Below are 144,179 nucleotides of genomic sequence, written 5' to 3' on the forward strand. Positions count from 1 at the left end.
ACTTTTGTTGGGTATTTGCAGTTAAATTGAAAAAACCTGCCTAAAGGACAAGCTTTCTTCACTACAGCTGGATGCTGCTGGGATCCTTAGCTGTTGCAATATTCTATGAGCTTCATCCATTTCTTTCTTTTTTTAATAATGTTTTTATTCTCCATTTTCACATTTTCCTTCAAATTTACACCCCACACCACAGACAGTAAACGGTAACAAATACAAAATCTAACAATAACAACGATCCCATCTTCCCACCACTCCAAACAACGGGCCTCCAAACTGAACCCAGTTTCTGGAACTGTGAGCTCAATTAATAATAATCTTTATTGTCACAAGTAGGCTTACATTAATACCGCAATGAAGTTATTGTGATAAGCTCCTAGTCGCCACATTCGGCTCCTGTTCGGGTACACAGAGGGAGAATTCAGAATATCCAAATTACCTAACAGCACGTCTATCAGGACTTGTGGGAGGAAACCAGAGTACCTGGAGGAAACCCACACAGACATAGGGAGAACGTGTAGACTCCACACAGACAGTAACCCAAGCCAGGAATTGAACCAGGGACCTCGGCGCTGTGAAGCAATAGTGTTAACCACTGTGCTACCGTGTTGCCCATGTTAGTTTCATCAGGCAATACCTACCCTTTACAATTCCATATTGTTGACTGATTGATAAATATTGGCCAGGACATTTGATAAGATCTCCGCTACATGGCTTTCAAACAGCAATCAGGGGATCTTTGACATATTCCCAATCCCCCCCTCCCCCATAGAAATTTAAACGGGATGGGTGGACAATCTTGTTTTCACACCTCAGTACAGCACTGGCAGTGTCAGCCTGGATTAATGAGGCAAGAAAGAGTCTGGAGTAAAAACAGTTCTGGACATGAACTCAAACGTTTTCCTCTCTCTATAGATGCTGTGAGACCCGCTGAGTCTATCCAGCATCTTCTGTTCTTATATCAGATTGCCAGCAACCGTAGTGTTGCTTGCAGAAGGGCAGGACTCTGGAGTGGGAATCGAACCTACAACCTTCCCCACCTTCAAGTTGCCCAAGAGTCGAAAACCCTCAGAGCACGTGACGCACCATCGCCTCACCCAGGAACGGGGTGGTGACGCCAGCTCCGTCAACAAACGTGCGGCGTCCTCACGTCACGGCCTCGACGTCGCTGTCAGCGTGATGGGATCACGCCACTGACGTCGGCTTCACGCAGGCGCCTTCGGGGCGGGGGGGGGGCGTGTGTGTGGGAAGAGGGGGAAAAAAGTTAATGAGACGCAGGAGGGTTTTAAAGTGAAAGTGTCGCGGCGGCTTTTTTTTAAACCTGATTTATTTTGTTGTTCACTTTCAAGCGATGGCTCCGAACTTGGATTTTGGCGGGCTGGTGCGTTATTTTATCGGCCGGTTTTAATTTCATCGACACTCTCCCCTTTTAAAGTCCGGGCTCTTTTATTTTTTTCCTTCCTCGGTTGTTGTTGTTTTCGAGCCGTCGCGGAAATCGAGAGGAACTGCAGCTCCAACAGGTAGGCGGTGTCCGCGAGCGCTTTGCTCGGTCCACCTAACTTTCATTGAAGTGAGTGGGAGGAGGAGGAGGAGCCTCGGTTCAGCCGGCCAATCAGCGGCCTCGCTCTGCGGCGGCAGCCAATTGGCGGCACTGAGGGGCGGGTCATTGTGTCCTGCCAGCAGATGTGGTTACGGCAGTGGGTCATGTTGGGACTGGAGGTGGGGGAGGAGGGAAGAGCAGCTCTCGGACCTGCTGTTGGTTGCACGCAGTCTGTCTCTCCTGAGCGCTGGAAACGGCGAAATCTCGGCCAGTCGTCAGTTTGCGATGGAGGAATTGCAAACTTTGTTCCTGGCGCTGATTGTTTTTTTTTTGGGGGGGATGTTTTTCTATTAAAGCACTTGTGGTCGAAACAGAAGTTGTACAATGCACCCCCACATAGGAGGAGTAGGCCCTATTTCTAGAATCTGAAAAGGGGCGACAAAAAAAAAGAAACAAACTTTATATAACCCCAATGTGGTTGCTTTCTTTTTCCATTTCATTGCAACGCAAATCCAAATTGGGGCAAGACCAATTCTGATGGTATTAGACAGGAACCTTCAAAAATTGATTGAGGATGTCTGTTGGCAGGCAAAGGGGCGGCTGGTAAGTGGGAGGCTTTCAAAAGTGTGTTAACCAGGGTTCAGGGTAAGCACATTCCTTTTAAAGTGAAGGGCAAGGGTGGTAGAAGTAGGGAACCCTGGACTCGGGATATTGAGGCCCTGGCCGAAAAAAAGAAGGAAGCATATGACGTGCATAGGCAACTGGGATCAAGTGTTGTTGGAGTAGAGTTGAGAGAAGTCAGGAGGGCAAAAAAGGGACATGAGATTGCTTTGGTAGACAAGGCAAAGGAGAATCCAAAGAGCTACAAATATATAAAGGGCAAAAGAGTAACTAGGGAGAGTAGGGCCTCTTAAGGACCTACAAGGTCATCCATGTGCGGATTCACAAGTGATAGGTGTGATTCTAAATTAATATTTCTCATTGGTATTTATTACTCAGAATGGCATGGATGTTAGGGAACTTGGGGAAATAAATAATAATGTCTTAAGGAGTGTACATATCACAGAGAAGGAGGTGTAGAAGCCTGAAAGCAGGACCAGATTAAATGTAACCTAGGAGATTGTGGGAGGCTAGGGAGGAAATTGCAGGTCCCCTCGCAGAGATATTTGAATTGTTGACAGCCACAAGTGAAGTGTCTGAAGGTTGGAGGGTAGCAAATGTTGTGCCTTTGTTTAAGAAGGGCTGCAGGGAAAAGCCTGGGAACTACAGACCAGAGAGCCTAATATCTGTGGTGGGTAAGTTGTTAGAAGGTATTCTGAGAGACAAGATCTACAGGCAAGACTGACTGGGGACAGTCAGCATAGCTTTGACAGTAGAAAATCATGTCTCATGAATTTGGGTAACCAAGAAGGTAAATGAGGGCAGTGCAGTCGACATTGTCTACATAGACTTTAGCAAGGCCTTTGACAAGGTACCGCATGGTGGATTGTTGCATAATGTTAAATCTCATGGGATCCAGGGTCAGGTAGCCAATTGAATACAAAATTGGCTTGACGACAGAAGACAAAGGGTGGTTGTCGAGGGTTATTTTTTAAACTGGAGGCCTGTGACCAGCGGTATCCCTCAGGGAATCAGTGCTGTTTCCACTGTTATTTGTTATTTATATTAATGATTTGGATGAGAATTTAGGAGGCATGGTTAGTAAGTTTGCAGGTGACACCAATATTGGTGGCATAGTGGACAGTGAAGAAGGTTATCTAGGATTGCAACGATCATGAAGCGCATCACCTCCATACTCCCGGAACGCCTTGACCCACTTCAATTCGCATACCGTCGCAACCAGTCCACATCAGACGCCATTTCCCTGGCCATACACTCATCCCTAGAGCATCTCGAAAACAAGGACTCCTACATCAGACTCTTATTTATTGACTACAGCTCCGCCTTCAACACCATAATCCCAGCCAAGCTCATATCAAAGCTCCAAAACCTAGGACTTGGCTCTCCACTCTGCAACTGGAGCCTTGACTTTCTGACCAACAGACCACAATCAGTAAGAATGAACACCAACGCCTCCTCCACAGTAGTCCTCAATACCGGTGCCCCGCAAGGCTGCGTACTTAGCCCCCTACTCTACTCCCAAAGGAAGAGGAGTCTTAAAACGAGAGGGCACAGGTTTGAGGGGAGAGATACAAAAGGGTCCAGCCCCCCCCAGACTGAGGCCTTCCTCCCCCCCCCCCCCCCCCCCCCGCCCCTGGCCAGACTGTGGGGAGAAGGACTTTCAGCAAGAGGCCAAATTTGGCCGGTGTGTTCATGAACGATAATAAGACACCACTTCAATGAGAATGACCTTAACTGAAATCTACCGTGAGTTGCAGCATCAAAGCAGGGCAAGAAGCTTTAGTGGATGTGAAGATGGCCATGAGGATGTGTTTTTATGTTCTGGATCCTTCAGAAAGCAAAATGTTAGTCAACTGAGTTTTGCTTTACAGTAGATTGTGGCATATAAATCAACCTGTCATATAAAACTGGCATGTAATACAATGCTTTTTCTAGCCCTAAAAATCATGTTTTTTTGCATATACCCAGTTTATAAGGTATGCAAAGCAAGCATTGGTGCAGTGAAAAGTTTAAGCTGACGACTAATGCAATTATAGCATGTCGTGGCTGAACAAGATGGTCAATTTATATAATTTATATAATCTGCTTAAAATAAGTTGACCACCTTGTTCAGCCACGACATGCTATACTTGCATTAGTCATCATCTTAAACTTAAAGGGAGTGGGTCTAACCGGACAGCTCTTTCAAAGAGCTGACGGACACAATAGTAGCTATATCATTTAGTGTTGTATCATTCAGTGAAGTTCCTTGGAAAATATTGCTGGTTCATTAATGGTCTGTTTGCAGTTTATGGACTTGCAGGCCAAATCTCCGCAGCATATCTTGGGTAAGACTGGAGTTTGGCAAACCTCATTTAAGTGTTCCAGTTTTATGGTTCAGTTGCCCTTTAATGTCTCTGTCTCCTGTCTCCGGTGAAGGACTAGGGGACAAACATGGTACATTTGCACTACTGTGGAAGCAACAGCTATTCTGTAAAATAGTATAATAATCTTTATTATTGTCGTAAGTAGGCTTACATTAACACTGCAAAGAAGTTACTGTGAAAACCACTAGTCATTCAAGGCAAATGGATTCTGGTGTTTGAAATGGCTTCGAAACTGTACTTTGACCTCCAGGACAGCAACTTAAATCCAGCAGAGATTGATTGGATTAATGTCAGTTCACTTGCTGTGATGATCCTCTGTGAACTGAACTGAGGCAGTTTCAGCCTAGTCGTGAGTAAGGTTGGGCTTACTTTCAGGCAAATTGTCAGTTGTGTCGAGGAACCACAGGGTAGTTGGTTTGGTAAGTGGAAATTGTCTTTCTGGCAGAATAGAGAGCACCCTGATGGGATAGGATCAGAATAAACTGAGTTTCTGCAGTTTATGTGCAGCTGACTTGGGAGTGCTTTGGTTTGGAATTGTCCGTCCAATGTAACTTAATTCCCCAGCACTAACATCCCTTATCTTACTGAGCATAAAAACTTACCTCCTGCTTAAAGATAAATGTTTTCTTAACTTGTAAAGGTTTCTCACTTATTGATTATTTTTAAGTCCTTGGTACGGTACTTTGGTATTTTGGAAACTGGCAGTTCAAAAAGGTAAAACCAACAATTTTTGCAGACAAATGTACCTGAAGACAAAATGAGCCATGGGAGATTAGTAGGTTGGATAAGCAGAGCTAACGGATTGGATAAAAAGCTGTAAATTGCAGTTTTGACACTAAATTCAGAAGGTACAGAACAGATGGAGAGGATTACAAAGCATTAATCTGATTTGAGGTGTTCAAATAACACATGACACATTCTTTGCGATGTGAATGCTGATATTGAATTTTTCTCTCTTATCCTCCGCCTATTTCATATTTTAGAATTTGTGATTCTTTTCAAAATTACTAGTGAAAACTAGAATTTATTTCGCACCATTAACAAAGTAAAACATCCCCAACTGCTTCATAGGAGACAAGTGACTGATTAGTTCAGATGGTTAAAGCATGGTGCTTCCAGGGGCTGGTTTAGCACAGAGGGCTAAATAGCTGGCTTGTAATGCAGAACAATGCCAACAGCGCGAGTTCAATTCCCGTACTAGCCTCCCCGAACAGGCGCCGGAATGTGGTGACTAGAGGCTTTTCACAGTAACTTCATTGAAGCCTACTTGTGACAATAAGGGATTATTAATAATAACACCAAGTTTGCAGGTTCGATTCCTATAAGAGCCATCCCCATCTTAAAGCAAGCACATTGCATGCTCTGTTTAGTTGCAATCCCTAAATCGATGCTATCACAATAAATGATTATTTAAAATAGGGTTGCTCACTCCTCCCTGTAGCATTGTAGGATTTTTAGCCTTCCAATATGCCTGTTGGCAAACAGTAAGAGCGGGAGAATTTCCTGGCCAGATGTACTGTAGAAACCAACATACGTGCTGGTGTAGCTCTTCACCATCTGCTTCACCATTCAATAAGATCACATTCCCACCTATCCCCATACCCTTTCCCCTCAACTACTTATCAAGAATCTATCTACCTCTGGGGCAGCACGGTGGTGCAGTGGTTAGCATTGCTGCCTCACGGCGCCGAGGTCCCAGGTTCGATCCCGGCTCTGGGTCACTATCCATGTGGAGTTTGCATATTCTCACTATGTTTGCATGGGTTTCACTCTCTTCCCCCCCCCCCCCCCCCCCCCCCCCCCCAACCCAAAGATGTGCAGGATAGGTGGATTGGCCACGCTAAATTGCCCCTTAATTGGAAAAAATGAATTGGGTACTCTAAATTTATATATAAAAATAATCTATCTACTTCTTTTCAATATTCAAGGGAGAAAAAAATTAAAAGCCACTTGAGGAAATATTACAGCAGGTGACCTACGGTTTGGTCAAAGAGGTAAGTTTTAAGGAATGTCTTTAAAAGGGGAGAAAGAGTTAGCGAGCCATGACATTTTCAGAAGGAACTCCAGAGCTTACAATACAGACTTCTGAAGGAACGATCTCCAAATGTGGAGCGTGTAAAATTGGGAACGTGTAAGAGGTCAGAATTGGACAAGCAATAAGATCTCAAAGTTGTGGGCTGGAGGAGCTTTCAGAGATGGGGATGGGTGAGGGCACGGAAGGATTTGAAAAGAAGAATGGGAATGTCTAATGGGAGTGAATGTAGGTCAGCAATTTCAGATGAATGGGAAAGTGTGCAAGTTAGGAAAAGGGCAACAGTTTTGGATTAACTCGCATTTACAGAGGGGCAAGCTGGAGGTTGGTTAGGACTGCATTGAAATGGGTGAGTCTAGAGGCAATAAAGGTACGGATGACAGCCTTGATAGGATAGAAAATATTTTTATCCTATTTATAATGTTATCTCAAGTGATCAGTGTATATATCATATTGCATCATGTGGACACACAGATTCATTTGAAAATATTAGAATATTTCAATGCTACTTAGACTGTGACTGTCAAATAAGATCTTGTTTTTCTCATTACTTCAGGCTTGATATTTTTATCAAGGTAAACAATGCACAGGAAAATCCAGATGTTTAATTGTGCCACCAGAGGATTTGTTTAATGAAGTAACTGGGATTGATGCATGTGATTCACGCAAATAACAGAATAAACTGACTAAGGTACTATCTCATCGTAAAATTGTAGAATATTACCTATTAAATTTATGTTAATTATGTCACAATTTTTGTTACTTGAGTAAACATATCCTTCAAATATAGTGGTCACTGATAGTTTGTTTGAGCTGCAACTCAATGTTTGAATCTTGCCAATCAAGTTTTCACTCCTGCTATATCACTGAAATGGCCTGATTCAAAGTCCCACATGACGGTGTGACTTTTACTATGGTGTGCTCCCCATCTTTATCCTTCTCCACTGCTGTGCCGTTTCTGAAATGTTTGACAACACCACTCCCTTCCACTGCCCAGCTGAGTGAGTTGGCCACTACCTGGCACCATTCCAGCCAAGCCAGTTGGAGCCAGAAAATCATCTTCTTCAATGGTTTCTCATCCTGCCCCTGTTATGTTCCCTCAAGAAACCCCCAAGGATCTATCCTTGACCTTTTCCTTTTTTTTCTTATTTACATGCTTCCTCTTCATTATCCAGAAAAATTAGGCCCCCCCCCCCCCCCTTTAATTTTGGATTTCACAGAAGTGGGACAAGGGGCGAGCAACTAGCCTGCTCCCAGGAGGCAGTTGGGTCAATTAAACATTTTAATGAGGCTAGTAGCTTCTGATTTAACCATGGCTGGCCTGGTTTCCCTGGCCCCGGAAAAGTAGCAGTTGAAGGGAGGTGAGAGGCAGCTTCTGTGGAGAGGCGAAGACAGCTTATTTTGGGAGGGGGAGGTGGTGGTGGTGTCCTCCTGCTCTTCCCCTCCTCCATTCAACTCCTTCAAACCCCACACACGTCCACATCCCTACCCTGTTCCACCTTTCCCTCTGCACCCCACCACCCCCTTGCTGCTCCGCCTCAGGGATCAGATAGACCCATGTTGCTCTCTCCCAAGCAGCAATCGGCAACTTTGCTGTACAGCATGAGGGGAAGTCTAAACTTCTGGGTTTCTGGATAGAACCTCTGCACCCGTCACCTCGCCTACATAGTCTGGGCGTCAGAAATCTGCTGGTGTAATTGGGTTCCATATGTATGCTGCTGACTCCCAGCTCTGCCTCACAACTGCCTCCCTCAACTGCCAACCTATTCTGTGTTTTGTAGTTGTTAATATGGGCAATCTTTAAAGAAATGGTCTAACATGCATGCCACTCAGCTGCAATCAGGGACGGCCAAAATGCTGGTTTTGCCAGTGACGTCCATGCCCCAGGAGTGAATGAAAAAAGCTGCTTTTCTTGTATTGGGTCCTGGAGTACCGAGGTCACTGACTTTGAATCCTGCTACAAACTCCATTCCTTTGCCACCAATATTGTCCCTCGCCTGGCCAATGTCTCAGACTGTCGGACTGAGAACAATATGTTCGATGCCCATTTGTCTGTGACCCCCCATATCCTGTCCATCATGAAGATTGCCTAATTCCACCTCTAAAATATCACCTGCCTCTGCCTCTTGATTACACTGCTGAAACTCTCATGCTTTTGGGCCTTTCCAGGCTTGTGTATTCCAACACTCTCCTGTTGGCCTCCTGCCTTCCACCGTACAGAAACTTGGGCTCATTTCAGACTCAGTTGCCCATAAAAACCCCACCCAATCCACACTAATATCGACAAATCCGAATGTTGCTCGTTGACCAACATTGGCTCCCTGTACATAAACACCTTGATTTTCAAAATACTTGTCCTCATTCAGCTTTCTCCACAACCTCGTTCCTCCTTAACTCTGTAACCTCCCCCATGCAGTGTGACCTCAACAATAACAACTCGTGGATGCCTTTAACACCATGAAACGTGTCAAAGCATTTCACAGGAACATTATGTGACACCAAGCCACATAAGGAGATTTTGGATCAAATGTTCAAAAGCTTAGTCAAAGAGACAGGTTTTAAGAAATGACTAAAAGGAGGAAAGTGAGGCAGTGAGGTGTAAGGACGGAGAGGGGGGTGCTGAGGTCACCTGAAATAGGTCAGCAATGAGGTGATGCTAGCCACTCCTGTCCAGGCCTCCTTGTTGAGTTTTATTCTTGTACAGATAATGTGTGTTTACACCTCATGCATTCTGCAGCCTTTCTTCAGGTACATCTATCATTCATTGTCAATACATGACCATAGAATTAATATTGCACAATTTTATTTTCTGTATGTCCACATTTGGCCCTTCAGAGCACAATTTCTTGCCAAGTTTTCTGGAGATGTCCAAGGTTAACCGGCCTCGCTGCACATGTTTCCACTTGAAGGAAGTATTGATAAGCTAAGGATCTTCAGCATCAAACAGACTTCTTGGGAAGGTACTTAGATAGAGATTTTAAATATTGAATGAGGCAGCAAAAATAAATTTCAGATTGCTCAGAAGAAGGGCAGGATTGTGGAGGGTAATAGTGTGAAATGACATATTTGCTCACAGGGACAATTAAGAATGCTGGTCGCGGTATCGACATTCACAGAATCACAAGAGGCCCTTCAGCCCATTGAGTCTGCACCAATGCATGAAAAACACCTGTCCTGCCTACCTAATCCCATTTGCCAGCACTTGGCCCATTGCCTTGAATGTTATGACGTGCTAAGTGCTATCCAGGTATGTTTTAAAGGATCTGAGGCAACCCACTTCTACTTCCCAGGCAGTGCATTCTACACCGTCACCACTGTCTGGGTAGAAAAGGTTTTCCTCAAATCCAAAAATCCAACCCCCCCCCCCCTCGTAACTGAAGGGGATCCACCCTGCCCATGCCCCTCATAATCTTGTACACCTCGACCAGGTCGCCCCCTCAGTCTTCTCTGCTCCAGAGAAAACAACCAAGCCTATCCAACCTCTCCCCATGTCTGCGTGGGTTTTCTCCGGGTGCTTCAGTTTCCTCCCACAAGACCCGAAATACGTGTTTATTAGGTGAATTGGACATTTTGAATTCTCCCTCTGTTTACCTGAACAGGTGCCGGATTGTGGCGACGAGGGGCTTTTCACACTAACTTCATTTGAGTGTTAATGTAAGCCTACTTTTAGCTACTGTGACAAATTTCAAGTAGATAATGCAATGGAGAATCAGACTGAATGCAGAAGGTTCAGAGGAGAAGTGGAAAATTAAATAAGTGAAGCAAAGTGGGAGTATGAAAAGAGGCTGGCAGCTAACATAAAAGGGAATCCCAAAGTCTTCTATTGGCATATAAATAGTAGAAGGGCGGTAAGAGGAGCAGGACCGATTTGGGGCTGAAATGGAAATTTTGGCATGGAGGCAGGGATAATGGCTAAAATATTAAATAAATACTTTGCATTTGTCTTTACCAAGGAAGGAGATGCTACATAGGCCACAGATGAAGAGGAGATAATTAAATAAAAGAATTTAGAATTGTTGGCAAAGAGATATTAGATAGACTAGCCATACTTAAAAGTTAATAAAAGAATTAGATGCATCTAAGGATACTGAAGAAAGTGAGAATGGAAATTGCAGAAGCACTGGCCATGATTTTCCAGTCTTCCTTAGACTTGGAGATTGTGCCAGAAGACTGGAAAATTGCACATGTACACCCTTAGGGTGTAGAGATATGTAAGTCAGTTTAACCTCTGGGATGGGGAAACTTCTAGTCACAATAGTTTGGGACAAAATTAATAGCCACATAGACAAATGCTGGTTAATTAAGGAGAGACAGCACAGACTTATTTTAACTTAAGAGGGTTGATGAAGACAATGCTGTTGATGTGGTGTACATGGACTTTCAAAAGGCATCTGATGCAATACCACACAACACACTTGTGAAGAATGTTCTGGCGGCACGGTGACGCAGTGGTTAGTACTGCTGCCTCATGCGGCGAGGACCCGGGTTCGATCCTGGCCCCAGGTCACTGTTCGTGTGGAATTTGCACCTTCTCCCTGTGTCTGCGTAGGTGTCACCTCCACAACCCAAAGATGTGCAGAGCAGGTGGGTTGGCCACGCTAAATAAATCTAAATTTATTTTTTAAAAAGGAGGGAATGTTCTAATTCATGGAATAAAAGGGAAAACATCAACATGGATACAAAATTGGCTGAGTGACAGGAAACAGAGTAGTGGTTGTGGATGTCTTTTGGGTTGGTAGGATGTTTTGTAGGAGAGTTCCCCAGGGCTCAGTGGGACCCTTGCTTGCTCGTCCTGATGTATATTTTAATGATCTAAACTTTGGTGTGCACATTTGTGGATGCTTTAAAACTTGGGAAGTGTAGTGAACTGTAAGGAGGACTGCGGAACTTCAAAAGGACATAGAAAAGTTGGTGAAATCGGCAGACAAGTGGCAGATGAAATTCAATGTGGGTGGACAAGTGTGAAGTGAATCAATTTGGTAGAAAGAATATGGAGAGAAAATATAAAAGATTACAAGGATCTGAAGGGGATATAGGAGCAGAGGGACCTGAGTTTTCATATGTACAAGTTGTTGAAGATGGCAGGCAATTTGAGAGTGCCGTTAAAGCACACAGCATCCTATGCTTTATTAATAGGTTCTTGGACTTTATAAGAGCAAGGAGATTATGTTGAATTTGTATAAGACACTGGTTCGGCCTTAGCTGACATATTGTATCCACTCTGGACACTGCACGCTAGGAAAATGTGATAGCATTGGAGAGAGCATATAGCATAGATTCACAAGAGTAGCTCCAGGGATGAGGGATTACAGTTCTGAAGATAGATTGGAGAAGTGGGGACTGTTTCCATTGGTGAAGAGAAGACAGAGAAAAGATTTGATACAGGTATCCAAAATTATGAGAGGTCAGGTCGGAGTAAAGAGGGACAAACTGTTCACACTTGTGAAATGATCAAGAATGATAGGGCACAGATTTAAGGATCAAGAATGAGAGGGCACAGATTAAATGTAATTAGCAAAAGTGACATGAAGAAAACCTTTTTATGCAGAGAGTGGTTGGGATCTGGAATACACTGCCTGAAATATGGTGGTGGTTTGCTCAATCCAGATTTTCAAAAAGGAATTAGATTTATCTGAAAAGTAAGAGGGTGCATTGAGTTACAGTCAGAAGACAGGGGAATGGCACAAGATGAATTGCTCATTCAGGTGGCCTAGCATAGATAGGATGGGCTGAATGGTCTGTGCTGTGTAACATTTCTGTGATTCTGTAAATGCAAATTCTGATTCCGCTTTTCTTTACCACTATAAACATAAGGAAGTAGAAATGAATGGAGATCATCTTTTTTATGGCTTCTGGTTGTCTTCGTTGCTCGACTATAGGTGAGCTCCACAATAGAATCTTTCCATCTCCACAACGACTCTTTGTGGAGTGGAGCTATGTGAGGCACAGCCAGAGCATGGCTTCCCTCACTTGGTGCACTCTTCAAAAGAAGGAATTTTAATTTTTTTTAAGAAAAATAACTTGGTACCAACATACTGACGAGCTAAATCTAAAAGAGATAGTTAAAAGGATAGCTGGGAAAACAGAGGCTGATAATGGCCATGGTTTTTTTTTCTTCTGCACTCCTGTTTCCTTCCTATAACCCTGTGAAATGCTATCCCAAAATACAAACCAGGCAGACTGACTAGTGTTGGTTCTTTATCACAAGCTACTTCCCAGTGTGGTTGTATAGCATAAACTCAGAACTACTGGGGTCCTGGATAATGCCATCTGCATTGTATTAACACCAGATTCTTGCTTTTTAAGCACAATAAATCAGAGCGAGGCTCAGAAAACAAACGCACAGTAGAATCAAATCAAGTTTGATCTCCCAAAGCTCCAGACTTCCATATCGTACATTCAAGTATATTTTCTGCGCCCTCACCCCTGTGAGAAGCATTTTGTTGTGAAACGTAGTGTTGCAGTCCTGCGTGCATTAGTCACATCTGTCAAATTGAAAGTTATTTGACTATTATAAACACACATTTTCCCATGCCTGTTAGGTGCAAAGTACTTGTTTCAACAGTAATTAAGAACAGCAAAAGGGAATGTAGTCTTTGTGTTGCTAATATGGAAAATGTTGTAAAATGCGAGTTGGAGTGTTAAATGCCACTAAACATGAAATCACTTTATGATATTATGGACTTCTGCATTAGTTTCTTGGGTCTCTACTTTCCAATGAAAGTCCATTAAAGTAATAAGTCTACATAATTAAGTGACAAATACTTCTATTCTTTTATTACTGAATTCCATTCTAATAATTGTTATAAGAAATCAATTGTTTCGGCTTTGACGATTATTGGCGCTCTTGCATTAGCACTGAACAATTTAGTGCGTAGCTGTGCAGTAAAGCAGCATAATTTGGGAATCTAGTTAATTAGCTTGACTCTAAAATTCAATAAAGCAATAGATGTGAGACCAGCTGGTGGGCAGTTTGGCACTACTTGAGGTTTGCACTTGGTATAGTGTAACTTCAGCCCTGGAGCAAAGCCAGATTGTAAAAAATGCTAGGCGGTTCGGGGAACATATACTTATTTTTCAGTTGTTTTAATGTTGGGGCCGATGGAACAGTGCCACCCACGCTGTCCTAACATTAGATCTGGCTGCCCTGGGAGTTGAACTCCACACGTGTGCACGTGTAGGGCACCGGTATTGACTAGTTTAATGCGTAATTGGAAAATAACATAGGCTGCAGACTGTCTATCACACTGCACAGACGACTAACTGCTGCCTACCTTGATATTACAGGCGTATTAACACATGCATGTTCCGAGTAATCGTCAGATTTCTTTATTCATTTTGGTCTTTTATTTTGGTTCACTGTTTCAAAAAAATTACAAGATTGGAATGACTCCTTTTGGCCTACCCACCTTAGTTATCCAGAAAAAGCCTCCCGTTTCCCCCACTCCATTACGTAATTCAGTGTTTTTAATGATTCCTGTAGTTTTGCCTCCGTTGTTATATCCAGTGTTTGTTCCAATTGTGAGTCATTCTTCGTTAAAGACGAGTTTCCTGGCATTAGTACTAAATTTAGATTACATCTTTATACTTATGACATGGGGTAGGGAGGAGGCTCGTCCAGAGTGTAATTTACTAGCCTGGACTTGTTATGCCAAATGGCCTTGTTTTGTCCTGTAAATTCTATTTAATTCTACAATCCATATCTGCTGAAGTGTTGATTTGTTCCATCAGTAACCAAACCTGTGTATGCTTTCCTGTTCACGCAGAATTATTTTAATCTGGTGCAGTATTGAAAGGTAAATCTGCTTTTTGATTCTAGGGACCTTCCTGTAGTTGCACTGCATTTGCATTAGTATTTGAACTGAAGTACATTCATGTTTGCCATGATTCTTCTTTAGTGCTTTTGAGTGCCTTGTTATTCTTATTTTGTGTTCTGTTCCTCGCGCTTTGGTCAACTGTATGTTTCATGTGCAGGTCAGGGATGTACAGTTTAATTTTAGTCGGGATCTTTAGAATTAAAAGAATACCTTTGTTTGTTTGAGGGAGCGTAGTAGTATATACTAAAGCAGTATTAGTAATGTGCATGTTAATAAGTTTGAGGAGCTGCAATAAAGTCCAGGCAGAGTGTTGGGTTTACCTTGGGACATCTGAGGGCAGAAATTAGTCTGGGTCCATCTTTGGATCTAAACTGTGAAGCCCAGGGATTGATCAGAATTTCTTGCTATGCTGCATCTGCATGCTGAAGCTAAGTTGCCACCCCTCTCTCAACCCTCTATTTCATTAAAACCCTTCTTGCAGGTGGTGATTACTCTTTTGGTAGCCCATTCTTGTTTGCTTGGCGTCCTTTTCGTTTGATTCGGTCTACCACGGGAATTTCCCTACATTAACGGTGTTGAATGAATGCAAAATTGTTTTTGAGATTTCGGGTGGGAGATGAAATAAAGAACTGAAATTACTTGTTGCAAAGATTGATAAAAACAAATGTAACAACAGCCTGTTGGACATACTTCATGTGAACTATTACAAATTGCTGATCTTTCTTGGCCAGTAGCCTCTGTATAGGTGGTCTTTCGCATTGACTGAAACAGAAACATGGGGAGTACCATTTTTTCACTGTTATCCTTATATCCTTCTATCTTTTGTTATGAGGAATTGAATTACAGGAGGCACCTCTGCTGCTGATGATGAAATCCTACCTGCATGCTACAAAATCCTTCCTGCTACAGTCCTTGCCTTAAGTAATGACTCCCTTTCTGGACTTTTGAAGCCAACATTTCAGCTTTAGTTTCAATGAAGCCTTGAGGCTCTCAGACTATTGCAGCCCTATTAGTACTGTTTGTACTTTGAACTTGGTATTCAGTAAAGCCTGACATTCTCTAATTGGCTTCCCAGGCAGAAGTTCACGATGGTGATGAAGTGCTAGGTGGAAATTCTTAGCAGATGGGGAGAGGGATACAAATTTGCGAATCAAGCTAGCAAACACGCTGCTGAGTTTAAATGTGACTTCCTATCGATAATATCACAATTTCATGTCTAGGTTTTTGTTGTCATGGGTAAGCTGTTGAAATTCTAAATGTTCCAACAATTTCCAATCAATACAGCCAATCAATCCTTTAGCCTGTTTCCTTGCATTGTCAGCTATTAAACAATCCTGTGTGCAGGAAAAATAAGCTTCCAAATGGACATTTCACAGTCTGAGTGAGTTCATCATGTTTACCATAGAGAGAACATTAGCGGCCCTTATCCCCAGATCATTATGTCATGCTAATTGTTGTTGGTTGAAATTCCAGATAAATATCTCCATTCTGTAGTCTTTTAAGTAACTTACCTGCCCCACCAACAACCCCGACATCAAAGTGCAAGATACTAGCACATAACCCTTCTGTTAAGTCACTTGTAAAAAGCTGTTATAAAAAAAAATCTCCTAATTATACAAGTTTCCCTGAGGATAGTGTGGCACTGCAGCACTGTGGTATAAAATGCTTGTGATTTGAGATATGTCAAGTTTCTAATTTCAGTGTTAGTTCAGGAAAAGATCCTGGTGGAAGATTAGCAAATTCCTCATTGTGTTTTAAATCAGAACTCGGCACCTGATTTTGTGGATTGGGAAAATCAAATTGGCAGGGGTAGTCATGAGGAAGAATTCATAGAGTATATTCGGGATAGTTTCCTAGGACAATATGTGTGGATCCAACAGGGATCAGGCTATTCTGGATCTGGTAATGTGTAATGAGGCTTTTTTAATAAATAATCTCAGAGAAAAAGATCCCCGAGTAAACGGTGACCATAACATTGTAGAATTTAGAATTCTGTATGAGAGTGAGAACTGTTCTGAACTGAATTTAAATAAGGGCAATTACATATGAATGAGGGCAGAGTTGGTTGGTGTGGACTGGTAAAGGAGTTTAGCTGAAAATAAGTGCAGTGGTTAGCACTGTTGCTTCATAGCGCCAGGGTCCCAGGTTCGATTCCGGCTTGGGTCACTGTCTGTGTGGAGTCTGCGCGTTCTCCCCGTGTCTGTGTGGAGTCTGCATGTTCTCCCCGTGTCTGTCTGTGTGGAGTCTGCATGTTCTCCCTGTGTCTGCGTGTGGTTCTCAGGGTGCTCCGGTTTCCTCTCACAAGCCCCGGAAAGAGGTGCTGTTAGGTCATTTGGACATTGTGAATTCTCCTTCTGTGTACCTGAACAGGCGCCGGAATGTGGCGACTTGGGGCGTTTCACAGTAACTTCATTGCAGTGTTAATGTAAACCTACTTGTAACAATAAAGATTATTATTATATATCTCTTTATGTCCCTCTGTCTTCTCCCTCATACAGCCTGTTTTTTTTAAATCCAAAGGAGAATTTTATTTTCTCTTGAGGGTAGTGAGCCTTTGGAACTTTCTTCCTCAAAAAGCGGTGGAAGCAAAGTCTTTGAATATTTTTATGGCAGAGCTAGATAGTTTGGTGATGAGCAAGGACTATTGGGTGTAGGTGGGAATATGGAGTTGAGGTGAGAGTCAAATCAGCCATGATCCTGTTGAATGGTGGAATGTCCAACCCCTGTTCCTAAATCTCTAGACTCTGTGCCATTTGCTTACCAACAGGATGCGCCGGTGTCCTGTCCACCAGTCAATGCTATTCTTCAGCTCAAGGTTCTTCAATAAAAGATTTGAATGTTTGTATGTTCGTATGTAAAATCAACCATCAATAAATTCCGAGACAAAGGTTCCCTGTATAATTAGTATTAATACACTATGTAAAATGGCAACGGGGGTGAAGATCTCTGAAGCACCAAGTTACCTTTTTCAAGTTTGAGATCTCATTGTATCAGCAACAATGAATTAAAGCTAAATATTAGATTTTGCAGATATAATTATCATTAAATCAAGCTAGAGTTTAAACTAAACTAAGGCTAATAGAAGAAATTGATCTGGAAAGTATTATGCAATGTTACTTCTGAGGTATTCCTGACCTGCTGGAAGTATCGCCATATAAACCAGAAATTGTGACATTCTGCTCATTTATAATTCCACAGAATCCCTACAGTGCAGAGCGAGGCCAGCAGTGTGGCTTCAATTCCCGTACTGGCTGAAGTTATTCATGAAGGCCCACCTTCTCAACCTTGCCCCTCGCCTGAGGTGTGGTGATCCTTGGGTTAAATCTCCCTCAAGGGGGAAAGCAACCATTGGTCATCTGGGACTATGGCGACTTTACTTACTTGACAGTGCAGAAGGACGCCTTTCAGCCCATCGGGTCTGCACTGACCTAGGCCCAGTCCCATGCCCTATCCCCATAATCCCACCTACCCTGCACATCTTTAAACTATGGGAGGAAACCCTCTCAGACACTGGGACAACGTGCAAACTCCACACGGTTACCCAAGGCTGAATTGAACCTGCATCAATGGCTGAGGAAGCAGTACTAACCACTGTGCCAACTTGCCGCCCATCTATTCCATTATAGAATCATAGAATCTACAGCACGGACAGGCCCTTTGGCCCAAACTGGTCCATGCCAATCAAAAAGCCCCTCTAAGCTAACCCCATTTGCTTGCATTTGGCCCATATTCCTCTAAACCTTTTCTGTCCTTATAATTGTCCAAAAGCCTTTTAAATGTTGCCAATGTCCCTGCCTCAACCTCTCCCTCCGGCAGCTCATTCCAAATATGTACCACCCTCTGTGTTTAAAAAGAAAAGCTGCTCCTGAGGTTCCCATTGATTCTTTCCCATCTTAACTTAAACCGATGCCCTCTAGTTCTCGATTCCCCAACCCTGGAAAAAGATTGAGTGCATTCACCCTATCTATGCCTCTCATGGTCTTATACACCTCTATAAAATCATCCCTCCGTCTCCTATGTTCCAAATAAAAAGGTCTTAGCCATCCCAATCTCGCCCGATAACTCAGTCCCCTGAGTCCTGGCAACATCCTTGTAAATCTCTTCTGCACTCTCTCCAGTTTAATAACATCTTTCCTATAGTAAGGCAACCAAAACTGAACACGATATTCCAGGTGTGGCCTCACCAACCTCCTGTACAACTGCAACATAAGTTCCCTACTTCTATATTCAATGCCCTGACTGATGAAGGCCAGCATGCCAAAAGCCTTCTTCACTGTTCTATCTACCTGTGACTCCAACTTGGAGAACTGTGCACCTGAACTTCAAGGTCCCTCTGTTCCAAGATACTCCCTAAGATCCTACCATTCATCGTGAAAGTCATACCTTGATTTGATTTTCCAAAATGCAACACCTCACACTTATCTGTATTGAACTCCATTCGCTATTTTCTGGCCTACTTCCCCAGCTGATCAAGATCCTGCTGCAATTTTCGATAACCTTCTTCACTGTCTACAATACCACCTATTTTAGTGTCATCTGCAAATTTACTGATCACGCCTTTTACATCCTCATCCAAATCATTGATATAGATAACAAATGGCACATCACGAGTCACAGGTCTCCAGTCCGCCAATCAGCCTTCCACCATTACCCTCTGCTTCCTACCATTAAACCAATTGTATATCCACTTTGCTAGCTTTCCCTGGATTCCGTGTGATCTAATCTTCCAGAGAAGCCTACCATGTGGAACTTTAGGAAAGGCTTTACTGAAGTCCATATAAACTATGTCTACTGCCCGGCCCACATCAACCTTCCTGGTCACTTCATCAAAGAACTCTAACAAATGTGTAAAGCATGATCTCCGATGCATGAAGCCGTGCTGACAATCAAACCCTGTCTTTCCAAATGCCTGTATATCTTATCCTTCCGAATCCTCTCTCGTAACTTACCCACCACAGATGTTAGGCTTACTGGTCTACAATTCCCAGGTTTTTCTTTGCAGCCCTTCTTAAATAAGGGCACAACATTTGCTACCCTCCAGTCTTCTGGTAGTAGTTTGAAGCAAGTATCTCCAGTGTTGTACAGAAACACATTAATGAGCTCTTTAAACACAGTGCAATGTGAAGTTTAATCTGTGAGTCCGAACACTTTATGCCATCACTGCATTGTTCAGGCTACATGATTTACTTCCATGTATGGGTATAACGCAGTATACTCCAAATGGAATCAACTGAACCAGCACAAGAGTCCACAGAGGAACAACAAAACAATCAGCAACTTTAATTAATCTTAAAGGTTTAAAACCAACATAAGGTCATAACATTTCAAAGAAATAAGGCACAGGAGCTTTTAATGTTGAGAAACTTGTGCCCTTTCCAGATGTGCTGTACAATATAAATTTTTTGTCTCATGGGGAAAAGTTGCCTATTAAATAGCTGGAATTGGTCATATTTTTGATTCATGAAGAGGCAATAATGAAATGGCAACTTGCATTGTTCTTACTTCTTTGTATGCAGGCCAATTTTCCTGATACCTCTGAGGCATTGTTATAGCAGCACAGAAAAAGAATTGGGTGAAGAGATGGTCGGTTTTTAACTGGGGGTACTTCAAAGCGGGTGAGTTTTGATGTCTATTGAAAGCTCACCCGCTGCAGCAGAACTGGGGTCTAGGTATTTTATTTCCCAAGCTTTATTTAACTGCCATCATCCAGCTTCCTACCGGTTGGGGCAAGTGGGCGGGATATGACCCAGATTTCCTTATGTTTTGTCACGGTTCGTCCTTTGCAGGCGAAGATGACCATGTCATTAAATAGAATTCATTGAGTTAAGTTTCAGGTGTGATATGCTCTAAGATAGCCAATCATCCAATTCGAGTAGAATAAGATTCATATCGCGTTCGACAGACTTGCACGTATTGTTAGTGCAGCAGACGTACTTGTGGCTCTGGAAGTTTGAAGCTCATATTTCCTGTTGGCCCTAGCAACTCTGTTCTGTTCCTGTTGGCCCGAGCAATTCTGTACTGTCCATAGGAAATGGTGCCTTTGTTAATGAAACTTCACCACACATAGAACGATGCTACAGAAGAAACATCAAAATGACTGATGATGGTCTTGTATACCTTAAAATGGAATTCCAGTTCGAATCAACATCAATCATTTCTAAGTTTTACTATTTTTCCCTTTTGGAATTTCTCTGGAGTGATGTTCAGGGAGCCCCGAAGGTTTTGTGGCACCTTGGGCGGCACGGTGGTGCAATGGTTAGCACTGCTGCCTCACGTCGCTGAGGACTCTGGTTCGATCCCGGCTCACTGTCCGTGTGGAGTTTGCACATTCTCCCCGTGTCTGCGCGGGTCTCGTCCCCACAACCCAAAGATGTGCAGGGTAGGTGGATTGGCCATGCTAAATTGCCCCTTAATTGGGGAAAAAATTATTAGTTACTCAAAATTTAAAAAGTTTTTGTGGCATCTATGTGAACGTTTTCCTTCAATGAACTTGCTGTAGATAAGCTTTCTTGGCAAGCACTTAATCAGGAACCCTGCTAGCATGTTCTGCCCATCTCATTAGAGCTCCATTCAGCTGTGTTTGGGTGGTAAGCATTTCTTTATTCCTTCACAGGGTGTGGGCTTGCTGAATGGTCAGCCTTTTTGTAGTCCAGCCCTGATTGTCATCTTGAATTGCCATAGTCCATGTACACCCACAGTGCTGTTTGGAAGCAGTTCCAGGATTTAAACCCAAAGACGGTGGAGGAACGACGATACGTCCACGTTGGGATACACAATGCTGCCACCCTATGTGTCAGTGATGGAAGAAGTGGATGTTCAATGTGGTGGTTGTGCGCCAATCAAATCTGCTGCTTTGTCCTTGATGATGTTGAACTTCTTGAGTGCACTCATCCAGGCAAGTGGAGAATATTCCACCGCACACCTTTATATACATGGTGTACAGGCTCTGAGAAGTCAGGAGCTGAGTTACCTCCTGCAAAATTCCCAGCTTCTGACCTGCTTTTGTGGAGACACAGTATTTTTATAGCTCTTCCAGTTCAGTTTGTAGTCAGTGGTAACTCCCAAGGATGTTTATAGTGGGGGATTCGGCACTGTCAAGGGGAGACAGTTAGATTCTCTCTTAGAAACAGAGAAAATAGAAGCAGTTGTAGGCCATTTGGCACTTCATACGATCAAGGCTGATCATCCCACTCAGTAACCTATTCCCAATTCCCCCCCCCCCCCCCCCCCCCCCCCCCCCCCCCCCTATATACTTTGATCCCTTTAGCCCCAAGAACTATATCTAACTCCTTGAAAACAAACAATGTTTTGGCCTCAACTGCTTTTTGTGGCAGCACATCCTACAGGCCCACCGAGAAATTTCTCCTTATTTCAGTTTACAGTTTACCCTGTATCCTGAGACTGTGACCCATAGTTCTTGACTGCCCCGCCATCTGGAATATCCTTCCTATCTACCCTGTCTAGTCCTGGTAGACTTTTTTTTCAATGTTTTTTTTTCTTTTTATAAATTTAAAGTACCCAATTCATTTTTTCCAATTAAGGGGCAATTTAGCGTGGCCAATCCACCTAGCCTGCACATCTTTGGGTTGTGGGGGCGAAATCCACGCAAACACGGGGAGAATGGGCAAACTCCACACGGACAGTGGCCCAGAGCCTGGATTGAACCTGGGACCTCGGCACTAGGATGAATTGAAGGAAAATGTTCACATAGATGCCACAAAAACTTTTAAAATTTTGAGTAACTAATAACCCACTGCGCCACCGTGCTGCCCTCTGTTAAACTTTTATAGGTTCATATGAGATTTCCCCCCCCCCCATTCTAAACCCAGTGAATATAATCGTACCAACGCAATTTCTCATCTTGCATCAATCCCACCATCCCAGCAATACTTTCACTGTACTCTATAGCAAGAACATTTTCAGATGAGGAGACTAAAACTGCACACACTATTCCAGATGTGGTCTCGCCAAGACCCTGTACAATTGCAGCAAGACACCCTGCTCTTGTACTCTAATCCTCTCACTATGAAGGCCAGCATACCATTTACCTTATTTACCACCTGCTACACCTGCATGCTTACTTTCAGTGACTGGTGCACAAGGACACCAGGTCTCGTTGTGCATTCCGTTCGCTCAATTTATAGCCATTCAGATCATCTGTCTTCCTGTTTTTGCTACCTAAGTGAATAACTTTATATTTATCCACATTATACTGCAATTTCCATGCATTTTCCCACTCACTCAACTTGTCCAAATCACGCTGAAGCATCTCTGCATCCTCCTCACAGCTCACCCTCCCATCTGCAAATTTGTAGATATTACATTTAGTTCCTTCATTTAAATCATTAAAAAAAATATGTTTTATTGGTTTTCACACTTTACATACTTTTAGTTTGAACGTTGAGTTACAGGTGTTGTACACGCGAGTAGTATTTTACAAAGGCAATTGGGGTGTGGCTCTGGTTTACACAAGAGAGAAAATTAAACAGTCAACCAAAGTACGAACAGATGAGGTTTGCCATACAGATTTACAACTGCCTGCTTCATCTCCCTTCGGTGACTGTGGGCCTTATTTGACCGGACTTCCTCTGCTGCCCTGCCTGTTGTTGGCCCTGGCTGGTGCTTCCCCACTTGTTGCTACTCACTCTGGTTCTCCTTTTGCCCTTGGGCCCATCCCTCTGTAGCTATGCCTCTTGTGCTTTGCGGTTGTCTTGTGTGTTTTTACCCCCTCTGGCTCACTCCCTTCCCCTTCCTTTGCTATCTGTGGCTAGTCAGTGTCTTCCCCCCGCCCCCCCACCCTGTTGGCTGTTGGCTACAAACGGGTCCTGGAACAAGAACAAGTTGGTGAATGGCCTCCACGTCTTGTAGAATCCTTCTTCCGACCCCCCGGATGGCATATTTGATTTTGTCCAGTTGGAGAAATTCTGACAGATTGGACAGCCAGTCTGCAACTTTGGGTGGTGCTTCTGATCGCCAGCCGAGCAGGATTCTTCAGGCAATTAGGGAAGCAAAGACAAGGGCGTCGGCCCACTTCCCCACACCGCCACAAGCTTCAAGGTGAAGGTCAAAGCAATAAAACCGTACACCAATTAGTAAATCCAAACAACTAGAGTTTATTATAATACAATTATAATAACTACCCATGCACACGCTAAAAGGATTAAACTTACTCCTACCGCTAAACAACTAATACTTATCTCGAAGGAACTGCGAGGTCAGGGAACAAGGCCTCTTGCTCTGCTCTGGTCTGCAGACTTCAGGTTGGTATCAATTAAAAAGGGAGTCAGGAGTGCCTATCTCTGGTAGCGGTCGTTGGGAGGCACTTACTTGTTGATGGCTGCTGTCCGAAGGCTGGATCAGGAGACAGGAGACTGAACCATGTGTGGGACCTTTCTTTTATAGGTCCCAGGGGGTCCGCGCCCCTTTGGGCGGACTCCCTTACCTGCTTGGAATCGATTGGGTCTCTTCCCAATCGATTATGTTTGAATCCCCCAATCATGGGGCAGTTCCTCGGTCGCTGGGGCGGTTCTTGGGACTTATTGTTTTGGGCTTCTCTGGCTCCAAAGGGTCTGGCCTTCCATAGAATGTATCGATCTGTGTTTAACTTGTTTCCATTGTATCTGGGGATCGCCCGGTATTGCCTCATTAGTATGTTAACTGGTTTCTTTTCACAATGCTGTCTGGTTTCTGCAACAGTCGAAACTGGTTTCTGCAGTCGTCCCAATATACAATCGTTTTGCAAGCTGTTTGCTTTACAACATGTCCATTTTCCCTGCATTCCTTGCAATCTTCCATTTTGTGTTGGGCAGTGGCCACCCCAGGTGGCTACACCAACTTCCTCTATCATTGAGTGTCCAATTGACCTTACAGCACCTCTTTCGGGACTTGTGGGAGTAAACCGGAGCACTGGGAGGAAACCCACACAGACACATAGAGAACATCCAGACTTTGCATGGACAGTGACCCAAGCTGGGAATCGAACCTGAAACCCTGGTGCAGTGAAGCAACAGTGCTAACCACTGTGCTACCATGCCACCATGGCTTTGAGCTCTCATGCCATGGCTTATCCCTTTAATTTAAACCTTTTGAAAGACACTTAAAAACATATAATATCAATTACTTTAGGGCCCTTCTTCTCTGACCCTCGCTACTACATAATATAGCCCTTATAAACTGCAGACCACAAAACATCGACTTTACAAATGCTAAAACTAGTAAATACTCGCGCTGCTTCCACTTGCCCCATGTCACTTTTGAATCTTGATGTCCCCTCAGGAGCCCCTAACTCCAAGCTAGCACTCTGCTCTCACTCTTGCTATTTCTCACTCTTATTTATCTCCCAAGCTCCATCTCTCGAGCTCCTTTATCGGCTTGGCTCCGCTCTCGGTCTAGCTGCTATTTTATCTCCCCGACTCTGCTCAGACTCTTTTTCTTGTGCTATTTTATCTCCCCAGCTCCTGTCTGCCAATCATCTATCCATCTGAATACACTACCCCTAATCCCATGCGCTTTAATTTTACAAGCTAATCTCTTCTGTGGGACTTTGTCAGAAGCCTTCTGAAAGTCCAAATGTACTACATCCACTGATACCCCCTCGCCAACTCTACTAATTACATTCTCGAAGAATTCCAGTAGATTTGTGAAGTATGATTTCCCCTTTAGAAATCCATACTGACTCTGTCCAATCATGCCACTGTTTTCGAAGTGCTCTGCTATAAAATCTTTGACAATGATTCTAGTATTTTCCCCACTACCAATGTTAAGCTTACTGCTCTATAATTCCCTGTTATCACCCTACCTCTCTTTTTAAAAAGTGGAGTTACATTAGCCACCCTCCAGGTCATTGTTGAAAGTGGTTGGACTCAGGTCTGAGCATCTCCTGCAGTGGTATCCTGGACCTGAAATGAATGACCTCCAATGACAACAAGCATATTTCTTTGTGACAGGTATGACTCCAAACAGTGGAGAGTTTTCCCCCCGATTCCCATCGACTCCAGTTTTGCCAGGATCCCTTGATGTCACATTTGGTCAAATTCTGCCTTGATATGAAGAGCACTCACTCTCACCTCACGTCTGGAGTTCAGCTTTTTTGTTCACGTTTGACCCAGCACTGTAATTAGATCAGGAGCTGAGTGGCCTGGCGGAACTCCAAGCTCAGCATCAACAAGCAGGTTATTCCTGAGTAAGTGCTGTTTGATAGCACTGTCAACGACCCCTTCCATTACTTTGCTCATCATCAAGAGTAGACTGGGGTACTAATTGGCTTGATTCGATTTGTAGATGCCCGTTTTGTCGCTTTACTGGAACAACGTATCTATGGGTACAGCTAGTTCTGGAACACAAGCAAGACAGTAGTGACTGTTGCTGGAATTTTGTCAAAATTCATGGCCTTTGCTGCATTCCGTGCACTTCAGATCTTTTTTGATATGCTGTGGAGTGAATCGATTTGGCTAAAGATTGACATTTGTGATGCTGGGAACAACCAGAGGAAGCCAAGAGGGATCATCCACTTGGCAATTCTGGCTGAAGATTGTTGCGCTGATGCACTGGACCCTCCACCATTGACAATGGGGATGTTTGTGAAACCTCCTCCGGTGAGTTGTTCAGCTGTCCGCCACTATTCACGACTGGATGTGACAGGACAAGGGAGAGGGCAGCAGATGCATGGGAACACTACCACCTGGATGTTCCCCTGTAAGTCACTCAATCCTGACTTGGAAATATGTCGCTGTCCCTTCAGTGTTGCTTGGTTAAAACCCTGAAACATCCTCTCTATCAGCACTGTGGATGTACCGACATCACATGGACTGCAGCGGTTCAAGAAGGTAGCTCGCCACCACCTTCTCGAGTGCAAATGGGGATGGGCAATAAATGTTGGCCTAGCCAGCGAAGCCCGCAACCCTTGAATTATTTATTTTTTTAAATTAATGCCCAGTTTTTATTAACTGAATTTCGATGGTGGGATTCAAACCCATATCCACAGAGCATTAATTTAGGCCTCTGGGTTACAAGCCCGGTGAGGGAGAGATGTCAGTCAGGGAGATGAGGATCATTGTCTTGCCATCAGATCTTGAGTAGCCTCCACAAGCAGGTTGTTTGAAAGTGATGTAATTTGTTTGTGTGCAGCAAACTATCTATTTCTCAGGAGTATGCAAAAGGTGGGAAGGCCAACTGCCCTGCGTGCCTTTTGTTTTGTCCAGAGACTAATCTCTCTTGGCTCCCAGATAGATTTTCGTACCTTGCCAAAGGCAACACTGGCCTTTCACACTTAGAGAAGCCTCATTAAGAAACCGGCTGATGCAGGGAAACATAACTGCTTTAAATACTCAACAGGCTAGTCAGCACCTGCATGGAGAAATGATGAGTTAAGGTTTATGTCTTTTGAACAAGAGTCCGATCCAGACCATGAACCCATCAGGTTCTTCAAAGACGGTGCTTAATGTTTTCAGCATTTCCTGATTTTGTCTGATACTTCCACCATTTAGCGGGTGCTTTTTATTCACGGTGCAGTGTTTCTCTAAATAGCTAGCATTAAAGAAGACTAGCGATGCCTTGCCCTCATTTGGCTTGTTCATTGGATTATCTATCCTGTTCTTTTGTCACCTGCTGAGGTGAAATGGTTTTGTGTTTGCTGGAAAACATTCTTCAAGCTCAAAAAATGATATCTTGTTCACCAGTGCAGTCAATATTTTATTGAGGAATCTTTTTTTGGAAAGCAGGGCAGTACCGTCTCAAAATGTGCACGGACCCTTTAGCCTTTTCTTTATCCCTAGTTCCTCCACTGACACCACTTCAAACACATTAACCTTAAATTCCGCAGGGCCCCTCCTAAGGTTCTGATTGTTCTACCAGTCTCCTGTTTTGTTCCACTGGGAGCCCTCGAAGACCGTGCTGAAATATCACAGCAACTTTCCCAAACCACCACCTTTGTTGACCACGGCAGTATTTTCTTGCTGAGCCTGGGTTACGTTAACTATATTTCAGTCACATTTTAAATCTTTCTGTGCTGCAGTGCCTGGTGGAGTTGCAGCAGGATTTCCCTTGTGCTATCTTACTCTCTTTCCAACTTTCCTCAATCTGCTTTCTAGCTGCTTTTGCATGCCTTTTTAACTAGCTTTGCAAATCAATACTATAATATTCTCAATATTGGAGTAAGTTCATTAATGGCACCGTATACTGGTTGCTGGAGAATATACATCTGGTTGTTATATCAGAACAAAAAAAATTTCAGTTTTTTTATGCAATAAGTCTACAAGTCTTACAGAATATGTATGACATCTGCTGACGGATAAGGATGAACAGAGGGAGGGTGAAACAAATTGATATGTCTGAACTGTTTCATTCGAATTAGTTTTTGCCCTTCTCAGTCTCCAGTTGTTTCCATTGTTTTTCTATGACAATCATACAATCCCTGACCTTAGTAAACTAGTCTTGAGGTCCAATCCTGTGCCCTCGCCTGATCTTCACAAGGTTTTTAACCATCAACTAGGGCCAATGACAGTGATTGGGATAGGACCCCAGTCTGCTTCATTTGCCCAGCTCGATATGATACGAGGTCATCTGTAGCTCCCCCCCACCCCCCCCCCCCTCAACAGAATAGCCTGTGTTTAAACTTTCAATCTTCCTGACCTACTACTCATACCTTTTTCTCTGCTGCATCACAACTGTTGACACATTCAAAATTAGTTCAGAAACCACTCCCTTCCCCGCCAAGTGAGCATGAAAAATATATGTCTCCATTTTTACCCTATTAATCAGTAATGTCTGCATATTAATTGAAATAAGTTAAAGGCGCGATTCTCCGCCCCCCACGCCAGTTGGGAGAATAGTGGGAGGGCCTCCCGACATTTTTCACGCCCTCCCGCTATTCTCTTCCCCCCTCGCCCGACCCACGTCACGAATCGCCGCTCGCTGGTTTTTACACACCTGCTCGCTGCCGTTGTAAAAACGGGTTCTGGATGCCCGTTTGGGGCATCCAGAGGCCCGTTTGGGGCTGGAGCACCACCGTTGTGCTCGGGAGGGGACAGGCCCGCGATCAGTGCCCACCGATCGTCGGGCCTGCGTCCAAAAGGGACGCACTATTTCCCCTCCGCCGCCCGACAGGATCAAGCCGCCACATCTTGTCGGGCGGCGGTGGAGAAATGCGGAACCGCGCATGCTCGGGTTCCGTCAATGGTGTGATGATGTCACCCGCGCATGCGCGGTTTGGAGCCGGCTTGGCGCGCGGCCTTAACGGCGGTCGTTAAGGCCGCGACGCCGTGATTCCCGGGGTCCCGCTCCTAGCCCCGATGGGAGGGGGGGAGAATCGGGTCCCGGGAACGGGCGTGAAGGCTGCCGTGAAACACGGCCGGTTTCACGGCAGCCTTTACGACTCTCCGCATTTGCGGAGAATCTCGCCCTAAGTGCTTTGCCCTGAGGAAGTTTAACTAAAACCAGAAATATTTAGTTGCCATCACTTTACATGGCCACTGTTTTCTTGTAGTAATCACAAGAGCCAAAAGGGAGAAATGATAGAAGTGTTGAAGGTTCCCCACCCCCTTTAACAGGGGAGCTCAGATTCAGCAAGATTCACGGAGTTTAATCGTAGCCACTTCATAAGTCCCTTGCGGGTTATGACCGGAAGAAAGGGGTAAAAGCCATAAGTAAAAGGGAAAAAAAGAGTCTGTTTCAGATGGTAGTTTCCATCACCTTACTCCTCTTAAAACTTTGCTTTCAGTTTGAGGCTCTACTGTGGATCCCTTCAGGTCTCTGTAGTTTCACAAATACAGCACTCAAAGCCTTTCCAGAGAGAGCAGGTTTTTGTCTTTGTTACCCTGCAGATATATTCAGGTTCAAACATGGGGAGAGAGAGAATCCTTGTCCATGTGCTTCCAGGAGTCAAACTTGGGACTCTGAAAATCATTCCACTCGGACAGGATCCAATCATCACCTGCTACCGGGCACAGAGTACAACCTCTTAAGCCAAATCATCCCCCTGCCAATCAATCACTCCCAGGTCCCACCCTATCGCTCTCTCTCTCTCTCTCTGGTGCCAAAAGTCTGAAGCTCCTGTTTAGACTAGCAGTGTTATCGCCTAACTTCTTAATTCCTCATTCTCTCTGCTGCTTGATTTATAGAAACATAGAAAATAGGAGCAGGAGGAGGTCATTTGACATTTCGAGCCAGCTCTGCCATTCATTATGCTTATGGCTGATCATCCAACTCAATAGCCTAATGCCACTTTCCCCCGTATCCTTTGATCCCCTTTGCCACAAGTGATGCACCTAACTGCTTCTTGAAAACATACAATGTTTTTGCCTCAACTACATCCTGTGATAACGAATTCCACAGGCTCACCACTCTCTGGGTGAAGAAATATTTCCTCATCTCTGTCCTAAGTGGTCTACCCCATATCCTCAAACTGTGACTCCTGGTTCTGGGCAGCATCATCCACACCATCGGGAACATCCTTCTTGCATCTATACTGTCTAGTCCTGTTAGGATTTTATAGGTTTCTGTGAGATTCTCCTCTCTCTCTTTCCACCCCCCCTCATTCTTTGAACGCCAGCGAATACAATCCTAACCAACTCATTCTCCCTTCATATGTAAGTTCCGTAACCCCAGGAATCAGTCAGGTAAACCTCGGGTAAGGAGACCAAAATTGCAAACACTATTCCAGGTGTGGCCTCACCAATGCCCTGTATAACTGCAGCAAGACATCCCTGCCCCTGTACTCTAATCCTCTCACAAAATAGGCAAGCATATAATTTGCCTTTACCACCTGCTGTACCTGCATGCTTACCTTCAGTGACTGAGGACACCCAGATCTCGTTGTACATTCCCCTTTCCTGATTTATGGCCATCAGTTGTTCAGCGGTAGTAGCGAGAGCAGGGGCTGTCGGGAAGGTAAGTTTCCCGCTTTAAAAACTTACATGAGAAGCGGCCTTTGTTTTTTTTTAACAAACAATTTTATTGAGGTATTTTTCGGCATTGTAAACAGTTACAGACATCAACAAAAAGAAAGCAAAAAAGGCAAAAATGTGCAAACATCAACGTAGAATCAATACTTCAGTCGTACCATACTGCACAAGCCCACTCTTCTCCCGTCTACACTACCCGCCAATTTATCCCTCCTACTCTACTCTACTCTAACCTCTCCCCCCACCCCCCACCCTGCTGACGCTCACTCTCCCGCAAAGAAGTCAATGAATGGTTGCCACGTTCGGGCGAACCCCTGTACAGATCCCCTCAAGGCGAACTTAATTTTTTCCATACCCAGAAAACTCGACATGTCCGAAAGCCACAACTCAGTCTTCGGGGGCTTTGAGTCCCTCCCTGCCAATAGTATTCGTCGCCGGGCTATCAGGGAAGCAAAGGCCAAAACATCGGCCTCTTTCTCCCCCTGGACTCCAGGGTCCTCCGAAACCCCAAAAATTGCCACCCCTTGACCCATCACCACCCTTGTCTTTAGCACCCGGGACATGATCCCCGCAAATCCCTCCCAGTAGCCCCTAAGCATCGGACATGTCCAAAACATGTGTACGTGGTTCGCTGGTCCTCATGCGCACCTAGCGCACTTGTCCTCTACCCCAAAGAATTTGCTCAGCCGAGCCACCGTCATGTGGGCCCGGTGAACGACCTTAAATTGAATCAGGCTGAGCCTGGCACACGTTGCGGTCGAGTTTACGCCTACTCAGGGCTTCTGCCCACAGCCCATCCTCCATTTCCCCGACTAGCTCCTCCTCCCATTTGAGTTTCAGTTCCTCCGTCTGGGACCCTTCCTCCTTCATGAGCACCTTATAAATATCAGAGACTCTACCCTCTCCTCCTTCCCCTCTAGAGACTATTCTGTTTTGGATCCCCATTGGCGGGAGGCGCGGGAAGGATGGGACCTGTCTACGGACAAAGTCCCGCTACGGTAGGTACCTGAAATTGTTTCCCCTTACCAGCCCAAATTTCTCCTCCAAGCCCCTCAGACTCGCAAAGCTCCCCTCCAGGAACGTGTCGCCCCACCCTCCCCAACCCCGCCCGCCGCCATGCGCGAAACCCCCCCATCCATGCTCCCGGGGGCAAACCGATGGTTGTCGCAGATTGGCGCCCAGACAGATGCCCCCACCTCCCCTAGATGCCTCCTCCACTGGTCGCCCCCACTACCGGGCTGGTGGAGTACCTGGCCGGCGGCAGCGGTAGGGGAGCCGTGACCAGGGCTGCCAAGCTGGTGCCCCTGCACGAAGCCGCCTCCACCCGCTCCCAGATAGACCCCGTACCCACCATCCACTTCCTTATCATGGCGATGTTAGCCGCCCAGTAATAGTTAATCAGACTCGGCAATGCCAGCCCTCCCTCGCTGCGGCTCCTCTCAAGCATCGCCTTCTTCACCCGCGGGGATTTTCCCGCCCAGACAAAGCTCATGATCATCTTGCTAACCCTTTTGAAGAAGGACTGTGGGATAAAGATCGGGAGACACTGAAAAATGAACAGGAATCTAGGGAGGATTGTCATCTTTACAGTCTGCACCCTCCCTGCCAACGACAGTGGGAGTGCATCCCATCTCCGAAACTTTCTCTTCATTTGTTCCACCACCCTGGCCAAATATAACTTGTGCAGCCTGCCCCAGTCTCGCGCCACCTGAATCCCCAAGTACCGGAAACTTTCCTCAACCAGCTTAAATGGTAGCCCTCTCAGTCTGTTCTCCTGGCCCCTTGCCTGCACCACAAACATCTCACTCGTGGCCATATTTAACTTGTACCCTGAGAACTGGCCGAACTTCCTCAGTGTTTCCAGTATACTTTACATCCCGGCCAATAGGTCCGACACGTACAAGAGCAGGTCGGCCACGTAGAGAGAGACCCGCCCCTAATCATTCCCTTCCATCCCTTTGCGGCTCTCAGCGCAATTGCCAGCAGCTCTATGGCCAGCGCAAACAGCAGCAGGGAGAGTGGGCATCCCTGTCTGGTCCCGCGATGTAGTCTAAAATACTCTGACACTACTCTGTTCGTCCTGACACTGGCCTTTGGGGCCTGATACAAGTCTGATCCAATTCACCAGTCCTTCCCCGAACCCAAACCGTCCGAGCACCTCCCATAGATAGTCCCACTCCACCCGATCGAAGGCCTTCTCTGCATCCATCGCCACCACTACCTCCACCTCCTTACCCGTCGGGGGCATCATGATCACATTGAGTAATCTTCTCAAGTTGGCCGACAGCTGCCTGCCTTTCACGAACCCAGTTTGGTCGTCACCTCCGGTACGCAGTCCTCAATTCTATTCGCCAGGACCTTTGCCAGGAGCTTGGCATCTACATTGATCAGGGAGATTGGCCTGTATGACCCGCACGCTTCCGGGTCCTTTACCCGCTTCAATATCAGCGAGCTGGTGGCTTCCTACATCGGCGGCGGCAGGGTCCCTCTGTCACTTGCCTCATTAAAAACCCTTGCCAAGACCGGTCCCACTAACTCAGAGAACTTCTTGTAAAACTCTACTTGGTATCCATCCGGCCCCGGGGCTTTCCCCGACTGCATAGCCTTCAGGCCTCCCGAAATGAAAAATGAAAATCGCTTATTGTCACAAGTAGACTTCAACGAAGTTACTGTGAAAAGCCCCTAGTCGCCACATTCCAGCGCCTATCCGGCGCCTCCCAATAACTCTAATCGGGGCCCCCAGCCCATCCACTCGCCCCCCACCTACTGTTGGGAATGTTAACCCGTCCAGAAACCTTTTCATCTCCTCCGGCTCTTCCGGGGGCTCCGAAGTGTACGGCTATAGAAGTCCCGGAATACCTTATTCAATCCTGCCAGGTTCTCCACTCTGCACCCCTCCCCATCCATCACTACTTATTTCCCTGGCCGCCTCCCTCTTCCTGAGTTGCTGCGCTAGCAATCTGCTGGCCTTTTGCCCATGTTCGTACACCACATCCCTCGCCTTCCTAAGCTGTTCCACGTCCCTACTCGTGGATAGCGCCCCCAGTTCCGCCTGTAGTCTCTGCCTTTCCCTGAGTAGATCCTCCCCCGGGGACTCCGTGTGTTCCTCGTCTATCTGACACATTTCCCTAACCAATCTGTCCATCGCTGCCCTGTCCGCCTTGGCCCTGTAGGCCCCAATTGAGATCAGCTCTCCCCGCACTACTGCCTTCAGCGCCTCCCACAGGATTGCCGTTGAGACCTCCCCCATATCGTTCACCTGCAAGTAGTTTTGCATACATTTCCGAAGCCTCTCACAAATCCCCTCCTCCGACAACAGTCCCACGTCTCCCCTCCATTGTGGGCGTTGGTGATTCACCCCTCCGACCTGCAGGTCTACCCAGTGCGGGGCATGGTCTGAGATAGTGATTGCCGAATATTCCGTGTTAGAACATAGAACAGTACAGCACAGAACAGGCCCTTCGGCCCTCAATGTTGTGCCGAGCCATGATCACCCTACTCAAACCCACGTATCCACCCTATACCCGTAACCCAACAACCCCCCCCTTAACCTTACTTTTATTAGCACACTACGGGCAATTTAGCATGGCCAATCCACCTAACCCGCACATCTTTGGACTGTGGGAGGAAACCGGAGCACCCGGAGGAAACCCACGCACACAGGGGGAGGACGTGCAGACTCCACACAGACAGTGACCCAGCCGGGAATCGAACCTGGGACCCTGGAGCTGTGAAGCATTTATGCTAACCACCATGCTACCCTGCTGCCCCTTTACGTCCTCTATACAGTCTCTGCTTAGGATAAAGAAGTCTATCCTAGAATATACTTTATGAACGGCGAGTAAAATGAGTAGCCCCTTCCCGTCGGCTGTCTGGCTCTCCAGGGGTCCACTGCCCCCATTTGCTCCATAAACCCTTTCAGCTCCCTTGCCATTGCTGGGATTCTATCCGTTCTGGGACACGACCGATCCAGCCCCGGGTCAAGGACCATGTTAAAGTTCCCCCCCCCTATTATTAGCCTACGAGAGTCCAGGTCCGGGATCTTCCCCAGCACTCTTTTAATAAAGTCCACGTCGTCCCAGTTCGGGGCATATATATTCACCAGCACCACTCTTCTCCCCTCCAGTCTGCCCCTAACCATCAAGTATCTGCCCCCTGTCTCCGGCTATGCCCTCCACCTCAAATTGCACCCGCTTGTTGGCTGCCTCCACCCTCGACCTCCTTTCCACTGCCTACTTCAGATCCCTCCCACGTCAGCAGAATAACTCCCCCCACCCCCCAGCAACATCCCCGGGTAACCCCACCCCTACCATCCATTGGCTGTATTCTCTCTCTCTCTCTCTCTCCTATCTCTCTCTCTCTCCCCCCCCCCCCCCCCCCCCCACCTGACTCCCTTGGCTAGCCAATCTGCTAGACTCATCACTCCGGCCCTCCCCTGTCTCATTCCCATTGTTTCCCGTCCTCATCCCCACTCCCCGGCGCCCCATCCCCCTCTCCAACCCGCTGGAGCAAACTCACTGGCCCAGGAAGGCATGAACACCAATAAAACAAAAACCCCCAACCCACGTCATTAACCCCCCCCCTCGCTGACCGGCCACCCCTTAGTCACAATACCTGCTCCAGTGCACTCAGCGAGCCCCACAAAAAAGTACCCAACACAACAAAAAGACCCAGAAACAAAAAAAAAACGCGAAAGCGACAAAAAAACTGAGAGAGAAAAAGACAACCCCCCCCCCCCCCCCCCCCCCCCCCAGGCAACAACGGTCCACACGCCACACGGAAAGAAGAAAAAAAAAACAGCAACCCAAAACACAGGGAAGAGTCCCAAATGTCCCGCATGGCACCTTTAACACAGTAAACAGTTGAACAGCAGTCTAGGCACATTCGACATCCCTTCAAACGATAGTTCTCGGGCCCTAATTCGCACCCGTGGGACCTCTTTTCGGGACCAGCCCCTGATCCCTGGCAAAGTCCATCGCTTGGAGAAGTAGTGGTGTTGACCCTGATGCGTGACCCAAAGACGGGCCGGGAACAGCAGACCAAACTTCTCATGCTTCTTGAACAGTACCTCCTTGACTTGTTTAAAGGCTGCTCGCTGCTGAGCCACCTACTGGCTTAGGTCCAGGTATGCGAAGAAAACTGTTGTTCCACGTGTTGCTCCTGGCGCTCTTCGCCCACCACAGCACCCGCTCCTTGTCCACAAACCTGTGGAACCTGATCACCATCGGACGGGGGGGTCCCCCCGGCCGCCCCTGCCTCGCCTGCACTCTGTATGCCCGCACCAGCTCCGGCGGTCGCAGGAAGGCTTCAGCTGCATCAACAGGTCTGCCACAAACGCTGTGGCATCACTCCCTCAGCCCCCTCCGGGAGGCCGATGATCCTCAGATTATTCCTGCGGCTCTATTTTCCAACTCCTCCACTCTGTCCAGCAGTCTTCTTTGCCTCTCCTTCAGCCCGTCGACTTCTAACGCCGCAATCGTCTGCGCATCCGCCTGTTCCTCCACCGCCTTTCCCAGCTCCTTAACTTTTACATCCTGAGCATCCAGCCTCTGTTTCAGCTGATCCATTGCCTTCTGAAGTGGGTCCAAGTTGTCCCGCTCAGCGACTCACAAACTGCTGTCATGTTTTCCAGCCTCCTGCTGGATGCTGAGTCGGGGTCCGCGTGTCCGCCATCTTGGGTTTCAGGTCAGCTTCCCCTGCTCCTTGCCTCTGTCCCTTTCTCTCCCTCTTCCTTTGTTTCCTGGTCTCCCACGGTTCCATAGACTACTGCCCGCTCCTCCGCACTTCCGCGGTCGCCGTTTTGCCGCTCCACAGCCCCGCTGTCGCGGGGAATCAGTTCCTAAAGCCCCACCGGAGTGAGAACCCGCCGAATGTGCGGCTCACTCAATCATTGCCGCCACCGGAAGTCCGCGGCCTTTGTTTTTAACTAACTTTTTTTTCAGAGTTATTTTTTGTTTGTTTGAGAGCAGCAGGAAACCTGAAGTCGGCCGTGGGGATTTCTGGGAAGGTGTGTAGTATCTGTATCTAAATTGGGCGGTTGCTAAACCCGAGACACTACACTTGTAGTGTCCCCCGCCCTGCCATCTCCTCTAACCTAAGGGGTTGAGTGAATATCAGGTAAGCTCTTCCTTTCTTTTTCTTGTTTTATCTAGAGGGGATAACAGGGAAGGCAGTGCAATGTTCCTCCTGCATTTGTTTGAGGTGAGGGACGCCGTCAGTGTCTCTGCTGATTTCACCTGTAGGAAGTGCACCCATCTCCAGTTCCTCAGAAACCGTGTTAGGGAACTGGAGCTGGAGCTGGATGAACTTTGGATCATTCGGGAGGCAGAAATGGTCATAGATAGAAGCTTCAGGGATGTAGTTACTCCGAAGAATGAAGATAGATGGGTGATGGTGAGGGGGGGCTGGGAGGAAGCTGTCAGTACAGGGATCCCCTGTGGTCATTCCCCTTAGTAACAAGTATACCACTTTGGATACTGGTGGCCGGCGGGACTTACTAGGGATAAGCCATGGGGTACAGGTCTCTGGCACAGAGTCTGTCCTTGTTGCTCAGAAGGGAAGGGGGCAGAGGAGTAGAGCATTAGTCATTGGAGACTCCATAGTTAGGGGGATAGATAGGAGATTCTGTGGGAACGAGAGAGACGCGCGGTTTTTGTGTTGCCTCCTAGGTGTCAGGGACGGTAATGTCTCGGATCGTGTTTTCAGGATTCTTAAGGGGGAGTGGGAGCAGCCCCAGGTCGTGGTCCACATAGGCACCAACGACATAGGTAGGAAAAGGGATAGGTATGTAAGGCAGGAATTCAGGGAGCTCGGGTGGAAACATAGAGCTAGAACAAACAGAGTTATTATCTCTGGGTTGTTACCCGTGCCACGTGCTAGTGAGACGAGGAATAGGGAGAGAGAGCAGTTGAACACGTGGCTACAGGGATGGTGCAGGAGTGAGGGTTTCAGATACCTGGATAATTGGGGCTCATTCTGGGGTAGATGGGACCTCTACAAATGGGATGGTCTACACCTGGACCAGAAGCGTACCAATATCCTGGGGGGGATACTTGCTAATGCTCTTCGGGAGGGTTTAAACTATTCAGCAGGGGGTTGGGAACCTGAATTGTAGCTCCAGTGTACAGGGGGTTGAGAGTAGTGAGGTCATGAGTAAGGTTTCAAGGTTGCAGGAGTGTACCGGCAGACAGGAAGGTAGTTTAAAGTGTGTCTACTTCAACGCCAGGAGCATCCGGAATAAGGTGGGTGAACTTGCAGCATGGGTTGGTACTTGGGACTTCGATGTGTGGCCATTTCGGAGACATGGCTAGAGCAGGAACAGGAATGGTTGTTGCAGGTTCCGGGGTTTAGATATTTCAGTAAGCTCAGGGAAGGTGGTAAAAGAGGGGGAGGGGTGGCATTGTTAGTCAAGGACAGTATTACGGTGGCAGAAAGGACGTTTGATGAGGACTCGTCTACTGAGATAGTATGGGCTGAGGTTAAAAACGGGAAAGGTGAGGTCACCCTGTTGGGAGCTTTCTATAGGCCTCTGAAAAGTTCCAGAGATGTAGAGAAAAGGATTGCAAAGATGATTCTGGATAGGAGTGAAAGTAACAGGGTAGTTGTTATGGGGGACTTTACCTTTCCAAATATTGACTGGAAACGCTATAGATCGAGTACTTTAGATGGGTCAGTTTTTTGTCCAATGTGTGCAGGAGGGTTTCCTGACACAGTATGTAGATAGGTCAACAAGATGCGAGGCCACATTGGATTTGGTACGGGTAATGAACCAGGACAGGTGCTGGATTTGGAGGTAGGTGAGCACTTTGGTGATAGTGACCACAATTCAGTTACGTTTACTTTAGCGATGGAAAGGATAGGTATATACCGCAGGGCAAGAGTTATAGCTGGGGGAAAGGCAATTATGATGCGATGAGGCAAGACTTAGGATGCATAGGATGGGGAAGGAAACTTCAGGCGATGGGCACAATTGAAATGTGGAGCTCTTTCAAGGAACAGCTACTGCGTGTCCTTGATAAGTATGTACCTGTCAGGCAGGGAGGAAGTGGTCGAGCGAGGGAACCATGGTTTACTAAAGTAGTTGAATCACTTGTCAAGAGGAAGAAGGAGGCTTATGTAAAGATGAGACGTGAAGGTTCAGTTCGGGCGCTTGAGAGTTACAAGTTAGCTAGGAAGGACCTAAAGAGAGAGCTAAGAAGAGCCAGGAGGGGACATGAGAAGTCTTTGGCAGGTAGGATCAAGGATAACCCTAGGATAGCTTTCTATAGGTATGTCAGGAATAAAAGAATGACGAGGGTAAGAGTAGGACAGTCAAGGATAGTAGTGGGAAGTTGTACGTGGAGTCTGAGGATATAGGAGAGGTGCTAAATGAATATTTTTCATCAGTAGTCACACAGTAAAAAGACAATGTTGTCGAGGAAAATACTGAGATACAGGCTACTAGACTAGAACGGTTTGAGGTTCATAAGTATGAGGTGTTAGCAATTCTGGAAAGTGTGAAAATGGATATGTCCCCTGGGCCGGATGGGATTTATCCGAGGATGCTCTGGGAAGCTGGGAGAAGATTGCTGAGCCTTTGGCTTTAATCTTTATGTCGTCATTGTCTACAGGAATAGTGCCAGAAGACTGGAGGATAGCAAATGCTGTCCCCTTGTTCAAGAAGGGGAGTAGAGACAACCCCGGTAACTATAGACCAGTGAGCCTTACTTCTGTTGTGGGCAAAGTCTTGGAAAGGTTTATAAGAGATAGGATTTATAATCATCTAGAAAGGAATAATTTGATTAGGGATAGTCAACACTGTTTTGTGAAGGGTAGGTCGTGCCTCACAAACCTTATTGAGTTCTTTGAGAAGGTGACCAAACAGGTGGACGAGAGTAAAGCAGTCGATGTGGTGTATATGGATTTCAGTAAAGCATTTGATAAGGTTCCCCATGGTAGACTACTGCAGAAAATACGGAGGCATGGGATTCAGGGTGATTTAGCAGTTTGGATCAGAAATTGGCTCGCTGTAAGAAGACAGAGGGTGGTGGTTGATGGGAAATGTTCAGCCTGGAGTTCAGTTACTAGTGGTGTACCACAAGGATCTGGTTTGGGGCCACTGCTGTTTGTCATGTTTATAAACGACCTGGAGGAGAGCGTAGAAGGATGGATGAGTAAATTTGCAGGTGACACTAAAGTTGGTGGAGTTGTGGTCAGTGCAGAAGGATGTTGCAGGTTACAGAGGGACATAGATAAGCTGCAGAGGTGAGCTGAGAGGTGGCAAATGGAGTTTAATGCATAAAAGTGTGAGGTGATTCATTTTGGAAGGAGTAAAAGGAATACAGAGTACTGGGCTAATGGTAAGATTCTTGGTAAAGTGGATGAGCAGAGAGATCTCGTGTCCATGTACATAGATCCCTGAAAGCTGCCACCAAGGTTGATAGGGTTGTTGAGAAGGCGTACGGTGTGTTAGCTTTTATTGGTAGAGGAATTGAGTTTCGGAGCCATGAGGTCATGTTGCACCTGTACAAAACTCTGGTGCGGCCGCATTTGGAGTATTGCGTGCAGTTCTGGTCGCTGCATTGTAGGAAGGATGTGGAAGCATTGGAAAGGGTGCAGAGGAGATTTACCAGGATGTTGCCTGGTATTGAGGGAAGATCTTATGAGGAAAGGCTGAGGGACTTGAGGCTGTTTTCGTTAGAGAGAAGGTTGAGGTGACTTAATTGAGGCATACAGAATGATCAGAGGATTAGATAGGGTGGACAGTGAGAGCCTTTTTCCTCAGATGGTGGTGGCTAGCACGAGGGGACATAGCTTTAAATTGAGGGGGGATAGATAAAGGACAGATGTCAGAGGTAGGTTCTTTACTCAGAGAGTAGTAAGGGCGTGGAATGCCCTGCCTGCAACCATAGTGGACTCACCAACATTAAGGGTATTTAAATGGTCATTAGATAAACATATGGATGATAAGGGAATGGTGTAGATGGGCTTTAGAGTGGTTTCAGAGGTTGGCGCAACATCGAGGGCCAGAGGGTCTCGCTGCGCTGTTATGTTCTATGTTCATTCAGCTGATAGTCTGCCTTCTCGTTTTTGCTACCAAAGTGGATAACCTCACATTTATCCAAATTATACTGCATCTACCATTCATTTGCCCACTCACTCAACTGGTCCAAATCACACTGAAGGATCTCTGCATCCTCCTCACAGTTCACCCGCTCCCAACTTGGTGTTACCTGCAAATTTGAAGATATTGTATTTTATTCCCACATCTAAATCACTGATATATATTGCAATTAGCTGAGGTCCTAGCACCGATCCCTGCGGTATCCCACTTGTCACTGCCTGCCAATTGAAAAAGACCTGTTAATCCCCACTCTTTGTTTCCTATCTGCCAAGCAAATTTTCTATGTCCATTAATCATCCAAAATAAAAGAAAGGGAAATAAGGGAATAAACAGGAAGGAGGACCCTTAAAGCAGAGAAGAGACTTGATAGACATATTCAAGATCCTGAAGGGTATGAACAGTGAGAAACTGTTCCCATCGACAGGGCACAGATCCAAAATAATTGGCGTCTGCACAAGCTTCTGGAGAAGGTGGTAGTGGTGGAAGCAGGTTTGATCAAGGTATTTGAAAGGGATTGCTATCTCGAAAGAGAGATTGTACAAGGTTATGGGGATAAGATAGGGGAGTGGCAGTAGGTAGAATGCTTTCAGAGATCCAATGTAGCCTTGATAGGCCAAATGGCCTCCTTTTGCACTGTAAAGATATTTGATAGTGGCTGCTTAAGGTCACCTGCAGAAAACTCACATTTTTCAGACATCTATTTGAAGCCCAAGTGTAACAAATTACCAACTTTTCTAAAAAAGAATACAAATTTTAGTTTTATTCAATGACTGGGCTGTGACTTCCAAACACAGTCTTACAAATTAGAAAACCCATCATCTCTTCCCCCCCCCCCCAACCCGGGTAGTATGGGCTCATAATCTCCTACTTCAGACTCCTATTCATTGACTACAGCTCTGCTTTCAATCCCCATCAAACTCCTGTATGGACCAGCTGGCGGATGTGTTTTTGGACATCTTCAAACTCTCCCTACGCCATTCTGAGGTCCCCATCTGCTTAAAGAAGACCACTATCATACCGATGCCAAACAAGATCCAGGCAACATGCCACAACGACTATCGACCAGTGACTTTGACATTAATCATTATAAAGTGCTTCGAGAGGTTTGCCATGAGGCACACCAACTCCATACTCCCAGAATGCCTAGATCCACTGCAATTTGCACACCACCACAACCGATCCACAGCAGCCACCATCTCCCTGACCTTACACTCATCCCTGGAGCATCTCGACAACAAGGACTCAAACGTCAGACACCTATTCATTGACTACAACTCTGTCTTCAACACCATAATCCCAGCCAAGCTCATATCCAAGCTCCAAAATCTAGGACTTGGCTCCGCCCTCTGAAACTGGATCCTTGACTTTCTGACCCATAGATCACAATCAGTAAGGTTAAACAACAACGCCTCCTCCCAGATAGTCCTCAATACCGGTGCCCCGCAAGTCTACGTACTTAGCCCCCTACTATACTCCCTATACACACACGACTGTGGGGCAACATTTGGTTCCAACTCCATCTACAAGTTTGCTGATGACACGACCGTAGTAGACGGTTCTCGAACAACGATGAGTCAGAGTACAGGTGGGAGATAGATAACCTAGTGCAATGGTATAATGACAATAATCTCTCCCTCAATGTCAACAAAATTAAAAAGCTGGCCATTGACTTCAGGAAGCAAAGTACTGTACACACCCCTGTCTGCATAAATGGTGCAGAGTTACAGATGGTTGACAGCTTCAAATTCCTAGGAGGGCACATCACCAACGATCTGTCCTGATCCATCCACGTCGATGCTACAACCAAGAAAGCACAAAAGCACCTATACTTCCTCAGGAAACAAAAGGAATTTGGCATGTCCACATTGACTCTTATCAATTTTTATAGATGCACCATAGAAAGCATCCTATCTGGCTTCATCACAGCCTAGTATGGCAACTGCTCGGTCCAAGACCGTAAGAAACTAGAGTCGTGAACGCAGCCCAGTACATCACGTGAAACCACCTCCCATCCATTGACTGTCTACACCTCCTGCTGTTTTGGGAAAGCGGGCAGCGTAATCAAATGCTCCTCCCAACCGGGTCATTCACTCTTCCAACTTCTTCCCCACTGTTACCAGACTCCTGAATGATTGTGGACTGAACTGATCTCTCACACATCTTCTCTACTGAATACTACACTCCGTATGCTCACCCGCTGCCTGTGCCAATGTATTTACATTGTGTATTTATGTATGTCCTCTGTTTTTTTTCAGGTATGGAATGATCTGTCTGGACTGTACGCAGAACAATACTGTAACTCTGTACAGGTGACAATAAAACAAATCCAATCCAATCTATGGCTCAGTGGTAACAATCTCACTTTTTGCGTCAGAAGATTATACGACTAGACCCCACTCCAAAGACTGGAGTACCAAGTCCAGTGCAGTACCAATAGAGTGCTGCACTGTCAGAGGTGCAGTCTTTGGGGTGATGTGACCTGCTCTCCTCCTCAGGTCAGCATAAAAGATTCCATGCTGCTATTTTCATGGAAGAGCAGTGCAGCTCTCCCTGGTGGCGTGGTCAATATTTATCCCTCAACACACATCACTAAAATTGGATGCTCTAATCATTATCACGTGCCTGTTTGTGTGAGCTTGCTGTGGGTAAATTGGCTGCTGCAGTTCCAGCATAACAACAATTATACTTCAAAAGTATCTGATTTGCTCAAATGTGCTTTGGGAAATCCTGATAGTGTGACTGGTGCTATATAAATTCAAGTCCCCCTTTATTCTTCCTGTCTTGTGACCACAGTGCTGGAAAGGGGCTATATTTGCTGGGATTTTTAAACTTCTGATTTATGTGACCATTGAGAACATCAGGTGAGGGTAGGATTATATTAAGCGGTGATAAATCCTATAATCAAACAACTTTCCAAGTCTTTCATTTTGGGCGCAGTTAGGTATTTGTTGTGGTACTGAACGTGGATATAAATCTCAGCATGATAATTTGTGTAAATCCTGTATTCCCGTACCAGCCTCCCCGAACAGGCGCCGGAATGTGGCGACTAGGGGCTTTTCACAGTAACTTCATTGAAGCCTACTTGTGACAATAAGCGATTTTCATTTTCATTTCATTTCAAATCGAGTTAGTCAATCTGGTAACACCAGGAAAATAATCTTGGGAAGCTTCCTGGGTTGTGAGAAAAACGCAGCTTCCTTCCGGCAAAGGAACCTGTCATCCCTAAGTGGTCTCGCCTACATGTGACTTCAAACCCACCTTAGGTGGTTTACTTGCATAAAGCTGTGTGAAATGATCTAAACAAACCATTATGTTGTAGCAGAAACAAAATTCCTTCAAGTAGAACCATCTCACAACTAGGGATCAATAAGAAGTGAAATCTTTCCTAAATTGCTGACATACTGAAGGGCAAATTAAAAAGTACAAGGGCAAGATATCAGATGCTGCCCCCCCCCCCCCCCCCCCCCCCCCCCCCAGTTCTAAGTCTACCCAAAGAGAGAAGGGAATCAATGGAGAGAATCGAAAAAAACGGTGGCAAAGCAAGATGCAAAACTAATTTGTGTTTCTCGAACGAGGTTACGGACACTTCAGCGTGCAGTATGTTAGCGTACGGTTTACAGTAATGACCATAGTTGTTACAGCTTCAAGTAAGTGTGATTTTCAGCACCTTTTCCTTCTTCAATGGTGCCACCTTCATACAAAGTAGATTCTTTCCCTTTTCATTTTTTCTATTAAGTGGCAATTGCCAATTCACCTACCCTGCACATCTTTGGGTTGTGGGGATGAGACCCATGCAGACACGGGAGAATGTACAAACTTTCCACGGACAGTGACCCGGGGCCGGGATCGAACCCGGGTCCTCAGTGCAATGAGGCAGCAATGCTAACCACTGCGCCGCTGTGCTGCCCTTTTTCCCTTGACATTAAAAGGATACTAATCTTATCATCCTGAGGCTCCTGTCCAGGTTCTGTGTGCAACAAAATGATAAACCAATTACTTGTACAGTGTAGCCTTATACACCTCCCCACCATGTGCATGCTCTGCAGTTGGTTGCAAACACATTCTGTACCTAAACTTTTCTTTTTCCTGTCCATCATGCATATATTATTCCACATATGTCTACTGGTTAAAGATGGCAATGTATATAACCTGACCTTGGTTATTGTACTTCATCAGCATTATAATATAATCTGCCTTGATTATTGTACTTCATCAGCATTTATAATGATGTCAGTTTAAATTTTCCTTGTAATCTTTTAGATACTCTGCAGTTGCCCCAAAACTGCATATATTGACTGTTCTTGCTGGATAGCTACTCATCTGTCTCCCAGTTTAAAATGTATATAGTCCTGTACCTTTTTATGGCTTCTAGCCCACCATTATCATGAACCTGTATAGCTTCTTTTGTAAACATTGCTGAATGCTCTCACTTTCAGGAGTCTAGGCCTCTGGAATGATGCATTGGATGAGTGCAGAGGGCCTTTCCAATGTTTGACATGTAGTGCACCCCTTTGTGTTTATGAAAATGTTCGTGTTTGGTAACACAGTGTGTTTTGTTTGGGAAGAGTGCTAATTTATAGAGTGCAGAAATGATTTGTTAAGCTATTCTCTGTGATATATTGTATGTTACTAAGCTACAAGCAGTCAGCAATGGTTCAGTAGCTGAGAGCTGCTGGTTAATAAACTTTGGCATTTCACATAGAGCTAAAAGAAATATCTCATGGTGACTGCCACACGTTGTTATTTGTTGTTAATCCCCAAGCTGCTAATGTACTAGCAGAGTGCTCGGTGAAACTCCATTAACTGATTCCTAATTTAATATTTTTGGCTCAACCAGGCAAGTGTAAATGCTTAATCCTGCACTTGCCTTTGCCTGGAAAGAAATGGACATTGAACCTTATAGCACTGGGAATGCATGCCGAATTGTCATTACTAACATAAATACTCATATAACTAAGATCATTGCCTTTTTATTAACACGTGCAGAAAGGAGGGAATCTTCATTATGACACTGATTCTGTATTGCTGCTGCCATTACAGAATTCAAAATTTTTAATGAAGTAATTCCAGTTTAATCCTTTCGGAACCATAATTAAACCCACACAAATCTTAATTAGACGATACTTGGGCTACTGTGCTTCGTTCCAGTCTCCATATCATAAAGGAGATGCTTGTACTTTCACTCCTGGGCCGGGAGTGCAGAGTCGGAACTTTTCCTAGCTCCACAAACCTGACACAGGAGTGGCCCTGAAGATCAGACTTTCGTTCCAGGGTGGCAGGGTTTTCTGGGAGTCAGGCCGGGCGACTGTGGAACAAGTGCAGAGGATGCTGTGTGTGGAGATGGGCTGGGTGGATTGCCCGCCTCACTGCACCAACACTGTGTATCAAAGTTTAAAAAAAAACATTAATGGCTTTACCCCTCAAATGCTCCCTTTGCCTCCTCATGCCCTCAGCCCATTCCTATGCTCCCTCTGCAAATCTATGCCCCTGTGCATCTCCAAGGTTCTTTTTAAACCTTGTGCCAACCCTAAACAATTATCTACTCCTAATCTTAAGTTTACTCCTAAGAACACAGGTTAAGGGGATTTTCACAGTAACTTCATTGCAGTGTTAATGTAAGCCTACTTGTGACACGAATAACAATTATTATTATAAGTTAGAATATCTGAATGATGGAATTTCTTTGCCATCTTTTGGATGTGATATTAAACTTCTTGGCGCTTTTGCCAAGGATTGCCAGTAGCACAGTGGTTAGCACTGTTGCTTCATGGTTAGCACTGTTGCTTCACCGCACCCGTGTCCCGGGTTCAATTCCTGGCTTGGCTGACTGTCTGTGCAGAATCTGCACGTTCTCCCCGTGTGTGCATGGACTTCCTCTGGGTGCTCTGGTTTCCTCCCACAGTCCAAAGATGTTCGGGTTAGGTGGATTGGTCACGTTAAATTGCCCCGTAGTGTCCAAAAGTTAGATGGGGTTGCTGGTTTACGGGGATAGAATGCAAGTGTGGGCCTAGGTAGGATGCTCTTTCAGGGGCCAGTGTAGACTCGATGGGCCGAATGGCCTCTATCTGCACTGTAAATTCTATGATTTTGGATGGACATGAAAGATGCCATGACACCATTCCAAAGAACATCCAATATCACAAAAACACTACTTGATCGATATGATAACAGTTTCTTGGAGATGGTTGTACACAATTAGTTGTGACACTGACTACAAACTTCAAAAGTACTTAATTGGCCGTAAAGTGACTTTGAACGTCCTGAAGCCATTGAACACAGTACGTGAATATCAGTCTGTGTTTGTTTAGACACTGATTGTTGGCAGCTGACCATGTCCCCACCAAACATCGAACATTGTCCGGCAGACATGACTTGATAACTAAAGGGCAGTACATCTTGCTGACGTTCAGACAACTCAACACCGATTTGGAGTCAAACCAACAATTTTCTAGTCTTTGAGGTAGTAGTTAGTATTGCATTACAAGGTGTATTTCACCAAGCTGTTGGGAAGAGCTCTCATTTCAGTTTATTCACTTCAATTACGCCTGCTGAGGAGTTACGTTTTGTAACTGAAGTCCCAAATAGGTCAGGCATTGTCAATCTCCGGGGTGGGTCGCGGGCGAGTGTCGGGAGGTTCGCGAAGCCGTTCGTCGCAGCACTCCTGATCGTGCAAATCCGCGCGCAACAGCCGCAGAAGCCGGCTTTTAACAATGCCGGCTGCGTGCAGCCTTCAAAATGGCCAGGAACAGATTTTTAAAACTTGGGCCGCACTGCGCATGCGTGCCCGATCATCGGTGCGCATGCGCACCGATGATCGGGCAAGCATGCGCAGTGAGGCCGCATGTTTTTTTAATATGGTCGCAGCCATTTTTTTTCAAGTTTGTATGGACAATTGGGGCCAAAGGAACCCAAAACCATTTCATCCATTTTTGTCAGCAACAAACAAAGTAAGAGAAAATGGTGGGCCACGAAGGTCTGCTGGCATGGGCCGCGAAGGTCGGCCGGCGTGGGTCGCGAAGGTCGGCCGGGTTGGGTCCCGAAGGATGGCCCCGGGAAAAAAGTTTGAAAAACACTGAAATATGGAATGCAACACCTGATCACAACATGCATATCTTTAATCAGTATGTGTGATAACTTTTTAAAGTGCAGACATCTCTAATAAACAGCTGACAGCCAGCATCCCGTTCTAACTGATCCTGAGTCTGTAGATTTGATGTTACACCAGGTGTTTAACAAGCATATGCTGTGCTCTCGAAGGAACAGTATATAATAAATATGCCTCGATTCAATCACTTAACTGAGTACTGCTCACCTCCCCGCAACCTATAATACAGCTGAGACAGCATCTTGTTGGTTGACTAATTGTTTTCATCAATGCCCTATTTGCGTTTAGCTCTGTTGATTGGACAGTTGGTTTGTCAACCCATGCCAACAGCGCAGGTTCAATTCCTACACTAGTTGAGGTTATTAATGAAGGCCCGCCTTCTGAACCTTCCCCCTTGCCAAAGGTGTGGTGATCTTCAGGTTAAATTATCACCAGTCAGTTCTCCCCCTCAAAGGAGGGAAAGCTAATGGTCATCTGGGACTGTGGTGACTTTACTTTTTACTATTTGTGTTTCACATTTGCAGATGGGTCAGGGGCTGTGGCGAGTTGTAAGGAATCAGCAGTTGCAACACCGAAGATACAGTGAGGAAGGCTATTACCTTGGAGAACATGACAGGAGACTCGCTGCTGCAAGTCGCAGGCATGCCCAGGTTGGGATTGACATCTATCACGTTCTCAGAGTCGGAAGGTCGAAGGAAGAGCACGGATTTCCAGACTTGGAACTATTGCCCCCAGAGCTTAGCTTAACCATTCTCTCGTACCTGAATGCGACTGACCTTTGTTTGGCCTCGTGTGTCTGGCAGGACTTGGCTAACGATGATGTCCTCTGGCAAGGGTAAGTGCCATTCTATGCTGTCACTCACAGCTCTGCCCATGTGCAAACTTGAAGCTTTGTTGCTAGAAATTGAAGAATAGTTTTGTAAAGTGCAGTACAGCAGATTGAAGTCAGTTTAATGTTTGCAGTCAAAGTTCTGGAAAAATTCTTCTGTAAAACAAGAACAAGTTCTCTGATTTTTCTGAAGTGTGTTTAAAAGTGAGCAATATTAATAATCTTAGATGTAATCAGTGTGTCCTAACTACCAACAGTATATACGTGACAACAAAAATTTTACAACTGGTAAAAAAAAATTAGACCAGCCCAATCATTTCAGAGAAATTGCTTTCACATGAGAATTATAACCTTTTATAACTTGCCAGAATAATCTTTGTTGTATCTGCCACTCAACTGTTCCCTCATGCTATATCAGGTTAACCTTTTGCATGCATTTCAATGAAATTATCTCTTCTGCCTAAACAATTAGCAATATAAACAACCACATATTCAGTTACCATACAGTAGAATTCTACTTTCCCAAACTGTTCCTACTAATGTTGCTATAGAGATTATGAAGAGGGTTATTCCTCAGTCTAAAGATTCATTGATTGCAAACACAAGTACAGCAGATGGTCTGTGTCTAATCAGATTTGGCTCCACTGTGCCAGTACATTGGCGGTCATCCCCCTGACGAGCTCAATTAGTATTTGTGTCACATATGTGGCCACAAAGTCGACAAAGCGTCCAGGTTTCCATTCCTGGCCTATATATCAAAATAGGTCTGGCAGTCCCTGGAGCAAACTCCAGTTTCTACCCTGAATCACTACACTTGATTCCTTGGTGGAATGTGTCTATTTGAATGTTGAGTATTTAATTCCCTTAAAGCCTCCATGAAGTGAAAGGATTCAGCCTGAACATGAAAAGTAACCACTACAGCAAGGTACCAGAGGAAATCATCCTATTTTTGAAGTAACATTTAAGAACTTTTTAGGAATGCAGTATTCTGCAGTATTGCAATTCGGTATGTGTCTTGTAAACCCTATGGGTTACAGTGGGGACAAAATGAGAAGTAACGGCTGGAATAAAGCTACTCTAAAGAAACATGTCTCTGTTAGGCTAGTTTATTGTTAATGTCAAAGCAAACTTTTTTAAAAAATCAAAGGCAATTGCAATAGAATAACAGAAGCTGACAGCACGAAAGAAGGCAAATTCAACTGATGGGCATTGATATTTAAAGACAGGATGCAGATGAAGGCAAACCCTAATGGCTGAAGAACCTGACAAGGTCCAGGACTCTGAAGCCCAGCCAAACTTAACAGCAGAGCCTGAGGAATATTTTGTAGATTCTTGCCCTCAGCAAGTACACAGAAGGAAAACCCAGTGGCAGGAGAGTGTTCCCGACTCCAGGGAAGCAAAAGAGAGTATGATTTGGCATGGAAGGAGGAAGTTACTGAGGATGAGAGGGAGGCTTTTGATCGAGCATGGGGATTATGGTGAGGACACTCACATTTGGAGCTGGAACAAGACAGAGGTGTTCTTGCTAGGTCTTTGTGAAAGATTACTCCTGGCCCACAAGGAGTGATGAAGGAGGCACTTACCCTGGCAATCTGGAAGCTCTCGCCTCGTGTCACTGCCACTGACGCCCTGGGAAACACGTGCAACTGTAGCAGCAAATTTCAAATTGGTGCTGCTGGAGTGCCATGATAGCACAGTGGTTAGCACTGTTTGTCACAACGGCAGAGACCCGGGTTTGATTCCCGGCTTGTCTGTGCGGAGTCTGAACGTTCTCCCCGTGTCTGTGTGGTTTTCCTCCAGGTGCTCCAGTTTCCTCCCACAAGTCCCGAAATACGTGCTTGTTCAGTGAATTAGACATTCTGAATTCTCCTCAGTGTACCCGAACAGGTGACTAGGGGATTGTCACAGTAATTCCATTGCAGTGTCAATGTAAACCTACTTGTGACACTAATAAAGATTATTATAATTAATCATTATGGTTGGTGGAACATTTAAATGCTCTGGTATCTGCAAACCTGAAAAAACAGATGGCAGAAGGCATGTGTGGCAGTTAGAACAAAGAACACAAACAAAGAACAAAGAAAATTACAGTACAGGAACAGGCCCTTCGGCCCTCCCAGTCAGCGCCGATTCAGATCCTTTATCTAAACCTGTCCCCTATTTTCCAAGGATCTATTTCCCTCTATTCCCCGCCCTTTCATATATCTGTCTAGATGCATCTGAAATGATGCTATCGTGCCCGCCTCTACCACCTCCGCTGGCAAAGCGTTCCAGGCACCCACCACCCTCTGCGTAAAAAACTTTCCACGCACATCTCCCTTAAACTTTCCCCCTCTCACCTTGAAATCGTGACCCCTTGTAATTGACACCCCCACTCTTGGAAAAAGCTTGTTGCTATCCACCCTGTCCATACCTCTCATAATTTTGTAGACCTCAATCAGGTCCCCCCTCAACCTCCGTCTTTCCAACAAAAACAATCCTAATCTACTCAACCTTTCTTCATAGCTAGCACCCTCCATACCAGGCAACATCCTGGTGAACCTCCTCTGCATCCTCTCTAAAGCATCCACATCCTTCTGGTAATGTGGCGACGAGAACTGCACACAGTATTCCAAATGTGGCCTAACTAAAGTCCTATACAACTGTAACATGACCTGCCGACTCTTGTACTCAATACCCCGTCCAATGAAGGCAAGCATGCTGTATGGCTTCTTGACCATCTATCGACCTGCGTTGCCACCTTCAGGGTACAATGGACCTGAACTCTCAGATCTCTCTGTACATCAATTTTCCCCAGGACTCTTCCATTTACTGTATAGTCCGCTCTTGAATTAGATCTTCCGAAATGCATCACCTTGCATTTGCCTGGATTGAACTCCATCTGCCATTTCTCTGCCCAACTCTCCAATCTATCTATAGTTTGCTGTATTCTCTGACAGTCCTCCTCGCTATCTGCAACTCCACCAATCTTAGTATCATCTGCAAACTTGCTAATCAGACCACCTATACCTTCGTCCAGATCATTTATGTATATCACAAAAAACAGTGGTCCGAGCACGGATCCCTGTGGAACACCACTAGTCACCTTTCTCCATTTTGAGACACTCCCTTCCACCACTACTTTCTGTCTCCTGTTGCCCAGCCAGTTCTTTATCCATCTAGCTAGTACACCCTGAACCCCATACAACTTCACTTTTTCCATCAACCTGCCATGGGAAACTTTATCAAATGCCTTACTGAAGTCCATGTATATGGCATCTACAGCCCTTCCCTCATCAATTAACTTTGTCACTTCCTCAAAGACTTCTATTAGGTTTGTAAGGCATGACCTGCCCTCCACAAAACCATGCTGCTTATCACTGATAAGTCTATTTTCTTCCAAATGTGAATAGATCCTATCCCTCAGTATCTTCTCCAACAGTTTTCCTACCACTGACGTCAAGCTCACAGGCCTATAATTCCCTGGATTATCCCTGCTACCCTTCTTAAACAAAGGGACAACATTAGCAATTCTACAGTCCTCCGGGACCTCACCCGTGCTCAAGGATGCTGCAAAGATATCTGTTAAGGCCCCAGCTATTTCGTCCCTCGCTTCCCTCAGTAACCTGGGATAGAGCCCATCCGGACCTGGGGACTTGTCCACCTTAATGTCTTTTAGAATGTCCAGAACTTCCCCCTTCCTTATGCCGACTTGACCTAGAGCATTGAAACATCCATCCCGAGCCTCAACATCCGTCCTGTCCATCTCCTTGGTGAATAGCGATGCAAAGTACTCATTAAGAATCTCACCCATTTCATCTGACTCCACGCATACATTCCCTCTTTTTTCTATGAGTGGGCCAATCCTTTCTCTAGTTACTCTCTTGCTCCTTATATACGAATAAAAGGCTTTGGGATTTCCTTAACCCTGTTAGCCAAAGATATTTCATGACCTCTTTTAGCCCTATTTATTGCGCGTTTGAGATTTGTCCTACTTTCCCGATATTCCTCCAAAGCTTCATCCGTTTTAAGTCACCTCGATCTTATGTATGCTTCCTTTTTCATCTTAGCTAGTCTCACAATTCCACCCATCATCCATGGTTCCCTAATCTTGCCATTTCTATCCCTCATTTTCACAGGGAAATGTCTGTCCTGCACTCTAATCAACCTTTCCTTTAAAGACTCCCACATTTGAAATGTGGATTTACCCTTAAACAGCTGCTCCCAATCCACATTCCCTAGCTCCTGCCAAATTTTGTTGTACTTGGCCTTTCCCCCAATTTAGCACTCTTCCTTTCGGACCACTCTCGTCTTTGTCCATGAGTATTCTAAAACTTACTGAATTGTGATCACTATTCCCAAATGAACCACCGACTGAAACTTCAACCACCTGGCCGGGATCATTCCCCAATACCAGGTCCAGTATGGCCCCTTCCCGAGTGGACTATTTACATACTGCTCTAAAAAACTCTCCTGGATGCTCCTTACAAATTCTGCTCCATCTACGTCTCCAACACTACATGAGTCCCAGTCAATGTTGGGGAAGTTAAAATCTCCTATCACGACCACCCTATTGCTCGTACATCTTTCTATAATCTGTCTACATATTTGTACCTCTACTTCACGCTCGCTTTTGGGAGGCCTGTAGTAAAGTCCCAACAATGTTACTGCACCTTCCTATTTCTTAGCTCTACCCATGTTGCCTCAGTGCTCGAATCCTCCATCGTGCCCTCCTTTTTTAAAAAATAATTTTTATTGAAAAATTTTGAATTTATACAACAACATCAAACCATACTAAAATACCAACAATAACAATAATGACAACAGTCATGAACCTTCGCCCCTCCTCAATGAACAACCCAACATATTAACAACAACTTAAATTAACACAATGTTAGGTTACATAACCGTAGCGAAAAAAAAAATAGAAACTATAGTAAGGAGCCCCCCCCCCCCCGGGGTTGCTGCTGCTATTGACCAAGATACCTATCTTTGAGTCAGGAAGTCCAGAAAAGGCTCCCACCGTTTATAGAACCCTTGTACTAATCCACTCAGGGCAAATTTGACCCTTTCCAACTTTATAAATCCCGCCATGTCATTGACCCAGGTCTCCACACTTGAGGGCCTCGCATCCTTCCACTGCAGCAAGATCCTCCGCCGGGCTACTATGGACGCAAAGGCCAGGACACCGGCCTCTTTCACCTCTTGCACTCCCGGCTCCACCGCAACTCCGAAACTCGTGAGTCCCCACCCTGGTTTGACCCTGGATCCAACCGCCCTCGACACCGTCCCCGCCACCCCCTTCCAGAATTGTTCCAGTGCTGGGCATGCCCAGAACATATGGGCATGATTCGCTGGACTATCCTGTCCTCACCCCCAAAGAACCTACTCATCCTAGTCCCGGACATGTGGGCCCGGTGCAGCACCTTAAATTGGATGAGACGAAGCCTCACACATGAAGAGGAAGAGTTGACTCTCTCCAAGCCATCCGCCCAAGTCCCGTCCTCTATCTACTCCCCAAGTTCCCCCTCCCATTTAGCCTTCAGCTCCTCCACTGACGACTCCTCCACCTCCTCCATTACCTTATAGATGTCAGACACCTTCCCCTCTCTGACCCACACCCCCGAAAGCACTCTGTCCATCGTCCCCCGCGAGGGCAGCAAAGGGAATCCCTCTACCTGTCGCCTAGCAAACGCCTTTACCTGCAAGTATCTGAACATGTTCCCTTGGGAAGCCCAAATTTATCTTCCAGTTCCCCCAGGCCCACAAACCTCCCGCCAATAAACAGGTCCCTCAATTTACTGATGCCCACCCTTTGCCACCCCCTAAATCCCCCATCCTTGTTCCCCGGGATGAACCGATGATTGCCACCCAATGGAGCCTCCATCGAGCCCCCTGTTTCCCCCCTGTGCCGTCTCCACTGTCCCCAGATTCTTAGGGTCGCCGCCACCACCGGGCTCGTGGTATACCTCTTAGGGGAGAGCGGCAACGGCGCCGTTACCATGGCACCCAGGCTCGTACCTCTACATGATGCCATCTCCATTCTTTTCCACGCCGCCCCTCCCCCCTCCATCACCCATTTACGCACCATTGACACATTGGCCGCCCAATAGTACCCCAAAAGGTTGGGCAGCGCCAGCCCGCCTCTATCCCTCCCTCGTTCCAGGAAAACCCTCTTCACTCTCGGAGTCCCATGTGCCCACACAAAGCTCAAGATACTGCTAGTCACTCTCCTAAAGAAGGCCCTGGGGATGAAGATGGGCAGGCACTGAAAGAGGAACAAGAACCTCGGAAGCACCGTCATTTTTACGGACTGCACCCTCCCCGCCAACGACAATGGCAGCATGTCCCACCTCTTGAACGCCTCCTCCATCTGATCTACAAGCCTGGTGAAATTATGTTTGTGAAGAGTCCCCCAGTCCCTGGCCACCTGCACCCCCAGGTACCTAAAACTCTCCCCTGCCCGCCTAAGCGGGAGCCTACCAATTCCTTCCTTCCTGGTCTACAGGGTGCACCACAAACACCTCACTCTTGCCTAAATTTAGTTTATAACCTGAAAAGGTCCCAAACTCAGCTAGCAGCTCCATCACCCCCGGCATCCCTCCCACCGGGTCCGCCACATACAGTAACAGGTCATCGGCATACAACGACACCCAATGTTCCTCCCCACCTCGCACCAAACCTCTCCACCTCTCTGAATCCCTCAACGCCATCGCCAGCGGCTCGATAGCCAATGCAAACAACAAGGGGGACAGGGGGCAACCCTGCCTGGTCCCTCGGTAAAGCCGGAAGTACTCCGACCTCCTCCCATTCGTGGCCACGCACGCCATCGGGGCCTCATATAGCAGCCTCACCCATCTAATAAACCCTTCACCAAATCCAAACTCCCCAACACCTCCCATAAGTACCCCCACTCCACTCTATCGAAGGCCTTCCCGCATCCAGCGCCACCACTATCTCAGCCTCCCCCTCAATCGCCGACATCATGATGACATTCAACAATCTCCGCACATTCGTGTTCAGCTGCCTTCCCTTCACAAAACCTGTCTGGTCCTCGTGTACAACCCCTGGCACACTGTCCTCTATCCTGGTGGCCAGGATTTTTGCCAGCACCTTGGCATCTACGTTGAGGAGAGATATGGGCCTGTATGAACCACACTGCTGGGGGTCCTTGTCCCTCTTTAAGATTAACGAGATCAGCGCCCGCGACATCGTCGGGGGCAAAGTCCCCCCTTCCCACGCCTCATTTAAGTGTCCGCACCAGCAAGGGGCCCACTAGGTCCACAAACTTTTTATAAAATTCCACCGGGAACCCATCCGGCCCCGGTGCCTTCCCTGACTGCATCTGCCCGATCCCTTAACCAGCTCCTCCAGCTCAATCGGCGCCCCCAACCCCTCCACCTGCACCTTCGGGAAAGATAGCCCGTCGAGGAACCTCTCCATTCCCCTCCTCTCCACCGTTGGCTCCGACCGGTACAGTTCCCCGTAAAAGTCCTTGAAGACCTCATTCACCTCTACCCCCTTCCGCACCACATTCCCACTCTTGTCTCTCACTCCAGCAATTTCCTTAGCCGCATCCCGCTTGCGGAGCTGATGAGCCAGCATCCTACTCGCCTTTTCACCATGTTCGTACACTGCCCCTTGTGCCTTCCTCCACTGTGCCTCTGCCTTTCTAGTGGTCAGCAAATCAAATTTAGCCTGCAGGCTGCGCCTCTCCCCCAACAGTCCCTCCTCTGGTGCCTCTGCGTACCTCCTGTCTACCTCCAGCATCTTTCCCACCAGTCTCTCCCTCTCGCTCCTCTCCCTGTGTGCCCAGATGGATATCAGCTCCCCACGAATCACCTCGAGGTACCCCTCAATACTTGCCCGGACCCTCCTACACACCTCCTCCTCCGCCAACAACCCCACATCCAACCGCCACAACGGGCGCTGGTCCCGCACCTCCCCCATCTCCAACTCTATCCAATGCGGAGCGTGATCGGAGATTGCAATGGCCGAATACTCGGCCTCCTCCACTCTCGGAATCAGTCCCCTACTCACCACGAAGAAGTCTATCCGAGAGTAGACCCTATGTACGTGGGAGAAGAAAGAGTATTCCCGTGCCCTCGGCCTCACAAACCTGCATGGATCCACCCCACCCATCTGGTCCATAAACCCTCTCAGTACCTTGGCCGCCGCCGGCCTCCTACCCGTCCTAGAGCTGGACCGATCCAGTGAAGGATCCAACACCGTATTGAAGTCCCCGCTTCCCCCCCCCCCCATGATCAGACCTCCTGCCTCTAGATCCGGGATCCGTCCCAACATATGCCTCATAAAGCCTGCATCGTCCCAATTTGGGGCATACACACTAGCAAGTACCACCTTCTCTCCTTGTAGCCTGCCCCTAACCATAACATACCTACCCCCCCTTATCCGCCACCACCTCCGATGCCTCAAACGACACATGTTTCCCCACCAAAATCGCCACTCCCCGGTTCTTCACATCCAACCCAGAGTGGAAAACCTGCCCCACCCACCCCTTCCTCAGACGGACCTGGTCCGCCACCTTCAGGTGGGTCTCCTGAAGCATTGCCACATCTGCCTTTAGCCCCCTCAGATGAGCAAGTACCCTCGACCGCTTCAGCGGCCCATTCAATCCTCTCGCATTCCAGGTGACCAACCGGATCAGAGGGCGTCCCGCCCCCCTCCCCCGTCGACTAGCCATAGCCCGTCGACTGCCCGCCCCAGGCCAGCACCCCCCGCCCGACCCAGTCCCCATAGCGACAACACCTCACCCCTGTCCCCCCAATCCCCATCAGCTCCTTCCTGACCCTGCCAGCAGCAACCCGGTATTCCCCTTTCCCCCCCCCCCCCCCCCCCCCCCCCCCCCAGGCTAGGAACCGTCCTAGCCGTGAACCGTCCTCCATTGTACTTCCGTGGGTCAGCTAACTTCTGCTGACCCCGGAAACTCCCGCCAATAACCCGACCCCTCGCAAAGTGGGATCATCCCCCATCCTATCCCTCCTCCAGGCACCGCTCCAGCACGGGGAAGAACTAGTTAAGGCCCCACCTCCCCCCGTCATCGTCTCCACCCGCCAGCCCCGCAGCGTGGGAAACCAGAGGAAAGCCCGCGCTTTCGCACTGCCCCACCACACCCTTCTGACACAGCTCCCAAATACCAGCCCCACTCCATACCCCCAACCCGACATAGAATACAGCAACCCCCCCCAACCCTCCCCGCAAGATACAAAACTCAAACAATGCCCCACAGCAAAAAAACAGAACAACACCCCCATAAATAACCATATCAAAATTGCAAAAGTACAGGAAAAAAAAGGACACAGCAACAGCAGAAACCAGCAATAAAGTATTACAACCGACCCCGCAACCCCCAACCCCTAGTTCAAGTCCAGTTTCTCCGTCCGCACAAAGGCCCACGCCTCCTCCTGGGAATCAAAATAATAATGCCGGTCCGAATAAGTTACCCACAGGCGCGCAGGCTGCAACATTCCGAACTTTATCTTCTTCTTGTAAAGCACCTCTTTTGTCCGATTAAACCCGGACCGCCGCTTAGCCACCTCCACACTCCAATCCTGGTAGATCCATACTACCCCATTCTCCCAGTTGCTGCTCTTCGCCTTCTTGGCCCAGCGCAGCACACACTCCCGATCACTGAACCGGTGGAACCTCACCAGCACCGCACGCGGGGGTTCATTCTCCTTAGGCCTCCTGGCGAGTACCCTGTGGGCTCCCTCCAGCTCCAGGGGCAGATGGAAAGACCCGGCCCCCACTAGCGAGTTCAGCATCGTAGCCACGTAGGTTTTCAGGTCCGACCCCTCCAGCCCCTCCGCAAGGCCCAAGATCCGCAGACTTTTCCGCCTCATGCGGTGATCAAGCTCCTCGAAGCGGTCCTGCCACTTCTTGTGGAGTGCCTCGTGCCCCTCCACCTTACTCACGAGGACCACGGTCTCCTCCTCTCGTTCAGTGGCCTGCGTCTGCAACGCCTTGATGGCAGCACCCTGGGTCGTCTGAATCTCCGAGAGCCTTTTGTTCGTTTCCTGCAGAGAGCTCAGTACCTCAGCCTTGAAATCTGCAAAGCAGCGCAGGAGAGCAGCTTGTTGCTCCTGGGCCCATTGCTTCCACACCTCTGGAACTCCGCCGGCCGCCATTTTGGATTCCTTCCCCCGTTTTTTCTGGGGAGCTGCTGCCGTTTTTTCCCCCTTTCCACTCCGAGTTCGAGTCATGAACTGCGGAGAAAGTCGATCAGCACACCTTCTCCCACCGGGAGACGTCGAAAACTTTTCCGTTTTGGGCTCTAAAAAGAGCCGAAAAGTCCGTTTGAAACGGGAGCTCCCAAATGTGCGGCTTCCTACGTCATCGCCGCCACCGGAAGTCCCATCGTGCCCTCCTTAATCAAAGCTGTGATATCATCTCTGATCAGTAATGCAACTCCTCCACCCCTTTTACCCCCCTCTCTATCCCTCCTGAAGTATCTATGCCCTGGGATATTTAGTTGCCAGTCATGGTAGCATGGTGGTTAGCATCAATGCTTCACAGCTCCAGGGTCCTAGGTTCGATTCACGGCTGGGTCACTGTCTGTGTGGAGTCTGCACGTTCTCCCCGTGTGTGCGTGGGTTTCCTCCGGGTGCTCCGGTTTCCTCCCACAGTCCAAAGATGTGCGGGTTAGGTGGATTGGCCATGCTAAATTGCCCGTAGTGTAAGGTTAATGGGGGGATTGTTGGGTTACGGGTATATGGGTTACGTGGGTTTAAGTAGGGTGATCATTGCTCGGCACAACATCGAGGGCCGAAGGGCCTGTTCTGTGCTGTACTGTTCTATGTTCTATGTCTTGCCCTTCCTTCAACCAAGTCTCAGTAATACCAATACCATATTCCCAGGTACTAATCCAAGCCCTAAGTTCATCTGCCTTCCCAACCAATTTGTAATTGTCCCACCACCTCCAGAACCGGATCGAATGTCCCAAAAATCTGAACCCCTCCCTCCTGCACCATCTCTCAAGCCACGTATTCATTCTGACTATTCTTGAATTTCTACTCTGACTGTCTCGTGACACTGGTAGCAATCCTGAGATTACTACCTTTTTGAGGTCCTACTTTTTAACTTATCTCCTAACTCCCAAAATTCTGATTGTAGGACCTCATCCTGTTTTTTACCTATATCGTTGGTGCCTATATGCACCACGACAACTGGTTGTTCACCCTCCCCCTTCAGTATGTCTTGCAGCCGATCTGAGACATCCCTGACCCGTGCACCCGGGAGGCAATATACCATTCGGGTGTCTCGTTTTCGACCACAGAAACGCCTGTCTACTCCCCTTACGATTGAATCCCCTTTGACTATAGCCCTGCCAGTCTTTTTCCCGCCCTTCTGTGCAGCAGAGCCAGCCACGGTGCCATGAGCCTGGCTACTACTGCCTTCCCCTGGTGAGTCATCTCCCCCAACAATATCCAAAACGGTATACCTGTTTTGGAGGGAGACGACCGCACGGGACACCTGCATTGCCGTCCTGCTCTTTCTCTACCTTTTGGTCACCCATTCCCTGTCTCCCTCACCAATCCTAATCTGCGGTGTGACCAACTCATTAAACGTGCTATCCACGACCTCCTCAGCATCGCGGATGCTCCAAAGTGAGTCCATCCGCAGCTCCAGAGCCGTCATGCGGTCTAACAAGAGCATGCAGCTGGACACACTTCCCGCACATGAAGGAGTCAGAGGCATCGGCTGCGTCCCTGAACTCCCACATTGAGCACGAGGAGCATAACACGGGTCTGGGATCTCCTGCCATTTTTACACTTTACCTTAACTGATTACAAATATAATATCAACTAATGAATAAGTGAAAGGAATAAAGATTTTACTTACCAATCACAATACTTACCAACACACGAAGCGTTGAATTTCTCCCAGCTACTGCTATTTGGAGCACTTTCCTTGCCAGCTAATCATGTCACTGTTTTGCTGTGATGTCAGTCTTCAAGGTAAGTTTTTAAAGATGTAAACGTTCCTTCCCGACAGACCCCTGGCCACTACTCCCGCCGAAAATCTGAAGGCTGCTTCTCCGGCAGCTGTGTCACCGCCACTCTCATCGTGCTCTTTCACTGTGTCCCTGCCGCTCTCCTCGCTCTCACTGTGTCCTCGCTGCTCTCCTCGCTCTCACTGTGTCCCTGTCGCTCTCCTTGCTCTCACTGTGACCCCACCGCTCTCCTCGCTCTCACTGTGTCCCCGCCGCTCTCCTCGGGCTCTTTCACTGTGTCCCCGCCGCTCTCCTCGGGCTCTTTCACTGTGTCCCCGCCGCTCTCCTCGGGCTCTTTCACTGTGTCCCCGCCGCTCTCCTCGCGCTCTTTCACTGTGTCCCCGCCGCTCTCCTCGCGCTCTTTCACTGTGTCCCCACCGCTCTTCTCGCTCTCTTTCACTGTGTCCCTACCGCTCTCCTCGCTCTCACTGTTACTGTTCCGTTCCAGCTATTTTTTAAATGTGCCTGACTCCTTACACCTGCCATGGCGGCAATAATATCTAACCCATTCAAACCCACCCACCTACTTCCAATAGGGTTAAAATCAGGCCCATGTGTCTGTTGTGACTTTGTGTAATGAGATTAGCTTTAGATTGCTGTTATTAAATGTTTTATGTCCACATAAAGTTTTGATTTGTAACTTTAAATGCACAAATGAAAATGCATCAGTTGAAAGTTGAGTATTTTAAAGGATCATGTAATTGGTTCATGCAATACTTGTGAAATTATTTGCCTAGCTATGAAAATCAAAATTACAGAACCACATAATTGAAAGTTAAGCTTTATAGAAAATTTGAAGAGTTTCAGTTTTTTTATTTTGGTACAATATTTTATTGTACAATATTGGTCATCAAAGTATCAGTCCAGGGTGGGTTTTTCCATCTATAATCCAAGATAGCATTCAGAGGAATACCTTAGTGAATGAGTCAACTATAATGCATCTAAGTCTTGAATGTTACTAAAGATATGAGTAAAAATGAAGGCAAACCAGCCTTATTGCAATGAAACCTGTTAACATTACATGGATTTCCATTCATTCTAATGAAGATTTATGAAATATTTGCATCTCTATATTAGCATATAGAACCTGTGCAAATTCAGACCGGGAACTCTACTTAATAAGACTATATAAAGGTGATGAGTAAAAGGCAAGTGTTGATAAAATACCAACAGGCAGCATGGATTTTGTTTCAGGTTGTGCAAATCCACGTGGGGTCACTGTTCCATATACTATAGAGACCATCCTTCAAATTTTAACTACAGGAAACTCTACATGCAACTAGATGAAGGCAGCCTTACTTTCAATGCTAATCCTCATGAGGTAATTAAACATTGTATGTCTATGTTGCGAGACAGTGTAAAACTTTATGGTGGCATTTGTTAATATTGCTATTTATAATCAATAGCATCCCTTGCACTTGAATGGTGATAAACTGCCAGAACATTGTTGGTTTGTATGTATTCTGTTATTTAATTGAGGCTCATATAATGGCCTAGACACTCGGTGGCCTAATTTTGAGGTGCAAAATGTTCTACGCTAGAAATGTTACACAACAGACTGGTAAAGGCAGAAAAATCCAGGGCTCCAGCCTGAAACAAACCTTTTCCATCTACCAATAAAGGACATACCATTTCTTTAAGGTCCCCTTGGCAAAATTCAGCTGTCCTGAAGAAGCCAGCTTTAGTCAGGTAAGCAGGGGGCACAAATTTACAATCCCCTGCCATCAGCTTGTCAGACAGGGTAAGGGGAATTTGGGGGCTATAAAATTCCCCAGGTAACCTTACCATGTACCTTTTAGTCTGTCTGCAATTTTAAGTGGAGCGAGCAATGCGTCTCCCTGCCATGAGTACATCTGCACTTACCTGGTCCTGGGCTTGAGTCTTTGAACTTGGAGACTGCTTGTAGTCCCTGTCCTGGCCGCTAGTGCTGAAAGGACTACACTCCTCATCTGTATGGGACTGCACCCCGGCTGACTCTTTGGTTGAGGAGGTGGGAACCTCCGCCATTTGAAAATCTTGCCCATGCTCTGCAGGTGGTCTGTCTTGTGTCACTTGAGGGCCAGGTGATGGTTCCTGTCATAAAAATAAGTGGTGACTTGTGGAGCCAGGAGATGCAGGAGTGCTCCTTTGGAGTTCACTGCAGTGCCAAACACTGTTCTACTCCCATTCAGCCCCTTATGGATCAAGTATTTTAATTGTAGCCCACCCTCCCGACTGCTTTCCCTTCTCTCTTTACCTGCCTGCTGACACAGCAGCAAAATTCCCTTTGCTGATGAACTGTGTGAGAATGCCTTTTGTGTAAGACTGGTCCCAATATCCGGTCTGTTTAGCACCTGCCCATTCCAGGCTAGGAATTACTCCTGCCACTCAATTTGCTCGGCTCATTTCCTTGGTAAAAATAGTCCTGTAATATCAGGTTAAATGTACCTTCTAGGTGCAGAAAGTGCCCTAACAAATGGGCTCTTTAGTTTATTACTGAAAAAATATTTATTTTCTGTGACGTCTTGATTTCATGAATGCTGTTTAAAGTAAAAATTTATGTTTAATAAACATTTTACAGCATGAAAATGGCAGTAAAAATGCATTTCAGCTCTTGTAATATGCCACTTATTCATTTATTGTACAATTTATAGCTTAAAATTCTTGTTTCCCTCAGAGGAGTAATGAAAAATTGCATTCTGAGATTTGCGAAGCTCATAATTGCATATGTAGTTTTTAAATGTCCATAACTGGATAAGTTGAACTGAACAGCCAAGAAGTCAAAGAAGCTTAGTCATTTTAAGTATTTCTTTAGATTGATGCCTCCTCCTCATACTGTATTTTGCCAATGACCATATATGTATTGCTCCCTCTGCAGGAGAAAAGTATATATTTTGTGCAAAATTCTTCATTTCCTGTGCCCAGTCCCAGTGTAAAATAAATGTTGACTAAATGATGGCTTGCTTATTATTATAGGCCACAGTCAGTACTTAACTGTCAGTCACAATTTTGTAGCTTTTTCTGTCACACTTGCAGAGAAAAACTGAATTAGCAAAAGGGAAAATGCTGGAAAAACGCAGAAGGTCTGGCAGCATCTGTAGAGAGAGAAAAGAGCTGATGAGAAAAGAGGAAAACTGAGTTAATGTTTCAAAACCAATCTGACTCTTCTTGGAGAAAGTGTCATTTTGGACTCAATACGTTACCAATGCTGCCAGACCTGCTGACATTTCCCAGCACTTTCAATTTTGTTGTGGGAAGACAAATGGTTAGGATTTATTAACAACAATCTATTAGGGCAAATAGCACTTATTCTTGGGGATTCTGAATCTATATAATGTAGTACAGTATACTAAAGCAATAAAAGTAAATTTTCATAAAGATGTCAACTAAAAGCTGACGTGGCACCATCTACAGCAGTTAGTATGAGGGTCAACATGTTCCAGTTAAACCAGATTTTGGTGACCTTAAACAGCTCATTCTTGAGACGCAATCTACTGCAGACACCATAAAGATTAACAAACATGTTTTTCGAACTCAACCTAAGGACCAGGCACATCTATCAGGTCTAGCACCAAGAAGGGAAGTTAGGGAGGAGTCCATAGGAAAATGAAGGGTAGCTAACACTCACTCTTGCTGGGTGCAGAAATGTAACTTATTTAAAGTAAAATTTAAATCAGACCTAATTAGGGTAGCAGGGTAGCATGGTGGTTAGCATAAATGCTTCACAGCTCCAAGGTCCCAGGTTCGATTCCCGGCTGGGTCACTGTCTGTGTGGAGTCTGCACGTCCTCCCCCTGTGTGCGTGGGTTTCCTCCGGGTGCTCCGGTTTCCTCCCACAGTCCAAAGATGTGCGGGTTAGGTGGATTGGCCATGCTAAATTGCCCGTAGTGTCCTAATAAAGGTAAGGTTAAGGGGGGGTTGTTGGGTTGCGGGTATAGGGTGGATACGTGGGTTTGAGTAGGGTGATCATGGCTCGGCACAACATTGAGGGCCGAAGGGCCTGTTCTGTACTGTTCTATGTTCTATGTTCTAAGCCAATGTAAACAATATTCTTACCTACTTAACCACACTCTGTATAAATGTCACCTGATTGTTTACATGGGCAGAGTCAGCTCCAGAGGTCTATGTCAGAAACTGGGTTCTCCTAACGTGTTGGTCAATAAACGATCGTTCTGTATCTGAGACCCCTGATTATTTTGTGGAAAAGAGAAAAAACACAACAATTTAATCTTAAATGGAGTTAACTTGTTTCTGGTAAGAAGTCTTACCACGCCAGGTTGAAATCCAACAGGTTTGTTTTGAATCACTAGCTTTCGGAGCACTGCTCCTTCCTCCATATCAACTTGTTTCTGATATTTGTCTTTATCCTATATCTGGGTCACACTCCAGCCAAAGACAGAAACTTCCAGGATTCCAAAATGATGCCATGTACCACTCAACCAGGAACTGAAACTGCGCCACTTGAATTCATGAGCCAGTATGTGGGTAAACAGCCCTTCCAAAATGTGGTGGTTGTGGTATTGAAGGTTTGACCTTTACGGAAAGGTGTGGTGTTGAATGAGGCAGAGTTTTGTTTATACCCCTTGTGCTGGTACGGGAGAGGAAGTGGTTAGCCACTGAAAGTACAACTTTATTCTTTAACTATCAGCAAGAACTACTGGTGCGATTGGTGGATTAAACCAGTGGTGCATTAGGAGATGTTGAAATGCCTACGTATAGATAATGCCAATTAAGATGCCCTAATTGGACATTGTTTGTCCTGTAGGACAGCCAATATAAGCTGCACGGTGCATTGGAGTAAAGGAATAGTAAATTAACGAGCTTTTTCTGCACAGAAGGCTTTCATCATAGGAAATTAATCTACTTGACTTGCAGAGTGGTTTACAACCCGAGAGGTTTAATACTCTGACTAGAGCAATGTTTTTCAAACTTTTTTTCCGGGGACCCCTTTTTACCAACCAGTCAAACTTCGGAACCCAACCCGGCCGACCTTCTCGACCCACGCCGGCCGACCTTCACGACCCATGCTGGCCGACCTTCGCGGCCCCAGCCGGCTGACTTAATGACCCATGCCAGCCGACCTTCGCGGCCCACGCCGGCTGACCTGCGCAACCCACTATTTTCTCTTGTAATGTTTAGGTGAAATGTGGTGAACCTCCAATTTCTAGAGGATGATAACATTTTCAGTTTCTGCATTTTTTTCCTGTAAAAATGTTATCAAATAAAAACTCCCCCGAACTTGTAAAAGAAATGACCGGATGAAAAAATTGCGGCCGCACTGCGCATGCGTGCCCGCTCATCGGTGCACATGCGCAGAGTTTTGCGCATGTGCACCGATGAGTGGGCATGCATGCACAATGTGGCGGCATTTTTTAAATATATGCGTGCCCATTTTGAAGGCCGCTTGCAGCCGGCGTTATTGAAAGCCGGCTGCTGCGCGCGATTGGGAGCACCGCGCCGGCGGCTCCGCGACCCTCCCAACACCCGCCCGCGACGCACCCGACTTTGACAATTGATTTTGACAATGCCTGGACTAGAGCACTCAGATTGCTGACCGCCAGAAATTATAATGGTGCTAACTGCTCTCTATTGCTATAATTTACATTTTATGGTATTCATTTTTGTACTTTGGCTTGTTGTTCACTTGCACAGGAAGATTTGACTTTAGCAAAAGAAAATTGTGTTCCTGTTCCCCCACCCCCTCATTCCAGCCAACATGAGCTGGTTCCTTCTCTGTCTAAAGAAGACAGTTACAAACACAACTGTGCACTGTCCAATAGAAATAATTTTTAGATTATAGATATTGAATTATCAGACACTTTGACAAGTTTATTATTAAAATGTTTACTCAGATGTCCTTACTTATGAGATGAACAAAGGATAGGAACAAGTTTGGTTTTACCCAATTTTATTCACAATGCTGATTATTTTACTGTAACTCTTACAATCTACAATATTACTCACAAATAATATTACTCAGGCTCACAGTTGAGCACTTATTGCCCGCACTTAGGGTGGCCAGGCTACAATCACTCGATATGGATACCTTCTTCTCGAAACTCAGTGCCTCCTCTTCTTGCATTGGTTGTGTGAGGGCATACCCAGACTGTCACTGATGATCTATTCCGATGGTCCTTCTTTTATACCAGTTCTGCTAGCACTCAGTCATGGGTGTATGCCCACACATGGCCTGAGTTGTATTGCCCCATCTAAACCTAAACTCGTGAATAGGAATAAACAGGATAATCCTGTTTGTCCAGTGTAATTCAATGAAGATCCATTGGCCTCTGAAACTTGTCTGATCAACTATTAGCCCATTATGGCATCTGATGGTCTCTTTGTTTATCATTCAGCCTGCTGCAAAATTGAACACTTCCATCAAGAAGTTAGTTCTGTTCTTTGTGTAAAATAGTCTTGTTCTTTGTGTAAAAGTGTTAACTACTGAGTGGGTAATCACAAAGTCCATATAGCGGTGATGAGTTTCTATGTTGACTTTACTGGCATTTCAGCCAGGGCTTTATTTGGCAATTTCTGTTTCTGGCCTATGTGTGTTTCCCCCCCCCCCTTGTTAGCCTGTTTTGCAATACCACATAAGGCAGTGATTCGTATTCCATGTTGTGTCTTGCTATCCTGATCTTTTAAAAGATAGCTTTAACCCCAATTCATCAAGTCTAATGCAGTGGCCAATATTTGTCGCATTCTTGTGATAGAAATGCCAGGCCACTTGAAGGCTTTAGGTTTTTCCATTGTTCCATGCCTCCGAGAGGAAAGAAATCCTTTCTGGACCAAATTTCGATCAGAGGTTATACTGGACAATAATGTGCGCCTTAATAAAACTAGAACTGTGGATGAATTAATATTGAAGTAAAGGAAAGTTCAGCAATTGTGCTTTGTAATTTGTTTAAATTTTAGGTGAAATAAAAATAAGCTGATGGTAATCAACCAGAAAGTAACCACAAGCATTTGAGCCAGTTGGTGAGATCTTTTAAGTGTTCCATGGAGAACTTTATATCAGCACAAGCAATTTTGCAAGTACATTGCTGCTGAAAGAATTGCTGTGGAACTATCAGTCGATTCAACCTGCCCAGACACTGATATTATCATATTGTATCTGATTACCTTTCACACCAGAGCATAATTTTTACAGCAACCAAAATGCAATCTATTTTTGAATCTTAATGAGTGATGATTTCCAGACTAAAACATGCTGTCGAAATTCCCCCCACCTTCCCAATTGGGCTTTATCAAACCCTGACTCGCCATACTGTAAGGAACTTTATGTATTAAGAAAATACAAACTGACCAGGCTGAAGTGAATCCTTTTTAAGATTAAGATCAAGAAAAAGTGCATGTCCCCGCCCACCAATCCCTTAAGGTGATTGGGTAAAGTGGCCAAGAATGAATGGATTACTTGCCTTTATTAGCCGAGATGTAGAATATAGGGGCTGGGAGATTATGTTGGATAGCTAGCATATCAAACCATAATTAGACCTGCTACATGCAGTTTCTGGCCACCTCATTTTAGGAAAGTTGTGATTGCACTAGCGAGGGTATAGAGCAGACTTGCAAAAATGTTGCCTGAATTGGAGACTTTTAGTAATGACGAGAGATTGGACAGGCAGGGTTGTTTTCTTTGGAACAAAACACATCGAGGGGAGACCTAATTGAAGTGTGTGTGTGTATATATAATATATATATATATATATAACAATTAAGGATCCAGATAGATGGAGAGGAAGACCCTGAGCCCCTGGTTGAGGGGTTCATTAGGAGGGAACATAGAATTAGGGTAGGAGGTGAAAGGTTTAGAGGGGATTTGAGGGAAATGTTTTTCACTTTTGTTGTATTTGGAATTCGCTGCCTTGAAAATGTGTTACACGATCCCCGTAGAAACTGTTAATGTTTAACAATAAATTTGATTTTCTAGTTGATAGAGAAAAGATGGTACGACATGATTGCATGATTTCAAATTTGAAGACTTGAATAATTTAATGCTTGAAGCCCTCTAAGAATTCTGGTGAACCTACACTGTACCAAGAGCAATATATCCCTCTTGAAATTCAGTACCTAAAACTGAGTACAATATGATGGGTTCTGATTGAGGCCCTATACACTGTAACATCACTTCCACACTTTTTGTAGTCCAATTCCCTTCTGTAAATCACGTTCCTTTGGAGCCCTTTTCGAAAGTCTGTAATCTGGTTCAGTTTCCTTCATGACTTGGCTGGGTGACCTTTTTGGAGGAGAGTTCATTACCTGTCTCATGGCTGCTGACATCCTTTTCTCTGTTCCAAGATTCCCATTTTCTCATGGACAGACACGCACACACACAGACAAGACCAGGACAATGCCATTGATGTGTAATTGTCTGCTAAGTTTTGGACCCCCTTTTCTGGACCCTAGTTCCTTATATCTCCCACATCTTGACATTTGCCACCACCACCCAAGGTGGTGAGCTGGTGGGCCTCCTGGAGCTATCCCTTGGTTTGAATCCGTTCCTGCCCCACCATGTCACTCAGAAAGCTTCTGGCATGATTTAACTTCTGAGCATGAAATTGGCGTGAGTTCCCGGGAAATTTATCACAAAACCCATCCATCGTCACACTTAATCCCAAGATGAAAAATTCCACTCTATTAATGAAACTGATTATTGCATCATGGAGTATCTGTCTCAGGCCCCAGCAACAGCACTGCAAGTGTTCAGGAGCAAAGCTGTGACGGTGCCTTCTCTCAACATCATTCATATCAAAATGGAGAATTGAAGTGTGCATGCCAGACTCCTATTTCATACGATCACTAGCCATGTTGCTGATGGTCCAGTTGGCCAAGTGCTGGAATCCTTGAGTTCAACCACATTGGCCTCTTGGTCATGTTATTTCGAAAGATATCCCTATGAGGTTTGAACCTTGTCATAATTTAGCTGGATCCTTGGTCATGTATGCTCTCCAACCACTCCCGAGTCCAGGCATCATTGTATTCCAATCATAGAACATAGAATATACAGTGCAGAAGGAGGCCATTCGGCCCATCTAGTCTGCACCGACCCACTTTCGCCCTCACTTCCACCTTATCCCTGTAACCCAATAACCCCTCCTAACCTTTTTGGTCACGAAGGGCAATTTATCATGGCCAATTCACCTAAACTGCACGTCTTTGGATCATCCCTCTCCTTCATATATAACCCAGAAACTCATCCCCATGATTTATTTTTTTTCAGTGGTCCCTTTGCCCTTCCCAGCTAAACGTTCAGGGGTGGGGGGTCTGCCCAGGGAGAAAACAGCTACCCTGCAGCCAGGCTAATTGGCCGCTTCTGAGTTAAGCTAATGGTGAATTATGTTTCTGGCCATACAGATTTAGCACATTTGAGGGTGGAGTGGGAGGAGGAGGAGCAGGTGCATTTCTTCCTAACTCTACTCTGTGTACCGATTCCCAAAAACCCAAGCCTGGCTGTCCTGACATGTCAAATTGGACACTGCACTCACCTGGAGGCATGCTGTGGGACTCGCATTGCAGTTGGTTGAGAGTGACCACAGGAAACTCTTTCCCAAACTCTTTCCCAACCCCCCAAGCTTGCCCACTCCTGACCAGCAAGCCCTTTTGCAAACTGGACCCCCATTCTCCCATGCCAGATCACTCTTCTCCCATAGCCGACATCCTCTGCCCCCATCCCTCGCCCTCTCTGCCTGCCCCTTGTCTTCTCTGCCCATCCATCGCCCTCTTTCTAACTTTGTCTTCCTCATCCAACCCCACACCTCGCGTTTCACTGATAGTTCGGTACGGTTTGTATTCTGTTCCTTTTATCATGGGGTAACTGGAAAGTCAGTACCCAGTTAGACCAGGTGGCTGTTAGATTTAGATTCAAAAAATCAGCCCAACTGCATTCATCTCATAATACTTCGATAATTTCAGCCATTACACATGGGCTAGAAGCATTTGCATCTCACCGCAAACCATAAAAATGAGATACATTTCCAGCCATTCACACTATAGTGACTTTGCTGCTCTGTGCTGTAATGTGTACATAATTTGCTGTCGCAAAACAAATTCAGACCTTTTTGTCTTCAGCCTCCCTAATCCATCAAGCCACTGGATTACTTTTGAAGGATGTCACTTGTTCTTTGGGCAAATACAGTGGCCAGGTTGCGCTTAGCAATATTTCACAAATCGCAAGGAGCAGAATAATCCAATTTGGTGATGTTGGTTGAGGCATGAATGTTTGCCAGGAGACCTGGAGAACCCTCTACCCTTTGAAGAAATGCCATGAGATCATTTACACCTACCTGAACAGACAGATTGATTAATATGTCATACAGAAAATTGGCTTTTCCAATAATTCCCAGACTGTAGCACTGAAATGTCCACCTAGATTGTGTTGGGGTCAGTTTGAATCCAAATATCTGGTGCAGAGGTGACATTGCTACCACTGCATCAAGTTAGTGGCAGGGGAACAAAACACATTTCTACTTCTGGCCAAGTTAGTATTTCCTCAGTGGTTTAAATAACTTTATATTTCTCATTCCTGGCTTTGTCCTCCTTTAGCATAATGGTCCCCACAGTTCAGAAGCCGTCATATTCCACACAGCATTTTATCATTTTCATCTGCGTGTGTGCTTCTACTTGTGCACTGGTAGCATCCCAGGTGAACATATAAGGGTTATTTTTGGGGCTAACTGCAAGGCAACACCCTAATTTGCAGGCTTTCCCTAATTGTTATTATCTCTACCTGGAAGCTAAGGATGGTGAGTGTTATAGTCTCAAGGCTGTGCTCCAAGTTGCCTTGATTTTGGGCAGCACATTAGCACAGTGGTTAGCACTGTAGTTTCACCGTGAACCGGGTTTGATTCCCGGCTTGGGTCACTCTGTGCGGAGTCTGCACGTTCTCCCCATATCTGCGTGGGTTTCCTCCGGGTGCTCTGATTTCCTCCCACAAGTCCTGAAAGACATGCTGTTAGGTAATTTGGACATTCTGAATTCTCTCTGTGTGTACCTGAACAGGCTCCAGAATGTGACGACTAGGGGCTTTTCACAGTAACTTCATTGCAGTGTTAATGTAAGCCGTCTTGTGACAATAAAGATTATTATTATTATTTAAATTTGCTGATCTCGGATACATAGTCTGCCTTTTAGATTTACTTAATTCATAGATGGGTGGCACAATGGTTAGCACTGCTGCCTCACAGCTCCAGGGTCCCAGGTTCAATTCAGGCCTCAGGTGATTGTGTAGAGGTTGCATTTTCTCCCCATGTCTGTGTGGGTTTTCTCCAGGTGCTGTTCCCTACCACTGTCCAAAGATGTGCAGTTTAGGTGGATTGGCAATGCTAAATTGCCCCTTAGTGTCCAAAAGGTTAGGTCGGGTTATGGGGGTAAGGTGAAAACATGGGCTTAAGTATGGTGCTCTTTCCAAGGGCAGGTGCAGACTCGATGGCCCGAATGGCCTCCTTCTGCAGTGTAAGTTCCATGTTGCTTAAAACAACTCCACTGCTTTTATCCAGTATTTATTGATATTGTTGAGAGAATTGTTGTAGTTTTATAATGTGTAAACATCTGTTACAGAATATGTATTTCTTTATAGGGAATAGGCTACGTTTTTCGCAAAGGCATACTGGACAATGTACCAAAGGAAATTGCAAAGTTTATTTTCTACACAAGGACGCTAAATTGGAAGAAACTTCGAATTTATTTAGATGACAGGTAACATTTCTTACAAATATATCTGATCTCAAACCCGAAATTATTCAGAATTAACAATAACTTGTGTTATATAACCTAAGGAAACCTCTCTAGGTGTTTCACAGAAACATTGTAAAAGGAAGTATGACACCGAGCCATGTATTAGGTCAGATGACCAAAAGCTTGGTCAAAGAGGAAACTTTAAGAAGGAAAGCAAGATAGAGAGGCATATGGATGGAATTCCAGAACAAGGCCGAGGCAACTGAAGATATGGCCGCTATTAGGAAGCAGTTAATTGAGAATGTACAAAAACGAGGAGCAGAGATAGTGTTGTTTCTCTGGAGGAGATTACAGAGATAGGGAGGGACCAGGCAATTGTGGGATTTGAAAATCAGGATGAGAATTTGAAAGTCAAGACATTGCTTTACCGGAGCCAATATAGATTGATGAACACTGGGGTGATGAGGGAGCAGGACTTGCTGCAAGTTAAAACATGGGCAGCTGAGTTTTGGATGACCTCCAGTTTATGAGAGGTAGAATGTTGGAGGCCTGCCAGGAGTGCATTGGGAAAGTTGAGTCCATAAGAAACAAATGTATCAATGAGATTTTCAGTAGCAGGTGAGCTGAGACAGGGTGAATTCAGGCAGTGTTTTGGTGGAAACAGGTGCAATTAACTTTGTAATGTGGAATAGGAATTGGTACCCAATCTGGTCACAGATTGTTATCTGTTCTCTGAAATGGTCTAGTGAGTCACTCAGTCATAGCAAACCACTACACAGAAATTCAAAAAGGTGACCCTCCACCACCCACTTGGCAATTCGGGATGGGCAGTGAATGGCAGCCTTGCCAGTGACTCCCACATCTCGGGAATTACTTTTTTTTATGACAAATTGTGAGGCTGATCCCTGCATTAAAGACTAAATTGTGAGGAAAAAGCTGGAAAAGAACTTAAGCTGGTCAGCCTTGGCACAATGTGACTGGGGTGAGATATTAGTTTTATAACTTATTCACCTCTATAAAGGAAAGATTAATCTGTAGCATTACAGTGTTTTGAACGTCCATCTCAGGTTTGCACATTGTGTTGCTCTGAGTCACTGTAGCAATCCAAGAATCTGGATTTTTATAAAACTGAGCGACATATAAATATAAGCTGCCAACCTGTTGAACTGATTCTAGGCCATACTTTTTTCTGAGCCATCCGTGTTGTGTTCTTTCAAGTATGCTCTCTGGACCTTAGTAAAATGTGAAAATCAAAGCAATGAAAAATGAGGTCTCAAACAAATGCACTAAAGCCGGCACTAGGGGCGGCATGGTAGCACAGTAGGTAGCACTGTTACTTCACAGCGCCAGTGTCCCAGGTTCGATTCCCAGCTTGGGCCATTGTCTGTGCGGAGTCTGCATGTTCTTCCTGTGTCTGCATTGGTTTCCTCCGGGTGCTCCAGATTCCTTCCATAAGTCCCGAAAGATGTGCTGTTAGGTGAATTGGACATTCTGAATTCTCCCTCTGTCTATGTGAACAGGTGCCGGAATGTGGCGACTAGCGGCTTTTCACAGTAACTTCATTGCAGTGTTAATGTAAGTCTACCTGTGACATTAATAAAGGTTATTATATTATTATTGTCTTTATTTTTTTAAAACACAGGAAAACGAGCACAATCTGGTAATAACTCTCCTTTAAAGTCAATTTTAAGGAAAACATATTTGTATGAATATGTAAATTGTTGATCATGTATTTCTTTGACTTGCTCATATCTGTTGTTAGAAAAAAATAGCTTCCATTGGCAACTTTCTTGTGAATCCATTGACAACTTTCTTGTGAATAAAAGTTGACAAAATCTTAAATCCAGTCCTGTTATCAATTCAAGCTAGGTTGCTTTATTATTTAGCTTTCTAGATAACCCTTTAGTTTCTTCACCTCCACCCCCACCCCTTCTAACCAATTTCCTCCTTACACATCTTCTGCTTACTGGGGTGCAGTTTCACAATTTGTACTCCAGTGTCTCATTTCGTGACATTACTCTTGTCATAAGACTTGGCAGTGTGTAGGAAATAGGGTCCATGACCTCAGAGGCATCACATTGAATTTGATTCTGTTCTTGCCTGTCATACAATGGTGTATGCACATGCACGTGTGTCTATGCATGCACATTGACTTAATTAGCTGCACACCAGTCAGGATAAGTAAACCTGTTTGATTTTCAAACAGGCACACTGAGGCCATTTTGTAGTACCCAGCTACTGGCTATCTCAACATCAGAAATTGAACCTGGAGATTTTCTAGACTGTGTGGTTCAGAAACCTCAACAGATAAACTATTTGCAGCTTTGAGTGGATTTAAATTACCTTTTCATTTGTAGATACAAGACATAACCTGGAAAACTACTTATTTTGGCAATGGGCGGCACGGTAGCACAGTGGTTAGCACTGTTGCTTCACAGCACCAGGGACCCAGGTTCAATTCCCGGCTTGGGTCACTGTCTGTGAGAAGTTTGCACGTTCTCCCCGTGTCTTCATGGCTTTCCTCCGGGTGCTCCGGTTTCCTCCCAAAAGTCCCGAAAGAAGTACTTGTTCTGTGAATTGCACATTCTGAATTCTCCCTCAGTGTACCCGAACAGGTGCCGCAGTGTGGCGACTAAGGGGTTTTCACGGTAACTTCATTGCAGTGTTAATGTAAGCCTACTTGTGACATTAATAAAAATTGTTATTATTTTGGGTTTTTCAGTTCATATAGCATAATGCTGAAATACTAATTACAGCAGTAAAAATATTCTAATTTGGAATAAGTAATGGGAGCGAGAACTGAAAATTTGAGTGTGCAAAAGTTTGTTTCAATTTAAAAACATTTTATGCTTGTGTTAATATGCCGTAATAAGGCTACTCGCTATCATATTGTGTGGCATGCGCGGGGGGGGGGGGGGGGGGGGGGGGGTCACCTACGCGTTGGCCACCGCCGAGGCTGACATGTTCGAAGCGTAGGAAAAGAGTGCCCCCACGGCACCGGCCCACCTGCGGATCAGTGGGCCCCGATCGTGGGCCAGGCCACCGTAGGGGCACTCCCCCGGGGCCAGATCGCCCGCGCCCGCCCTCACCACCAGGTCCCGCCGGTAAGGGACCTAGTCTGATCCACGCCGGCGGGACCGGCAAAAAACCAGCGGGACTTCGGCCCAATGCGGGCCTGAGAATTCGGGCAGCCCCGGGGCCCATCGAGTCGCGTTGGTCCCCGCCATTCTCCGAGGCGGGCGACGCGACTCACGCCTCGCCGACTTTTGGAGGGCCGGAGAATTCAGAGGACGGTGGGGGCGGGATTCACGCCGACCCATGATGATTCTCTGACCCGGCGGGGGGTCGGAGAATCCCGCCCCCAGTCTCCGGCTCTGTGTCAGAGTTCAGTATGGAACTCCATATTGAAGTGTTGGCTTGGCACTAGCTTCATAAACTCTTCCATATCCATTGATAGACTCTCTCCCTTCAAATTAGTTTGCAGAATTTATCAATAAACACCCAATGCTTAAAGCATCTAAGAATCTTCATCTCTTTTTCACTTCTTTCTCCACTAGCTTGTGCAACCTCTTCTACCATTTTTACCTCCTTGCCACTAGCGTCCAGCTTCTTTAGTAACCATTCATTCTTCTGTTCTTCTTTGTTCGGAGCATGTTGTGTTTATTGAGATCCTTAAAAGGTTTTCATCAGTTAAAAAAATCTTTTGAGCTCTCTACTTTCGGTGTTTGTATTAGATGTTGCCCAGTTCATGATACAACTTGTATCATCAGTGGGCTAGTAATCTAGAGACCCAGGGCAAGACCTGGGGATCCAGGTTCAAGTTATACCATGGTAGATCGTGAAATTTTAATTCAGTAAAAATCTATAATTAAAGGTCTGGTCCTGACCATGAAACCATTGTCGATTGTTATAAAAAAAAATCTAGCTCATCAATGTCCCTTAAGGAAGGAAGTCTGGCCTACATGTGAATCTGGATCCACAGAAATGTGGGTTACTTTTGAATGCCCTCGGCAATAAATGCTGGCTCAGTCAGCGACACCTACATCCTGTAAATGATTTTTTTTTAAAAGGACGCAGCCCTGAATGTATCTTATTTTCCCTCTTTTGAATCATTTATCTTTTTTTTTCCATCAAATAAAGCCTTTCCCTCAGCATCTTGGCTTTCTCAGTTTGTTAAGGTCAAAGTTTGTTAATGTCATTTTTTTGTTTCCACACCCTGAAAGACCGCCATAAAGTTTGCCGAAAAAGTGTGCAAACTTTGATTTTCCATACTCTAGCTGCTTTTCACCCCTGTTTGAACATATCATTAGCTCATCCGTACACTTGCTCAGGGAAGAAGGCCTTCCCCAGCATACCAATGTTTCAGTACCTCTGAATTCTTCCTCTACTCTTTTTCACCCTTCTCCTAAAATGCAGTTATTCCCACCAGGTTCCTAACCTGATGTACATTTTCCACATTGTTCTGCTGAGACAGAGGCAATTTGAGCTCCTGGAAACTATTCCCTCTGGTACCCGAGTCGAGAACAAGGGGGCGTAACCTTATAATTAAAGCTAGAATGTTCCGGGGTAATGTCAGAAAGCATTTCTCCACATAAAGTGGAGTGGAAATCTGGAAGACTCCATAAAAACAAAAGGTGGGTTGTAAATTTTGCAACTGAGAGTGATAGATCTTTGTTAACAAGGGTATTAAGCATTGTGGAATCCAAGCAGGTAGATGGAGTTGAGATGCTGACCATCATGATCTAATTACATGTGATATAGCAGGCTCAAAGGGCTGAATGGCCTACACTTATTCCTATGATCATACCTTCAATTACTTCAGCAGTAATTACACATATGCTTAAAATTGTCCCCCTCCTATAGTCACTGGCTTGTCTATCTCCTCTACCTTAATTTCTCTCTCTGAGCATCTCTTTTTTTTATTTTGCTAACTCAGCCAGCCAGCTCTCCAGTCCTGGTGCCAGCAATTGCCTGAGCTGACGGAAGTATAAATGATTTACTTTTGTGACCCTAAATCACAAAAGCTATAAATGTTTCTCTTACCGCTGCAAACCTTTACTTTCTCTAGGAGGGACGTGTTAGATGAGCTTGTGACCCTGCACAATTTCAGCAACCAGTTCCTACCTAATGCACTAAGAGAGTTCTTTCGGCACATCCATGCTCCTGAAGAACGTGGCGAGTACCTGGAGACTCTAATCACCAAATTTTCGCATCGATTCTGTGCTTGTAACCCTGCCGTTACCAGAGATCTTGGCCTAAGCCCAGGTAATAACCTTTGACCTTTTACAACCTTCCATGGCATGTAGAGCTCCACCAGAATTTGCAACGGCCGGGGCCAAAGAATTTGGCTCGAATTCCTGCAGAGATTGTATAAACATGATTCCAGCAGCTCTTTGGCTGCTCCCGAGTGTTTTCGGAATTCAGAACAGCAATTCATTAATAAAAGAAAAGAATGCACAAGAGTGCAGGTTGACAATAACATTTAGCAATCTTGGAAAGAAGGAATTGTCTCGTGCTTACTGCTTTAGTTTGTTAAGCTTCGCCTTATAAGCTGATCGTGATGTGTGCATATTTTCTCAAGGCAGAGTTAAGAGCGATTAAGCTTTCTAACAACTTAATGTGCCATTATGCCAATAATGGCACAACTCTTACTAAATAACTAACTGCATGGACACCTTAAATATGTAATCTGATTCTTATTCTGAGTAGAGTGCACAAAGCGCTCAGTTGCTAATGCCCAAGTTGTTGCATTCTACATTCTGTCACCCAGGAGACGCTTCTGCACATGTATGTTAGGCTCAGAACCCTTCAGTTAGGGTTCTGGATAAATATTACCCGTCTGGATAAATATTGAGTAATTTGAGTGCAAGATGCTGTAAGTAACACTCAAACGTTCTGAAATAAATTTAAGTGCTTGTGCAAGTCTTTAAGATCCGTTGATAGGAGGGTTGTTTTTGGTGCATTCTGAAACCTGATTGGAATTTACATCTGGAGTTATGTTCCCATTTATCAGATGATACACAACCAGAATTCCTTCACAAATATGTAGATGTGGGAATAGCACTATTCGATCAAGTCTTTTAAGTTAAACTCAAATCAAAAGAACAGATTGATTACAGTTTGTTACCTGAAGAGTATGGCATATTGATACAAGAATGCTTGATCAATTTAAAACAGTAAGGAGTGAGCATCACTGAGCAGTTAAACACATAGAGAATATGGACAGCATTTTCTGAGGCCCACACCACCAGTGGGACCTGGCATACACTGGGCAGCTTGCAGAGAAATTTAATTTGCTTCTCAGAAAATTCTGCACTTCATGTGGAAGGACTGAAAGGCACAAACTGCAAGCTCAACTAAAGTCATAGGATTAATTTGTTAATAGTGAACCGTATGACTCTATTTCTTTTATTGCTTTTATTATAATGATGACTAGTGTCCATCTGCCATCCCTATCTGTGACTCCAGATCCAAAGCAATGTGGTTAACTCTTAAATGCCCTAAAATTACCTTCCACCTGAGGAAGGAGCTGCGCTCCGAAAGCTAGTGTTTGAACCAAACCTGTTGGACTTTAACCTGGTGTTGTAAGACTTCTTACTGTGCTCACCCCAGTCCAACGCCGGCATCTCCACATCATGGCTAAAATTACCTAGCAAGTCATTCAGCTCAGGGCAATTAGGGATGGGCAGTAAATACTGGCCTAGCCAGCGAGACTTGCATCCCATGTAATAGTTTAAAAAATGTTGCTGAGTTTAAAAATGAATTTATTGATTTAATTACTATTTATTAAATCTTATCAATAGAATTAATGATTTCATACTTGTGAAACTGAGAAACTGAACGATATTTTGGAGTTTTTCAGTAATCAATAAAGCTTCGAAACCTCATGTGGAGCACTTAGTGGAACAGCCTGTTTTATGCAGTCAATTGGATGTAAAATTGGAGTTTAAAGTTGGCTTGATACAGTGCTTTGAATTCTATTTCACACTTTCAATATTGCAACAGGTTAGCATGAATCTGTCAGTGCTTACTATCAGTTTTCCTTTAAGTAAAAAAGGCACCAAATTTTCGTTGCCAGACCTCCTAATTTGTGTAATGAATTGTATTGACATGAATGTTGCCTGCCCATCGTCAGTCCCAGTTCCTACTGCAGTTGGCATGAGCTATTTAATACCAGAGAAGCTACAAATGGAACCCACAGTGGGCTCATCAGCAATCTGAAGGTGTTTGAGCTGCTGACGCTGTCCTGAAACTACTGCATCGATGTCCTGGGGCTACAATGATGGCCCTTTGACAACCTTGGCACTCTTCCAGTCTGTTCTTTATGATTCTAGCCATTGAATGGTTTTCCCTTTGACCCTCATTGACCTCGACTTGGCTTGCTGCCTAGGTGCAATATTAGGTTGAGTGCTGCCTTTTCTTTATGGCCTTTGCTTTTATCTGACATTCGGTTCTTACAACCAGGACCCAGAACATAATGCTTCTCATGGTTCAAATGATGTTAAACTACTTTAATTTTACCCCTTTAACTGAGGCCATCATTTTAAGATTGGTATTTATTACTTAATAATGTTTTAAAAATTGAATATACATACTGGTTCTTTGTATTTAGGTAGCATTTTATTGAATTGTTAGAATGTCTCCAAACACTTCCTTCTCAATTAATTAGTGAGTGTGGTAACTATTAGAAAATTCTCTTACCATTTTGTACTGTTGCTTGGGGTTTTTCATCAAGAGAACATTTGAAGAATTGTGTGTCAAAAGCAAAGGACTGAGACCAGTAGTCTGGCCTTTTCAAGGACCTGGGACTAGCAGGGTGGGGAATAAATTTCCATCTGTGCTATTTGATTCTATGCTGCTGAATTTGGATAAGTTAAATCTCTTCAGCTGTGTGTACCAGTGAAGAAAAATATGGTTCAATTGCTTACTGCTAGTGGGGAGCAGGGCTCACAGGAAGTGCACCTCAGGCACACAACCTATTAAATTTTGGATACTAAAAGGCTTGATCTAAAATCACACACTGTGAACCCTCAATTTTCTGTAATTCCCTCCTTGTGAGCATCATTCACCATTCAAAACATGAACATATCTTTCTGTGTTTGTTGTAAACGAATGGCAGTATGTGGTAAGTTATGCCTTCAGATGCTAAGTCCTAACCTCTGGAATTCCCTCCTGAACTTATCCATTTCTCTCTCCTCCTTTTAAACCGCTTTATGGTACATAGATACACAGAAGATAGGAGCAGGAGGCGGCCTTTTGGCCCTTCGAGCCTGCTTTGCCATTCATCACGATCATGGCTGATCATCCAACTCAATAGCCTAATCCTGCTTTCTCCTCATAGCCTTTGATCCAGTTCTCCCCAAGTACTGTACCTAGCCGCCTCTTGAATATATTCAATGATTTCGCATCAACTACTTCCTGTGGTAATGAATTCCACAGACTCACCACTCTTTGGGTGAAGAAATGTATCCTCATCTCTGTCAGAAATGGTTTATCCTGAATCTTCAGACTGTGAGCCCTGGTTCTGGACACACCCATCAATTCCCATACCAGCCTCCCCAAACAGGCGCAGGAATGTGGCGATTAGGGGCTTTTCACAGTAACTTCATTTGAAGCCTACTTGTGACAATAAGCGATTTTCATTTCATTTCATTTTTTATTTCATTGGTTGCATCTACCCTGTCTAGTCCTGTTAGAATTTTATAAGTCTCTATGAGATTGCCCCCTCATTCTTCTGAACTCCAACGAGAACAATCCCAACCTAGTCAATCTCTCCTCATATGACAGTCACGCTATCCCTGGAATCAGTCTGGTAAACCTTCGCTGCACTCCCTCGAGAGCAAGAACATCCTTCCTCAGAGAAGGAGACCAAAACTGCACACAATACTCCAAGTGTGGCCTCACCAAGGCCCTATATAATTGCAGCAACACATCCCTGCTTCTATACTCTAAACCGCTCGCAATGAAGGCCAACATACCATTAGCCTTCTTTACCGCCTGCTGCACCTGCATGCTTACCTTCAGCGACTTGTGCACAAGGACACCCAGGCCCCGCTGCACACTCCCCTCTCCCAATTTACAACCATTCAGATAGTAATCTGCCTTCCTGTTACTGCTGCCATTCGTTTGGTCACCTGTCATAATGTTGCAACACTCGGTGTCAGATTTTGTTTGGCAATGTTTCTATAAAGTGCCTTGGGATGACATTAAAGCTGATATTTAAATGCAGTTGTTTTATGAATGTTGTTGTGTTATGCAACATCCATCAGGATAAAATGGTCTCCCATTTTCTTGCCTCTCTCTGGAAATTGCATGGTTTTTGGTGGCATAGCCAGCGTATATTTTATGATGCTGAAGGCACTGTATTTGTGTGACAGGCGAGATGGACTGGACACTTGCCTTCTGTATGATGCATTTGCTCTCTGGCCCAGTCAAGAACCGCTACAGCTTCCGTTTTGAAGGCATACAGAGAGTCGGCACCCATTGCACCAGCTGCAACACATTCCAGAGGCCCACTAATCCCTGGGAAAAAGAACTGCCAAACATCCAGTTTATTCCTGCTCTGATATAATTGAAACAAAAGTGACAAAAGATTTTTTTGTTAAATTCTATAGGAAATTAGAAGCATTTTTTAAAATGTCAGTAAGCTAAATGACTGGAATCTGACTACGGCCAAAGTGAATACATAGCATCTGTTGATTAAATGGAAAAATCAGCCTTTGCCTAAACTGCATCTATGGAGATCCAACTGTCCAAAATTGTCCTTAGCAAGACAGCAGTTCAGTACAATCTGTATTATCCTATTTAATGTCGCATGTAATTGACTGCAAGTTCTGTTTCTTTTATACAGATGCTGTCTATGTACTTTGCTATTCTTTGATCCTGCTTTCCATCGATTTGAATAGTCCACATGTGAAGAACAAGATGTCCAAGCGGGAGTTCATCCGGAACACACGTCGGGCTGCCCACAATATTAGTGAGGATTTTGTAGGACATCTATATGACAATATCTACCTTGTTGGTCATGTGGCTGCCTAAAAGCACCGTTAACAACACTTGCAGAACATGAAGGTCAAACCTATAAAGTTGCACAATGAAGTATATCGGCCTTTTTGTAAACACAAGGATTATTTTAGTGCTGGCCATTGTAACCTCTTGTGTACAATCAGATCCTTTTTGAATTCCATCTTGCCATTGTTAGCACTTTGGTAACTGAATACCCATTTGTGTTTTATATCTTAGTTATCATGAGTTGCATATGGTAGTGCCAATGGTCTGATGCAGCAGTTTGGGAAATAGATTAATCTAAAACTGGCATAAAAGTGTAAGGACTACAAAAGCATTAGAAGTTGGTGGTTTGGTTTACAAATTCGGTGGGACTATGAACCCCGAACTCTTTTTTTTCCCCCCTTTTTAATGCATGTAATGTGTGTAAATATTGCAAAATAAGAGATTTATAATCATATAATTTTATTGTGAAGTATTTTAACTGAAACAATTTTTTCTCTGTACAAATTAGGTGATTATTTGCTCTTTATTGAATTTGAACCTTTATGTTATAGAAGCAAAAAAAGCACTTTGTTATGCAGCCTTTGACATATGAGGTCGTTAGAACACCAATACTTTTTTCGATGGGGTGATCTGCGACCCAGAGTGTACTTACAGAAAATCTATTTTCACATTTAGTATCCTGTCATGAAAGAACACTATTTTAACTATTGTCAAAACATCTTTGAAATTTTTATCAACTTGTGTATGTTGGTTCGAAGAGTGCTTGAATAACGAGTAACTTTTATGAAGTCCTATTTAAAATTTCTTAAAACACATTTTTCCTCTGCTTTCTTCTCTTTGAACAGCAACTTTTATTTACCTTAGCTTTTCATCGTTGTGCTATTTTAATAGGAAGTTACCTTAAGGTATCGCCGCATTAGGAAGTGGAGATGTTCATTCGAACCAATCTTGTGATACAGTGGGCTGCATATTAGGGGGGGGGGGGGAGCCAGCAAAGCCAACATAGAGCTGACTTGCTACACGCCAGACCACTCCCTGCAGCCATTACACGCTATGGGCGAGCTAAATAGCTTGCCAGTGGGACTTCTTCCCCTCACTGCAGGGTAAAGTCCCACCCTCAGGTGTAGCAACTCACACGATCCCAGCAGCAGCAAGAGTGCATTAGTGGGCACTGCCAGGGCTGCAAGCCAGCTGAAGAAGAAAAAACAATGCATCCTGACGCAGGACAAGCCTGGGCGGGAAGAGTTTGGACAGTTTAGGGAGAGGGTGGGGCTGGTGGGATTTTGTGAGCAGACGGATAGGAAGACAGGGGGTGTACGATCTTGGGTGAGCGAAAAGGGCACCTTCCGATGATAGTAGCCCTCCTTTCTACTACATTTCCCACGCCTACCATTATGGCCGGAGCAGCCATGTCAATCTGGGAAGGTGAGACGTGTTGAACAAAAACTAAAATCTGATTTTTTAAACTATTAAAGAACATCTTTGATGGAACAAAAAAATCAGAAGCAAATGTGTATTACCCAAACCCCTATTCTAAACTCCATTGCTGCTCTGTCAGACTTTACATGTACTCCATTAACCACATGAGCATGCAAGGCAAGGTCCTACAATCACCAGCAGAAAGACGGCAAAAGGTAATTTTGAATTTTAGCACCTGGGTTATAGTCCTGCGCATGTCACTGATAAATATCCCATCAAGGAATGATTTATGTAGTGTAGTGCTATTTTGTTTAAGAAAAACACCTACGCTCAGGTGCGATAAGGGACCAAATCTTTTTATAATTGCTCCTCTATAATGCACTGAACATGGTCTCCGTTTTCTTTCCATGTGATATGTTTCCAATTTCATAACGAGAACCTCTGTTCTAGTGTTCCAATAGTCTCCTGGCCATTTAACATCAGTACACTTAAATCTGTGAAGTAGATAAATGACTGTTTTGATGTGTGAAAGTGCACTAACAGACTAATGGAAAAGTAATATTTAGGGTTGTATTTTGCAAAAACACCATATTTCCTCCAGAATCTGGGTTTCTACCTAGACTAAGCTAATAAGTGCAAGTCTTTTGGTTGACTGAAGATTTTCCATGTAAAATAGGTTTTGGAAGCCTCAACCTTATCCCCAGGGACCATGATGCACATTTTCTACAATACGAAATGGCCATAATGTGACTCACTTTGAGAAACAGGCAGGCAATATCACTTGGATATGTCAGAAAACCACCCACATGTGAGATATGCTAGCTGTTTTAAAGTTAGAGAGTACGTTTATCCAGGACTTTATTTTATGCTGAAGTAGAAAGATTAAATTTTCCCACAGACTTCAGGATTCCCAAGTCGAGACCACAATGGAAGTTCCAAGCTGCACTTATCGGCAGCAGGGACAGGGTCAACAATCTCTCTAGAAGCAACTGGGCTTGCTGTGCTATTAAAGATAATGGGTTAGCTCCCAATGCTGCTGGCCTGATCAATGAATCGGCAGCTCTGGGGTCTCAGCAGACCCCACCAGAAGAGGTGCCTATGTTCAGGCAGGTTGGGACTCCATGGGTGAATCTATATGGAAGCCAATAGACTCTCAAAATGAAGAGAAAATCCCTCCCAGGTAGATCAATAGGCCTAACCTGCAGCCTCCCCTGACCACAGCCTCAGTATTGGGCTATAAAACCTCTAGTTCTGTTGGCAGCCCTGCCCACAAATTCCCCCGCCCAACCAACCATTAGCCACAAACCAGCTGTCCAGCCAACTGAGCTAAAGTACTGGTCAATTCTTATCATTCGTTTTGTGTAAAATCTTTCTTACCCAGACCGTGTTGATGGTCTGGAATACACTGCCTGGGAGGGTGGTGGAAGTGGGATGCCTCACATCCTTTAAAAAGTACCTGGATGAGAACTTGGCATGCCATAACATTATAACATTCAAGGTATGGGCCAAGTGCTGCTAAGTGGGATTAGGTAGGCCCTTTCATGCATTGGTGCAGACTCGATGAGCCGAAGGGCCTCTTCTGCATTGTAGTATTCTGTGTAACAGGCAGCTGATCAACGTCACAGGCCATTCCAGAGAAGGTTCCTCAGTGGTGAGAGTGCTTTGGGGGCTGTCGAGCCATGACCCTTACTTTCTCACTTACCCCTCCTCCCAGTCTGCCTTCATGCGGGCAGGAGATTTTCAGCTGGATTATATTGTACAAAATTTGGAGGTCAGAATAATTTAACTCATCAGTACCAACTCCTTCACTTTTCCTGGCATTTTAAGATTCCCACACACACACACTTCCTGGTATTTTATGATTCCGACACACGCACACACCTTAAACTGTATTGGTTGCATCACGTGCTAATCAAATCAACGTGAAGGTTGAATTAAAAAGACAAATAGTAGAATGTCAACTAACACAATATGGTAGTCTTGAGAAGTAGCAACAGTGGACAATGCTTTCTGTTTTGCAAGGCTTGCTTCCCAGAATAAAACCATTGGCCAAAACACTGATCTGAAAATTCTCTGTATCAGACAGAGGAGTGGAACTTTCAGTGCAGTCACAAAAATCTAATTGAAAATTCATCGTAACTAGATTTTCCAGTGCTGCGCTCTAGAAATACAAATAATACATTCAAAGAATTACAGAAAATATTCTGTAAGCCACTTTTCAAATGACTCAATTCAGTATAGACATTTATCATCAAAGCAGAGGATGATCGTTTCAGTGCTGTTTACAGATCTTTAGAAATGTTGCTATACATAAAATGTATTTTAGTTGAATTGTAAGTAGGTAACTGCTCTTTTGCACAGGGATTCATTGTAGAATTACCTTAATTGAATATATATATTATGTTCTATATTTGTCTGACAATTGCTGCTATCATGTATGACAGCCCTTTGAAAATCTAGCCCCTGGATGCAAAATAAGATGATAGATAGTGGGGGGGGGGGGGGGGGTCGACTTTTAGGTTAATTTTTAAATACAGGTTTAGTTAGCCTTGAATATGTTTATTTTTTTACATAATCGTTTGTTGATAGATTGTATATAACGTTACCAAAAGATAGGTTTTATATTAAGAACATAGGAATTACTTACCATCCTGGTGGTTGTATGATGCAAAAATAATAAGAGTTGTTGACTAATCATTAGCAACCAATCTCTGTCAATTAGTCTACCGCAGACTGCAAAATGAGATGGGAACACCCCAAATGATGGAAGGCTTTGAGAACCATCAGCCTGAAGTCACCTTGCTTCCTCCCAGGCACATTCTTCCCCTCGATTCTCAAAATAGGGTCTTGGAGAAGACTTTGGCCAAAGATTTCCTATCTGCACTTGCCAGCTTCTGACTTTGCACCCATGAAAATAATTCAGAGAAAAGAAGTGTTGCCGTGTGGTGTGCCCGACGTTGAGCAAAATAGTAATGTGTTTATAAAGAATGTATTTACAGGTTTTATTTTTACATGGCGCACACATGGAAAAACTTTCACAATTTTGACCCATCACATTGACTGGGTGTCGTGAAATAAGGAAGCAACTGGTGAATTTTTGTAATCAATTTTGTGAATAGTATATTTATTTTTTATTGTCCCCAAGACGAGCAGTTTATTCCAGTCCTGCTGTGTTGAGTGCGGATAGGCCTCCGCTGAGTCTGTGGATTGGATGTTCTTCCATGATGTGGTGCACAGTTTGTTCTCTCCCACAAGCACATAGTGGGCTGGCACTGATGCCCCATCTGTGGAGGTTGACCAAGTACAGGCCGTGGCCTGTCCTGAGTCTGTTGAGAGTGACCGCTTAATAGTATAAACAGGGTATAACTCTAATCTCCATCCCCAATTAAAAGGCTGTTATGGCACTGTGTGCCTTGAAATTGAGAAGTTTAACCTTTCTGGCATTTTGAAGTTTGACAAAAGACATTAGAATTAACTTTGTGTGTTTTTTATTAATTCATTAATGGGATGTGGGCTAAGCCAACATTTATTGCCCATCCCTAATTGCCCTTGAGAAGGTGGTACCAAGCTGTCTTCTTGAACCGCTGCAGACCGTGAGGTGTAGGTACACCACAGTGCTGTTAGGGAGGGATTTCCAGGAAGTTGAAGTGAAGGCAGCCCTAACTTAAAAACTGCAAGTGAACTAACAGATCCAAAAATTAGGTGCAGTGTTCTCAAGCTGCAAATTGCATTGTGCTTCCCAAAATACTGTACTGGATATTTACCAGGGAAACCTACTGCATCGTTATTGATTCCATCCTCATGGTACTTTAGAGTAGAAGCAGGGATATATGCCCTAGAATGCTGCATGTCCTGGTACTGTATGGCACATCAGAAATAATAAACCCATTCACTTCACCACAGCTCTAGTCGGGAATTGAATTTCCTGTTTTACAGCTTCATTTTGCTGCTTTATGCAAGACTCTGATGCAATGATGCTGACTACAATGCAGGGATTTTTTAAAAAACAAGCATAAAAATCTAACCATCTCCGGTTATCATTTTGTTTTAATGCACTGAAGGTTACCGTGAATCTACTGCATCTTTTTGGTACAAAGATTTAAGAACTAATTGTCGCTTGATAGCACAATTGCTGGAGGAATCATGCTGTTAAAGCTTTTCATCTTACACTCATCAGGACTGGTTAACTAATTGCCCTAGAAATCTGCCCACCAAACTGGTTGCACACACATCTTGGTTTTATGTGTCTTTTAAAAGGTTACTATGCTCTGACTATGATCAGGGATCTTCGTACAATGTAAAAAGGCATTCCCTGTTTCTATACTCTTTGATTTCTACCTTTTTAACCAACATAACCAATCTGAAGTTTTATAGTTTTACTGAAAATGATGGTAAGAGAAATAGCTTCAATATGCAGCCAGCTGCACAGGAAATCTGGTCATTCAGCATCAGTAGAGTTTGCAGATTTTACTGTGTGATTAACAGTAACAGGAAAGTGGTGAAAAACTTGGCTATTTGAGACACAATTTGCAATAAAATTTCTTTCAGTCGTATGCGTCATCACAGAACACCATTTCTTAAGTAATTCTCTCGACTGAAAGGTATTCATAAAAATGTGTCCATACTATTTGCTTTTTAGAAAATTCAATTTTATTAAAAGATGTGGTTGTGCATGGACTTGCATTTTTAATTAGCCTTTGTATCAACAATTACTATTTAAATATTTTATACTGCTTGGTAATAAGCAGCAATAGACCATGTTTTTTGATATTTGATTGGAGATAGTGACTAGATGTCAATGGCTCGGCATGTGCGCTGAGAAATAGATGTACTAGCATTTCAAGACCTATTGTGTGTCTCAAGTAATTTTTATTCACACCCTTTTGCTGACTTGTGAATAGTGCTGGAGAAGATTTATTCTGTGCACTGGGAGAATCGTAGACCTTTTTTTTTGTATCAATAGTTGCAAGTATCACATCCCAGAGGAAACTCCTCCAGAGGAAAATATTTTACATTTTGTTTCCCATTTTGTGATTTAAAGGCTGCAGTTTTATGCCAGAGAAGAGTGAAATTGCCTCAAATACGAGGCTTCTTCAAGTGTGTGTATTTTCAATGTGAGTGTATTCGCCTCTACTTACACTAAAGATCTTTTGACTCCAAGGCAATGAATGTATAGGTTTTTTTAAATGACTGGAAAGATAATTAATGGAATTAAATATTTACGTTTTATTTTACATTTGTTAATTATATGTACTTTTGAGGTTTCTAACTTTTATTAAAAACAACTTGTCAAATTTATGTTTGTTTTTGTGATTTAAAAAGCAAATTGCATTCAGCAGCAAGGCGAACGATGTATCAGTCTTACAATATTATTTCTGAGTATTTACAAAGAAATGTTATTACTTAGGGCTTTAATAATGAGATTATTGGGGAGAATGATTGACATTTTTGTTCGAGGAAAGCTGAATGGCCTACTCTTGCTCCTTGTTCATATGTATAATGAAACTTTAGCAACTCGCTGTGCAGCTAATGTTTCTATTTTGTGAGCTGGATGTATAATACCTTGTTCCATGCTTTATAGAATAACAAAACAAATTCCTACAGGAAGTGATATGGGTCTGATGCTCCATTATATTCATTTTAATTTTTTAAGATGCGCATTTAAAGTTTACTGGCAAAATACATGTTGGTTCAATGCCCCTCCCTGCATCTTAACATTGAAATTAGCACACACTGCATCTTCATTAACATTGAAATTAGCGCACACAATTGAAAGATAGAAAAAGAATTCATTGTTGAAACAAAATGTATTACGTAGAAGTGGCTGTAAGTTGACTCTGCTAACTAAACATACTACCAACCTACTTGTGGCTTTCATTGGGTAACTACAGAGAAGATATTCTACTGTTTCTTGGGTCAGATTTTGTGCAGAGCATAATTTGTCAAGTTGCACATCATTAAAGACAATTTTGAAGTCCTATCCTGGTGTATGATTTTTACTATGTGCCATTTCAATCTGGCTAATAATAGGACATTTGAGCTCAATAAACTCCATGTAGTGTACAAAAACAGAGAATCGCTGAAGAATGGGGTACTGAACTGTTCAGGAATTTCAAAGATTTTCTCAATGTGAGGTTGTTTACTTCCTGCCGCACAAATCTATTGAAGGTCACAATGGTCAGATTGTGATTTCTCTTTAAAACTGAGGCAAGGAATTAAAAACTGTTCCCAATGTCTTTCAACTCGTTTTAATAGAAAGACCAATTTAATATCTGTCTGGAGCACCAATCTGCAACCCTAACCCCTGGTAATTCAGCCCTCCCAGGCAACTCGGTCCTATTTTCACTTGCATTATTTGCTGATTTATACTGTTTGAATTTATTGGGCAAGGAGCTTTGGAAAGGACTTTTTTTTTTTAGATTGAATATAAACTTTATGTGTGACCCCTGGGGCATTTGATAGACACCCAGGTAGCCCTGGTTTAACAAAAGTTTGAATGCGTCTCCAGTTTAAAGTGTGGTGCAGCTTTAAATTTTACCAGAACAATACCTTTTTAATTAATTAATGAAATGTGTGTTAATTTCATTGTGTTGAAACATTCAATTTGCACCCTTTGCAATCAAAGTAGGCCTGCTGTGTGGTGTGATAGCAGTAGCATTTTTTTCTTGAGTTTATAGTATCCAGCAAAAATGAAAAATTAATGAAATGAAGTTACTGTGAAAAGCCCCTAGTCGCCACATTCCGGCGCCTGTCTGGGGAGGCTGGTACGAGAAGACTAGCTTCTTGAGTATAGCCTTATCTTTACATTTCTTCTAGTATAAAATATCTGAGCTTCCTAGTGGAAAGCCAGCATACTGCACTGAACAGATGTAATTCATCATGCATTTTGCACAGAATTGTCATTTGGTGCATGATGGTCTAATCAACATTAAGCAAAGTTTTTATTAGCAAAATCTTAATATGAAATAATTTGGAATTAGAGGGGCTGGCATTTCCTGTGCCGGCATCATTGGGAAGTCACACACAAAATTGAGCTTGTCAGATGAGGAGCGGTTGACGACTCTGGGCCTGTACCCGTTGGAGTTTGGAGGGATGAAAGGGGATCTTATTGAAACTTGCAGATGCTGAGAGGCTTAGACACTGTGGACGTGGAGAGGATGTTTCCAATAGTTGGAAAAGCTAGAACCTGAGGCCACAGCCTCAGAATAAAGGGGGGATCCTTTAAAACTTGAGTTGAGGAGGAATTTCTTCAGCCAGAGGATGGTGCATCTCTGGAACTGTTTGCCTGTGGAGGCCAATCACTGAATGTCTTTAAGAGAAATAGATAGGTTCTTGATTAATATGGGGACCAGGGGTTGTGAGGATGAGAAAAGTGATTGAATGGCAGAGTAGACTTGGGCTGAGTGGCCAAATTCTCCGGCCCCGCCCCCGGGTTGAGAGAATCCCGCCCCGGGTCGCTACATGATTTCATTCGTTAGATCACCACAATCTGGATGGAATCTAATGAACCAGGTCAAAAGGTGGTGGAATTATGAATGTGTGTTATGGCCAAGACCACGTGGGCTCATATTTTCCAATGATCTTTTACACTGGTTCAAGATTAAAATTGCCATCTCTCCCCCACCCACTCCCGAGTGGAAATTGCAACATCGTGCTGGTTCAGGCAGCCTTCTTAAAATTGCGTTTATTTACTTGGGCACCAGTAGGCACGTTAAGAAATTAACTGTGCAAAAGCATTAAATGGGTTCCGTATTGTTTCTTTAAGTCAATTTCAGTCACTAAATCGGGACAAACATAGATGCAAGCCTTAGAAATGTTTTGGATTATAAACCCTCTTCCAGCTGTATTTATAAAACTGAATCAGGTTGCCAGTCTTAAATACATCAAAGAATAGGTGTGCTTTGAAAGAAAATCAATTATATTCCATTACACTGCCAGATTGCGCTGGTTACTGGAAGATTTTACATTTGCAATTTTTAGCAAAAACTAGGCCTTGAATCTTCCGATCTGGGGAGTGGCAGATGACTCAATTTGAGTCGCTGGGGGGGTCCCTGAGGAAGGACATGAACAGGACTTGTGCGAGTTTAAACTTCCAATTGCTGGTTTATCCCTGCCCGGAATGCTTCACCGTTTCCTCCGACACTGGGGTGAGATGGCCACATCCACTCAGGCCCTGGGCTGTTTGTCCAATATTTACTGGGGTTCACACGGATTAATTTAGAGCTTTTCCTAGCTGGTGGAAAGACTGCTCAGGAGTAAATCAGCTGGACCCTGCACCCACAGGTCAGCACACACCTAACCCCGGCACATTTCAACACTCGCCCGGCAATGCTCACCCCCCCCCCCCCCCCCCCAAAACAATACTAAACACCCTCACTCACCTGATGAAGGAGCTGTGCTCCCGAAGCTAGTGATTCTACACAAACCTGTTGAATTTTAACCTGGTGTTGTAAGACCTCTTACTATAAACACCCTCTTGACAGTGTTCATCCCCCCCCCCCCCCAGTGCGCTAATTATCCCGATAATGTTCTCTTCCCCCTCTTCCCCCCTCTTCCCCCCCCCCCCCCCCCCAGTGCGCTAATTATCCCGATAATGTTCTCTTCCCTTCTTCCCCCTCCCACTCACCCTTCCTGCACCCACACTGGTTATACTACAGAAGGAGGCTATGAAGGCTGTTTTGCCTGTGCTTGATCTGTGAAGGAGCAATTTACATGCCACTCCACAGCCGTCTGGCTGTAGCTTTAGATATTCTTCCCTCTTAAATGTCTGGGTTGACCTGACCTCTACCATGCATCCATACAGTGCATTCCAGATCCCAAACACGTTATTTAAAAAGAAACAACGTTTGGGAAGAACGCAAGAGAATAGCGCTAAATAAATTGCTGAGAGAGCCAGTGCAAGTTCGGTCGGCCCAATGGCCTCCACGCTGTAACCTTGTGAACCTGCAATTTGATCATTAGTGAATGCACTGTAAATATCCAATCAATCTGTATCTCAATCTTGTTATGGGGCCAAACAGCATTTATTGAACTGATTGACTTACTAAGTTGAGGTTCAAGGAGCCGCAGAATTGTTGTGGTGCAGAAGGAGACCATTTGGCCCATCGAGTTTGCACCAGCTCTCCTAATGAGCAACTCACCATAACCCCAGGTCTCTTCCTTTTTCATGTAAGAGTCTGGTAAGTTAACGTCACCATAGTCCCAGATGATCAGAGGCTGCTTTCCCCTTTGAGGGGGAGAGCTGACACTCAGCTCTCCCCCTCAAAGGGGAAAGCAGCCTCTGATCATCTGGGACTATGGTGACGTTAACTTACCAGATTTAACCTGAGGGTCACCGCACCTCAGGCGAGGGGCAAGGTTGAGAAGGCATGAATAACCTCAGCCGGTACGGGGAATTGAACCCAAACTGTTGGCCTTGCTCTGCACCATGAACCAGCTGTCTAGTTAGCTAAACTGGCCCCCATGCTAACAGTCTAATTGCCTTTTGAACCTGCCTCTGCCACACTCTAAAACAGTGTGTTTCAAACCCTAACCACTCCACAAATAAAAGTTTCTCCGGATATCACTTTTGCTAATTACTTTTAAAATGTGCCTTCTAACTCTCAATCTTTTCACGAGTGGGAAGACCTTCCCCCTCTCTACTTTGTCTGGGCCCCACGTCATTTTGAATATTGGCATCAAATTTCCTCCCAATCTTCCAAGGAAATCAGTCCTAACTTCGCCAATCTATGGAGGTAACTGAAGTTCCTGAACACTGGAACCAGTCTCCTGAATCCGTTCTGCAACCTGTCAAATGGACTCAAAACATTAGCTCTTTTCTCTCCCTACAGATGCTGCCAGACCTGATGAGATTTTCCAATATTTTCTCTTTCGTCTGTGATTAGTACTGTTGCTTCACAGCGCCGCCGGGGTCCCACATTCAATTCCCGGCTTGGGTCACTGTCCATGCGGAGTCTGCATACATTCTCCCCATGTCTGCCTGGGTTTCCCCTGGTTTCCTCCCACAAGTCCTGAAAGACCTGCTTGTTAGGTAATTTGGGCATTCTGAATTCTCCCTCTGTGTACCCGAACAGGCGCTGGAATGTGGCGACTAGGGGCTTTTCACAGTAACTTCATTGCAGTGTTAATATAAGCCTACTTGTGACAATAAAGATTATTATTATTATTCAGGACGACCCTCAGCCCGAATCGCCTTTCCCGCTCATTCACTGCCAAATTGTCTGAAGTGTGAACTTCGCACAGATTAGAAATATAACGCATTTCTTACTAACATCCATAGCAAACTAAAGATAAATCATCTGCCGTATCAGCTGCGGACTGTGACAGCTCCATATCAATCCCAGTACAAAATGTATATGTGGAGTGTTACCTCCAGACCGCGTTCTTTATTCAACTTTATTTTTCATGTAATCGCATTTTTTTCTTCCCTTAAAATTATGATTGTTTCAATTTAAATTGTCCATATCTTCACCCAAGATAAATGAGAATTCAACATCCAAATAAAATCAATCATTGCAGTTAACCTGAACCAGGCTCTTCAAAAAATAAACTACGCATTAAATATGCACTTTTGTTTTAAACAACAAAAAATAACAGCTTGGTTCATTTCATTCAATAATAGGTTGATTGAATTTGTGATGATTACTTCGCCTTGGCTGATATCTCAGCCCCAATATCATTTTGCGTTGGCCACAACAATCACTGGCTGGATACCGACTGTCAACCGCGCCCCATGTGGAGATTATACATGTACACCGCCTCAAATTGATACTCCACTCAAAATGCTACCATGCTGACTTCTAAAGTCAACATCAAATATATTTGTATATGCATTTGATAATACTTAATGCAAGATCTTTTTGGTCTTTTAAAAAGCTCTCTCTTGCCACGAACAAATACCGGATTCAGTGCATACTCTGCAGTCTGTTGCAAATTTAATGTACAATGGACAAATAAATGGGAGTCCGTTTTGGGAACCTGATTTAGCGATTATTCAGTTTAACACTTTTTAAATCTTAACACCGTTGGCACAAACAGCTCCCCCCCCCCCCCCCCCCCCAAAAAAAAATCACACACAGACTGTGGCACAAAACTGTAACTGAACGAAATGTGGAGACTGAGTGATGCATGTGTCCCGACTGTCCCCCTAACCCTCCCTGTCCACCGCACCAAGCTCGATTCACTTACTCACTGCAACACATCGAAACGTATTGCGACCGGAAACAAATCAGCGTTTGTCCCAAGATAAGTGAAATACTAGCGTTATGCATTAATCGCTTCTACTAATTTAAAGGAGGTTTTCAAAGCTTCGAGAAACCAGTCAATCGCCTTGGAGTACATTGACCGCTTGCCATGTGGGCAGTTTGGCCAGATGAGCCCCCGGTTACATTGTGTGTCTGTTTCAAAATTGAGTGAAAAATTAACCCAGCGACGTGATCAACAACAACAACAACAAAAAACGAAAGTCTGTTTTCCCAAAGAAAATAAACAAGTCAGAAATAAATCCTGCAAAACTGGTAGGTCGGAGAAGCAACCGATCGCAACAGTGTTCATGTCTCGCTGCTGCTGTGCTTATCGATCAGTTGGACACAAGTCTGTGTGTGTGTGTGTGTCTGAAATAAATGTTTGGCCCGAGATCGATGATTAAGGCGCGGAGGATGAAATTACCTTTCCAGTTAAACTTCCCTGATAGGCGAGTAGGAGAAACATGGGACATCAGAGGAGATGGTTGGGGGAGTTAAACGGCTTTCTCTCTCCAATGGCCAAACTTGAAGCTAAGTTCGTGGCAAGTGATTAATGGGTCTTGTGTCAAACTCGGGCAACCCCCCCCCCCCGACGGCAGCCACCCTGTCGCCCCCGGGGCCGCTTCTCTCGGAACATCATTGCAGTCACATTCTGGCTGCTCAGCATACTCCTAGAAACCAACGCAGCGCATCGCCCCTCGAAAGCGTTTGAAAGAAGGCTTGTCTTATTGCAATCCAGAGATTTATTTCATTGTTCCTTTCCCTCGGTTGACCAGTGAAAACAAACGCCCTGGGAATTGAACCAGCTTTAGAAAGCACACACAATTTCCACCTCGTTAGTTTATTCCATGTGTGTGTGTGTCTGTTTTGTTTTAAATTCTGGTTTTCCATTGTTCTCCGTATATGTTCGGGATGCAGTCGAAAGATAGAACGATTTGAAACAAAGACACACCTGTAATAATAAATGAAGAACTCCAATAAAAACATTTAAAAGGAAACTCAGTCCATCAAACTACCTTGAAATTATTCTGATGTTAAAGCGCAGCAAACAATGCGAGACAGAATGTTTAATATATCAACCAATATCCCTGCCGCGTTATTTCATCAACAATTTCTGGAGGGTGTAATTGATCAATGATTCTGCAGCTTTTTGACTCCCGTGGCTCGTTATTGCCCCGTTTCCCATCACTTCTGAAAATAACGCAAAAGGGGTTCGGGGCAGATCAATTGAACTAAAATGTTTGTAGTGATATACTGGGAAATCCAGATGAAAAATGCAGAGCTCAAAAAACATTCTCCTCTGCTTTTTGCTCACTGTATTTTAGCGTTTAACGACAAATTTTAAATTAAAATTTGCCTTCTGAAATTTTGATACAATACACCAGCCCAACTTAAGCCAAAACTTGCAGGTAATTTTGTTTTTAACTACAAGCGCAATTACAATTTGGATTTTAACAATAAATAAATTGAATTCACCAGCCTGCGTGCCAGTGTAGGTGAGTATAAACCGGGGTGGCTGTTTTCTTTTCTGAATGTTATGTGCCTGAGAAGGACCCACACACTTTATTAGGCGCATTCCTGTCAATTACTGAACCGTTTCTAACTGCTTGCTTTGCATTAAACCATAACAAGCGCGTTGATTGCGTGTTTGGGGTTAGGGCTTGTGTGAAAAGCGCGCGCAATAAATGGCACCAATTTATTTTCACCCTTCGAAGTTTCCACCTTTCACACTGTTTGGCCGAGAGGACGGCTGTCGGGAGAGATTCGACTTCCTTGTGGCGAAACCCCTTCAATCTGAATCGTTCTATCAACCCATAGATTCCTCGCTCTATTCACCCGCTGTCTTGCGGGCAAACGAAATTTGAAAGTCGGACCGCCAGGCAAAACTTTGTAACAGCACTTGCCAAAGAAACAATTTTACCCTGTTTTTTGTCCTTGCCCTTAAGAATAAAGTGACAGGACCCAGAAAGACAGAGTATGGTGTAAGATGGAATATCACTAGCCAGCATATCTTTTTTTTTAATGAAGCATTTATTAAGAGGATCGGATTGTCATTGAAACTTGAAGGGGATCTATGCTTATATATTTGCTAGGTTTCAACTTTGAATTGCACTTCTATTTATGGGCCAGATGCAACTCGCTGAATTCTTTATATATATATATATATAAAGAATTTCCCCCTATAAACATGCACGCAATATTGAGTACTGCAAGTGTGTAATCATTCTGTGCTCACATTTCACTTTTCTCTGGTACCTGTTTACCAGGGATTCGAAACTAATGCCAGTAAATCCCATCTGGAAGACATTAGGCGCGTTATTACATTATTTCATTTCTCATTAACCCGATTCAAAGTAAGAATTCGTTCGCAGATGCTACAGTTAAATGGCTATGGAAGGAAACGGGGTTTGGGGCGCGAAACGAGCGTTTGCACTGTCCAAGTGTTTTATTTCCACACTGCAAACGGTGGGTTTGGGAGTTCATAGAATCCCTACAGTGCAGAAGGAGGCCACTCGGCCCTCCGAAAGAGCACCCCACCCCGCCCTTCTGCACTGTATGTTCCATGTTCTCCCAATCCCCCAAATCTAATCTACACACACACATCTTTGGACGTACTAAAGGCCAACCCACCTCGCCTAACTTTGTCCCTGAAATGAAATGAAAATGAAAATTGCTTATTGTCACGAGTAGGCTTCAATGAAGTTACTGTGAAAAGCCCCTAGTTGCCACATTCCAGCGCCTGTTGGGGAGGCTGGTACGGAACCGAACCGTTTTGCTGGCCTGCTTGGTCTGCTTTAAAAGCCAGCGATTTAGCCTGGTGAGCTAAACCAGCATCCTGTGGCATTCCTGGAGTTTAGTCACCCAACTCGTCAGGGTGCTAATGAGTCCTGTTAACGTTCGTTGGGCGGTGGACGGGGGTTGGGGAATCTTGATGGGGAGGAAAAAAAACTCGAAACCGAAAAATTAAAATGCATATGAGGCACAGGAATCTAGCCCACACAGACTTGTATCAGAACTTGCTCCTGCCCTGGGTGTTGGGGGGGGGGGGGGGGGGGGGGGACAGTAAAGCTCTTCATAACTGTAGTTCTCATTTCGATTCCCCACACGGATAAAAAATTACTAATTCTGACTGCAAAGGTGTATAAATATTTACATATTGAATAATTTATTTTGTTATTTAAAGTGTGTGAATATTGCCTTTAAAAATGACTGTCTCCGAATCAATTTCACTTTTTAAGTTGTAGAATTACAGAATAGAATCCCTACAGGGCAGAATGAGGCCATCCAGCCCATCAGTCTGCATCCACCCTCCGAAAGATCACCAGAGAGACTCAATCCCAGCCATATCCCAGTAGCCCCCACCTAAACCTTTGGATACTAAGGGGCAATTTAGCACCGCCTATCCACCTAACCTGCACATGTTTGGGCTATGGGAGGAAACCCCACACAGACACGGGGAGAAAAAGCAAACCCCAAACAGACAGTGACCCGAGGCTGAAATTGAACTTGTGTCCCTGCTTTGAAGCAGCAGTGCTAACCACTCTGCAGCCCAAGGAAAGGGTTGTTTTAGAAATTATATTAACATCAATGTTTTCGGTGTCATTGCTGCCGCGAATTAATTAATTTATCAGCAAAAGAGTTGGAAACTGATGGGGCTTTAAAAAAAATACTACATCAGATGGACACGCCAATGTTTTCTTTAGTGCTACTTCGTACTACAGTAAAAGTTAAAGGCGGAACGACCTCGTAAATAACCTACTGGTTAATCAGTTAACATAATAGTCAGTCACACAGCCTGGGGTGTCACGTTGTCCTTCCTGGAACACACATGTCGGCAAAAAATTAAAATATATAAATGAAGAAACGGTTTACATCGTATCTCTCTAAACAAGGCTTCAAAATGAGGGAGAGACTTTTTGATTTGAGCTCCGGGGGCTGGAGTGACAATTCTGTCGCCAGCGGCAACCAAGACAAACAGTTCGATTCACCTGAAGCCTGGCCCACTTTGAATAGCGGAGACAAACAAGCCAGCTGTATCCCGCCCTGCCATGAACAGCAGACAGTAGATGCTGCATGGCTGTTGAGGTAAAATCAGAGCCCAAGACAGCAACCGGTCTGGGCGCTTGTGGAGACGAATACTTTTTTTTGCGGGGTGGGTGGGGGGGGGGGGGGGGGGGGGGGGTTTGCTCACCGAGTTAGATTTTGCAAATAAAACATTTACATATTTATATTTAAAATGCATGCTTCTTATAAGATGTTTTCCAAAACGTCACTCAAGGTGGAACCATATATGTACTGATCATCGATTTGTTAATCAGAGATGTTTTTCAACACTGCTTCTCTGTCACTATCTGCCGCTTTGTTCCATTTTAGAATATTTAATGTATAATATTTATATCCTCTCGTCCCCCCCCCCCTCCGAATTGATAAACAGATGAACAACCATTGCTGTCAGAAAAATATTTCTTCAAACAATCAGTGTTTCTTTGTCAATGCAACTTCCCCGAGCACTATGGGTGGAACATGATAGTGTCCTCATGCGGTTGAGAACTGTGAGTCCAACCAATTACCTGGCATCTTCACAGGACCCCCCCCCCCCCCCCCCCCCCCCAGCCTCTAGAGATTTGGTGCTCTCTGATTCGAAACTAATTAAAGTTGACAGAGTAACTTCCAAAGACTTCACCATTCGGCTATAAGTATTCCACACCCCCACCATCCAATGTTGCTTATGACTCTGTTGAAGGAAACTACTATTCTTCCCCAATTTAATTCAGATACTCAAGAACCATCTGAAGAGGCCCGCCCCTTTCACTTCTGTGGATTGCAAAATTATTTATCCGTAAAAAGAACCTGACACTGTAACAGATAAAATAAAGTTTGAGGAAATGAGTGACTTTTCGATTGTAAGTTGTATTGTTTTCACAACAACTTACACCCAAATATATTTACTGGTTGGATTAAAGATGCCTGCTCAAGGTCAATTAGGAATGGGTGATGCATCGAATGCTTGCTCACATGCCATGGGAGAAAAATGCATATTGACAGTTAGAATTCCCCTGAGATTCAGGAAAACTCTTGGTGCAACATCCCTATTAATTCTCTAGAAATAGTGTGAACATAGCTTTATTTGTCTAGAATTAGTGTGAGCATACCTATTTGTCTAGAAATAGTGTGAACATAGCTTTATTTGTCTAGAATTAGTGTGAGCATACCTATTTGTCTAGAAATAGTGTGAACATAGCTTTGCTGGTCTACAAATGGTGTGAAAAAGGCTTTGTTTGTGTAGAATTAATGTGGACATACCTTTAATGTCTACAATTAGTATATCCATAGCTTTATTTGTCTTGACATAGTGTAGACAAAGCTTTATTTGTCTAGAAATAATGTAAACATAGCTGTATTTGTCTAGAAATAATGTGGACACAGCTTTATTTGTCTAGAAATAATGTGGACATAGCTTTATTTGTCTAGAAATAGTGTGAACATCGCTATTATTTGTCTAGAAATAGTGTGAACATACTTATTGTTTATCTAGAATTAGCTTTGTTTGTCTAGACATAGTGCCAAAATAAAATTTGCCTAGAAATAGTGTGGCCATAGCTTTGTTTGTCTAAAATTAGAGTGAACATAGCTTTGTTAGTTTGTCAAAAAATAGTGTGAACATACCTATTGTTTGTCTAGAAATAGTGGTAACATAGCTTTGTTTGTCGAGAATTAGTGTGGACATAGCTGGTTTAGCACGGTGTGCTAAACAGCTAGCTTGTAATGCAGAACAATGCCAGCAGTGCGGGTTCAATTCCCGTACTGGCCTCCCCGAACAGGCACCGGAATGTGGTGACTAGGGGCTTTTCGTTGTAACTTCATTGAGGCCTACTTGTGACAATAAGTGATTATTATTTGTCTAGAGCAGGGGTGGGCAAACTACGGCCCGTGGGCCACATGCGGCCCGCCAAAGGTCTTTATGCGGCCCACCAAGATCAAGTCATAAATTTTTATTTTTTTATTTTATTTTTATAAGGTTAATGGGGGGGGGGGGGGGCTGTTGGGTTACTGGTATAGGGTGGATACGTTGACTTGAGTAGGGTGATCATTGCTCGGCACAACATCGAGGGCCGAAGGGCCTGTTCTGTGCTGTACTGTTCTATGTTCTATGTTCTATATGAGGCGCCCAGAATCATAACCGGGTGAAGCGCCATTTTTGAAAAGTAGAGAAAAAGAGGGCTAAAGGCAGGATGTCACCGGGGGAAGCGCTGAGGTATATGTCGCACGCTAATTGGTTACAACCGGGACTATTAATTAATATACTATGCGGCCCTTTAAAATTGTGAATTTCTGAATGTGGCCCTTGCACGGAAAAGTTTGCCCACCCCTGGTCTAGAGTTAGAGTGAACTTCAAGAGAGTCAAGGGGCAGAGGTGAGTGTAGTGGTCATAACTAAGGAGATGGCACTGGGGAAGTTGAAAGATTTAAAGGTGGATAAATCACCTGTACCAGATGGACTACACCCCAGGGTCCTAAAAGAGATCGCTGCGGAGATTGTGGAGGCATTGGTGGTGATCTTTCAGGAATCAGTAGATTCAGGGAGGGTCCCAGTGTGCTAGAAAATGGCTAAAGTGAAAGTTTAAGAAGGGAGCGAGGCAGAGACGGGAAATTATAGACCGATTAGCCTGACTTTGATCATTGGTAAGATTTTAGAGTCTGTTATTAAGGCTGAGATTGCAGAGTACTTGGAAGTACATGATAAAATAGGGCTGAGTCAGCACAGTTTCATCAAGGGGAGGTCATGCCTTACAAATCTGTTAGAATTGTTTGAGGCGGTAATAAGGAGTAACAAGTAAGTTAGACAGAGGAGAGCCAATGGATGTGATCTATTTGGATTTCGCAGAGGCCTTTGACAAGGTGCCATACAGGAAGCTGCTAAATAAGATAAAAGCCCATGGTGCTGGGGCAAGGTATCAGCATGGATAGAGGATTGGCTGAATGCAGAAGACAGAGGTTGGGGATTACAGGGAGAAGACAGGACAATGAGGGTGAGAAACATATCAGCCATGGTCGAATGGCACAGCAGACTCGATGGGCCGAATGGCCTAATTCCACTCCTATATCTTATGACCTTTATTTGACTAGAAATAGTGTGAACCTAACTCGATTTGTCAAGGATTCGTGTGAACATACCTTTATTTGTCTAGAATACAAATAAACGTTTACACCTTTCATTTTTAAAAATCTGTTATAGAATCCCGACAGTGCAGAAGGAGGCCATTCGGCCCATCGAATCTGCGCCATCCCTCTGAAAGAGCTTCCCGCCCAATCCCCGTAGCCCCACCTAACCTACACATCTCTGGATTCTAAGGGGCAATTTTAGCAAGGCCAATCCAGCTAACCTGCACATCTTCCTTTAAACTTCAGGATTTAGATCAGAAGGACTTTCGACACAATTGCAGTTGGCCAGACATGTGAGGAAGGGTGGTGCCAGATAAATCTCAGAGACCTGAACGGAAAGCCTGTGACCACTGAATAGCCAAAATAAGATAATTAAGGTAGATAATGCCTCACTGGACTCTTGTTTCATGTGCCAGCTCAGTATATATAATTCAGTTTATTTAGACCAGATAAAGTTGAGATGGATCGAAGGAAGCTTAAATCACTGGGAATATTTGTCAATATTATAACATAAATTTGGCCAGATTAAAACAGCCTTGGCCATGTTATGTTGCCATATATTTACCTTAACGTTGGAGTGCTGAATGTAGTAGCAAAAGCTACAATGGGAATACTGAACGCTCAGGCTTACATTTAAATGGATATTGGACCTAACTTTTCCTTCCATAATCTCAGTTTCAATTTTTACTTCAAGTAAATCTTCCACTGGTGATTTATTCAGCCGTTTTCGTTTCAAAGTTTTTTGTGTGTGTGGAAGGTTTCCTCTCTACTGGGTCCGAGTTGCTTGCCCCAAGTTTCTGCCTTACGAAATGTCACTTTAAAAAAAGAGTTGAACAAATATCGATCTCCCCTTCCATTCCACTCAATATTGTGTATGATGAAAGCAGAAACAGCTGTTATGAATGTACAGGGATTCCCCTTCTTCAATTTAACTTGTTCGTCTCCATCTCTCCATCCCTCCCTCTCCCTCAGGGGATTTTTCAATGAATGACAATCGGTATCACATGAATCCTCATCCATCCGAGCCAGGCAACAGCTGTGTGGCAGCCCCACACATCCTAGAAACACCACTGCCCCTTACTTCTAAACACAATCGCGTTTAATTCGTTGTTGTTGATCATCTGCCGTTGTGCCTGGCAGTATAATCTGCAATTACATTCCCCCTTTTCTTTGGCACTGATTTCAGTGGTCCCTGAAATCCACACCTTCTGGTTCTTCCGCTCCATTTTCCAATGCCAATTCTTTTAGTGCGATTCACAAATTCTTACACAATTCAAGGAGGTTCTCGATGTGCCTCTCTCCAGTTGTTGTTCAAAACGTTAATGGAAAATCCAGCCTGTTTATTTTTTCCGTTCGACGGGTTACGGGTCTTTTGAAAGAAATTAACAAAAAAGGGACTGACTTGATTTATTTACCCTGGGCATTCGCACGAGCAAGATGACACACCAGCCAGAGGGCAAGGTGGGAGGGAAATGAGGGTTCCAGGCATCGGCCACTCACCAATCTGCCCGAAACCCAGGAGCTGTCGTTGAGGGAGTTGCCCTGCCTAATCATAGACTTGGCAGCAACAAACTACTAAAACAGCGGGTCTCCCGAATCAGCACCTGCACCAGTCTGAGGGCAACATGCTTAGCCCCCTGTTTAACCGCGCCCTCCCCACCCCCCAAAAAAACCTCATTCGGTTAAAATAATTAGGAATACATTTTAAATCCACAAGGGGATAAGGGTCTGAAAGAACTGATTGCCATAGCGACATAGAATGAATGGCCTTCTCTAATCAGTCATTTAAAATTGAAGCCTGGAAACAATAATAATCTTTATTGTTGTCCCAAGTAGGCTTAGATTAACACTGCAATGAAGTTACTGTGAAAATCCCCTGGTCTCAACATCAGCGCCTGTTCGGGTACACAGATGGAGAATTCATCATAGAATCATAGAATTTACATTGCAGAAGGAGGCCATCCGGCCCTTACAAAGGGCACCGTACTGAAGCTCACGGATCTACCCTATCCCCGTAACCCAGTGACACCCACTTAACATTTTTTGTGCAAAGTCTTACAACAGCAGGTTAAAGTCCAACAGGTTTGTTTCAAACACGAGCTTTCGGAACACTGCTCCTTTCTCAGGTGAAGGAGCAGTGCTCCGAAAGCTCGTGTTTGAAACAAACCTGTTGGACTTTAACCTGCTGTTGTAAGACTTCTTACTGTGCTCACCCCAGTCCAGCGCCGGCATCTCCACATCATAACATTTTTTGGACACTTAAGGGCAATTTAGCATGGCCAATCCACCTAATCCGCACATCTTTGGACTGTGGGAGGAAACCAGAGCACCCGGAGGAAACCCACGCAGACGCGGTGAGAACGTGCAGACTCCACACAGACAGTGACCCAGCTGGGAATCGAACCTGGGACCCTGGAGCTGTGAAGCATTTACCACCATGCTACCCTGCTGCCCCAGACGCGGTGAGAACGTGCAGACTCCGCACAGACAGTGACCCAGCCGAGAATCGAACCTGGGACCCTGGAGCTGAATTCAGAATGTCTAATTCACCTAACAAACACATCATTCGGGACTTGTGGATGGAAACCGGAGCACCCAGAGGAAACCCACACAGACATGGGGAGAACGTGCAGACTTTGTACCGACAGTGACCCAAGCCGGGAATCAAACCTGGGAGCCTGGCGCTGTGAAGCAACAGTGCTATCCACTGTGCTACCGTGCCACCTAAATAAAGGACATAGGAATATCTTTCAACTTTAATCACCTTCTTAATTGGTCTTTATCCATCATTGAATAAGCAATCTGCATATTACCACAAAGTAACTGCTCTTTTGATTGCCCCCCACCCCCCCCCCCCCCCCCCCCCCCCCCCCCCCCCCCACCCCACTCCTTCCACCACACACTGTTTGAAACCAGGAATGAAATAAAACCCCAGTCTCTGGGTAAATCTCCAGGAGTTGATGTTATTCCAGATGAAGGTTACAAGGTTGGAGGTCAGTGTCTCGTCAAGAAGCTCATCAAACTCTTTCAGTCTTTGTAGGAGCAAGGACTCATCTGACAGGAATATAAAGATGTCTCCATTGTCCCCCATACAAGCAGAAAGGAACTCGCCAATCTTGTGACAATCATAAAGGAATCTCACTCCTCTGCATTGCCAGCAAAATCTTCATCTGAATTCCTTCTGAACCCGACCTGCTGCCAATGAGGCAGTTGGGTTCAGAATAGGTTGAGGGGTCACTGATATGGTGTGTGCAGTTCGACAGTTCCAGGAGAAATGCCAAGGACAGAACACGACCTCTACAGTAAGTTTGTTGATCTCACCAAGGCCTTTAACACAATGCCGTGAGACCCTTTGGAAGTTAATGGAGAAATTTGGCGGCGTTGAGAAATTCATCACAATGGCTCAACCCTTCCTTGCTCACATGTGTCCGACATACAAACACTCACAGAACATATGAATTAAGAGCACAGTAGGCTTGAGCCTGCTCTGACATTTGGTAAGATCATGGTTGATCTGATTGTGGCCTCTACTCCACTCAAGTCCCCTTCCATATCCTATGACCCCTTTTCAGTTAAGACTATCTAACTCAGCATTACAATATTCAGCGATCCAACCTCCATTGCTCTCTGAGGAAGAAAATTCAGCAGACTCACTGAGACAAAAGTGTCCCCCTTAGCTCTGTATTAAATGGAACACATCTTATTATTTAATTCTGTTCTGATCTCTCTCACAAAAGGAAACATCCTCTCAGAATCTACCCTGTCAAATCCTCTCAGATTTAAGGTCACCTCTCATTCTTCTAAACGCCGATGGATACAGGCCTATATTGCCTCATAAGATAGTACTTTCACCCCAGTAATCAATTGATTGAACCCTCTGTGTACTGCTTCCAATGCAATTATGTCCTTTTCTTAGTAAGGAGACCAAACTACATAGTCCTGGATGACGGTGGCACAGTGGTTAGCACTGCTGCCTCACAGCAGCAGGGACCTGGGTTCAATTCTGGCCTTGGGTGACTGGCTGAGTAGAGTTTGTACATTCTCCATGTGTCTGTATGGGTTTCCACCAGGTGCTCTGGTTTCCTCCCACAGTCTCCAAAGATGTGCAGGTTAGGTAGATTGACCAAATAAATTGCCCCTTAGTGAACAGGGATGTGCAGGTTAGGTTATTGGGTTACAGGGATACGGCGGGGTGGACAGGGGAGTGGATGTGTGTACAGTGCTCAGTCAAAGGGTCAGTGCAGATTTGATGTGCTCGTATGGCCTCCTTCTGTAGGGATTCTATAATAATGAGTCTTGTGACCTATTCCCAGCCCCTAATGAAGTTAAACAGGGCTGTGTGCTAGTGCCAACTCTCTTCATGTTTTTCTCTATCATACTCTTTGATATCATCCATGATGGTGATCGTGCCATAGACAGGATGCCACTCCATCTGAGACCACCAGGCAAAGACCAAGGTCTCCAGGCCAATATCCTGTTTGCTGATTTAGATTTATTGTCACGTGTACAGAGGGAGTTTGAAAAGTATTGTTTGAAAAGTACAGTCCAGGCAGATTTTTCCATACATGCAAAACATAGGACATATGATAAATACACAATGGAAGTACATGGACATAGACTTCAGGTGAAGCATATAGAGTGTAATGCTCTGTGTACTAGCTCAGGATGGACTAGTTTAAGGATAAGCATTCAATGAGGCATGGATTTTCTCTCTCGAGCTGTCTATAATGAGGATGAGATACATGTAAGAAGAGTAAGTCTGCCTAGCAAACTGAAAGTTTATAGAGCAATAACCCTGCCCACTGTGTGCCAGGGTCAAGCCAAGAAGGTCGATCACGTTCACTTGAGCTGTCTTCAGAAGCTTCTGAAGATCAGGTGGTAGGGCAAAATAACAGGTGCAAGGTTCCTTGCATCCAAATTTGACAAGCTGTAAAGCAATTCAGCCAGAGATTCAGATTGTGGTGTTAGATAACCAACTCATATCTAAAATACACAATGCTGGAATCCAAAAAAACAATCCTAATTGTGTGCAGCATAGTTACAATGTTGCCATGGTAAATTTTGCACCTTATTCTCGGAGGAAGACCAGATGCAAACGAATCCTCAAAGCATTTATTTATTTATTTATTTCCCTTTTATCTTTCACATGATGTGGGTGTCGCTGCAAGACCAGCATTTGTTGCCCATTCAAGCTTACCATCGTACTCTGTTTTACCCTTCCTAATCGATCCCTTGGACTCATTTGCTGACTACTGAACAACTCCAATCCTCAGGTCTGTTGTTTTTCTGGGCCAATTTGTAGCCTCTTCCTTGGATCTAATACTACGTCTAAATTCCCTTGTAAGCTATGGTTTGGCCACCATTCCATTTTACTTTTACGCCAGACAGGAATAAACAATTGTTGCAGTTCACCCATGCACACCTTGAATAAATGCCATTACCTTTCTACCGTCATCCCTTTAAGGAATGTTTTCCAATTCATCATAGCCAACGATATAGTTTCCTTTATTAAGATCCAGGACCCTAGTCACTGCTGCCACTGTGCATCAACAGTGGAGGAATTAATGTCTAAAGTTTTGAATAAGGTGCCAATCAAGCGGGCTGCTTTGTCCTGGATGGTGTCAAGCTTCTTGAGTGTTGTACTTATTCAGGCAAGGTGAGCGTCTTCCATCATGCTCCTGACTTGTGCCTTGTATATGGTGGACAGGAGGAGAATTGTTCGCTACCACCAAATTTCCAGCGTCCACTTGTAGACAAGGTATGGCTGGACCCGTTCACTTTCTGTTAAATGGTAACTCAGTGGGTATTCAGCGTGGTAATGTCAAGGGGCAATGGTTACATTCTCTCTTGTTGGAGATGGCCATTGTTTGGCACTTGTGTGGCATGAATGTTGCTCGTCATTTATCAGCCCAAACCTGAATATTGCCCAGATCTTCCTGCATATGGACATGTATCCTTCAGTACCTGAGGGATCGTGAATGGTGCTGAACATTGTGCAATCGTCAGTGAACATCCCCACCTTTGATCTTATGATGGAAGAAATGGCGTTGATGAAGCAGCTGAAGGTGGTTGGTCCCAGGACACCAGCCTGAGGAACTCCAACAGTGATGGCCTGGGACTGAGATGATTGACCTCCATAACCCACAACTATCTTCCATTGTATTTGGTACGACTCCAACTCATGGAGAGTTTCCCCCATTCCCATTGGCATCAATTTTGTTGGGGCTCCTTGAGGCTCCATTCAGACAAATGCTGCCTTGCTGTCAACTGCAGATACTGTCACCTCACCTCTTGAGTTCAGCTTTTTAAAATCCATGCTTGGGCTGTAACAGGAACCAAATGGCTCTGGTAGATCCTAAACTAAGCATCACTAAGCAGGTTATTGCTGAGTAAATGCCACTTAATAGGACTGCCAATGATATCTTCCATTATTTTGCTGATTATTGAGAGGATGCTGATGGGGCAGTAATTGGTTGTATTGAATGTATTCTGCTTTTTTTAAAATTTAGATTTTTTCCAATTAAGGGGCAATTTAGCATGGCCAATCCACCTATCCTGCAGATCTTTTGGGTTGTGGGGGTGAAACCCACGCAGACACGGGGACAATGTGCAAACTCCTCATGGACAGTGACCCAGAGCCGGGATTCGAACCCGGGTCCTCAGCGCCGTAGGCAGCAATGCTAACCACTGTGCCACCGTGCTGCCCTTGTATCCTGCTTTTTATGGGAAGGCCATACCTCAGCAATTTTTCACATCGTTGGGCAGGAGCAATGTTGTAGCTGTACAGCAACAGCTTGGCTAGGGGTAAAGTTCGGCGGTACAATGGTTAGCGCTGCTGCCTCACAGCTCCAGGATCCCGGGTTCAATTCCAGCCTCGGGCAACTGTCTGTGTGGAGTTTGTCCTTTCTCCCTGTATCTGCATGGGCTTCCTCCAGGTGCTCTGGTAGCAGGGGTGGCACGGTAGCACAGTGGTTAGCAGGGACCTGGGTTCGATTCTCGCTTGATCCACTATCTGTACGGAGTCCGCACGTTGTCCCCGTGTCTGCATGGGTTTCCTCCGGGTGCTCCGGTTACCTCCCACAAGTCCCAAAAGACGTGCTGTTAGGTGAATTGGGCATTCTGAATTCTCCCTTAGTGTACCCGAACAGGTGCCGGAATGAGGCAACTGGCTGATTTTCACAGTAACTTCATTACAGTGTTAATGTAACCCTACTTGTAACACTAACAAAGATTATTATGAAGATTTGCAGGTTAGGTGGATTGGTCAAGCTAAATTGCCCCTTAGTGTCCAAAAGGTTAGGTTGGTTTACAGGAATAGGGTGGAGGTGTGGACATGGGTGGGGTACTCTTTCCAAGAGCCGGTGCAGACCCGATGGGCCATATGGCCTCCTTCTGCACTATAAAAAGAGAAAAGGTTAATTCGGGAGCACAAGTCTCCTGTAATACTGTTGGGACGTTATCAGGTCCCATAGCTTTTGCAGTATCCAGTATCTGCTGCTGTTTCTTGATATCATGTGGAGTGAACTAAATTGGCTGAAGATTGACAGTCAGAGGAAAAGGAGATTGAGATGGATTATCCACTTGCCACTTCTGGCTGAAGATAGCTGCAGATGCTTCAGCCTTGTCTTTTGGAGTGAACTGCATGTTGCATTGTAACTAATGGTGGGAATGTTTTTGGAGCCTCCTCCTCCAGTTACTTAATTGTCGATCGTCAGTCATGACTGGATGTGACGGGATTGTGGCGCTTTGATGTGATTTGTTGATGGTGGGACCATTTAGTTCTGTCTATCCAAAGCTGTTTTTACTGTTTATTGCTTGTGGTCCTTTGTTGGAGCTTCTCTAGAATGGCACCTGGTGCTGCTCCTGACATGACATCCCCACACTCTTTGCTCAACTAAACTTGGTTTGATTGTACTGGTAGAGTGAGGTTATGGGTTGCAGTTGAATGCAGTTCTGTTGCTGCTGCTGATGGTCCGAAGTGCCTCGTGGATGCCCAGTTTTGATCTGTTACATCTGTTCTGAGTTTTTGTCATTTAGTACAGGGCCCCACAAGGGCTGGAGGTGTCGTCTATGTTCGGACAGGACAGTGTGGTTGTTACTCCACTGTCGTGGACCGATACAAGTATGTTTTTCCCTCTTGTTGATTTTCTCATCTTCTGCAAAAATTCAGTGAGTGCTGGTGCTACTGAGCTACTCTTGGTGATGGGCATTGAAGTCCCCACCCAGAGTACATTCTGTGACCTTACTGCCTTCAGCGCTTCTTCCAAGTGGTGTTCAACATGGAGGCGTACTGATTCATCAGCTGAGTGGGAGAGGTAGGTGGTAAGCAGCAGGAGGTCTGCCGTGTGCCCATGTTTGAACCGGTGCTATGAGATTTCCTCGGGGCTGAACTGAATATTGAGGACTACCAGAGTCACTCCCTTCTTACTCTAGATCACTGTGCCACCATCTCTGGCAGTCTGGCCTGCCGTTGGGACAGGGCATACCAAGGGATGGTGATGTAGTCTCAGACACTGGTTGTAAAGTATGACTCTGTGAATATGATATATCAGGTTGTTGCTCACCTACTCTGTGGGAGACAGTAGTGTAGTGATGCAATGCTGATGCCACTGGACTAGTAATCCAAGTTAATACTCTGGGACATGGGCTAAAATCCCACCACAGTAGCTGCTGGAATTTAAATTCAATTAATTAAATCTGGAATATATAGCTAGTCTCGGTAACAATGACCTTGAAACAACCACAGATTGTTGTAAAAACCCATCTGGTTCATTAATGTCCTTTAGGGAAGGAAATCTGCCGTCCTTTCCTGGCCTGTTCTTCATGTGACTCCAGACCCACACCAATGTGGTTGACTCTTAACTGCCCCCTGAAATAATAATATAATAATCTTTATTGGCACAAGTAGGCATACATTAACACTGCAACAAAGTTACCGTGAAAAGCCCCTCGTCGCCAAATTCCGGCGCCTGTTCGGGTACGCAGAGGGAGAATTCAGAATATCCAATTCACCTAACAAACACATCTTTCGGGACTTGTGGGAGGAAACCGGAGCACCCGGAGGAAACCCATGCAGACACAAGGAGAACGTGCAGACTCCACACCAACAGTGACCCAAGCCGCGAATCGAACCTGGGGCCCTGGGGCTGTGAAGCAACAGTGCTAACCACCGTGCTACCGTGGCACCCACGATCTAGCAGCCCACTCAATTAAATGGAAATTAGGGAGGAGCATTGCCTGCAATGTCCATATCCCATGAAAGAATAAAGGAAACAGTCTCAGGGCCCAAGTTCCCTGATGTTGCTGTGGAGGACTTTGCAGGACCAATTGGATAGGTTGGTTATTTCTGGTGCCTATAGTTGATGCCAAATTAATTATTATCCAACCTGACTGTAGCCATTTGATATAACTGAGTGGCTTGCTAGACCATTTCAGAAGGCAGGGGTAACGTTAACTGCTTTGCTGTGCATCTGGAGTCGCACGTCGGCCCAGGTCAGGATGATAGATTTTCTTGCCCGCAGGATAGCAATAAACCAAATGGATTCTCAATTACAATTTGGTAGTTTTGTGATTGTCATTACTGAGATTCATTTTTAATTCCGGATTTAATTAATTGAATGTAAATTAATTAGCTGTGAAGTGTGCTGGATGTTCTGTGGATTGCAATGGGCACTATATAAACGCAAGATCTTCTGTGTGATAATCTGGTTCCTTCTGATCTTCGGTGTGCCACTGTACATTTCTGCATAGACAAATTGCCTAGCCAGTTTTCGGAGGTCTGCTGGTCTGCTGGGCATGTACTGAATTTTGCTGGCACGAGTGTCAGAGTGATAGGGTCAGACACACATTGTCAAGTGGGTTGAGTGCAATGCATTCATAATGCTCTATTAGTGTGTTGCTCCAGCCTCATCACTTTCTCAGACTCTGGTCTGAAGCAGTACAGAGACGTCCATCTACAGGTCAATTAGTGGAACCTGGTGATATGCCATGAGTTTGGCGCCACATTAACACTGATACCAGCATAAATCCAACACCAAAACGATAATGTAACAACAATCATAAAAGGAAAATCAAGGCTGCACATAAATTCTCTCCATAAATCCCAGCATTTTATTTGCTTTCTTGTATAAATCAGCAAATGAAGTTGTTTTATCTGCTGATGTGGTTTTGCTACATATTTTGAGGTAAATCTTTGAACTCCGTTCTTTCCTTTATTAAAAGTTGCTACAAGAGACTTTCTAGGTGCTTGGTGAAAGGCTGGCATATTAATACAAAAAGGCTTTTCATTTATATGTTTAATGCACGCAATCCAGAGAATCTTTAAAAAGCATAATGATGCAGGCTGTCAGAGATGATATTACTTTGGTCGGTGCAGGATGGTGATTTTTAGACAGTATTAAAGAGGAAAAGAGGATGTTACAAAGGGTTACTACATCCGAGCTATGTTCATGGTCAAACTGCCACAACAAGTAACAGGTAGGAATCGAGTCAGTCACTTTCTCAAAATAAATGTTCAGGACAAGACGTACAAAGAAATTGCAGTAAGTGGCTGATTCATCAGCACTTTCCCAAATTTGCTTTCCACTTGCATTCTGAGGGAATATTGCGGATATATCTGTACTGTCAGCACAACAGAATCCATCTATTGACAGATCTTCAATTTTTGAAAATAATCAATTTATTTGTGTAACACTTTGAGAAACTCAAAAGGAAAAATGTATTCCCTCACCCGCAGCGTGCCCCAAAAAGTTTAATTCACATTTAATCAAATGAGGCTGAATTCAAAATCTGTAAATTTATTTAACTTGGATGTCTAATCTCGGCAGGAAATCATCTGCAGAATAATATAACATGGGGAAGAAGACTGCACTGACATTGCAATTCATTTTATGTCAATGATTGCTGAAATATGGAGCTGGATTTTACTAGCCCTTTGGGGACAGACTAGGAGATAGGAAGGCTGGCAAAATGGCGTGTGAAGGCATTGGGAGGTGTGCCTTACATACTCCTGTTGGCATGATTTTTTGACGGGGACATGAATGGTGGTAGATGGCCCACCTCTCCTGGAGCCCGATTGAGCCACCTCTGGCCAATTAAGCACCTCTTACCTCCTCTCTCCTGGGCAGACCACCTGATGAATCCTGATGGCCTCCTAGTAGGTTTACTGAGTCCTTCCTTTTCAGATATTCTTTATCCATGGAGGGGCTCCCCAGTGACAAAGAACACTGCTGCTGCAATGATACCACACTAGGGACTGCCTGACTGCTCCGTTTCTCCCAAACTCCAACTCTTTGCTGCACATTTAAGCTTTAGGTCCAGCCTTAGCAGTGTCCACTCTTCGCAGTGACATCTCTTGGGGGAAGACAGCCATTCTTAATAGGGTCACCTCCCTCCGCCCACCCTCATGGTGGGACCCCGGCTGCCGAAATTAAAATCCAGCCCATAAATCTTTTACCATAGTATTAGAATATAGAACAGTACAGCACAGAACAGGCCCTTCGGCCCTCGATGTTGTGCCGAGCAATGATCACCCTACTCAAACCCACGGATCCAACCTATACCCGTAACCCAACAACCCCCCCCCCCCCCCCCTTAACCTTACTTTTTAGGACTCTACGGGCAATTTAGCATGGCCAATCCACCTAACCCGCACATCTTTGGACTGTGGGAGGAAACCGGAGCACCCGGAGGAAACCCACGCACACACGGGGAGGACATGCAGACTCCGCACAGACAGTGACCCAGCCGGGAATCGAACCTGGGACCCTGGAGCTGTGAAGCATTTATGCTAACCACCATGCTACCGTGCTGCCCCTATTCTACAAAACTGAAAATGAAATGTAATATCGCAAATATATGTGCATAGAATGTCAATGTTTTCAATTTAGCCTACAGTGGCCTGGAAGTTCTAAAGTAATGTTCAATTTACATCTATTCTTATGTCAATACGGCCAGTTGATAATTGTATTGAAATATCCCGCCTATCTTATTAGTATATGGTGGGACACCAAACCACCATAAGCCAGCAGAAAATAATGCAGCCAACTAGGAGCTGAGTTAAGGAGATTTATTTCTTCACCTTTCTTTTTTACCCAAGAAAATGACAATTTTAACCATTGTTTTTATTAATCAGTTATACATATTGTTACAGAAGTGAGTTAATATCACATATTAAATTTCAGTTTCACAGGCTGGACTCACTTATTTAAGAAAAGGCATTTTCAACTGTAAAAACAAAGACACCCGTAGATGGCTGCCATAGGTCTGAAGCGTCTATAGCTTCAGGTTCATCATGTTTCTGGAAGGTTCCAATGTGGATTACAACTAAGGCAGATACAGGCCACCCTCTTATGGGATTTCGCACCTGCTGATACCAATTATTATATCGAAGATGGACTGAAATGGGTTTCTTCCGGGTGCTCCGGTTTCCTCCCACAGTCCAAAGATGTGCAAGTTAGGTGGATTGGCCATGCTAAATTACCCTTAGTGTCCAAAAACAAAGTTATGAGGCGTTATTGGGGTAAGGGGATAGGGTTGAAGTGAGGGCTTAAGTGGTCGGTACATACTCGATGGGCCGAATGGCCTCCTTCTGCACTGTATGGTCTATGTTCTATGTTCTATATGAAATGTTAAAATGGCAGCCACAATTTGCAACATTATAAAAGCCATATTCTATTCTGTCAGGGTGGAGGCAGCAAGGTTTCAGAGAAAATGTCTATCTTGGAGGCATTGATAGGCTCTTCCTAGATCATTGCACGGAAGAAATGAGTCAATTAGATGTGTCAGTTGGGTCATTAAAAATAATTATTTCCTAGTCCATAACACAATAGCCAAGGTCTGTCCAGGAATAAGCTAATCAATTACCCTCTTCATCATTAAGGAGAAATAGAGGTCATGTGATCAGGATCACAATTTTGAAATTTTTTTTATTACAAAACCCTAGTGCTCAAGATAGTTTCGAAGAGCATATCTCAAGGCAGCGATAAATCTGCTTGCCTCTCTCTCCCTCTCAACTAAAGTGAACCCTGCCTGCTTATATCTAACTGTAGACAGCAGACAGTGAAATTCTGAAGAACACTTCAAATTCCAAAACAATGTTTCCAGCAGCAAAACCCAGGTATTACAGCCTAAGAACTCCGTCGGACGCGAACATTAGAAAACGACCCATAAGCAGTGAACTCATAACATTTTTGCCTTTTATCATTGAATCTTAATTTGGACAAAAGTTAACTTCCTCTACTTTGTAACTTATTATTTTGCATGCTGGCATGTGCTTGTGTTTCAACAATAAAGGTGTGTGTTTACCTTTTAAAATGTTTCAATATCGTTACCTGGGTGGGTTATTAGCACAATGAAAACTAACCCCACTGCATGTTTAAACTCAAGAAAACCTGTCTGGCTGAGATCTTCGTAATCAGCATGTAAATCGTTAAATACATACACTGAATTGGCACATTCACCGTTATCAATTTCAAAAATCCCCGTTACGGTCAATCAGGTGGGAAAGAAGGAGATGTTCTTGTACCTGCCCTAACCGAGTCACAACAATATTAAATACAGCAGATTGAAGTAAATGGAATTAAACTTCCTCAATTTGTCAATGTAACTAATTTTGATGCTATGAAATATTTTCAAAGAGGCAGAAAATGCAATGCAGGCCTCAATGAGGACAAATAAAAAAAATGCTTCAAGTACCACAGTAAACATCAGAAAAATGACCTTGAATCCTGCTGCACCTAACATTTTGCATATGTATACTCCCGTTCACAATGGGTTTAACTACAGGAAACTCAGATTTTCTGGTCTTCTGAATCGAATGTGCGTGACTAAATTAATGAGCATTACTGAAGCAGCACAAAATGATTATGATGTTCCGGTCCCAGTTAGTGTTATAGTTGGGCGGAAAGATCCCAGAGTGGAACCTTGGTTCAAAATGTTTAGAAAACATGGAGGAACAGAGTAACAGGACCACCAATTATTTTCAACAACAAGAAAAAAAACATTTATTAAACATGAAAAGTTTGATGATCATACAATGCTCCTTTACTCTCCCCCTTAGTTTAACAATTACACACATGTTTTAGGATTAACATAGATTACAAAGTACATATTAAACTACAATGGTTTCATTCACACACAGTGTCCTTTTTAAGCACACGAGGTGATTATGGCCAAAGGCAATGGAAGAGCTCCTACACAACTGCTTGGAGTCAGTGGACTGGTCCATATTTAAGAACTCAGTGGCCAACCTAAACGGGTATGCCACCACCGTCACAGACTTCATCAGCAAGTGTATAGAAGGTTGCGTGTGACCTCTACAAAGCCTTCAGGGGTGCCAAGAGATAATACCAGACTAAGCTAGAGTCACAGACTAATGACACGGACTCTCGTTGGTTGTGGCAGGGCTTTAAACAGGTTACAAAGCAAACCGAGTAGAATCTCCGGCAACAGAGTGCTCCGCCCTGATGTACTCAATGCATTCTATGCGCATTTCAAGCAGGAAAACAACAGCCTCGGGCACATCCATACAGACCATCACTGCCTCTAAAGTCAGATCGTCCTCCTTGAAAGTGAACCCTCGGAAAGCAATGGGTCTTAATTGAGTCCCTGGTCACTCAGATCCTGCATGGACCAGCTGGCGGGTGTGCTCGTGGACATCTTCAACCTCTCCCTACTCCATTCCGAGGTTCCCATCTGCTTCAAGAAGACCACCATCATGCCGGTATCAAAGAAGAACCAGACAATGTGCCTCAATGACTACCATCCAGTGGCCTTGACATCGATCATTATGAAGTGCTTCGAGAGGTTGGGCATGAGGCACATCAACTCCATACTCCCAGAATGCCTTGATCCACTGCAATTCGCATACCACCACAACTTTCCACAGCAGATGCTATCTCCCTGGCGTTATACTCATCCCTGGAACATCTCAACACAACAACTCCTATATCAGGCTTCTATTCATTGACTACAGCTCCACCTTCAATACCATAATTCCAGCCAAGCTCATTTCAAAGCTCCAAAACCTAGGGCTTGGCTCCTGCCTCTTCAACTGGATCCTTGACCTTCTGACCCATAGACCACAATCACTGAGGATAAACAAAGAGATCTCCTCCACAATAGTCCTCAATACCGGGGCCCTGCAAGGCTGCGCACTTAGCCCCCACAGTACTCCCTATACATGACACGAACATAGTGGGTCAGATCTCAACGATGAGTCAGAATACAGGAGGGAGATAGAGAAAATAATGGCATTGTGTAACAGCAACAATCTCTCTCTCAATGTCAGCCAAACTAAAGAGCTAGTCATTGACTTCAGGAAGCAAAGTATCGTCCACACCCCTGTCTGCATCAATGGTGCTGAGGTGGAGATGACTGACAGCTTCAAATTCCTAGATGTACACATCACCAACAATCTGTCCTGGCCCACCCACGTCAACGCTACGGCAAAGTAAGCACAACAGCGCCTATACTTCCTCAGGAAACTAAGGAAATTCGGCACGTCCACATTGACGCTTACCAATTTTTATAGATGCACCATAGAAAGCAACCTATCTGGCTGCATCGCAACCTGGTATGGCAACTGCTCGGCCCAAGACCGCAAGAAACTTCAGAGAGTCATGAATACAGCCCAGTCCATCACACATCCTCCCATCCATTGACTGTCTACGCATCCTGCTGCCTTGGAAAAGCGGGCAGCATAATCAAAGACTCCATGACAGCTGCCTGCTAGCCCCCTGCAAGGCGGTGAATCTGTGACCTATTGACGCCAATTGTTCTGCCGTAAAAGACCACAGTTTTCATGGCATTTGGCCTATAAGACCATAAGACCATAAGACATAGGAGTGGAAGTAAGGCCATTCGGCCCATCGAGTCCACTCCACCATTCAATCATGGTTGATTTCAACTCCATTTACCCGCTCTCTCCCCATAGCCGTTAATTCCTCGAGAAATCAAGAATTTATCAATTTCTGTCTTAAAGACACTCAATGTCCCGGCCTCCACCGCCCTCTGTGGCAATGAATTCCACAGACCTACCACTCTCTGGCTGAAGAAATTTCTCCTCATCTCTGTTCTAAAGTGACTCCCTTTTATTCTAAGGCTGTGCCCCCGCGTCCTAGTCTCCCCTGCTAATGGAAACAACTTCCCTACGTCCATCCTATCCAAGCCATTCATTATCTTGTAAGTTTCTATTAGATCTCCCCTCAACCTCCTAAACTCCAATGAATATAATCCCACGATCCTCAGACGTTCATCGTATGTTAGGCTTACATTCCTGGGATCATCCGTGTGAATCTCCGATGGACCCGCTCCAGTGCCAGTATGTCCTTCCTGAGGTGTGGGGCCCAAAATTGCTCACAGTATTCTAAATGGGGCCTAACTAGTGCTTTATAAAGCCTCAGAAGTACATCCCTGCTTTTATATTCCAAGCCTCTTGAGATAAATGACAACATTACATTTGCTTTCTTAATTACGGACTCAACCTGCAAGTTTACCTTTAGAGAATCCTGGACTAGGACTCCCAAGTCCCTTTGCACTTTAGCATTATGAATTTTGTCACCGTTTAGAAAATAGTCCATGCCTCTATTCTTTTTTCCAAAGTGCAAGACCTCGCACTTGCCCACGTTGAATTTCATCAGCCACTTCTTGGACCATTCTCCTAAACTGTCTAAATCTTTCTGCAGCCTCCCCACCTCCTCAATACTACCTGCCCCTCCACCTATCTTTGTATCATCGGCAAACTTGGCCAGAATGCCCCCAGTCCCGTCATCTAGATCGTTAATATATAAAGAGAACAGCTGTGGCCCCAACACTGAACCCTGCGGGACACCACTTGTCACCGGTTGCCATTCCGAAAAATAACCTTTTATCCCAACTCTCTGCCTTCTGTCTGACAGCCAATCGTCAATCCATGTTAGTACCTTGCCTCGAATACCATGGGCCCTTATTTTACTCAGCAGTCTCCCGTGAGGCACCTTGTCAAAGGCCTTTTGGAAGTCAAGATAGATAACATCCATTGGCTCTCCTTGGTCTAACCTATTTGTTATCTCTTCAAAGAACTCAAACAGGTTTGTCAGGCACGACCTCCCCTTACTAAATCCATGCTGACTTGTCCTAATCCGACCCTGCACTTCCAAGAATTTAGAAATCTCATCCTTAACGATGGATTCTAGAATTTTGCCAACAACCGAGGTTAGGCTAATTGGCCTATAATTTTCCATCTTTTTTCTTGTTCCCTTCTTGAACAGGGGGGTTACAACAGCGATTTTCCAATCCTCTGGGACTTTCCCTGATTCCAGTGACTTTTGAAAGATCATAACTAACGCCTCCACTATTTCTTCAGCTATCTCCTTTAGAACTCTAGGATGTAGCCCATCTGGGCCCGGAGATTTATCAATTTTCAGACCTTTTAGTTTCTCTAGCACCTTCTCCTTTGTGATGGCAACCATATTCAACTCTGCCCCCTGACTTTCCTGAATTGTTGGGATATTACTCATGTCTTCTACTGTGACGACTGACGCAAAGTACTTATTAAGTTCCTCAGCTATTTCCTTGTCTCCCATTACTAGATTACCAGCGTCATTTTGGAGCGGCCCAATGTCTACTTTTGCCTCCCGTTTGTTTTTAATGTATTTAAAGAAACTTTTACTATCATTCCTAATGTTACTGGCTAGCCTACCTTCATATTTGATCCTCTCCTTCCTTATTTCTCTCTTTGTTATCCTCTGTTTGTTTTTCAACCAATCAGATCACAGCTTCCCTCTGATGTCACTTTTGAAAAAAAAGTGGAAAACAGGAAGTTACCGTTAGGTCTGTATACTCACCCAGAGACTGCTCCTCCTCCTCTGAACAGCTCCCAAAACTAGGCCTCGATCCCCGGGTTAAAGTGAGTTTTTATACTCACTCAGAGACTGCTCCTCCTCCTCTGAACGGCTCCCGAAACTAGGCCTCGATCCCCGGGTTAAAGTGAGTTTTTATACTCACCCAGAGACTGCTCCTCCTCCTCTGAACGGCTGAAACTAGGCCAACGGACAGAACTTTTTTTTTGGTTAGAGGAGGAGGATGGGTGGGAGACACTACGTAAGTAGTGTTTCAGGTAAAGCTGTTACTCGAGAACAGCCCCTTCACAAACTACCTTCAACTTACGCTGACCGCACTGCACGTATGCAAATGTCCCCAGAACAGCCAATCAGAAGCTCTGCTCTGCTGCCCTCTGCTGGATGCTTGACTTCCGTCGAACTCCTCGGGTCACTGATGCAGGTGCACCTTCAACTTACGCTGACCGCACTGCACGTATGCAAATGTCCCCGGAACAGCCAATCAGAAGCTCTGCTCTGCTGCCCTCTGCTAGATGCTTGACTTCCGTCGAACTCCTCAGGTCACTGATGCAGGTGCACCTTCAACTTACGCTGACCGCACTGCACGTATGCAAATGTCCCCGGAACAGCCAATCAGAAGCTCTGCTCTGCTGCCCTCTGCTGCTATAGCCTTGAATACCTTGGCATTGCAAGTGCACATCTAAATACATCTTAAATGTTATCAGGGTCTCTGCCTCGACCACCCTATCACGCAGTGAGTTCCAGACTCCCACCACCCTCAGTCTCATCGGCACCAATGAAAGCAACCACAGCTTATGCAATCTCTTTTCATAGCTAAAGCTTTGGTAACCCAGGCATCATTCTCTTAAATCTCTGCACCCTTTCCAGTGCTATCAGATTCCAGAACTGTGTAAATATTCTAGCTGTGGCCTAACCAATATTTTGTACAGTTCCAGCATAACCTCCTTGATCCTGAACTTCTATACCTCAGCTAATAAAGGCAAGTATACCATATGCCTTCTTAACCACTGTATCTACATGCTCTGCCACCTTTAGGGACCAGTGCACATGCACACCAAAATGGACTCAATGTTCCAGAAATGTAAAGCCCTCCCTCCTCCACCATCTTTGCAGCCACACATTAATCTGGATTAACCTTTTATTTCTATACTCACTGGCACAACACCGGAAGAAATCCAGAACTTACTATCTTCTGGGTCCTGTTTTTAAATCTACTTCCTAGCTCCATAAATCCTGCTTGCCCGACCTCATCCCTTTTTCTGCCTATTTCATTGGTACCAATGTGTGCCACGACATTTGTCTGTTTATCCTCCCCTTCAGTATGTCCTGCAGCCATTCAGTGACATCCCTGACCTTGACACCAGAGAGACAACATGCCCTCCTGGAGACTGTTTTGTGGCTGCAGAAACACCTGTCTCCAATTGAATCCTCTACCACTATAGCCCTGAAGTTCTTCCTCCTCCCTCTTATGCAGCAGACCCACCCATGGTGCCATGAAGTTGACAGGCACTGCTTTCTCCGGCACAGTAATTTCCCCCAGCAGTATCCAAAACAGTATATCTCAGGGGTGGGCAAACTACGGCCCCCGGAATCATAACCGGCATTTTTTAAAAGCCGCCGGGGAAAAGCTTTATTATTGTTTGTAACCTGGACTCCTATTGGTCGCACACCCAACTAAACCGACCAATAAGGCAGCCCCACTCATCCGCCCCACTACGCGCGTTTTTATCGTTGACTCGGCCAGGCTGTGCTTCTGTCAGTGTTAAGGATCAGCACAAGCAACTTGACACCTGATTTCAACAAACTGGTAAATGACTGCAGTCAGATGTATCATTCTCATTGACATTGTTCTGTTACTTACTGAGTTACTTTGTTTTTCAAATAAATGTGCTTTTTTTTCTTTAAAGACCTTTTATTTTGGCTATTTAAAATATTAATTATTTTACTTAATATACTATGCGGCCCTTTAAAATTGTGAATTTCTGAATGTGGCCCTTGCACGGAAAAGTGTGCCCACCCCTGGTATATCTGCTCGAAAGGGGCGTGGGCACCTATACTACCTGCCTTCCCCTACTCTGCCTGGTGGACACCCACGCCCTTTTTTCAGTCCAATCTTCACCTGCAGTGTGACCATCTCACTGAACGTGCTATCCTCGACTTGCTCAGCATCGCGGATGCTCCACAGTGAATCCACCCTCAGCTCCAGCTCCGAAATGCAGTTAGCCAGTATCTGCGGTTGGTCAGACTTCCTCCAAACGTGGTCACCAGGGACAACTGAAGCTTCCATGATTTGCCACATAGTACAGGAGCAGCATATCACGGGTGTAAACTCTCCTGCTGTGACTACCCTTAAGCCCATTATTTGCTCCCTTTTTTAACAAAACATTATGCTTGTATAAGAATACTATTTACTTACCTCCCTTATGCTAACTTTACTTCTCTTAGCCTACTTTGTCTACTTACTTTATTTTATTATAATGACCCTGACTTTCACTTATTTGTATTGTTTCTCAGTTAATCCCGATGACTAGAAGGTCAATGAGAAGAAGAATCCGACCTTGGTGTCTATGAAGCTCAGCTGCATTCCGCTCCTGCCAGGACTGAGACTGAGCTCCCCATTCAGTCTTTTTAGCTTCACTTTCACCCAGTTTCACCTGACTCCCTGTTTTCACCCAACTCCAAATGCACTCTCATTTAGTCAAGCAGCACTCACCATGCAGTGAAAGAAGCACTCAATCTTTCCATTCAAATTCGGATCATGTGGAGATGATGTAAAGTGTTGAATTTCACAATCCTTTGGAAACACCTGAATTATTCATCTTGTGAACCGAGGGCCATTGTCACTCATCACAAGTTCTGGAATGCCGTAACGACTGATGTGTGCTTTCAAGCATTCTATTAATTAATCTGTCATTGCTGGAGTCAGCTGGTCTACTTCCTAGTATCCATGGTAGCGCAGTGGTTAGAACTATGGCTTCACAGTGCCCAGGTCCCAGGTTCGACTCCTGGCTTGGGTCACTGTCTGTGCGGAGTCTGCACGCTCTCCCCGTGCCTGTGTGGGTTTCCTCCGGGTGCTCCGGTTTCCTCCTACAAGTCCTAAAAGACATGCTACTGGTATTTTGGACATTCTGAATTCTCCCTCTGTGTACCTGAACAGGCGCCAGAAAGTGGCAGGACTTTTCACAGTAACTTCATTGCAGTGTTAATGTAAGCCTACTTGTGACAATAAAGATTATTATATATTATATAGTAGTCAGCAATGTGACAAGAGAATCAGTTCCTGATATAGTGGAGAGATCTGCTTCCTGCTTCGTCCATGGTCTTCTGGGACGTCATGCATCGCCAATGGCTTTCTAGTTTGTTTAGCTTGGTACTTATTACAAGCATCACATTGGCCAATGTGGTCTTTAATTTCATTCTCATGTTTGGCTAGTAGAGGACTTCTCTTACGTTTTTCGAACTTGATTCAATTCCCTGATGGCTGGCATGCATTTGCTTCAGTATCAGTCCTCTCATCTCCTTGAGGATGATGCCTCTATTTCCATTGTATAAGATGCCACCTTGGGATGTCACTTCATCTTGGTATGCCCAATATACTTTTGTAACCATTGGTGTGTCTTTGAGGCTGTCAGGCCAAAATTTCATCACTACTTCCTGCAGCACTTGAAGAGCTGCACCTTGTTAAATAGTTCACTTGCAATAATAATCACTTACTGTCACACGTGGGCTTCAATGAAATTACTGTGAAAAGCCCCTAGTCGCCACATTCCGGCGACTGTTCGGGGAGGCCAGTATGGGAATTGAACCCGCGCTGCTGGCATTGTTCTGCATTGCAAGCCAGCTATTTAGCCCACTGTGCTAAACCAGCCCCAGACCCACTTGGTTTGAGCAAGGTATTTGTCTGTCAGATTCAATGTCCCTGCTGGGTGGATGGCTTCCAGAGCATGTTGAGCTGCTACTTTGTTGAATCTGGAAGACTTCACATTCTGCTGTAGCATCCTCAACTTACTTCATGGAGGTGCTGCCCTCGACAGCATATCAGCAATGTACATTTTTATACCTTGCTTATATATTACATCTGGATGAATCATAGAATCATAGAATTTACATTGCAGAAGCAGGCCATTCAGCCCATCGAACCTGCACCGGCCCGAAGAAAGAGCACCCCAGTTAAGCCCACATCACCACCCTATTCCCGTAACCGTAACCCCATGTAACCTTTTTTGGACACATAAGGGGCAATTTTGCATGGCCAATCCACATGACTTCCACATCTTTGGACTGTAGGAGGAAACCAGAGCACCCGGAGGAAACTCACGCAGATATGGGGAGAATGTGCAGACTCCGCACAGACAGTCACCCAAGCCAGGAATCGAACCTGTGACCTTGGAGCTGTGAAGCAACAGTGCTAACCAGTGTGCTACCATGCCACCCTGTCTCTGTAAATGAAGTAAAATTCTTCGCCGACGCTTTGGAGCAGATAGTAGCGGGTTTGAGGAAAATGCTTCGAAACAGCTTCTGGTCAGACTCCACTTTACTCTGTCACTTCTAAGCAGATATTGATAAAATTCTTATAAGCAAAAACAAGCCAGTCACTCTTTCTCGATAAGATCAAAGCATAGTTCAGTTAGGGGTAATGCCCTGGATGTAAATGTGACTGATTGTCCTTGTTGTAGTAGTGTTCTCCAAGATCTGTTGTGCTGGTGTCACACTGAAAGATGGCATCATAATTGAGACCATCGTACTTCAGCATTGGTGTTGCCATCACTAGTTGTTTGATTTTAGTAAACACCAATGCACATCTTATAGCCAAGTTCCGCACACATGAGTGTGGCCTCAACCGGGACCTGGGATTCATGTCGCATTACATTCATCCCCCACCATCTTGCCTGGGCTTGTGAAATCCTACCATTTGTCCTGGCTGGAGACAATTCACACCTCTTTAACCTGGGGTTACCCATATCTCTGGATCTGTAAAGACTTAATTACCCGCAAATGCTCGCATTCTAAGCATTGTCTTGCATCTTTGAATTTGTCTGTATATATGTTTCTGGAAAATTCCTCTTTATTCACCTGAGGAAGGAGCAGTGTTCCGAAAGCTAGTGTTTGAAACAAACCTGTTGGACTTTAACCTGGTGTTGTAAGACTTCTTACTGTGCTCACCCCAGTCCAACGCCGGCATCTCCACATCAATGCACATCTTGGCAGTGAGCTGGCGTAATGATATACACTCTGATGACAAATTAGGCAAAACATTTGTTAAATAGTTCAAGAATCCAACAAATAATTGCTCTGCTTTCACATCTGTTGGTCACTGTGCCATTGTGACAGTTCTCACCTTGTCAGGATTGTGCTGAATGGAGGATTTTAGGAATATTGGCTTTGAAATATTGGGACAATTCAAGGCTTTAAAAGCCTGGGGTATAGTGCGCTTGACTGCATGGTCACTTTTTTTGAAAAAAGGATTTTGTTTTGTAAAGGCCTGGGAGCTTCTACCAGCAAGAAGATGAAATTGACCAAAGGAATGTGTTATTTCTATCTGGGCTAATGCATTTTGGTTTGACTGGGGGAAGTCGTTGGGAAGTTTATGTGCTTTGCAGCCTGCAAAGATACTTTGTTTTTTCAGTTTGGGGAGATGAGGGGCGCAATTATCCCTCCCCACGCCGGGTGGGAGAATCCCGGGGGCACCGGGCGTGTCCCACCACGCTGCCCCGGCACCCGCACGCGATTCTCCCACCCCCCACAAAACAGTGCGCTGAGATTTACGACAGGCCGCTCGGAGAATCGCCGCTCGCCATTTGTAACGGGCGAGTGGCGATTCTCCGGCCCGCATGGGCCGAGCGGCCTGCCCAATACGACGGGTTCACGCTGTCGCCAACCACACCTGGTCGCTGCCGGCGTGAACAGCGCGCGAATGCTGCGGTGGCGGCCTGTGGGGGGGGGGGGGGGGGAGGATCGAGCACCGGGGGCCGCTCAGAAGAGGTCTGGCCCGTGTTCGGTGCCCACCGATCGGGGTGAGGAGGGGCCTCCGACGCCAGAGTGAAACACTCCGGTCTTCACTCCGGCGTCGACACTTAGTCTCCCGTTGGGAGAATCCCGCCCGAGGACATTGCTGGGTGGAGCCAAAGGATGCAGAAAGACATTTTGAAAAAGCTCTAGAGAGTCAGTTTTAAAGAAGGCTTTGGAGAGAGAGGAGGTGAAGTCTGAGATGTCTGGCACTGAATCTCAAATGGCAGGATAGTTTCAAAAGCATAATAATATTGAAAGCAGAGCAGTCTTGTCTTGGGGACAAGGAAGAAGCTGAAACATGCCAGGTGAACCAGCTTTTCTAAGACGTTCAGTCAGAGTCTGAAAGGGTTCTAAAGGAGCCAGATCTGTTTTACAACTCAAGTATTAATTGTTACTAAAATCAAACAACTTATGAGCCATGCAGAGTTTAAGATAGATTGAGAGCTGTATGTTTCTTTTCTTGTTGTTTAATGGGAATTTGAGTAGTAGTGTTAAGGGGTAATTGTAAGCTGTTCTTCTTGGGTGTGAAATTAAAAAGTTTAATATTGTATTCATAATAAAGTTTTGTTTTAGAAATACCAACACTCTTTTTGTTCATGCAATCACTGCTGGAGTGAATCATTCTTTCCCCACCGTCTCACAACTAAACTAAAATATTCGGGTTTCGCTCCAGTATCCTCACCACTGTTGGGGTCTGGTCTGGGATAATCGGAACCAGATGAAGATATTTGGCTCTCAGGATATGACCGAGGAACTTGATTTCAGGCATCTTCAATTGCAATTTTTTTCTTGTTCAGTTTCAGGTTTCTCAGGTTCCTCCGACGTGCTCTTTCTTGCAATCATACTAAATTCTGATCGTGGCCAGCTATGGCTTCTTCCATTGTGTCTCCACACCCATAGATTAGTTGATCATCCACTCTATCTTCCACGCCAGGAAGATCACTGAAACCTCATGTTGTCTGCTTTAATATTCTTATGGAGCTATCAAAATGCCAAACAGCATGCACAACACTTATATCTCCCAAACAGCATCTGGGATGTAATTAGAAAGCTGCTGCTTTCATCCAGCTTCACTTGCCAGTAAGCATCCTTTGCATTTAGGGTAGTAAAGACCTTTGCCTTGGCAAGTTGTGGCAAAATTCCTTTGATGGTTGACATGGTTAGGTGGGGTTACGGGGATAGGGTGGAGGTGTGGGTACAGGGTGGTATGGGCTTAGGCAGGGTGCTCTTTCCAAGGGTCATTGCAGACTCGATGGGCCGAATGGCCCCCTTCTGCATCGTAAATTCTATGATTTAGGATTCTATGGAGTAGTGAGATTTCTTCAGCATTTTATTTAAATCGCTTGGGGCTAAACATGCTTTCAGCTTTCCAGATTGTTTCTGCTACCGTGCTGTTAATCCAGGTTAAGTGGATTGGCCATGATAAATTACCATTTGTGTCCAAAATGTGGGGTTATTGGGTTACAGGGATAGGGTGGAGACGTGGACTTAAGTAGGGTGCTCTTTCCAGGAGCCGGTGCGGACTCGATGGGCCGAATGGCCTCCTTCTGCACTGTAAATTCTATGATTTAGGGTTACCCTCCCAGAGTTTAGACTTTCTCTAGTTGAGTTGAATGGCTGTTCTAGATCTTCATTCTTGCCATTGCATTGGGTTCTCACACTAATTTGTCCTCTCGCTATGAGTATTGTGCCATTGTATAGCCTCAATCTTACTTATGAGGGCTTCCCTTTTGGATCACCATGTTGAACCAGTTTGTACTGGTCTGTGAAGGTCATGATGTTGCCTGATGCACCAAAGTCTAGCTGGCACTCTTGGTTAACTCGATGCTGTCCTTCTGTGTTCATCATTCTAGAAGTCATAAACCATTGGTCGTCTACAGATTTGACGGAATCAACCTGTTGTATGGTTCTTCATCAGACTCTTCTGTTGGTTTTTCTCCTGTACCCACCTGTATAGGCTTGTTTTCTTCTTTCTGGCCAAACATTTGTGCGTGAAATGATTCAGTTTCTTACAGTTAAAACACTGCTTACACTGGACAATCCTTTTCCTTTTTTTACGACACCCAGGGCAAGTGCATAGTCAATTCAAGCCCACAGGCCCGAGTCCCAGTGCAAGTAAATTAACCAATAATTCATATTACGTTCTAAGATCTTTGACCCTTGACTGCTCAAATGATTTACAGGCACCAGATTTGCAAGTGAAAAACAAAAAATTGTCTATTCATAACATCACTAGAGATAAGACAAGCAATGATTATCATAGAATATCGGCTAGCTAATCTATTAATTCACTCCACTCCTCTTATCGTCCCACCCTCTACCCAAACACACACAAGACATGAACACACAGAGTGGAGGGGAACGGTAAAAATGATAGGGAATACAATGGAAGTAAGAGAGTTAATTATTGCAGATATTGGGATTGTTGTAGCCAGCTATCCCCTAGGTTGAGGACTACTAAATCATCAGTTGGTTTGGAATGTCTGGCTGGAACTTTCAGGGTGTGGGATCCCCTCTGGGGAGTCACTTTAACTTGTATTGACCTGGGCCTTCACTCCGAAGATCCCCCTCAGGTCTGTTCAATTCTAACTTGCTCCCACCAGATTAGGTATCAGCCTCACTGAGATAAGACGGATTCTCCACATGAAAAGTTTAAAAGGGTTTTCAAACAGCCCCTCTGCCTGCAGCTGGTGCTGGACTGGATCCTCCTGCAGGTTAAACTGACTGTAGAGAGAAGGGTCTTTATCCTGGACCTTCAGAAAGATCCATCAGGTGGGAGAGAAATCAGGTGTGAGATTCTCCATTCCTGAGACTAAGTGTTAACTCCGGGGCAGGACTCATGGACTTCCACAACAGCAAAACTGCTATCACATCTGGACTGATTTAGCAACTGTTGAGGGGCTAGCACTGGCACCACATTGGAACACAAACGATTCCAATGAGAAACAGTGCGGGATTTGCCGGGTCCGTGATTGACACTCGGGAAGCTGTCAAGATGCAATCGCATATACACATTGCAATCCCCACGCACACCATCCCAGCCAACAAGATGGCACCGGTTGTGCTGGAGTGCGCCCATCCTGCTAATGTGCCAGCTGGGACCAGAGGGCACCTCGAGGGGTGGCCTGGTGGGGATGCCCATATGACCTGTGGCCCTAGGTTCACAGTGGGCAGTCAGTGCCGTGCGCAGCTGCAAGGCTGCCTTTTCGGCTGCGGCAATGGTGCTCCATGCCCGTCCACCCTGACCTTATAGCCCAGCTCCTGCCATCCCTGCTGCTCCCCCCAGCCCTGGCAGAAGCCCCCCCCCCCCCACCCGCTGTCCAGCGCCACAACTGTCAGCAAATTATGGCGATGTTGGACACCCTCCTCTCTCCCTCAGCAGCCTGATCACGATTTTTAAAAGCATAAATGAACCTCGCTGCCAGGAATTCCCCCCAGTGGAGGCAGTGAATTGCAGAGTCCCCGGAGCATACCAAGTCAGGCCCACTAATGATATGCCAATGGTGTTTACTGTACTTGCGGAGTGGAATACATTGACACCGCTGTCGAGGCACTGGAGAATTGCGATTTGGCGTGAAACCGGCGCTGCACATGATTTTGCCATTAAAACCGATTCTCTGCCCAATTACCTTTCCCAATTACGGCAGCTGATGGAGAATCCTGCCCCAGAGTTCGGGCCTTCTAGCTGCTTGATCAAAACAAAACTGAAAGCCAACACACAAAGTCTTACAAAGTGAGGAACATTCCAGAATGATCACCAGCATCGTGGATCTGTGAAGGCTCGGGAATTTAAAGTAACTGGTTGGCTGCCAGCCAAGTCCATCAAGATGAGTCATCATTGGACCAAACAAGCAGCACCTCTCCCGCGGGGTGCCCTGAGGTTTGACCAAATTGCTCATTTGCCATAGGCGGTGTCCTGTTTTGTTTTAAAATTAAAAGAGCATAGATACATAGAGTGCAGAAGGAGGCCATTCAGCCCATCAAGTCTGCACCGAGCCACTTCAGGCCTTACTTCCACCCTATCCCCATAACCCAATAACCCCTCCTAATCGTTTTGGACACGAAGGGCAATTTAGCATGGCCAATCCTAAAAACTGCACGTCTTTGGACTGTGAGAGGAAACCGGAGCACCCGGAGAAAACCCACACAGACACAGGGAGAACGTGCAGACTCCACACAGACAGTGACCCAGCAGGGAATCGAACCTGGGACCCTGGTGCTGTGAAGTCACAGTGCTAATCACTGCGTGCTAACCTGCATGTCCATCTGAAAAGTATAAATCCCAGCAACTGTCCAGGCATGCAAGTTATTGAGGCAAAGATAACAGAAAATAAAGGGGATACACAAGGGAAACCAGGTTTAAACAGGAGGATCCTTGCACTTTGTTTGATGTCCTCAGCAGTATTTGCATCCTCCCCTTTGTCCACGATTGTCCTGCTCTTTTTCGATCTGGAATGTATCTCAGCATGCTGTATCACCTCATCTATTCTGTCCATACATGTGCTCTAGCTGACATTTTATAACCTCCACATTTCTGCACGTGTATATTGCTTTCTTGAGCGTAAGTTACTCTTTTCTCAGTAGACTTGCTCTCACTGTCGGATCTCTTAATGCCTACGCCAAATTATCTTTCGTAAGCTTATCTTTTAGTAGCCTGAGTTCACATGGTTCTGCAAGTTGTGTTACTGCAGTGACAGATTGATCAATAGATTATTTTTCACCTTGAGCTCTATTGTTGAAAACATACCGTTTATAAGTTATGCTCAATTGGTGTTCAACGTGTGTCTTCAGGGCTTTCAAAATTTCTGCAGCTTGTTTTTCTTTATTCTTTGGAGCGAGAATGGAAGACAATACGTTACTGTCTCTCCCCACCAGTGATAGTAGTGTCGTGACTCATATTGTGTAAAAATTGCCTGTTCTGCCATATATCTCTTTTCATTTTGACGGGAGCTGGAGAGGAAAATTTCCACCCAAATTTCCACCCAGTATTTTACATGCAGCCTTCAGCTTGGGCTAGTTTTTTCTTGTCTTTTTTTACTCAGGGGCTTTTAGAAGTTTTGAACAGTTCTGTTTCTCGGGCAAAATTCTCCGACCCCCAGCAGGGTCGGAGAGTCGCCTGGGGCCGCCGAAAATCCGGCCCCCACCATGGCAGAGATTCTCCGCCACCCGGGAAGTGGCGGCGGCGGAAATCACGCCACTCCGATCGGCGAGGCCCCGCGGCGATTCTTCAGCCCGCGATGGGCCGAAGTCCCGCCGCCGAGGTTTGAACCACCTCTGGTGGCAGCGAGATCGGCGGCGCGAGCGGGCCCCCGGGGTCCTGGGGGGTGCGGGGGGCGCTCGAACCCCGGGGGGTGCCCCCACGGTGGCCAGGCCCGCGATTGGGGCCCCCCGCTCAGACTCTGGGCCAGTGCCCTGGGTGCACTCTTTCTCTTCCGCGGCTGCCACGGCCTCCGTTAGGTCATGTAGTAATGATTGCATTCCAAAACCCGCTCGCGCCGCCGATCCCGCCACCACCAGAGGTGGTTCAAACCTCGGCGGCGGGAGAGGCCTCCCAGCGGCGGGACTTCGGCCCATCGCAGGCCGGAGAATCACCGCAGGGGCCTCGCTGATCGGAGTGGCGTGATTCCCGCCGCCGCCACTTCCCGGGTGGCGGAGAATCTCTGCCACGGCGGGTGCCGGATTTTCGGCGGCCCCAGGTGATTCTCCGACCCCAATTTCGCCTCTTGTTACAAGCCCAAAGACTACAGGGCGCGATTCTCCACAAATGCGGCAGGTCGCAAAGGCTGCCGTGAAACTGGCCGTGTTTCACGGCAGCCTCCGCGCCCCCTCCCGGGACCCGATTTCCCCCCCCCACCGGGCGGGGCTAGCAGCGGGGCCCCATGAAGCGCGGCCTTAGTGACCATCGCTAAGTCCGCGCGCCAAGCGTCACACCGGCTGACGTGCACGATGACGTCAGCCGCGCATGCGCGGATTGGACTGCTCCAACCCGCGCATGCGCGGGGCCGTCAGTCCGCGGGGCGGCCGAGGGAGAAAGAGGGCGGCGGAAATCACGCCACTCCGATCGGCGAGGCCCCGCGGCGAAGGTGGGCACCGTTCGCGGGCCCATGCCCCCCTTGGCACGTCCATGGTACTGCCGTGCCAATCGGGGCCCTGGATGCCCAGAACGGGCATGTTGCGGCAGGTGTGTTTGCTGCCATAAAAACGGCCGTAAAGGCCTGGGAACTCGGCCCATCGGCCTGGGGAGAATCGCTGTTCGCCATAAAAAACGGCGAGCAGCGATTCGTGTCGTGGGGCGGCCGTGGGGGGGGGGGGGGGGGGAATAGCGGGAGGGCGTGAAGAATGTCGGGGAAGCCCTCCCGCTATTCTCCGATCCGTCATGGGCAGCGGAGAATCGCGCCCGTTCTTGCATAGTGTCTTTGTTGGATTGAATGTAAGATGGCTGTCTGCAGGGAATCCCTGAGGGCAGAGGTTACATGACTGCACCAAGTCAGTTAGGTCATGTGGTAATGATTGCATTCCAAAACCCAAACAGTTAACATTGTTCCTACTTGTTCAATAAAGCTGAGGTTTTCTCATGTTGTGTATCTGAAATACATATAACACCGTAAGATACAGGAGCAGAATTAGGCCATTCGGCCCATCGAATCTGCGCCACAATTCAATCATGGCTGATATGTTTCTCATCCCCATTCTCCTACCTTGAACCCCTGAACCCTTTATTAATCAAGAAATATGTAAAGTTGTATAAAGTTATATTAATATGTAAACATATAAAGTTAATATACTTGATTGTCAGTGGCTCCTGGTCTCACATCGTATGAAATTTTAAATGCTTCTCATCATCAATCCTTTTCGCCCCTCCCCTTCACTTTCCCTCTTGGTCAGCGTATCTCACCTACCATAGTGTTATTAAAAGCAAGTTACTGCGGATGTTGGAATCTGAAACCAAAAAGAGATAATGCTGGAAAATCTCAGCAGGTCTGGCAGCATCTGTCGGGAGAGAAAAGAGCTAACGTTTCGAGTCCAGATGACCCTTTGTCAAAGCTTCTCCCTACAGATGCTGCCAGACCTGCTGAGATTTTCCAGCATTTTCTTTTTGGTACCATAGTGTTATTGTTCTTTACACAAACACTGACCTCTAATAAACTATACTCACTCACCCTGCAAAAAACAGCTCTTTGTTTTAAGGTGATTTAAAAAAAAACTTAAAATACAAGGAGCAAGTGAAAGGAAAACAGGGTCAATCGCTCCTAAAATAGGTGCAAGTTGATGCCTTGTCTCCAGCACGCTTTGTAACAAAATGCTGGATTTGCATCTTTGTTGCACCGTGGAATTTTGTTGGTGTGACTGATGTGTTGAGCCATTGATGGCATTTTAAAATCATAGCTTCTGAAAACAAGTAACCACTAGCCTGAAAACTGTTCTGGGCTGTGTCATGCAACAAATGCTTCAATGCGGCCATACCAATTGTCTTTTGTCCATCGTTTTCCCGCATGTGTCAAAATGGCAGACTAGATTGAAATAATAATAATATTCTTTATTAGTGTCACAAGTAGGCTTACATTGTCATGAAGTTACTGTGAAAATCCCCTCGTGTTCAGTTACACTGAGGGAGAATTCATAATAATAATATTCTTTATTGTCACAAGTAGGCCTTACATTAACACTGTAATGAAGTTACTGTGAAAAGCCCCTAGTCACCACACTCCGGAGGCTGCTCGGGTACAACTGAGGGAGAATTCAGAATGTCCAATTCAACTAACAAGCACGTGCTTTGGGACTTGTGGGAGGAAACCGGAGCACCCGGAGGACGCAGACACGGGGAGAACGTGCAGATTCTGCACAGACAGTGACCCAAGCTGGGAATCGAACCCGGGTCCCTGGCACTGTAAAGCATCAGTGCTAACCACTGTGCTACTGTGCCACCCAAATAAACCGATACATCCACGGTTGGCAATGTCTAATTTTCAAGCTGGCTGCAGAGAGAAATGCTTTTGAGGCACAAAAATATTAGTGGGGTGCATGGAGGTGTGTCGCTGAGGGGGGTGGGGGGGGGGGAGGGGGGCTGGTCGAGCACCATCTCGGCAGGCTGCGCATGTTATTAGCATATTTAAATATTAATGACCTGCAACCTGATGGGTGGAGACAAAGTGTTGACTTTCAAGCTACTTCTTCAAAACACGACAGGACTGAGAACAGAGCCACTAACTACGCCAGTGTAGCTGTAATCATTCTTCAGAGATAAATAGAGCAGCGCATGAAAATACACAGGAGGCCCATTGCATATCATTCAACAACAGATTTAAATACTAATGACCTGGAACATCGTGGGAAAGACAAAAAAAAAAGTGAGCTGAGCTGGCCTCCTTCTGTGCTGCTGAAGGAGTCAATGATTTCTAATGCTGGAAATATGAAATCTTACAGAAAATGCTCCTTCATTCCAAACAGCGCCTTGACTTCATTCCTCACTGTTAGAGATTGACACAATGCCTTTATATCGTTGCTAATTTCTAAAACAAACAGCAATGTTTGCAATCAGTAAGGAAATATGGAATGCAGGATTATGTAGGTGCCAGTTGAGAAATGAAAATGGTTGATTAAAAAGGTAACTTAGATGTTATTTATGGTGCGTATATGCAGCTCCAGAAGCATAACACTATATCACCCTGACAGATATGTGCACTTCAAAGGACGCAAGTCAGTTGTACTCACATTAGTCCAATTTAGAATGAATCCAGTACACTTTTGCAGCATATTAGAGAGAAAAAAGAGTAAAGTCAACTACCCACCGTGCTCAAAGATTGGGTCAATGCGCGTATCAATCTTTTAACTCAATGATGACTCAAGAGTTTTACAGCCTGAAATATTTTAGTTTGAATCTGCGTCCCTTGATTCTGAGGCCTGCCATTCACTGTGATGGCTGATATTGGTGCTCAATGCTGTAAATTAGATGGTCTCCTCTATAGATGAATTCACGTTATGATTCGCTGGGGGAAAGAAATGTTTAGAACATACCGCATCAAGTATCTTGGTGGATCAGGAGCAAGCGGGCAGTGCGTGATATTCGTCCAAGGAACCAAGGTGCAAAACTGAAGGTCAGGTTCTTTAACAAGGAATGGTTTGTAGTATGCACAGTTTATATGATTCTTGAGTTTATGCTGAAACCATGCAAGTATAATGTGTCTATAGATATAATATATATAATTGGGATGGAGAAGGATCCACATGCATTGGCCTGTCCCCATGCTTAGCACACAAGTTCAGTAAATATCGATATTAAAAAATATATCATTTGAAGAAAAATCAGAACATAACTGGATGACAGACTGCTAATGTTATCACTTTAATTGATGTTCACAATTTCATTGACTTTCCTGGAACAAGCTTTGGAGCAAGGCAGCCAGTGAGTGATTGAAGACTATTGATTCTGAGCCTCCCTGCTCCGTTATTTGATTGTCTAAATGGCTGTGCCGATTACAGTGAATTTAATTCAGCAGACAGGATTTAAATGCGAGTGGGATGGAGCAAGGGCAAATGGCAGTCAAAGTCTTTTCAGTGGGGCTGTGTGTGTATGGGGCGGTGCAAGTTATGTTGGGACAGAAAGCCTGCCCTGCCTGCTCCAGATCAGAGCACATTTACATTCCACTGCCAATTAATGGAATAACTCTTGGAGGGCTCCACAACAAGTGAGCAACCCGCTCTGCCAGATTTCTGCCCGTTCAATGGATGAACATGGCACCTTTGGGCGAAATCCAACCTGAATTGAATCGATTTTCTCAATTTTCAGTTTATCTTTGAATGAAATTTGAGTGAAAACTTCAGTTTGAGGTTTACACCTTCTCCTTCCTGTCTTTTCATGATTTACCCTGCTCCCCACAAAATTAATGGGGTTCAAACGATTATGTTTTGCATAATTCCCAAGGAATACTGGAAGATAATGTTAAACCTGGGGCTGGATGGCAATGGAGACTTTATCGTCTGTTAATGCTTTCAATGTCTGTTCCAATAATTCTTGACAGTACCAGTGTGCACTCAGCAATGAGTTAATGTTGTGTTTAACTCCCAAAGGAAGGTACTGTTGAATTTTTCTTTTGGAAACCTGAGCACTTGCAGCAGACCGATAGCTTGAGCTAGTTCCATCACGTATGTCCATTTATTCACACATAGCCGGGCATTAACGTTGGACACTTCAATGGTCATTATCTGTGCTCCCGAACTTTCGACATCTTAACACTGCACTGCAGTTTTCAGGCGAAGATGGTGCCTTATAGATGGAAACCGACTCAGACAGGAGGAGGGCCCTGTAACCTGAAAGCTTTTAAACAGGCTGTGCTGGACATCTTTGGGTTAGAGAATACTGCACGAGTAGTCTAGAGGGCTCCCAGAGCTGAGGGTCCAAACCATCCTTTTCTACTTATCCTTCGTTGAAAGGTCAGCCTCTGAGTCAACCTGTCACCTGATGTGGGAAAACTTTCTTTGCAAAAATCTAACTTCATGGCCATACGAGAAGCCCCAACCTGTGTTAAATTAAAGATGAATCGTAGATGGTCACAGACAGAATTTATGTGTTTCTTGTAGTGTCCATGATTGATGTGTTTTGTATGTGAGGTATGTGCATTTTCTTATCCTCCGAATGATTGTCCTAATTTAAATAATTCCAGCAGCAAGAATGTTTTGTCGGTTTAAAAATACTGGAGGTTATTTATTCTCCCATAGTTGCCCTGGAGAGGTTCAATAAAATGCAATATCTCACACATTTACCTCACATGCACTCTCACTCACACAAAGATTAGATACAGATTGAAGGGGGGGGGGGTCAGCGATGATACCTCTTAAAACTGAATCGTTAGCCTGCCACTAGAGTAGTTTTACATAAGTTATTTTGTTAAGGACTGAGATGAATTATCGGACTGAGTAATCAATATTAACCATTAAACATGTATTTTTAGGAATCAGTAGTAATAAGTAATCAAATGGGATTTAGGATAGCTAACGTGACCAAAAGGGCATTACTTCTGACATCTTGTCTTTGTGAACCAATTCAGGGTGCTGGTTCTGTTGTTCCATTTCTCACAGTCAGCACATGCTGCTGGGATTGTACACAGCTGTCAGGATGAGGATCAATCATGCGCTGCTTGCGATTCTATTGGATAAAGTTTAAACACTGCTTGCAATTCTATTGGATAAGTTTAAAAGTAGCAGCTTCAGGGATTGGATCACATCCAACTGGGGTGGGCTATTGATTTTTGAACGTTGTATGAGTACTGTGTTCTGGACTTTCTCAGCAGAACATGTCTTGGCGGATATCCAGTCTGTTCTCCGTGTACATGTAACAAGCTTGATTAAATAAGCCACCTTGTCCAGGTTATCATGTTTGTTCCACTCTGTACTGAGTTGAGCCACAGGGAATAATCCCACATGGAAGCTGACTCAATACACAGGTCTTGAAACCACGCTCCTACACAGGTGAGGAAAAAGACAAGATTACAAAGTATAATTGTCTCAGTCTCTTTTCCATGGCAGGTCTGTAATTTCTTAGATGAGTTGGTGCTTCTAGTTGAAGTAAAGGTCGTAAGCAGAGGATTATCAGTGAGATGTGGGGCTTCTTGTAGTTGAATTTACAGGGGGCTATTTCTCAGGTGAACTTAAATTGGGGACAGGTTGATGTGAGTCCTTCTTGCACTTTCAAGGTATGGTTGTTTATTACCATGACTGCATAATTACCTTGTAGCTGGTTCAATGGCTGTCGGTTGGATTTGGATGAACTCTGTCCAGAATCTCTTGTTGTTTTAAAATCAGACCAAAAAACATGGCTGCCTTACCATGTGACCTGTAACAAGTCAAAGTTCTTTCCAAATATGGTTGGTGACCAGGTCGATTACGCATTGGGGCGAAATTCTCCGACGCCTCGCAGGGTCGGAGAATCGGCCGGGGCTGGCGAAAATCCTGCCCCCGCCGTGGCCGGAATTCTCCGCCACCCGGGAATTGGCAGGGGCGGAAATCACGCCCCGCCGATCGGCGAGCCCCCTGCGGCGATTCTCCGGCCCGTGATGGGCCAAAGTCCCGCTGCTGAGACGCCAATCCCACCTCCGTGGTGGCGGCGGGTTTGGCGGTGTGAGCAGGCACCCAGGGTCCTGGGGGGGGGGGCGCGGTGCGATCGGACCCCGGGGGGTGCCCCCACGGTGGCCAGGCCCGCGATCGGGGCCCACCGATCGACGGGTGGGCCAGTGCCTTGGGGACACTCTTTTTCTACCACTGCCGCCACAGCCTCCACCACGGCGGAGGCGGACGAGAACCCCCCTACCGCGCATGCGCGAACCGGCGAAGGCCTTTCGGCCAGCCCCGACGCCGGCCGGAGGGTGTCAAAAGCCGTGGGCGCCGGTTTTGGCACCAGTTGGCATGCAATTCTGTTCCTACATTCCTATGGCTATTACGTCTGCCTCTGTGGTGACTGCCCGCTGTGGTAATGTTCTAATGTTTAGTTGTGATTTTATAGATTTTAATTAAGAAAAAGCTAATCTTCCTTTTTAAATGGATACCGGGGCGGACTTCTCCGACCCACCGCAGGGTCGGGGAATCGCCCGGGGCCGGCGTAAATCCCGCTCCTGCTGTGGCCGGAATTCTCCGCCACCTGGGAATCGGCGGGAGCGGGAATCACGCCTCGCCGATCGGCGTGCCCCCCGGGGTGATTCTCCAGCCCGCGATGGGCCGAAATTCCGCCGCTGACAGGCCAATCCCACCGACGTGGTTTAAACCACCTCTGTGCCGGTGGGATTGGCGGCGCAAGCGGGCCCCCGGGGTCCTGGGGGGGACGCGGGGCGATCGGACCCTGGGGGGTGCCCCCACAGTGGCCTGGCCCGTGATCAGGGCCCACCGATCGGCGGGCAGGCCAGTGCCGTGGGGGCACTCGTTTTCTTCCGCCGCTGCCACGGCCTCCACCATGGCAATGGCAGAAGAGACCCCTCTACCGCGCATGCGCCGGTGGTGACGTCAGCGGCCGCTGACGCACCGGCGCATGCGCGGACTGGTGAAGGCCTTTCGGCCAGCCCCGACGTCGGGCAGCGTAGCGCCAAAGGCCGTTGCCGCCGGTTGTGGCGCCATCGGCGTAGCAGAAACCACTCCGGCGCGGGCCTAGCCCCTAAAGATGCTGAGAATTCTGCACCTTTGGGGAGGCCCGACGCCGGAGTGGTTGGCGCCACTCCGCTATGCTGGGACCCCCCACCCCGCCGGGTAGGGGAGAATCCCAGCCCAGAAGTCTTAAAGGTGGCTGACAAAAGTCACCTGATCTTTTCCCCTGCAATGTGCTTGAACTTTCAGAAAGCGCCAAGTGGACTGCAGGCAGATATATCCAGACATGTGAAAACGTTCGAAATTCAATTTGAAAAAAAAAATTTTTGGCTTCCCTCGCTCTTTCCTGTCTTCTCACATCTGGGAGAATGGGAACCTTTCAACTTAATGGGTTAAGTACTTCAGCTAAAAAGGCAATGGCTAGGACTATCAATCCCTCACCCCCTCCACCTGTATTGACTAACCCAATGACTAATATGGAAGCATGAATCAAAATTTTGGGGTATCAGCCATTTTAAGCTTTGGAACTGTGGAAAAGACTGGCCTAGATCAACCATTGTGTGTGTAGAACTATCTTCAACATCATGAGCGAGACACCTGGAAACAGGACCGCCTTCTCAAAGGGTGACACTGACAGATATCAGTCTGCTATACTGAATCAGGCTACCAAGAGCAACCACTGGCAGTACTGAAAAGTGAAAACTGCAGCCCTCACTCACTGCCTAGACCTTTCATTGTCTATAAACGCTCTGATCATATTCATGCTTGCTGGATACTTCTAGACCTGCTCCCTTATTACATTTTTCTCAATAGATGAGTTGTGTAGCATGCAGCAAAATATAGGCTTGTACTGTAAGATTGCCCTCTGATCTATCCAGGCATTTGAAGTGTAGCGTTCAATGGTTTAATTGATCTGTGTTTGATTGTGTTAGTCTGTTCACTGATCTATGTTCATTGTGGTAAATTGCTTAAGCCTGTGGGTGGAGCTAGTGAGCAAAAGCAACCGACATACAGAAGGCCCGGGATCTAGAGTGAGAGCATGGGTGCAGAAATCCTGTGATTACTGAGATATTTCAAAGTACTGTAAGTAAACCTGTTCTAGATTTAGAACTAATGTCATCTCTGCATTGAATTATGAAGCTGCTTGAAGGTTGAAAGCAGCAGTGCAGAAATTAGTGAAATTGACCTGATAGACCGGCTCCAAAAAGCAGAACTGTCAGGCTAATGGTTCCGATTATTTTAAGCTGGTCGTTCAGACCTGAAGCTCTGACTGTTCAGGCGAGACAAGAAAAAACGCTATTTAAAAACACCAAACACAGGACCCTCCTCCAGTTCCTGGGCCCTGGTGTTTGGCACGATTGACCCATCCCCTTTCTCAGGCCCTCGTGAGGATATGATATATGCAGCAAAACTTTGAATCTGCTGAAATTTATGGAGGGTGGAGATGAGAGGCCAAGCAATGAGCGCATTGAAACAGTTCAGGCTGGATATGACAATGGCAAGGATTAGGGTTTCCTCTGCAAACGGGCTGAGGGAGGAATGCAGACAGATATTGCTAATGGGAGTACATGGGGCCAGAATTTCAGCTCAGGGTCAAATAAAAAACCAAGGTTGCTCACAGCCCTGCTTAATCTTGGATGTGATGAGATTGGTGACAAGGCTAAATAATTTGAGGTGCGAACCAAAAAGAGAGAACTTTGGTCTTTGCAATGTTAAACTGCACACTTAGGGGCAATGGTGGTATTGTCACTGAACTCTTAATGCTGAGGCCCAGGTTAATGCTCTGCGAACATGGGTTTAAATCCCATTGCGGTAGGCAGTGGAACTTAAATTCAGTGAATCGATAGGTGGCCTCAGTAATGATGACCGTTAAACCATTATTGATGTGGTTCACTAATTTCCTTGAGAGAAGGAAATCTGCCATTCATATTTGATCTGTCCTACACGTGACTCCAGATGATTAGTAATATGATTGACTCTAAAATGGCCTGGCAAACTGATCAGTACAAGGGCAATTAGAGATGAGCAACAAATACTGGCCTTGCCAGTGACACTTGCATCTCATGAAAGTCAGAAATAGCAGGAAAAAAGAAAATATGCTAGAATACAGGACATTAGGGCAGCACGGTAGCATAGTGGTTAGCACAATTGCTTCACAGCTCCAGGGTCCAGGTTTGATTCCCGGCTTGGGTCACTGTCTGTGCGGAGTTTGCACATTCTCCCCATGTGTGCGTGGGTTTCCTCCAGGTGCTCTGGTTTCCTCCCACAGTCCAAAGATGTGCAGGTTAGGTGGATTGGTCATGCTAAATTGCCCTTACTGTCCAAAATTGCCCTTAGTGTTTGGTGGGATTACTGGGTTATGGGGATAGGGTGGAGGTGGGGGCTTGGCTAGGGTGCTGTTTCCAAGAGCTGGTGCAGACTCGATGGGCTGAATGGCCTCCTTCTGCACTGTAAATTCTATGATAAGTGATCCTTCCATCATTTACAATGATGTTCCTGGACCTATATGTTTACCTCTGTGGAATCAAATGTACCACCTTTGAATTTCAATTGGACTCATGGCCTCAACTTTCCATACTTTTTAATGACCTAGATTTTGGTCTGCAGGACACAATTGCAAAATGAGCAGTCAACACCAACTTTGGAATTATAGTGGAATGTGAGGAGGATAGTGTTAATCCTCAAAAGGATGTAGACAGGATGGTGGAATGGAAATGTTTTGTTTTGAAGGAAGAACATGGTGAGAATATAAAATAAAGGGGACAATTCGAATGAGATCCAGGACCAGAGAGGCGTGGGGTCTCTGTGCACAAATCATTGAAGGTGTCAGGATAGGTTGAGAGAGCAGCTTATAAAGCATAAAGGATTCTGAGTTTTTTAAATAGGGCATAGATACAAAAGCAAGGAAGTTACATCAAACCTTTGTGAAACACTGGTTCAGCTTCAGTCCAATTCTGAGCACCGCACTTTAAGAAAGATGTAGGCGTCACAAATGGTTCAGGAAAGATTCCCGAGGAAAGTTCCAGGGATGAGAAACCTCCAGTAAGTAGAAAGATTGCAGAAGTTAACATTGTTCTCCTTGGAGAAGAGTAGACTGAGAGGAGGTTTGATAGAGATGTTCAAAATCATGAGGGGCCTGGACAAAGTAGATACTGTAGATTTATTGTCACGTCGACCGAGGTACAGTGACGTGTATTGTTCTGCGTACGGTCCTGATAGAGCATTCCATGCATGAAAGAAACATAGGACACACGATGGATACACAATGTAACGACATAAACATTGACATCGGGTGAAGGATATGGAGTATAGTGCTACAATAGTAGAGAAGATGCATAGAGAGATCAGTTCAGTCCATAAGAGGGCCATTCTGGAATCTGGTAACAGCAGGGAAGAAGCTGTTTTTGAATCTGTTAGTGCGTGTTCTCAGACTTTTGTATCTTCTGCCCGATGAAAGAGGTTGAAGAAACAATAACCTGGGTGGGAGTCGTCGTTGACTATGCTGCCGGTTTCCCAAGGCAGTGGGAGGTGCACACAGAGTCAATGGATGGGGGGGGGGGGGGGGGGGGGGGGGGGGGTCCGGTTCACGTGATGGACTGGGCTGTGTACACGACTCTCTGTAGTTTCTTACGATCTTGGGCCAGGCAGTTTTGGACATCAGTCCAAATATGTGCTTCTTAGGTGAATTGGACATTTTGAATTCTCCCTCAGTGCACCCGAACAGGCGCCGGAGTGTGGCGACTGGGGGATTTTCACAGTAACGTCATTGCAGTGTTAATGTAAGCCTACTTATGACACTAATAAAGATGAATATTGTTATTAGTTGCCATACGAAGCTGTGATGCAGCCAGATGGGATGCTTTCTATGGTGCATCAGTAAAAATTGGTAAGAGTCAATGTGGGCATGCCAAATTCCCTTAGTTTCCTGAGGAAGTATACATAGAATTTACAGTGCAGAAGGAGGCCATTCAGCCCATCGAGTCTGCACCGGCTCTTGGAAAGAGCATCCTACCCAAGGTCGACACCTCCACCCTATCCCCATAACCCAGTAACCCCACCCAACACTAAGGGCAATTTTGGACACTGAGGGCAATTTAGCATGGCCAATCCACCTAACCTGCACATCTTTGGACTGTGGGAGGAAACCGGAGTACCCGGAGGAAACCCACGTACACACGGGGAGGATGTGCAGACTCCGCACAGACAGTGACCCAAGCCAGAATCGAACCTGGGACCCTGGAGCTGTGAAGCGATTGTGCTATCCACAATGCTACCGTGCTGCCCTTATAGGCACTGTTGTGCTTTCTTGGCTGTCGCGTCGACGTGGGTGGACCAAGACAGATAGTTGGTAATGTTCCCGTACCAGCCTCCCCGGACAGGCACTGGAATGTGGCGACTAGGGGCTTTTCACAGTAACTTCATTGAAGCCTACTCGTGACAATAAGCAATTTTCATGTGCACACCTAGGAATTTGAAACTGTCAACCATCTCCGCCTCGGCCCCGTTGATGCAGACAGGGGTGGGTACAGTACTTTGCTTCCTGAAGTCGATGACCAGCTCTTTAGTTTTGCTAGAATTGAGGGAGAGATTGTTGTCGCTGCACCACTCCACTAAGTTATCTATCTCCCTCCTGTACTCTGACTCATCGTTGTTTGAGGTAGTGAGAAACAGATTTAAGGTAATTAGCAAAAAGAAACAATGGCAACATGAGCATAAACCTTTTCACACAGAGAGTAGTTAGGATCTGGAATGCACTGCCCGAGAGTGTGGTGGAAGCAAATTTTTTAATCATTCTTTCATGGGATGTGGACTTCACTGTAAAAGTTAGAATTTTTTGCCCATCCCCAACTGCCCTTGGACTGAGTGGTTTGCTAAGCCTTTTCAGTCATGGCATTCAAGAGAGAGTTGGATCGTTATCTGCAATGGAAGGGCTATGGAGTAAAGGCAGGGGAGTGACATTAAGTGCAGAGAGTCAACACAAACATGTTGAGAGGGCCAGAATACAAGTCCAGGGATGTACCTCTGAGGCTGTATAAGGCTCTGGTCAGATCCCATTTGGAGTATTGTGAGCAGTTTTGGGCCTCGTACTTAAGGAAGGATGTGCTGGCCTTGGAAAGAGTCCAGAGGAGGTTCATAAGAATTATCCCTGGAACGAAGAACTTGTTGTATGAGGAACAGTTGAGGACTCTGGGTCTGCACTCTTTGGAGTTTAGAAGGATGAGGGGGGATCTAATTGAAACTTACAGAATACTGCGAGGCCTAGATAGAGAGGACGTGGAGAAGATGTTTCCACTTGTAGGAAAAACTAGAACCAGATGATCCTTCAAAACAGAGGAATTTCTTCAGCCAGAGGGTGGTGAATCTGTGGAACTCTTTGCTGCAAAAGGCTGTGAAGGCCAAATCATTGAGTGTCTTTACAGTGATAGACAGGTTCTTGATTAATAAGGGGATCAGGGGTTATAGGGAGAAGGAAGGAGA

The 144,179-nt window shown here is 45.2% G+C and overlaps 1 protein-coding gene across 9 annotated transcripts; it reads left to right on the plus strand.

Moving 5' to 3' along the window:
- Window positions 1-1,246: 1,246 nt before the first annotated feature.
- fbxo8 (F-box protein 8) lies at window positions 1,247-88,676 on the plus strand. Of its 9 annotated transcripts, none has more exons than XM_038805778.1 (9): window positions 1,248-1,517; window positions 6,453-6,518; window positions 7,113-7,247; window positions 9,392-9,516; window positions 48,004-48,314; window positions 61,495-61,621; window positions 71,851-71,969; window positions 77,017-77,213; window positions 81,799-88,676. In XM_038805778.1, exons 5-9 carry the CDS (start codon window positions 48,004-48,006, stop codon window positions 81,984-81,986), a joined length of 942 nt encoding a protein of 313 aa, XP_038661706.1. In that variant the 5' UTR covers window positions 1,248-1,517; window positions 6,453-6,518; window positions 7,113-7,247; window positions 9,392-9,516; the 3' UTR covers window positions 81,987-88,676. The 9 variants fall into 9 exon arrangements, with proteins under 9 accessions (XP_038661712.1, XP_038661706.1, XP_038661704.1 ...); XM_038805779.1 differs by lacking the exons at window positions 1,248-1,517; window positions 6,453-6,518 and adding exons at window positions 4,789-4,943; window positions 14,323-14,352; XM_038805777.1 differs by lacking the exon at window positions 1,248-1,517 and adding an exon at window positions 4,828-4,943.
- The last annotated feature ends 55,503 nt before the right edge of the window (window positions 88,677-144,179 follow it).

This window comes from Scyliorhinus canicula, chromosome 8 (assembly GCF_902713615.1).
Source record: "Scyliorhinus canicula chromosome 8, sScyCan1.1, whole genome shotgun sequence".
Classification (NCBI taxonomy): domain Eukaryota; kingdom Metazoa; phylum Chordata; class Chondrichthyes; order Carcharhiniformes; family Scyliorhinidae; genus Scyliorhinus; species Scyliorhinus canicula.

Coding starts and splice junctions, on each gene's coding strand:
- fbxo8 (XM_038805784.1), top strand. CDS start 48,004: ATGGGTCAGGGGCTGTGGCGAGTTGTAAGGAATCAGCAGTTGCAACAC. Junction 61,622..71,850: donor TCAATGCTAATCCTCATGAG/GTAATTAAACAT, acceptor ATTTCTTTATAG/GGAATAGGCTACGTTTTTCG. Junction 77,214..81,798: donor AGATCTTGGCCTAAGCCCAG/GTAATAACCTTT, acceptor TCTTTTATACAG/ATGCTGTCTATGTACTTTGC.